General features: G+C 38.9%; 1 protein-coding gene and 1 long non-coding RNA gene across 8 annotated transcripts; one reads left to right on the top strand and one right to left on the bottom strand.

The window, feature by feature from the left end:
- Positions 1-15,678: 15,678 nt before the first annotated feature.
- Positions 15,679-20,266, bottom strand: LOC132540467 (uncharacterized). Its single transcript, XR_009551665.1, has 3 exons — positions 20,055-20,266; positions 18,774-18,879; positions 15,679-17,072 (listed from the first exon to the last, which is right to left on the bottom strand). It is a non-coding gene; the product is annotated as an uncharacterized LOC132540467 (long non-coding RNA).
- A 36-nt stretch (positions 20,267-20,302) lies between these two features.
- CD47 (CD47 molecule) lies at positions 20,303-104,273 on the top strand. 7 transcript variants are annotated; one of them, XM_060198416.1, is made up of 12 exons: positions 20,303-20,436; positions 20,967-21,110; positions 34,950-35,297; positions 60,878-60,967; positions 75,094-75,201; positions 77,514-77,606; positions 79,290-79,382; positions 82,909-83,001; positions 88,568-88,599; positions 97,716-97,740; positions 98,338-98,370; positions 100,406-104,273. In XM_060198416.1, exons 2-12 carry the CDS (start codon positions 21,065-21,067, stop codon positions 100,408-100,410), a joined length of 966 nt encoding a protein of 321 aa, XP_060054399.1. In that variant the 5' UTR covers positions 20,303-20,436; positions 20,967-21,064; the 3' UTR covers positions 100,411-104,273. The 7 variants fall into 7 exon arrangements, 4 of the variants coding, with proteins under 4 accessions (XP_060054399.1, XP_016043193.1, XP_016043196.1 ...); XR_009551662.1 differs by lacking the exon at positions 20,303-20,436 and adding an exon at positions 84,669-84,715 and having other exon boundaries at positions 20,914-21,110; XR_009551664.1 differs by lacking the exons at positions 20,303-20,436; positions 98,338-98,370 and adding an exon at positions 84,669-84,715 and having other exon boundaries at positions 20,914-21,110.
- The last annotated feature ends 39,906 nt before the right edge of the window (positions 104,274-144,179 follow it).

Below are 144,179 nucleotides of genomic sequence, written 5' to 3' on the forward strand. Positions count from 1 at the left end.
ATTTTTGTAATCTTGAATTTTTCTTCCTTGTAAACTCAAGTAATTCTGCGCAGTCCTTGCATTTTCATTCACCATATTTAGTGTCAGCTGTGTACTAGACAGTGAGCTGCATGTTCCTTTGACGAGGTCATGGTATATGATAAATGATAGCTCAGTACACAGCTCAGTATATTTAAATGGGATTCTATTTCTCCCTGGTTGCACAAAGGGAGAGACTGATAAATTCTGACTAGGGTACCTGGGATCCACATCTCCTATACATAATAATGCAAAGGTTCACATTTTGAAACTCTCATATAAAGACAATCTGACGAAATGTGGGATTTATTCTTTGCTGGCACTTTTCAAAATATCTTAAAAAGAGGATGGGACACATTTCCTCAAAGGCTCCATGTTATTAGTATAATCTATTTATTCTCAACAGGGTGACTTGAAGTCCTATTAAAGACCTGAGCTGACTGTTAAGTGAGCTCTTCCAGATGGGGTGCCATCATATTTCTTATCTCAAAGAGGTCATTTGAAATTAATTTGATACCCTCCCCCCCAATAAATTGAGCTTGGTATGTGTGCCCTAAGAAAACTTACTACTTAGAAAATATACTTTTTCTAGTTTAAATAGTAAACAGAATAGATCCTGAATATGTTTCTATTTTAAGGAGTAGATTTTGGAGGCTGTAGGAAAAAAAACAACCCTAAAATGCATCTGATAGTTATAATACTTAAGAATTACTATATATATTTTCCTGGCTCTCTGGCTCTCTTTGCTCTAGTATTGTGCAGCTCCTGGCATACCGGAGGCATGTTGCAAACATTTGTGGAATGAATTAATGCACTCATACATAAATGAAATGCTCTGTCTTTCCATTAGTCCTGAGCTTCAGAATTTTTATTAAAATTACTCTAAGCTTTAGGGTAATTTTGAAGGGGAAAACATGAATATTAGAAAAATCAACACAAAGGATTTTTCTTCCCATCCTAGAATGAATGCAGTTTTGAGGCATCAAGGGACTCTTGGTCAGGGAATACTGTGACCTCGAGAATCTAGTACAAAGATGGCTTTTTTGTCTCCCTTTTTCTCGTCACTGACTTTGTGAGCTGGGGGCAGCTGAGTCTAGAAGGTACGCGCCTTGCACTGGATTGAAACACTTCCTGCCCTCGGTTCTGGAAGCTCCACTCTGCTGCCTCCATCTGCTGTGTCTGATAAATGCTCATATTTTAAATACATTACTATCAGCTCACTCCCAAAGTGGTTTGCCTGCTCTCCACACAGCAAACAACCCTACTGGCACAGAGCCACATCTAGGGTGGAAAGAATTTGGGCAGACAAATAACCTATCTCCCAGTAAGGCAAGATGAGAGAGAAGAGGGAAGAAATGGCCTAAAATGGCTAGTGACAAAGGCCATATGTGTGTTCTCTCATTTCCTGGGGACAGCACACCCCATCAGGGTATGTGCAGAGTTGGTGAGCAGGTCTGAAGTGTGGCCTTTCTCAGAGTAGATGGAAGGTGAAACTGAAGAAGTTATTTTGCCTTCCTCAATGAAAAAAAAGAAGTTGAATGTTCTTAGCCTGCTCGACTGACTGGCAACTCTCCATTACCAGTAAACTCCAGGAGGCAAAGATACACAGAAATTTGCCTTCAGTCCTCAAAGCTTCTTCAGGCACATACACAATTTATGCTACTCTTCCAAGTCCCCCTGCTAGCTTCAGCTGGCAGTTGCCTCCCTTCAGTGTTTCTTTCTCCCAGCAACTGATCTCTAGCCGGCATAATCACCAATTGCATTTGGAGAAGATGGAGTAATGTAGCGCTGAAGGTCCCCCTGAAGAATGTGATCACAGCAGAAGCTGCTGGGATAGATGTTTATTCGATCCCAGTTGTAGAATCATAGCATATTAGAGCTACAAGAAGAATTAGGCAATGTCTAATTCAATTCCTTTATCTGAAAGTCATCTTACATTTTCATGTCCCAAACTGACTGCTGATTCCCCTTCCCCCATTGCAGTTTGCCCCATTTCAGTACTGATGACTCTGTTTCTCTTGATGCTCAGGCCAAAAAACATAGTCACTCTGATCCCTTGACTTCTCGGACACTCCACATCTGGTTAGAGAGCAAATCCTATGGCTCTACTTCCAAAATATAGCTAGTCTCTGATCTTTCTTGCCACTTCTGCTGCTATACCCCTGGTCTGAGGCACCTTCATCTTGCCACCAGGTTTCCACAGCCCTGGAGTCAGCAAGGATCAACTCTGACTTGTCACCTGGTTTGGGGAATAAGACTCTATTTAAGTATAGTCACACTTACTAGCTTCCCCCAATGCTCTTTATCTCTTCTCTATCAAAAAACAAAAAAGAAAAAAATAAAGACCACTGGAAATAGTGGAATTATACAAGTACCAGACCCCAATAATAACCCTGGTGGCAAAATAAATAAATAAATAAATAAATAAGTAAATTTTCCACCTCACTCCCCTTTACTGTTTTCTTTTTCTCTATGGCATCTATCACCATTTATCACACCATATCTCCTTTATTTATTGTGTTGACTGTTTCTCTCCACCGAAAATGCAAGTGCCAAGCAAACAGGATTTTGTCTGTGTTTTCTTTCCTGACATACCCACAGTGAATGAATTAAATACATTCAAATATACAATAACTGATTTTTAATATATTTCAATCCTTGAAAATTGTGATGGTCTAGCAAAATAAAATGCATATCTGTTTCAGCATGACTTTCTATGAACACTCTTACGTATGAGAGAATAGCTGGGGAGCTCCAGACAGAAACAATCTGTGAACTTGGGAAAACACTTTATTTTTCCGTTTCCTAACTCCTTTTTCCCATTCTATTCCTCACTATGTAACCAGTGTCCTCATGTTATCCCTTGAATCAATGGCTGCAATTTCTATAGTATTTCAGATCTCACTCCCTTTTCTACCTATCATTACTAAAACAAATCTCTCTGGCTTCTATTACAAAAGACGCTGGCCCATTCTCGTCTTTGCTCATAAACTCATTAAATCCCAAATATTAATGAATAATAATATTTCTAACTCCTAGAAAATGATTTGCATTTAAACAGCTTTTAGTGCCTGAATCCATAAAGGCCAGTGAAGTGGGAATTTCTAGCAGGCAAAAGGCCTGGGCCAGCTGGGGTACTCATGGGGTGGTCGCTGAAGCAAAATCTAATCACAGTCCATGGACAGCTGTGCCCTTTGCTACTGAAGGGTGATTCCAGCCATGTACATCCCCATGAGAGTGTGGCTGCTGCACACAGATATGCAGACCATCAATTAGGGGTGCTGAGAATGACTTAACTCGCATGGAAATGAGCCTGTCACTCGTGATATATGTACACACTTACATGTATTACTATTGATTCTTTCCTTTAGTGCTTTGATAACTTTTCATCTAGCTCACAGTCCCACTGGCTCAGAGCCATTTCTTGGAGAGGGAAAGGAAGCTAGTTAGGCATGGGACTCAGTCCCTAAAGAGATGAGACAGGGGAGGAAATTTGGGAGTAACTACTAGAGCACAAAACACAAGCTTGTTCCATTTGCCTTCTGGGACCAGCCTTAGCATGCTCTGAAACACACAGAGAGTTCTAAGAGTAGAAAGAAGGAAAAGATGGGGAAGTGTGACATTTTCACCAAAACAAACAAACAAAACAACACTTAAAAAATTCCTGAGTCATAAGATTTTGTGTTGTGCAGAGAAACCCACAGATTTTCTCAGACAATCTAGTACTACCAGAGAAAGTCCGAGAATCTTCTGAAGAACTGAAGATGTGATCCCTTAGTAAATCAGACTGTCTTGTCTATAAGCAACACTTGACCTTAGTTTCCCACAACCAGCTCCAGGTGGTCTAGCCTGTGAGGCTACTGAGAATGAATGGATCATTTTCTTTGGCTCATTTCTTCCCCACTTCACATACTGCCTCTGGATTTGTCATGTGGCAAAATGAGTATTGATCTCACATTTCTTCAGGGAATCCTCTAATTTGGCTTTATTTACTTCATTCTCTAGACAAAGAGACACATTTATGTAACCATATGGAATATTTCTACATTGGGGTGGGTTGAAAAATAGCTTACCTCATACGGCATGTGCTGTACTCTGTGCATGGCCCAGGGTCAAGCTAGAGCGTCATGAGAGTGCCTTGGCAGCAGGAGGAGCTTTGCTGCTGTGATGTCACTGACCCTCTCTCTGAAATATCAGAAAGTCTAGAGAGGTTGGGTAGGGCACATGCCTTCCTCTGTGTGAGACCCAGGTTCAAACTCCTACACCACATAAGAAATTCTAAGGCTCTGGAGTTGTGGTGTCTCTCCCTCCCCCATTTATTTATTTATTTATTTATTTATTTATTTATTTATTTTGGACAGAGACAGAGTGAAACTGAGAGGCAATGGGAGATGATGAAGAGGTAGAGAAAGAAACCTGCAGCCCTGTATCACTACTTGTGAAGCTTCCCCAATGCAGGTGGGGACCAGGGGCTTGAACCTGTGTTCTTGTGCACTGTGATGTGTATGCTCAACCAAGTGCACCAACCACCTGGCTCCCTCCTTCCCTTTCTGTCTGCCTCTTTATCTGAATGAAAATTTTCCCAATGCCCCACCAAGAAAAACGAAAACAAACAACAAAAAGATTTCAACATTTTATAAAAATGGCAGCTGGCAAATGTAAATATACAAGAGACTGACACAAGTTTCAGACAATAAGTACCTTAGCAGACATTTGCAAAAGGCAGTTTCTACATTAAAGTGAACTTAGTTTCTTTGACTACTTCAACTCTCCATATTATATACTCACAAAATATAAAGTTAAAGAGATCCTTAGTCACTTTGAAGCAAACTTTGGTTTCTATCAGAAGCTTAAAAGAGGGGTTGTGTGTTCCCTTACTTTGAGATATTAGAAAAATTTAACTTCCATATAAGTGGATTCTCTTGCAGTTGACATGGTTGACATAACTGGGTCCTGTCACAGTGCCACAAGCACTTGTGATCTGTAACTAGTAGAAAGCACTCAGCAAACCAGGAGACAATCAGGGCTGCTCGGCATTTATTTGCTCCTGTGCTATGGGGGTCGGGGGTCCCCAGTACATCAAAAGGCACAGAGGAAGGGATGATAATTTACCAAGATGGACCATCTGCTAAGCAGACCATCTGGTTTCTGAATCCATAGTCCAAAGTTGATGACTATCAGACTGTATTGGGTGCCACTTGGATCAATTGGAAGTCTCTTTGAAACCCAGATTTCTATATTTCACTCCAGAATCTCTAGTGTGGGGACCAAGAACTTGTATTTTTTAAAATTATCTTTATTTATTTGATAGAGACAGCCAGAAATTGAGAGGAAGGGAGAGGACAGAGAAGGAGAGAAACTGGTAGTCCTGCTTCACCACTTGTGAGGGCTTCCCCCTCTGCAGGTGGGGACCAGAGGCTTGAACTTGGGTCCTTATACATTGTAACATATGCATTCAGCCAGGTGCATAACCACTACTCCCCTCCCGAGCACTTACATTTCTTTTTTGTGTGTGTGGTTTTATTGATTTATTTGATTGACTCTAAATGCTGTTGATCCAGATGGCATACTTTGAGAACTACCTAAGTCTATCTTAATATCACTTGTTTCTCCCTCCCTCTCTTGTGGTTCATGGAATACACGGTTGGGGGAAAAGGGTGGAGGTTGCACCCACAACAGCAGCAGTTACCTTTACATTAGTTCAGGCCATCATTGGAGACTGGTAAGTGACGTTAAAGTTAGGAGAATCAGGAAATCATGCATATGACTCCAAATCTGTACATCTGTCTGATTTGGCAGATTGATACTATTTTATCCACTTCAATTTTTAAGCCCATCTGATGGTAGTTTGAGTCCACTGGCCCACTCTCATGGCAATTAGATCAGTATTAAAATAGGCTGGCAAAGGTACCTACTGAACACATGTAGCATCAGTAAACAATTTCATGAGGTCCAATGTTCACATTAATTTTGTCCTAATGGCCAGAGAAGTACAGGAGAACACATCTAGATTTCCCTTGTTTGAGCAGACAGAAAGTTTCTGTAGGCATTGTCTGGCTACTGCAGGGGTAATGCTTTGAAAAGTGGACTGTCAGCTCAATACAGAAAGCTAATTTGCAACTAATTTCAAAGAAAACCTTTATGCTATAGCTTTATCCCTCCTCCTCCTCTCCCTCCCCTCCCCTCCCCCTCCCTTTCCCCTCCCCCTCCCCCTCCCCCTCCCCCTCCTCCTCCTCCTCCTTCTTTCCCTCCTATCAGAAAAATCTCCCCTTTAAAGCTACAAAATACAGTCCTGTGACTGGAGAAATGCTTCAACTAGTAGAACATTACTGACTGGGTTCACAAGCTTGAGATTCCTTGCTTAATCCTACCACTGTGTGTTCCGGAGTATGCTCTGGCTCTTTTCACCCCTCTATTTGTCTCACATAAAACTCTCTCTATATGTAACCAACAGAATACAACGTTAAAAGATGGTCGCATGTTGACCTCAAAAAGGAACTATTTATTATGCAGTAAAAAGGTGGGATAAATGGATGAGTGATTTTGAGTATGGCAAAGTAGCTTTGGCTAATACTATTATTCACACGCACACACCCCATATGCACACACACACACACACACACACACACACACACACAGTCATAACTGGAGTTTCACCATACTAGACTGATGTTTTTTTCAGTTAGAAAGACCACAGAACTGAAGCTTTCTTCAGAACAGTTGGGGTTGTACTAGAAACTGTAGGTGCACATGGCAAAGCAAGCATACTATGCAAGTGAGCTATCTTGCCACTTCTCAAGGGTAATCTATCCCCCTCCCACCCATGTAAGAAGGAGTAGGGTAGAATGGAAACTGCATTTGTTGCTGGAAATATCTCTCAAAAGCAGGATTGTGGTTACTATATACTGTAAATAGGACTGGTCAGGATAGATAACACATTTACTTATTCTTGTGTTTCTTTTGTAGATCAGTTAGGGCTCTTGCTTTGCCTCATACTCATCCCAAGACTTAAGATTAAAGAGTCAGCCACTGTCTGGAGCATTGTTGGTTGCCATGATGGAGGGAAAGAAAGAGTGACATGCTTGGTCTTGATGCTTTTCCTCAAGAATAACATACTTTCCCCACTATAGTGGGTTAATTCAAATTCCTGTCTGGTCCCTCGAGATATTTGGGTATAAGAACTTTGGAGATAAATTTAAGGACCTGGGGATGTTATTATACTGGATTTAGTGTGAACCCTAACTCAGTGACTGACGTTCTTATGAGAAGATTCTAGGGCATAGAGACATAGAGGTCATGTGGAGATAAGGCAGAAACTGGAATGTCACAGCTCAAACTCTAAGGATTGCTAGGGCCAACTAGAAGTTAGTAAGGAAAGATACTTCTCTACTGTTTTCAAAGGAAACATGACTGTTGACACCTTGATTTCATATTTCTAGCCTCCAGAACTAAGCAGGAATAAATGTTTCTTACTGTGAGTACTCCCGCTCATTGTAATTTATTAAAGCCATATCTGAAAAGCTAATGCATTGGACAAAACAAGTCTATTATCATAATCTGTTAATTCATGGGGACAAAGAGGTTTTTTTTTTAAATTTTTACATTCACAAGACCATAGGATAAAAGGGGTACAGTTCCACACTATTCCCACCACCAGAACTCCCTATCCTATCCCCTTTCCTGATAGCTTACCTATTCATTTTTTTATTTAATTTTTTTATTATAAAAAGGAAACATTGACTAAACCACTGGATAAGAGGGTTACAACTTCACACAATTCCCACCACTAGAACTCTGTAGCCCATCCCCTCCCCGATAGCTTTCCTATTTTTTAACCCTCTGGGAGTACAGACCCAAGGTCATTGTGGGGTATAGAAGGTGAAAGGTCTGGCTTCTGTAATTGCTTCCCCACTGAACATGGGCATTGACAGGTCGATCCATAATCCCAGTCTGCCACTCTCTTTCCTTAGTGGGGGAGGGCTCTGGAAGCGGAGCTCCAGGACACATTGGTGGGGTAGTCTGTCCAGGGAAATCTGGTCGGCATCATATTAGCATCTGGAACCTGGTGGTTGAAAAGAGAATTAACATACAAGGCCAAATAAATTGTTGACCAATCATGAACCAAAAGGATGGAATAGTGCAGATGAAGAGTTGGGGGTACTCCATTTTGTAGATAGCTAGTAGGCATATTTTAGTTATATTCCAAAGGGCCTATGGCTATACTAGTGTTTTTTTTTTTTGTTTTGTTTTGCCTGAGCCTGAAGTCTGATATATGCAGGTGGATCCTAATTATTGTCTGGAGAGGTGATGTCATGGCTGGCAGAAGGACCAGAAAGCTGGATCAGAGAAGAGAGTAGCTCCCTAATATGGGCAAGGTGTATAAATATTGTTGACTATAAACCCCATTGATTTGATGTGATCTGGGGCACATATTCAGCTTAGGAGCCTATGTGACCTCTGCATCCCTGTAGATCTGAGCTCACATTCTGTGGTCATAAGTAGGAACATTCCAAGCTGCCCCAATATCAGGACCCATCTTCCTCAGGTGTAGCATAGAGTATATTGTCCATCCTCCCTTTGGAGGATGGAACATTCTCTACCAATGTTGATCCAGGTTGAGGGCAAGGTCCTATGGGGGGCTCACAAAGGGGTCTATCGTGTTGTTCCTGATAGGAATGACTGATAACAATGGAGAGAGGGATTTATTCGAGGTCTAGGCCTATCATGTCTGTTTGGGACTCTCAGGGCTCCTCGAATAGGGGCCCAGCTGATTGGGTGGCCTGATAGTGACTAAAGGGTCATTGTTAAAGTATGCCAGTCTCTTGCCTTTATTCAGCTTTTGCAGTCCTTGCTTTGATGAGGTTAGCTTTGGAGTGAGTGAGAGAACTGTAAAAGGTGAGGAGGGTATCTAAGTCTAAGTAGACACTCTTTCATTATAAACTTTATATTGACTCACTACAGACTATTGTGTATTTTTGCTTTCAGGTATATATTTTGCCCTAATTTATGGATACATGTGAACATATGCTCTTACGGAACCTGGTCTATATCTAGGTTTTGGGATTTTGTTAGGAAGTGAGCCTCCCGGAATGGAATTTTAGAATACTATAAAATGAAAGGTCTCACCCGAGGAATGAGGATGAAGGGTTGACATTCCATGCCTGACATCTCTGGACACAGTCTGAAGTGAAGCATGCTGAGGTGGTACTCATTGCGTTGATTAGGTTGGGATCAGCGGATGCAATATCATTTGGTATGAATTGACAGAAGCATGCAGGAAAGTGAGGCCCACCCTAGAGGTTCCAGGACTGGGGGAAATATAGGCTCTAAAGAGGAAGTGGAAGGATCCTGCTGTCTTAGGGTTTAATAAGACAATAGATAGTTATTACTATAATCACATTATTTGGCAATTGGGTTAACTTTGAAATATCCCTTTGCTGTATCATACACAACATCACCATAGTTTATGTCCTTTGACATTATTTGCATATAGCTGTGCTACCAGTTGCTTCTGTTCTTCCTGGTCTAAGCTTTTTTTTTCAGTTTTCTTTTTTTTAAATTTAATTTTTATTTAAGAAAGGCTAAATTAACAAAACCATAGGGTAGGAAGCATACAACTCCACACAATTCCCACCACCCAATCTCCATATCCCATCTCCTCCCCTGATAGCTTTCCCATTCTCTATCCCTCTGGGAGCATAGATACAGGGTCATTGTGGGTTGCAGAAGGTGGAAGGTCTGGCTTCTGTAATTGCTTCCCTGCTGAACATGGACGTTGACTGGTCGGTCCATACTCCCAGTCTGCCTCTCTCTTTCCCTAGTAGGGTGGGTCTCTAGGGAAGCAGAGCTCCAGGACACATTGGTGGGGTCTTCAGTCCAGGGAAGCCTGGCCGGCATCCTGATGGCATCTGGAACCTAGTGGCTGAAAAGAGAGTTAACATACAAAGCCAAACAAATTGTTGAGCAATCATGGACCCAAAGTTTGGAATAGTGGAGAGGAAGTGTTGGGGGGGTACGCACTGCAAACTCTAGTGTACTGCTTTCAGGTATATATTTTACACTAGTTTATAGATACGCGTGAACATATGCTCTCTCTCACAGAACCTGGTCTATATCTAGGTTTTAGGACTTTGTTAGAAAGTGATCCACCTGGGATGGAATTAGAGAATACTATGAAAGGAAAGGTCTCACCCGAGTAATGAAGCTGAAGGGTTGTCATTCCACACGTGAAGTCTCTGGACACAGTCTGAGCTGAAGCATGTTGAGGTGGCAATCGTTGTGTTGACTAGGTTGCGATTGGCTGATGCAATATTATTTGATATGGATTGGGAGAGGCATGTGGGAAAGTGGGCCCTATCCTAAGGTTCCAGGACTGGGGGAAATATAGGCTCTCTAGTGGATATGTGACATTCCTGCTGTCTTAGGGTTCAAAAAGACAATGGATAGTTAATGTTATCATCACATTATTTGGTAATTGGGTTAACTTTGAAAAGTCCTTTTGTTAGGGTTTGCTGTATAGTACTCAGTATCTTGTAAATAGCTGTGCCACTGGTTGCCTCTGATCTACTTGGTCTAGGCTTTTGAGAGAGTCCGCATATCAAATACACAGCCTATATATTAAGAAGACTCAGTCTGTGTTTTAAAAACTTCGAGACATACAATTAATTTTCCCCCTTTCATATTAATTAACTAGTGATTTATATGACTACACTTTACTAGGAGTGTACATAAACACCATTCCCACCATCAAAAGACTGTGTCCCATCCCACCCACCCACTTGCACCCACGCACCAGCCCAGGAAGCTGCATGTCAACCCCTCACCACAGGGTTTTTACTTTGGTGCCCTACTTTCAATTTAGTCAGATCCTACTTTTAGTTTTCCTTCCAGATCTTCTTTCTCAACTTCTGTTAATGAGTGGGATCATCCCATACTCATCTTTATCTTTCTGAACTTAGCTCACTTAACATAATTCCTTCTAGCTCTGTCCAAGATGAGTCAGAGAAGGTGGGTTCATTGTTCTTGATAGCTGCATAGTATTCCATTGTGTATATATACCACAGCTTTCTCAGCCACTCATCTGTTGTTGGGCACCTGGGTTGCTTCCAGGTTTTAGCTATTATGAATTGTGCTGCTATGAACATAGGAGTACACACCTCTTTTTGGTCTAAGCTTTTAAGAGAATCAACATATCCAAGACTCAGCCTATGTATTAAAAAGCCTCAGTCTGTGTTTTAAAAAGTTTGAGACATTCTATCAATTTTTCCCCTGTCATATTAATTAGTGATTTATATGACTACAAATTGATAGGAGTGTACATAAACACCATTCCCACTACCAAAAGACTGTGCTCTATTCCCCCCCCTCCTTTCCCACCCCCAAGAAGCTGAACATCCACCCTCACCCTCAACCCAGGGTTTTTTTTCTTTGGTGCCCTACTCCAAATTCAGTCAAATCCTGCTTTGATTTTCCCTTTCTGTTCTTCTTTCTCAACTTCTGTTTATGAGTGGGATCATCCCATACTTATCTTTATCTTTCTGACTAAGCTCACTTAACATAATTCCTTCTGGCTCCATCCAAGATGAGTCAGAGGTGGGTTCATTGTTCTTAATAGCTGTGTAGTATTCCAGTATATATACCTTGGGGTATATCCCTAGGAGAGGGATTATTGGGTCATATGGAAGGTCCATGTCTAGCCTTGTGAGAGTTCTCCAGACTGCTGCTCTCCACAGAGGCTGAACCAGTTTACATTCCCACCAGCAGTGCAGAAGTGTTCCTCTGTCCCCACAGCCTCTCCAGCATATGTTGCTGCTGTCCTTTTTGATGTATGCCATTCTTACAGAGGTGAGGTGGTATCTCAATGTTGTCTTTATTTGCATTTCTCTGATGGTCAGCAATCTGGAGCAATTTTTCATGTGTTTGTTAGCCTTTTGTATCTCTTCTATAGTGAATGTTCTATTCTGTTCTGGAAGGTGGCTCAGCAGGAAGAGTGCAGGACTTAGATGTAGGAGGCCCACAGTTCAATCCCTTAGATCATAAATGCCAGAGAAAAGTAGTGCTGTATTCTCTTCTTTGTCAAAAAATAAATACATACATTTTAAAAAAATAAGAAGCACATAAATGGAATTCTTCCCCCGTGGCTTCTGCTTGACATTTACCCTTAGCAGTAGTTCAGTAAATGGGAAGTCAGAGTACTTCCTTCATCATTTCCTTTCCACTAGACTGACAATGTATATACTTATCTACTAAAGTTCACAGCTTCTCCAGGCAGCTCCCGTACTTCCCTTCTCTGATTCTCTTAGAACTGTGGTGGCCATTTCTTTGCCTTGCACCTTCAGACCTAAAGGCCTAGGTGTTATTGTTAGCTAGCAGTGTGCTGTCATCCCTTGTTATTTTCTTTTCACCACTGTACAGAGCCCTGTTAGTAACTGCTTCTAAGTAACTTCGTTTTATGCATGCCATCTTCTTTCTGTTGAGACTCCGTGGATACACATGTCATGTATCTAGGAAGAGAGATGGAAATCTGGTGGACACAGCGGAGACTATTCACTACATCAAGAAGCAGCACTAGTGAAGTAGTGGTAGCAACTGCTGTAAAAGCCCAGATCGCACAAATGTTTTGCTTCCATTTTTTCCCTCCAACAGGAAGAGGAAGGAACATGAGCTCTGAGGCAAGATTCAAATTCTAGTTCCCTCATTTATTAACTACAATAGAAACTTCCCTAAATCTCAGTTTCTTCACATACATAATGGGCTTCCCTTACTTGGGGTATTATGCTGAGCTACATTCAGAGAGATGATAAGTACTAAAAGAACGTGTGCATGGTAGGCAGAATAATGCCTCCCAAAGGTTTCTCAGTCCTAATCCCTGGGAATCTGCAAACATGTTACATTGTTTGGCAAAAGTGACTCTGAAGCTATGATAAAAGGTTACCAAATTTAAAATAGGAAGATTATCCTGGATTACTGGAGGAGTTGATCTAATCATTTTGGCAGTTAAAAGTAGAGAAGGAAAGCAGAAGAGTCTGAGTTTCCCCATCAAAATGTTGCAGAATGGGAGGCAGACCAGATACAATGTCAACATAAGAATTTAGTGTATACATCACTTGTACTTAGGTGTGTGGAGACTTTGCAGCAGCTGCACATAATGGCCTGGAAGAGGCAACTAGCTGCTAAGAGGCCCCTCCAGGTGGCAGCCAGCCTGGAAATGAGGGATCCCAGTCCTTAGACAGTTCTACCAACAGTCAGTTTTTCCAACCACCTGCTGGAACCTGGGGGAGGATTCACTCACAGACCCTTTAGAAGACAAAATAACCAGACCATGCCTTGTTTGGGGCATCCTGGGAAACCAAGAACAGAGAACCCAGCTAAATTCAGTGGATTTCAGAGCTACGGAATAGGGAGATGATAAATGGGTGTTGTTCTAAGCCTCTAAATGTGTGGTAATTTGTTTCCATAGCAATAGACAGCATATACTAGCATAATAAAGTCTTGGTACATAGTATATACTTACTGGATGTATGTGATCAGTTCTCATATAGGAGAGTTAAGAAAGAAACAAATGAGTCTTCTCAGGTCCCCCAATAGTATGTTCTCAAAGAAGTAAGCTTGCTGCAGTTTTCACAACCCAACCTAGAAGCTGGCTTTCTCCAGTGCTTTCAAGCTGTCTTGAGTTGTATCCTCTATAGGAGTAGCTAGCTGCCAGCAGCAGTAGCAGCAGGGGGAGGAGAAGGGAGTGTCATGCTTTTCCCTGATCCAGGCAAAAGAATCCCGACACACCTGACATCCAGAAGGAAATTTACACCACATCAGACTGTCATCTCTCTGCTAGAGAGAGATAGCCTTTATCTGTAACCTTCAGTTCTGGTCCTACCATCCTTCTACTATGAGGCTGTTTCTGTTTCTCATATTTGCCTGACTTGAAGAGCAGGCAAGAGAGATTATTTCCTGCTGCTGAGGTCTGCCTTCTGTTTTCCTAAACCTAATCCATCTCTTCAAATCACACATCAGTATCTTCCAAGTGCTTAACCAGTCTTTGCGCAGAGAGCACAACCCCCTCCCCCAATACTATTCAGTTTTATTTGATTACTGGGACCCCTATGCTTTGATAACTGGGTTAAGTCTACGTCCATACCACCCTGAACACGCCTGATCTTGTCTGATCCCGGAAGATAACTGGGTTAAACTGAAAGAATGTCCTAAGACATTCTGAGCCAAGTATCAGAGATGTGGGTCCCTCTGCATGCAGTCGTCTATGAAGAATACAAAGAGTAAGAGATAATGGGCTGTACTTTGGGTACAGACACACACCTCTACCTTCACCTAACAAACTGCAGGACAACCCACAGTGATCCCCCACGTCTCTGTACCAGTATGTTGTGAGAATTTGGGGAATAATTTCCATCTTTTATGAAGGAGGAGGCCTATTTCACAGTAAAAAAGATGTTGATGGTAATTCTTAATACTGATTATTATGGCATACCAGACACTGCTCTATGTAACTGGAAAAAGTATTAACTAGTTAAATTAACAAGGCAATTTGAAGGGATATTTCTATTACAAATGAGAAAATCAGGGCTCAGAAAGATAATTTATTCAAGATTAACTGGTAGTAAGCAGAAGGAGTTTGTAATTCAAACCAAGGCCAAAGCATTTCTGTATGCTACATATTACAAGATTGCTCTTGGTTGATTCAAAATACACCAAGCCCTTAGATTTTGACTAGAGGCTAGGGGGATAAGAGGCAGATTTGTGGAAAGAAATTAAGATACTTTACAAGCAGCATGAGCAAAGTGTAACAGAAGATTTAGCTAGATTAGCAAAGAGGTTTGGTGGAGGGTTAGTATAAAGAGGAGAAGCAGAGTTGAGAAAGCTTTCTTGGAAGAGGTAATTTTTTGATGTTAAACTTTAAAGATGAATTAGAATTCTCTGGGCTAAAGAAAAAAAAGGGAAATGTAAGGAAGAACATATAAAAATGAAAGCACAGCAGTACTGAAATACAGAGGTGTGTCAAAGTAGAATAGTGCCAGCACAATGACGTCCGTGACTACTACTGTAAAGTGATTGCCCATGGAACAGAAGGTTGTTTGGATCACACTGGCCTATGTTTAATATACAAGAATGTGTGGGGCCAGGCTGTGTGCACCCAGTTAAGCACACATATTACAATGTGCAAGGACCTGGGTTCAAGTCCCTGACTCCCACCTGTAAGGGGACAGTTTCATGAGTGGTGAAGCAGGGTTGCTTGTAGCTCTCTGTCTCTTTCCTTCTCTGTCTTCCCTTCCCCTCTCAATTTCTTTCCACCTCTTTCCAATAAAAAATAAATAAAATATTAAATAAAAAATATCTTTAAAAATTATAAAAAGGAGCATTAAAAAAACTGTTAAAGACATTAAGAAAAGGGATTGGTAAACCAAAAATTGGAAGTCAGTGATGCTAAGAACCTTTGATATGCCAGCTAAGCTTCAGGGATAATTTAATTGTTCTGTTCACAGAAATTTTCTGAATATACCTTTATTCTGGATACTTTGTTATATATATATTAATATTTATTTATTTTCCCTTTTGTTGCCCTTGTTGTTTAACAATGTTGTGGTTATTGATGTCATCATTGTTGGATAGGACAGAGAGAAATGGAGAGAGAAGGAGAAGATGGGGGGGAGAGAAAGATAGACACCTGCAGACCTGCTTCACCGCTTGTGAAGTGACTCCCTTGCAGGTGGGGAGCCGGGGGCTGGAACTGGGATCCTTACTCTGGTCCTTGCACTTTGTGCCACATGTGCTTAACCCGCTGCACCAATGCCTGACTCCTCCTGGATACTTTCTAAGGCACTGAAATAAAGATATAGTTCCTGCCTTTGAGAAGTCCATTCACTCACTCACTCTTTCATTCATCCTTTTAACAATCATTTGTTATCTACCTAGTATATACAAGGTAATGGGCGAGTTGTGAACATGACATCTATGGTTCATATCCTCTCAGTAGGTGTATACTCTAGGCAGGAGTAACTATTAAACAGGAAGATAGTTACATTAACAGATAATTTAATATGGTACCTGATGTGCACCATGCTTAACTGAAATACAAAGAGCATTCAACTTATACTGGAGCTCTCTTGAGGCTTGGTTTACTGTGGCATCTTTTACCATGCACCCACTTCTATAAAAAAGTGCATCTGGCCCTACACAAAGTACAGGCATGTACAACTGCGAGCCAGCTCTCAGGAGTAACAGAAGACAATGCATGGCACTGTATTGTTGGTATGCTTCTAGTTCTGCTTCTGGGATCCCTTCTGTTAAAGTTAATGTTTACCAAACTTCAAACACACACATAAACATGGTCTTCAATACACAAGAAGAAAAACTTTTGTTAGGAAGACATGTCATTTTAAACATGAATTTAGATCTGTACTGTCTTAGTTGTTCGGGGTGTGCGTTGTCCGGCACTGGTCTCTTGTCCAGCTTCACCTCCAGGAAGTGCAGGGTGGGATCACTGCATGGATGTCTGCATATTTTAGCTCCTCTGCCTTCAGAGCCGAGCTGGGGATCTCGGCCAGGGGGCCCAGTCCCAGCAGGGAGCCCACGGTCTCTGGATGGTCTGGGATCTGCTCAGACTTCATAGCAGGAGGGCGGGTGGGCTGGCCGTGCAGAGAGCGAGGGCCGAGGCGCCCCGAGGCGGGAGCCAGGATGGGCTGCAGCTCTGCCTGCCATGCCCGCCGGCCTTCTCCCGGCGGCCAAGCAGCGTGGAGGGATCCCACACCCAACGCCCTGAGTCACGTGGAGGCGAGCAGGCTCCGGCGGGCAGAAACCAGAGTGTGAAGAGCAAAGTGTTCCAGAGACAGAGAAACTGTCTCATGAAGAAAGGGCAGAGGCCTTTGGAAACCTCTTCATAAGCAGAAAAGCAGCCCATAGTGGATAGGTAGCCAAAAGGCTTCACTTATCTGGAAGATGGGCAGGTCAGGCCCCATGTTGGACGCCATTTGTCAGTCAAAGTTCAGGGCGCCAGTATGCCGGGCTAGCTTCGCAGTGGGAGACAGACGACCAGGGACACATGGCTGAGCGGAGAAGCAATATTTCTTTATTCACGAGCGAACAGTTCAAAAACTAATCTAATCTAATCACAACCCAATTCTGTCCTGCTTCTCTCTCCTCTAGCAGAAGAGTCAGGAACCAAGGAAGTATGTAGGATAGGGGGTGGGGAGAAGGAAGAAGTGCGAACTAGCAAGGACTAAACCAAAATCTCCCAGAGGCAGGGGGAGTGAGACCAAACCAATGTAACAGAATGACCATGTAAATAGACCATAATGTCTAGCAATGTAACAGAAGGGATCCCAGAAACAGAACTAGAAGTATACCAACACTGTATGGCACACCAACACGGGGCAAAACATTTCTATTGAAAAGAAAATGGCCCTCCTCTCTAAGAACAACTCTATCAATAAGTCATCAGTTAATATTTCAATCCTGACTATGTAGTAGGATGTAAATCCAGTCTGAAGAGGAATATTTAAGTAGGTTACTACTAAAACTGAAAGTGAATGCAAGGGAGACTAGATCATGACATGAGAAAGAGACGTGAACATTTTCATTGGCTGTAGTGTCAATCCAACCACACAGCCTCCTTAAACTTGAGTGATCAAGTGTCACTTAGCTCATCTATAAAAGGAAATGACAGTGATGATTGTTTTGGGCTTATAAGTTCATCCATTTGTAAGGAGTAACTAACACATATTTGCTATAATAGGGTAAAAAGGAAAAGCAGAGAAGGAGAAAAAAGAAGAGTTGGCCATAATTAAAAGAAGTATTACATTTATCTATGGGTAGAGGGCTTATTATCATTGTTTATCTTGTTTCCTCATCTCTAAAGTGGACATTATAATCCTTACTCCATAATTGGTATCAAGATCAATATAGGAAATATAGCCAATGTGCATTATCTCTATTCCTTTTTAAGATATTATTGGGGAGGGTTGATTCTAGTATAGCTGTTAACACATCAGTACAATTATCATCTCCTAGTGATACGTATTTGCAAAACATACCTACCCCTTATTCAGGTCCTTTTCTACCATCATGTATCAGGACCTCCAAGGTCACTTGGTTCTCCACTTCCCTCTAACTCTCCTCCCTCAGAGTCTCATGCTTTGCAGCAATACACCAAAACCAGTCTAAATTTTACTTTGTATTTTCTGTTTCTGTCCTTATTTCTTAAGGTTCACCCATGAGTGAGATCATCTGGTATTCACTGTTTTCATTTTGACTTATTTCATTTAACATGATCCCTTGAAACTCCATCCAAGATGAGGTGAAGGAAATGACTTCCTTATTTTTAACAGCTGAGTAGTATTTCATTGTGCACATATTCCATAACTTTTTCTTTTTTTGTTACTCTTTTTTTTAAATTGTTGTAGTAGTTATTATTATTGTTGTTATTGATGTTGTCATTGTTAGATAGGACAGAGAGAAATGGAGAGAGGAGGGGAAGACAAGGGGAGAGAAAGATAGACACCTGCAGACCTGCTTCACCACCTGTGAAGCGACTCCCCTACAGACGGGAAGCGGGGCTCAAACTAGGATCCTTATGAGGGTCCTTGCGCTTCACACAATGTGCGTTTAACCCGCTGCGCTACCCCCGGACTCCCATTCCATAACTTTCTTAGTCACTCACCATCTGTTGCTGGGCATCCGGGTTACAAACTGTGCTATGAACACAGATGTTCATAGAGATCTCTTGCTTCCTTTGGATATATTATTACTATTATTATTTCAGTTCTAATATGCATTATTTCTGTCCTTCCAACCAAGAAATTCTTCACATGAAGTTAGATGAGCTCAAAAATCAAAATAAGAACACTTGAAAACCTTAAATGAGAACAGAATGTAAGGTGGTTTGACGGTGATGAAAGCTTAGCTGAAGAAGATAACCAAACCCACGGAGATTGTGTTGGGTTGTGTTCCCTGAAATAGGTTTCCTCCTGACCCACCAATAAAATATATCACAGCTAGACTCAAAAAGTTAGTGGTGGTCACCACGGAGACTTTTTAGCTGATTTACTCAATCCACATATTCTATCAGTCTACTTGACCACTTAGCTATAGCAACTTCCAGTACAAACTAGAGCATCACCCAGTTTCTACCTCAGAAAATGGGGGGGGATAATTCTTCTTAGTCACTCTTTGGGGTGTATGTGTGTGTGTGTGTGTGTGTTTCATCTCATGGACAGCTGACAGCCTTATTTAGCCAACCAGCTGCGTTGTAATACACAATGTCCCAAATGCTCAAAGTCTGGTGGATGATTCTTTTGTATCCCCATAAGCAGCAGTTGCAGGGGAATCGACCAGTCCCTCTGGTAGCCTGGGGGTGTCAAAGCTGCTTTCCAAATCGTTACCACCATAATTATCCACCATTGTTTTAGTGAGATATTTGCTAGGCAATTGTTTTTCTTTCTTTAATCATTAAAAAAACAATCAAATTTCACTGGAGCAATGTTCACCTCGAATCACATTAACACATTTATTTATTAACCCCCTTCTGTTTGCCCAGTTCAGTGGGAAGTCTTGGAAGAGGGACAATCAAAATATTTCATCAGCTTTTAAAAAACTGATAATGCTATGAGGAAAAGCTTTACATGAGTAAAAATTCTAGGGGAAAGTTAGCACAGAATGGCACATTTCTTTCCTGGATTTTATTTCGAGGTGGCAGGGTGCAGGGGTATTGTGATGGGTGACTGCTTTCTTTTGCACCAAGTAACAAAAACAATCAAGAGAGCAGACAGAAAATGCATCCTATTAAGAGTAGCCATCAGAGCCTGACTTTTTGACAAGAGATCCATCATTTAGGATAAATGCTAAAGGTAGTTTTAAAAAGGCATTTGCTTCTGGTTGACTGATGTGGCCTGTGTGACTAAGTGAGACATTCGAAGGCCTGTCTATGTTTTGGCTTAGAGTTACATTTGGAACCCATTTTTCAAGAAAGCCAACCCCAAACAGCTCCTCAGGGCTGCACAAGGGGAGGCCACTAACCCTATCTATCCAACCTTAGCTGGATGGGAGGTCTTGGTGCTGCAGGCTCCTGTTTGCACTCCAGCCTGTGAGGTCCTCCAGGTTGGTTTCCATGTCAGCCGCATCTCTAGGAGCTCACCACCAGGGTTGCACAGTGTTTGTTCAACCCTGTTCAAAGAACGAAAACACTGGGGGGGGGGGGGGGAGAAAAAAGCCAAGCCAGGGGAGAAAGAGGAACAACAACAAGTAAAAAAAACTCCACGAAAACAAAAGGTGCGGGCGGGTGGAAGCAACGAGGGGCAGCTCCCCGCGAGCCCCACCGCCGGCCCCGCACGCGCCCCCTGGCTCCCCGACGGCGCGTAGGAAGTGGAGAGACGCCCCCGCGCGGCGCGCGCTCCGATGGGGGAGGACTCGGAGGTGAGGGGTCGGCGCCGCTCGCGCGCGGACGTTAAGCCTCCGGGAAAGAGAGAGAGGGAGGTCGGGGGCGGCTGCAGGGCGGAGGTCCAGAGGCCTGGGTGAGCGATTCCAGTGGGGCTCCTGGGAGTCGCAGCCAGAGAGCACAAAACGGGGTGGGGGGTGGGGCAGAGTGCAAGGGAATGAGACTGGGAGGGTTTGGGCGCTGGGGGAACTTGTGCAGTGCGTAGCAACACACGCTCAGCCTCCAGTGGCGGCTGAGGACGCGAACCGAGACCCGAGAGGCTGCCTGTCACAGTGTTACGGGGCGTGAGCAGGAAGCCTGGCACGCAGCGGCACCCGGACCGCGGCTGAGCAGGTTCCTGAGCGAGCGGGCGGGCGGGAGGGCGGGGACTGCAGCGCGTCAACGGCGGCGGCAGAGGGGCGTAGGCGAGGGCGAGTGTGCGTGCGCGGCTCTCGCCGGGTGTGTGTGTGTGGGGGACACGAGAGCGCGCGTGCGCGCGGCCAAGCTCCTGGGCGTCTGGTTCTGCTAGTGACAGGCGGGCGGTCGCTGACGCGGTGGCCGATCTCGCCTGTGAAGGCTGTTCCTGACACCTGCGGCGGCCGTGGCGACCCTGCGGCGGGTACGAAGATGTGGCCCCTGGTGGTGGCGCTGCTGCTGGGCTCTGCGTGTTGCGGTGAGTGTCCCCGCGTCGGGCTCTGCGGCTGGAGTCGCGACGCCCCCGCGGCGCCCCCGCCGGCGAGTGGGCTGCACCCCGGGCTGCCCCGCGGCGTCCTAGAGGCCCCCCCCCCCGCACTCCCCAAGATGTGGGTGCTCTTTTCCCCTTTCTCTCCTTCCTCTCCCCTTTGGGTGAGAGCGGGGCACAACTCCTTCCCCTCCCGCTCTCTGGCTCCGGGCTCACAAGCCAAAGGGAGATTCCAAATCGTGTACCTCGCGCAAAAATTAACTGTAAAAAAAAAAAAAAAAGAAAAGAAAAAAGGCGCGTCCGGAGGTTAGGCGGTGAAGGCGTTTAGGGTTCCCTCTCCTTTGCACCCTGTTCTTACTTGGTGCTTAAATGCGGGTTTTTTTGTCTGTTTGTTTTCTGTTTTTCTTTGCTTGGCAGGGGGATGCAGGAGGGAGAGTGGGAGGGCCGGGGCCTCTGGCGATGGAAGTGCGCATTTTGGCGAAGTCTGCCAGGCCGGGTGGCTCCTGGGTCTGCCCTCCCTCATCAACACGGGAGTTGAGGACGCAGTCAAGTTTCGTTTCCGACCCAGCATTTATTTCATCAGCAGAACCCCTGCGCTCCGCCGGCCTTTTTCACCCTGGAAAGAAGCTTCCTGGAAACTCTTTTTTTTTTTTTTTCCGAAACCCCTATATCCCATCAACCACTTAAATATTTATTTTAAATAGCTTTTTAAGTGCCCCCACCCCCCACAATATGGGAAAGCTGTTTAAAAACCACATTTTAAGTGGAAAAGGAAGACAATAACCTCTTGTCAAAACATTTTTTTTTTTCAGCACAGTGGGATTTGATGTCTTTCCACTGCCAGAGGGGTTTTTAGAACTCCTCCCCCTTGCCCGCCAGCGTTGGGAATCTTTCCCCTTTTTGAAAGGACCTGTGCTTTGTCTGTAACAACTGAAAGATTAGGAAACCCCCCCCCCCTTTTAAAAAGAATCTCAACAGCGCGCCCTTCACATTTTGCATCAGTAGAGCCTTCTGTATAGAACTTGCTGTAAGATTCAGAATTGAGTTTGAGTAACAGCAACAATTATGTGCTATAATTAATCCTACGGTGGTAAGAATTAGATTTTCAACTGGTTATTAGCTTTACGGTGCTGTTTATAATGGTTTGTGACTTCAAGCAGTTTCTAAGATGCTTTAAAGTCCTTGCTTGTCACTTTGTCTCCTCTGAAACATTCCGAGATGTTGGAGCTATTGATAGTTATTCTAGTATGTTTAGGATTCTGTTAGATAAGGTAATATTTACTGTCATCGTCACTTGTGCCCATTTTATTTCTGTAGCTATAAGTGAAATAGTACTCCCCCCATACCTGTTCTATGAAAAATACTTCATATGGTATCAAATTATGAATTTATAATAAAATATCAGTATTTTAAGCCATTAACATCAGAATCGGTTGAATAATGACAAGGAAATCAGGTACTGTTTTAAAAATAAGGGTCTATTACAAGAGAACTAGAAAGAATTGTTACAATAGCTTGGGGAAAAGGAATTCTGCTAGGCCTTCTTGAGAAATACTTACATCACATCTGATTAGTACTCATTTTCATACAGTATTGATGTGCTTCCATCCTTATCGAGTCACAGGATTCTGAATTTATGGTACTTTCTTTTATTTAGTTGATAATAGCCTTTAAAAAAGCAAAATAGAAGCATTATGTGTTTTGGATTCTGTTAACTTCTGACTGTAACACAGTGTTTGCCCTAATATATAGTGAATTTTTTGGTGGTTTAGTATGTATTTTTAAAAGGAAGAACATATATGAATAGTGTTAACAATCTCCGAGCACAAGTAGTTACAAACCAGGATATTTAGGAGACTGAATTTAGACTCTCGAACATGCAAGAAAATCTTGAATGTATATGCTTATATATACTGAAGTTTTATTTTACTTTTAATTACAAATGACTGGTAATGAAAGTAATTTTCTGGTAGTCACTATAGTTTTAGTTTACCTTTGTACTAGGAGTTGTTATCTGAAATGTTCTTTCCATCTGAATACAGGCAAACTGCAACCCCTGTACTGGTTTACAGAGATGCAGGATGGATTACTATGCTTATTTCCTCCCCCACATCCCATATGTCCAATTATACTTTGTTTAAAAGCACATCAACAGTTTTAGTGGTTCTCACTAACTGGCAAACAATACCTCGCCCTCCAAAATGACAGTGATGTGAACTGCTTTTTCTGTGGCTGAATGGCTTTTCTTAGTTCAAAAATGAGTTTAAAAATCAAGGGCACCAATGATTAAATTAAGAACATTTTTCATTGTCTGAGTTTAGAGTAATTTGTCATGCTTAAGTAAAAATGTTTTCCTTTCTCTTAAAGAATATATTACTTGTAAATACAAGTTGCCATTTTAAGGAAGTAAGTGCCTATTTAAAAGTACTTATTTATGGGGCCTCCTCAGCAGTCTAGAGGCAGCATGCTAAAGCATTACACTAAATGCCTACCATTAGGACACTTGCTCATGCTGTCATATGTACCAGGCAGATGTTTTATCTTTGCCACTCAGTTTGGTAATGGAGCTTTGAAAGGCCAGGTTCTAAAGATGAAAAATAGGTATTTTTCTCCCCAAACTAACAGATACTCTATATGCAAGACTCACTCATTGTTAAATGTTAAATATCCATAACATTAATTCAACTGTAGCTTGTATAAGCATTATTTATAATACATTAGTGTTGTTTATGTACAATGCTTGTTAACTACCTTATGTTTTAGACTCCTGCAGTCAGCTCTTTATACAGGATAAAAATTTCTTCTGTATTTTTGTGCCTCAGCCTAATATAATACAGTCTTGGGTTGTCACAGAGCTACTTTCACTTTTTGTGTAAGTACAGATGTTTCTTTTGTGAGAGGAGAATAATGGTGAGGATCAGTTTTGCTAAACTTATTGCAGCCCTAAAGTAAAAAATGTTGAGCAACTAGGAAATATAATTATGATGTGCCTAGACTAAGACAAAAGAACTTTTTTTCTTTTCTCTTTCTGCTTACCTGCAGTCAAAATAAGAGTTACAAGACATAACCTCTTTTGAATATTTCATTCCATATTCATGGAGCAGCAGTACAAGATTCAGAATCTGAGTGCCTTCAGAGTTTGAGATTTAGGCTAGATGGGCCTGGGAGATGGCACGGTGAGTAGGGCACTCACCTTGAATATATGAGGTCTAGAGCTCAGTCTCCCCCACAAGCCACGTGCCAGAGTGGTGCTTAGGAGAGTAAATGTGCATATTTGAATACTCATCACATTTAACTGACAAGGCAAGGGATTTTGCAAGTACAGGGTCTGTCAAAATTATTTTTCTATTACAAGCATGTATAAATTCATGCACTATGCTCCTAATACTTTGCAGTGCCTTCTTGGGTGTGTAGATGAATTTAAGATTGTGTGCCTCTTAATAGCTCCAAAAGTAATAATTTTTAGAGATTAGGGGTGGCTGTTATTGTTACCTTACATAGAAACTGAGAGGCAGAGAGAAAGAGGGAAAGAGACCACAGCATAGGAGTTTCCTTCAGTGCAGTGGGGGCCAGGCTGGAACCTGGGTCATGTGCACAACAAAGCAGCACCCTGTCCACGTGAGCTATTTCAGTGGCCCTTTTTGTCTTGATTCCCCCATTGGTGCTTAATTTGAGTGCCTGATAAGGCCATAATTCTGGGGGAGTTACTGATTTTACCTTGTAATTTTAGTTCAACCACTTCCATTTTTATAAGGTCATTTTTAAACACAGTGAGAAGGATAACTGAGTCAGAATTAAGAAGCTTATGAATACCCCACTTTATTTACCCTGGGACATACTTAGTTTACCAGATCTTCCTTTTTGTTCCCAATTTTCATCCAATTCATTGTGAGCCTCCAGTTCTAGGGGCTAAATCTGATGATAAAATTTGGTAGGATTCATCTCTGGCAGGTATCTTAACTTGCAAGCTTTTCTTTGTTTACCTTAGTGACTGTTCAGGTTTTCTACCCCATTCCTGAACATCATTTCTGAGTAGATAATTAACTTCCTACTCCACTGCAAAAAATAGTGATGTGTGGTGTGGACTCTTTGTCAACTTTCCTCCCACCATTACTAAACTTATCTGTAATATCTTAAGCAATCTCCATCTCATTCTTTTCCTTCACCCAGTTCCAGAGAAATACCTATCCACCTTTCTCAGGAAAGGGCTACCTGCCTTTCACTTCTATCACTTTGGAGACTTGCCCAACAATCTTAATTCTTCAGCCTTGTGTCACTGGTCTCCTCTCTCTCTCTCTCTCTCTCCCCTCCCCTCCCCTCCCCTCCCCTCCCTCCCTCTCTCCTTCTCTCCCTCTCCCTCTTGATTTCTTCAACTTTTTTTCATATTAAAAACAAGAAAAACCAAACATTCTCTCTTGTCTCTACTTCCACACTCTATGCTATTATTGTCTCTTCCTTCTGCTTTCTTACACGTACAAATTTATTGAAAGTGAATCATTGCATCTTCTTTCTCCTTCTGATCTCACCTGTCTGTTGACATCTTACAAATGAAGAAATTAATGAGAGGCTGGGCAGTGGCACACTTGGTAGAGCAGACATGTTACCATGTGCAAGGACCCAGGTTCAAGCCTCCAGTCTTTGCCTGCAAGGGGGAAGCTTCCTGAAATGCAAAGCAGTGTTGCAAGTGTCTTGTCTTTTTCTCTCTATTTCTATCTCCCCTCTCCCCTCTCAATTTCTATCTCTACCCAATAAATTAATACATAATGTATAACTAATGATGGGTGGGGGAGCAGGCGTGTGAGCCTGGTTGATCACACATGTTACAGTGTTCAAGGACCTGGGTTTTAGCCCCTAGTCCCCATCTGCCAGGCTGATTCAAGCTCCATGAGTGGTGAAGTAGTGCTGCAGGTCTCTTTCTCCCTTCCTCCCAACCTATCTCCCCTTCCCTCTCAACTTCTCTGTCTCTATCCTAAATAAGTAAGTAAACATATTTTTAAATCTTTATATATTTATTGGGTAGAGATAGGCAGAAATTGAGGGGGAGTGGGAGAGGGTACAGCTGTAGTGCAGCAGGTTAAGTACATATAGTGTGAAGCACAAGGACCGGTTTAAGGATCCAGATTTGAGCCCCCAGCTCCTCACTTGCATAGGGGTTGCCTCACAGGCAGTGAGGAGAATCTGCAGATGCCTGTCTTTCTCTCCCCCTCTCTGTCTTCCCCTCCTCTCTCGATTTCCCTCTGTCCTGTCCAACAATAATAGCAATGGCAAGAATAACATTAACTGCAACACAAATGGGGAAAATGTCCTCCTTTGTAGTATAGGCACCAAGCCCCAGCTATAACCCTGAAGGCAAGAAAAAAAAAAAAGAGGAAGGGGGAGATAAAGAGAGAGAAAGAGAAAGAGCCACCTGCAGCATTGCTTCACCACCATTTGTGAAGCTTTCCCCCTACAGGTAGGGACCAGGGGCTTAAAGCCAGGCAGATTGCACACTGTGACATGTGCACTCAACCAAGTGCACCTCCACCCAACCCCATAAATAAAAAATATTTTTTTTAAAAAAAAAGAAACTAATGATGGAATTTTCAGTTTAGAGGCTGTTTTCACTCAACCTACTAAATAACCGATTATTCCAAATTAAGACTCTCCCTTCATGTCTGCCCTGGCGTTCTTTACTGTTTCACTTATTTCTGTCACTTCTCTTTCTCACTTCCTTGGTTTATTGCTTTTCAACTATTTGCTTCATAATTACTGGTGTTCCCCAACGTTTTATTTTCCGTTACTTCCTCTATTTGCTTTGCAATGACTCTCTGGGCAGTCTTATTTATGCTCATGATTTCAATTGCCATCTGTTTTCTTACTTATTTCTAGGTATTTGTAGCTCCTAGCTTTCTTATTAAGTATCAGTCCATATGTCCTGGGGTCTCATAGACATCTCCATTTCATTGTCCCATACTCCCATCTACTCAGTATTGAAAGGGCATTTCCTTTACATCTCCTCAGTTACTTTTCTCTATAGTAATTCGCAACCAAACTAGTTATGCGTGCACATAGACTTGACTTAGCAGCTCATTTCTCCCCTTTTCTTCCTCATTGCATATATCTGACTAACATTAGTTTTATTTCTTTGTCTTTAAGGTTACTGCCACTTGTCGATCTCCTCTCCAGTTGTCATTTTCCTGCAGATGATATTCAAGGCAGTCTTTAAAAAATTTTTTAGCCATTAGAGTTATTGCTGAATCTTTTAATTTTGCATAATGCCACCATTACCGCAGTCATTCACTCATTGTCTGTCTCCCTTTCTCTGTGTGTCTTTTTTTAAAGATAGAGGTTGAGAGACAGAGACGGAAAGAAACACAGAAAAGGAGAGAGAGAGAGAGAGAGAGACCCCACAGTACTGCTTCACTGCTTGTGAAAACTTGCCTGTGCAGGTGCTCCCATGTGGTGGCTGGGGGCTTGAACCCATGTCCTCATGCATGAGTCATCTTTTGGCTCCTATAATATTTTAAACCCTCTTTTCCTTGAGTTCGCCAGAATAATCTTTTATTTTCTGTTACTCATTTTCTTCACTTCTAACATGTTAATTATTCTGTCTCTAAAGCTCTTCCTTTCCTATAACATTTAAATTCATCTTTAAGGCCCAGTTTAAACATAACTGTCTAAGGAGATCACTCTTACATACACAGTGTAATTTTTAGAGAATAGCTGATTGAAATTTTTATTGAAATATTAATATGAAGCTTCATGATTCTTTACTCAGGTTTTTATAAGTGAGAAACAGTGGAACCATGAAAAAGAACGTGGATCCTCTCTGATATGTTTCCTCAGAATTCATCCTTTAAACTCTTTTACATTCATAAGAATATATCGAGTCCCAGGCCAGGCGGTTGTGTTCTTGGTTGAGCACACACATTACTATGCACAGGGAGCCAGGTTCCCATGTTTGTACCCCTGTTCCACTCGTGCAGGGGAGGAGAGTTTCATGTACAGTGAATCAGATCTGCAGGTGTCTGCCTCCCCCCCCCCATATATGTATCCCTCTCAATTTCTTTATCATATAGAATAGAGGGAAACAAGAAGGTAAAAATGGCCACCTGGAGGGTGGAGGTAGATAGCATAATGGTTATGCAAAGAGACTGTCATGCCTGAGGCTCCAAAGTTCCAGGTTCAATCCTCTGCACTACCATAATCCAGAGCTGAGTAGTGCTCTGGTTAAAAAAAAAAAAAAAAAAAAAAAAAAAAAGCCATCGGGAGCAGTAGATTTATAGTGCGGTACAAAGCCCCAGAGATAACCCTGGTGATGATGATGATATAAAATATCAAAGAAAAAATATATATTGAGTCCTATCTTGGACTAGAGCCATAGGATACCAAATTATGACTTCATCATTGCTTTTCTACTTTTTGGGCTTAGTGGAAAGATCAGTTAATTAAAACAGTAACTATAAGATTTGATAGTAGGTACTTAGCACTTGAACAGGGTGCCTTGGGAACGATAAAGAGGGGATGAATTCAGTTGAATAGTGGTAGGAAGGAGAACAAGATTAAACATGCTTTCAGAAACTATTACCTGTATATATATGCTATATATTGTTATATATTACCTGTGCTATAAGAAACTGTATTTGTTATAGCATTTGTTATGTATATGAAAGGTACTGTGGTCAAAGAATAATGTTATTTTATTAAATATTAAAAAGATTTCTTCAAGTAGTCTGGAGAACTCCTAGAAGACTAGAAGTGGACCTACCCTATGACCCTGCAGTTCTTATTCTGGGGATATATCCCAAAGAACCAAACAAAACCATCCTAACAGATTTGTGTATACCTATATTCATGGCAGCACAATTTGGAAGAATTTTTTTATTATCTTTATTTTATTTATGGGATAAGGACAGCTAGAAATTGAGAGGGAAGGGGCTGATAGGGAGAGACAGAGAGACACCTGCAACACTGCTTCACCACTTGCAAAACAATCCCCCTGCAGGTGGGGACTGAGGGCTTGAACTTGGGTCTTTGTACATTGTAGTATGTACACTCAGTCAGGCCCCAGCCACACAATTTGTAATAGCCAAAACCTAGAAGCAACTCAGGTGTCCAATAACAGATGAGTGGCTGAGTAAGTTGTGGTCTGTATACACAATGGAATACTACTCAGCTATAAAAAATGGTGAATTCACCTTCTTCACCCCATCTTGGATGGAGCTTGAAAGAATCATGTTAAGTGAGCTCAGACAGTGAAGAAGGAATATGGGATGATCTCACTCATAGACAAAATTTGAAAAATAAGAACAGAAGAAAAAAACACAAAGCAGAACTTGTATGTTGTTTTTCTTCTCTTTTTCTTTTTTCTTTTGCATCCAGGGTTATTGCTGCTGCTAGGTGCCTGCACTACAAATCCACCACTCCTGGCAGATGCCCCCCCCCCCATTTTATTGGTTAGGACAGAGAGAAATTGAGAGGGAAGGGTAGATAGAGAGGGAAAGAGAGAAAGATAAACACCTGCAGACCTGTTTCACTGCTTGTGAAGTGCCCCCCTGCAGGCAGGGAGCTGGGGACTTGAATTTGGATCTTTGTGCAGTCCTTGCACTTAGTATGATACACACTTAACTGGATGTGCCAGTGCCCAGCCCCCTGTCTCTTTCTGTGTCTGTCTGAAAGAAAAAAAAAAATCTCAGTATGTTTGCCAGGAGTGCGAAAGCCCTGGCAATGACCAAAAAGAAACAAATTAAGAAATAAAAAAAACAAACAAAAACCACTAATATTTACTGTGAGTTAAAAAATAGAGTCAATAGATAAACTTTGAATGAAGTGGTAGGAATTGTCAGCTCCTAAAATTATTCATACAGGGACCAGGCATTGCCTCACCCTATAGTGTACAAATGTTACTATGTATAAGAATTTGGGTTCAACCTCCCTGTCCTTACCTGCAGAGGGAGAGCTTCGTGGAGTGCTGTAGCAGTGCTGCAGGTATCTCTCATCGTCCCTTTCTATATTCCCCTTCCTTCTTGACTTTTCTTTGTTTCTATCCAATAAATAAAACAAAACAAGTAAAGTAAAATAATTTTCCTGTTACTTTGATCTGTAATTCTTGTATCACTAAGATTATATTCATATATCCTTAACTAATTTAGACTGCTAAAGGCATATCAGAATGTTCTCATGCTAGTTATATGTTTTTTTTTTTAATTTGTCCTCTTTATTTTATTTATTTTTGCCACCAGGTTAATGTTGGAACCTGGTGTTTGCATGTCTTCATTGTTGCCACCAATCTTTTTTTATTTTAATTTTTTATTAGTGATTTAGTGATGTTTAACAAGATTGTAAGATAACGGGGAACAATTCCACACAATTACCACCACCAGAGTTCCATGTCTCATTCCCTCCATTGGAAGCTTCCCTATTCTTTATTGCTATGGGAGTCTGGAACAATTTTTTCCCTCCCAGGGTTATCTCTGGGCCTAGGTGCCTGCAATACAAATCCACTGCTCTTGGAGGCCATTTTTCCCCATTTTTGTTGCCCTTGTTGTTGTTACTGTTGTTGGATTGGACAGATAGAAATCAAGAGAGGTAGGGAAGAGAGAGAGGGGAGAGAAAGATAGATACCTGCAGACCTGCTTCAATGCTTGTGAAGCGACCCCCCCCCCACAGATGCCCCTCTCCCTCCCCCCCCCCAACCAGGATCCCTATGCTGCTGACCCTTGTGCTTCACAACATGTGCGCTTAACCCACTGTGCTACTGCCTGCCCCCCCACCCCCGCTGACCAGAATTCTTTCTGAGGAGCAGAAGGTAGAAGGTATGGCTCCTATAATTGCTTCTCTGCTGGACACAGACATTGGCAAATCTGTTTGTATTCATACCCCCAGCCTGTTTCTGTATTTTCCTATTGGGGTAGGACTCTGGAGAGGTGATGTTCCATGACACATTGGTGAGGTCATCTGCCAGAGGAGGTCAGGATGTTGTCATGGTTGCGCCTGCACCTTGGTGGCCGAAAACCAGTAAGATATAAAGCAAATTGTTCAATAAATAGAAACCCAAAGATAGGAATAGAGCAAAAGAAACTAGGGGTCTTTGTGTGGAAAGAGTCTATTTTAGGTATGTTCCATGTGGCCCATGGCTTTAGTAATTTATGCCCTAGCCTGATAGCTAACATGCAGGTGGACTAAATGCATTATTTGGGAAGATGGTGTCAGAGTTGAGAACAGGACTAGAAAGCTGGATCAGGGCAGAGGGTAGCTCCCAAATATGAGGAAAGTATGTAAATGCCATTACTGTTAATGGAGGACGAGAGACAAGAGACTGGGGAGAGAAGAGAAACAGAGGCCTGCGGCACTGCTCCACTATTGATAGAGCTCTCCTGCAGGTCCCTCACACATGTGCTCTCTGCTGGGTGAGCACTGACATCTATTGGCATTCTGCTCTCTATATTTTAAGCTTTTCCTTCACTTTGTTGTTTTGTAAGAAGGTAGTAGGCAAATGAGAGAAAGACAAAGTCAGAAAATTTTGTTACATAGGTTTTAATAATAATAAATATTAACATGAAATAAAGTTGAAGTTAACATCAGATAAAATTACATTATTTGAATTACCCTTACTCCTAATTTGTGCACAGGTTATTAAAGTGATGCTTTATCCAGGTTAGTTTTATTTTGGTTTTAGTTGACAATACTTATTTTTATATTGCTTCAGCTATAATTTTCTACAACAAATAATACAGTGCAGTTAATGCCTTCTTTATTATTTAGAAAAATTTTTTTTCTAGACATGTAACTGAAATTATGGAGTATTTGCTCTATGTTTTGCACTTATTAGAGCCTTCCAAAAAGTTCTGTTGGATGGTTCCACTTCTACTTCTTTTTAAATGAATAATTTCAGACTCTAAAATTCTGACTCAAACTCATATTAAATGAACATATACCAAATATCTTCTTTCACACATTAATTAACAAACCAGTAAATGGACAAAATCTATCCTGATTTTCCCATTTCCCTTCTCCTGTTCCTTCTCTTTTGCATTTTGTAATGCCTGGAAATGAACCCAATGCCTCATACATGGAAATACTTCTGAATTGCCTCCATGGCTAAATATCTATTCAGGGAGTCGGGCGGGAGCACAGCTGGTTAAGCACACCTGGCACAAAGCGCAAGGACCCGAGTAAGGATCCTGGTTCGAGTCCCCAGCTCCCCACCTTCAGGGGAGTTGCTTCACAGGAAGTGAAGCAGGTCTGCAGGTGTCTTTCTCTCTCCCTGTCTGTCTTCCCCTCCTCTCTCCATTTCTCTCTGTCCTATCCAACAACAATGACATCAATAATAATTACAACAATAAAAACAAGGACAACAAAAAGGAATAAATAAATAAATATAAAAATAAATATCTATTTTATGTGCTTGAATAAGCAAGAAGTGTTTGGGGAGAAAAAGATCCAGAATTATCTTGGTGCTGTCCAAGGTGCTACCAGGCACAACATCTCACATTGGATAAGATATGTGCTTTATCCACTGGTGTATCTCCTCGACCACTATGTATATTTCTGTGGACTATTCTTCTTCTAGCGTTTGCCCTTCTTCCGTAGCCAGTCAACAGCGTCAGGTTGAGCCTGATGTAAAGTTTCGAGACCTCCTTTGAATCTGGAGAGGTGGCAGTCGTTGACTATGTGGGTCATAGTCTGTCTGTAGCCGCAGGGGCAGTTCGGGTCGTCTCTGGCTATAATACATTGTGTTACCATCAGTTTCCTCTAGCTTGAGTAATTAGAAAATATCCCAGCCAAATACATGAGAATTCAGAGGTGCCTATAAATCTGATGTTCTCTAAGGTTTTACCAGAAGATATCTTAACACTTCAATGAGAGGACATTCAATCTTTTTGTTTACTTCAAAGGCAGTCACCTTATTTTTCTTCGTTCCTAATTTCACTGTCAGAATACATTCTTCTCTCTTTGTTGCCCTTGACTGTAGTCTCTTCCTTAATGCTTCTTTTTCAGAGGAAATAATTTACAACTGCAATGTTTTGAACAATGTGATTAGAAGTCCAGGATTTGACTGGAAGTTCTTAATATTTGTATAGCCAGTAATATAGAAAGCTGGCAAGAGTTGAGCTCTGGATGTCTACAAGGTTGGTTGAGGTGGCAAATTCCAAGCAGTGTCACAATTTTACTGTCAGTCAGTGAAAGTCCAGGTCATTACCTTAAAATGTTGCTATGTCTGTTTTTTTTTTTTAAATTTTTGTTTATAAAAAGGAAACACTGACAAAAACCATAGGATAAAAGGGGTGCAACTTCTTACCCTATGATTTTTGTCAGTGTTTCCGTTTTTTTAAAAAAATTATTTATTTCCTTTTGATGCCCTTGTTGTTTTTATTGTTATAGTTATTATTGTTGTTGATGCCGTCGTTGTTGGATAGGACAGAGAGAAACGGAGAGAGGAGGGAAAGACACCTTCAGACCTGCTTCACCACTTGTGAAGCGACTCCCCTGCAGGTGGGGAGCCGGGGGCTTGAACCAGGATCCTTACTCCGGTCCTTGCGCTTTGCGCCACATGCGCTTAACCCACTGCACTACTGCCCGACTCCCCAGTGTTTCCTTTTTATAAATAAAAATAAAAAAGAGGGGTACAGCTCCACACAGTTCCCACCACCAGATCTCCGTAGCCCATCCCCTCCCGTGATAGCTTTCCTATTTTTTATCCCTTTGTGAGTATGGACTCAGGGTCATTATGGGGTGCAGAAGGTGGAAGGTCTGGCTTATGTAATTGCTTCCCTGATGAACATGGCCGTTGATAGGTCGATCCATACTCCCAGCCTGTCTCTCTCTTTCTCTAGTGGGGCAGGGCTCTGGGGAAGCAGGGCTCCAGGATGCATTGGTGGTGTTGTCTGTCCAGGGAAGTCCAGTTGTCATTATGGTAGCATCTGGAACCTGGTAGCTGAAAAAAAGAGTTAACATATAAAGCCAAAATAATTGTTGACTAATCATGAACCTAAAGGCCGAATATTGCAGATGAAGATTTAAGGTCTCCATTTTGTAGGTAGCTAGTAGGCCTATTTTAGTTATATTCCAAAGGGCCCATGACTACTGGTTTTTTCTTTTTTTTTTTCTGAGCATGACATCGGATATGCAGATGGACCCAAATTATTGTCTGGGGAGATGATTTCATGGCTGGAGAAAGGGCTAGAAAACTGGATCAGGGAAGAGAGTAGTTGACTGTAAACCCTGTTGATTTGGTCTAATCTGGGGCCCATATTCAGTTTAGGAGCCTATGTCACCCCTGCATCCCTTTAGATCTGAGCTCACTTTCGGTAGTCATGAGTCAGAATGTTCCAAGCTGCTGCAATTTCAGGACCCATCTTCCTCAGGTGGTAGATAGAATATGTTTTTTTCTTCTTTCCCTCTTATTCTAGTTGAAAAAAGTTGACCCAGAACAGGGGGAAGCATGAATGATGACAAAATAAATTAGTTGAGACTAAATATATTATGCAGTTTGATTTCCTGCTTAGAATTTTCCTACAGTAAGGGCAGTATTTTTAAACATAAATCATTAGATGGCAATGTTTACTTAAAAACTCCCAAAGCTAGATGCTACATGTGTATGTTCCAGTAGGGTGATTGATGAATCTATTCCCAGGATACAAGATAATATATATTTTGTGTTACTGAACTAATGGAAAATTTACAGTGTTGTCCACCAATTTGTACAAATTAATAGTAAAATAATAATTTTTTTTCATCATGCCAGTCTTTTTTTTCCTAATAGCTGCACTGCTTGCTTAAGTGAACAATTGATGATGACACAGAATTCTACAAGGAAATATAACAATATGTTTTTTTTTTCTTTTCTAGGTTCAGCTCAACTAATATTTAATGTAACTAAATCAGTAGAATACACCATTTGCAACAAAACTATTGTCATCCCATGCTTAGTCACTAATGTGGGAGCACAAAACCTTAATGAAATGTACGTGAAATGGAAATTTAAAGGAAAAGAAATTCTCATCTTTGATGGAGCTCAAAAAAAGACTGTGACTAGCAAGGAGTATCAGAGTGCAAAAATCACGCCATCGGATTTACTAGTTGGCATTGCCTCTTTGACAGTTGATAAGAGTGAGGCTGCTGTAGGAAACTACACCTGTGAAGTAACAGAACTAAGCAGAGAAGGTGAAACTCTCATCGAACTAAAATATCGTACTGGTAAGATTCTTATCAAAGATTCCCTTTTATCTATCCTGCAATAACCCAATTCTACTAGAAAAGGGACAGAATGAGTTCAGTAATTCCTCTGAATCAAAATTTAGTCTGTTCACTATAATGTTGATGTAATGTTGAGTAACTTTAATATTATGAGTTTTATTTAATTTGCTCTTGTGCTAGTCACAGTTAAACTTCTTGCATTAACTTTTATGGATTGTTGGTTTCTGTGACATTTGGTCTGAGGACTGTTCTGCTGCAGTGAATGGTCTGGGGGTATCTCTCTATTTCTGTTTGCTGACACCAAAAGTTCTTCCATGTGATTAACTTCTAAATCTTCATTTTAATAACTGTACATTTTAATCAAGGATGATATATATGTTTGTCGTTCTTTCCAGAAAGACTAGGTTAGGAGAATCTGGAGATTAAGAATCAGGTTGTCATGGATGATTGCTTGAGGTTTCCAATACTTAACTTCAGTGTTCTTGGGAGTCGGGTGGTAGCACAGCGGGTTAAGTGCACATGGCGAGAAGTGCAAGAATTGGCATAAGGATCCTAGTTCGAGCCCCTGGCTCCTCACCTGCAAGGGAGTAGCTTCACAGGCGGTGAAGCAAGTCTTCAGGTGTCTTTCTTTACCGCCCAACTCCCTCATTTTGATTTCTTTAAGGGGTCTCCAAAGGGGCTTGCCACAGTTTGTATTCCCAACAGCAGTATAGCAGAGTTCTCTTTTCTACACAACTTTACAAACAACTAACATTTCCTGTTTTGTTGATGTAGGCTATTCTTACAAGTGTGGGAATCTCAGTGTAGTTTTTTTTTTAATTATTTCTATTTTATTTGATAGGGATTGAGAGAAATTTAGAGAAGATGGAGATAGAGATAGAGAGGAGAAAAACATCTATAGGATGTTTTACTTCACCCATCAGAAATGGCCCCACCCCACAGGTGGGGAGCAAGCGAGGACTCAACCAATGTCCTTGCTTATAGTAAAGTGCTCTTAACCTGGTGAGACACTGTCCAGCTCCACCCAGTGTAGTTTTAATTTTCATTTCTCTAATGACAAGTGAAGTGGAGCATTTTTTGATATGCCTGTGGGCCATGCATGTCTATTCTTTAGATAACTGTCTATTTAGTTCTGTGGCCCACTTTTTTCTATTTTATTTCCTTTTTGTTAAGTTGTTACCAGTTCTTTTTAAATGTTTGATTTCAGTTACGTGTTGGGTGAGTGATGTGCAAGTATCTTCTCCCATTTACTAGGTTACCTGATTATCCTGTGTAGTTTTTTTTTCTATATGTAAAAGCTTTTTGGTTTAATGCTGTTCCATTTATTTACTCTTGTTTTTATTTCCCATGTTCATGGAATTGAGTCTCCAAGTATCTCTTTGATATAAAAATTCTGCAGTGTTTCACTGATATTTCCTTCTACATATTTTCAAGTTCCTGGTCTCATATCCACATCTTTGGTCCATTCTGATCTGATTTTCATGTATGATATTAAGTGGTATTCTAGTTTCACTTTTCTATATGTGACTGTCCAATTTTCCCAGCACCATTTGTTGGAGAGAACTTCTTTACCCTATTGAATGGTTTTGGCCTCTTTGTCATATATTAGGTGACTGTCTATGTGTGGGCTCATTTCTGGGCTCTCCATTCTGCTCCATTGACTCAAGTGACTCCATTGACTCCATTTTTATTATAGTACTGCTGTTTTAGTTTCAATTGCTTTGTAGTATAAACTGAAGTTTGGAAGCGTGATACCTCTTTTTTTTATTTGTTTATTGGAAGATTAATAGTTTACAGTTGATAGTAAAATACAATAATTTGTACATACATAACATTTCCCAGTTTTCCACATAACAATATAGCCCCCACTACCTCCTTTTTTGTTTTTTTGTCTTTTTTTCTCAGAAGTATTTTGGCTACTCATGATTTTTGTGCTTCCACACAAATCTTTGGACCAATTATTTGATTTCCTTGTAAAATATCATTGGGATGTGGATAGAAATTTAATTGAAGCTATAGATTGATTTTGGTAGAATGGTCATTTTAATGCTATTCTAACAATTTAGGAGCAAGAAATGTTCTTCTCTTTCTGTTTGTCATGCTTTTAATGATGTCCTATAGTTTTCCCTGTAAAGGTTCTTCACCTTCTTCATGAGATTCACCCCAAGCTATTTTACTGGGGGCGGGGTTCAGTTGTAAATGGGGCTGAGTCTTTTACTTTTCTTTCCTCTGACTCATCTTTATACAGAAATGACACATATTTATACTTACTGATTTTGCATCTTGCTACTTCATTGAAATTATTATTTCCAGTAGTTTTTTTTTTTCTTTTTGTAGAATCTTTAGGATTCTTTAGGTATAGTATCATGTCATCAGCAAAATAGTGAAAACTTTACTTCTTCCTTTTCAGTATGTATATCTTTGATACTTCTTTCTTGTCTGAATGCTGTGGCAAGGACCTCATGGATTCTGTAGATAGTGGACATCCTTGCTTAGTTCATGATTTCAGGGAATTTTCAGCTTTTAGAATGATGGTAGCTATGGGTTTGCCATATTTAGCCTTTATCATGTTGTGGAGCTATTCTTCTTTCCTTTCTTCTTCTAGCGTTTGCCCTTCTTCCGTAGCCAGTCAACAGCATCAGGTTGAGCCTGATGTAAAGTTTCGAGACCTCCTTTGAGTCTGGAGAGGTGGCTGTCGTTGACTATGTGGGTCATAGTCTGTCTGTAGCCGCAGGGGCAGTTCGGGTCGTCTCTGGCTCCTCAGCGATGGAACATAGCGGCGCACCGACCATGGCCTGTTCAATACAGATTGAGGAGGGCCCAATCATAACGTGCTAGGTCAAAGCCGGGTTGACGCTTGCAGGGGTCTGTGATGAGGTGTTTGTTCTTTACCTCAGCTGACTGCCAGCTCTGTTTCCAAGAGACTGGAACAGAGAAGTTCAGTGTAGGCGTAGGGGACCAGATTGGGTGATGAGACGTCAAGCATTGGACAGGGTGGGCGAAGATATCCGCGTATATTGGCAGGTCCGGTCGAGCGTAGACGTGGGAAATGTACTTAGATGATGACGCATCCTGACGAATATCTGGCGGGGCGATGTTGCTAAGAACTGGCAGCCATGGAACCGGGGTGGAACGGATGGTTCCAGAAATTATCCTCATGGAGCAATATAATTTGGAATCGACCAAGTGGACATGGGGGCTACGGAACCATACTGGGGCACAGTATTCTGCAGTGGAATAGCATAATGCCAGAGATGATGATCGTAGTGTGGAAGCAATCGCGCCCCATGAGGAGCTGGCCAGTCTTGCAATGATGTTATTCCTCGCGCCCACCTTTGCTGCAGTTTTTATGAGATGTTTGTGAAATGACAGGGTGCGATAGAGAGTAACGCCAAGATAGACTGGCTGGGCTTCATGCCGGATTCTCGTATCGCCAAGCTGCACATTAAGCTCACGCGAGGCCGAGGCATGGTGTAGATGGAAAACAGATGATACCATTTTTGCAGTGCTAGGAATTAGTTGCCATTTTTTACAGTAATCAGATATCAGAGACATGTCTTTCGTGAGTGTTTCCTCGAGGATGTCGAACTTGGATGCCTGAGTTGCACAGCAGATGTCATCGGCGTAGATGAACTTCCTTGAAGAAGTTTCTGGGAGGTCATTGATGTAAATATTAAATAGCGTAGGAGCCAGAACAGAGCCCTGGGGGAGGCCACTTGAGACAAGTCTCCATCTGCTAGACTTGTCACCCAGATGTACCCGGAATCTTCTGTTTTGGAGAAGAAACGATATAGTGCTGGCCACCCATGGAGGCAGGCATCTTGAGATCTTGACTAGGAGACCACGGTGCCAGACCGTGTCATAGGCTGCTGTGAGATCAACAAAGACAGCACCCGTCTTTAAATTCTTCTGGAATCCATTTTCAATGTAAGTTGAGAGAGCCAGGGCTTGTTCGCAGGTAGATCTTCCTGGGCGGAAACCAGCCTGGGCGGGTGATAGGAATTTCTCTGTAAGATGAGAAATACGTGACAGAAGCAGCCTCTCAAGGAGTTTGTAACACACAGAGAGGAGAGAAATTGGTCTATAGCTGGCGGCCAGTGTTGGGTCTTTCTTTGGTTTCAAAACCGCTATAATCTTCGCACGACGCCAAACTTTGGGCATAGACTCAGATTCCAAGATGTGGGACAGGAATGAAGCGAGCCACTTCTTTGCCGCGGGGCCCAGGTTAAGAATGAGTTCTGGGGTGATGTTATCATTGCCAGCAGCTGTTCCCGGTTTAACCCTCTTCAAAGCGTCTTCCAGTTCAGACAGTGTAAAGGGAGAGAGTTTTGGAGATGGACAAGATAACCGGAAGTGGGATGACCACTCATGGGAAATTTCTCTTTTCCAGACTGGGTCGATCTTAGCACGTCCAACTTGAGTTAGGTGACTGGCCACTGAGTTTGGAGATACAGGAGGATGGGAGACGGGAGGGGGTTGGCTACCGGCACCCAGTCTGTGAAGAAGCTTCCAGACCTTCCTACTTGAGTGGGTGAAGTTCAGACTTTCCGTGAGTTGTTGCCAGCGGGCTTGGCGTGCTGCATCCAGGGAGGCAATGAGATGGTCAGCCACATCTGGGTCGCCCGACTCATCATACTGCTTTAGTAGTTGCTCGCATTCAGCATCAAGACAAGGCGTATTCCCTAATTTCTGGTGAGTCTTTATCATGAATGAATCCTGGATCTTGCTGAATGCCTTTTCAGTATCAATTGATATAACCATGTGAATTTTATATTTCTGTCTGTTCATATGCTGGGATACATTGATTGATAGATGATATTGAACCATCTCCATTTCCCAGGAATGAATCCCACTTGGTCTTAGTGAATTGTTCTCCTGATATGTTATTGGACTTGATTTGCCAAGATTTTGTTAAGGATCTTTGAATGAATGTTTATCAGGGAAATAGGTCTATGATTTTATTATTTTGGTGGAGTAATTTTTTGGTTTGGGGATCAGAGTGATGTTCACTTCATAGGATGTATTTGGTAGAATTACCCCCATTTCAATTTTCTTTCTCTTTTTAAAAAAAATTTCTTTATTGGGAAATTAATGTTTTACATTTGACAGTAAATACAATAGTTTGTACATGCATAACATTTCCCAGTTTTCCATATATGTGGGGAGCCACATGTGTCCTCAAGGTTGCTATTGGCATGACCAGAGTCTTTTTTCACAGAGGGCCTTGCTTAAAAGTTAAGTTCCTGCTTCTTTACACCTTAGAGTCTTTGTTCACAGATAAGTTCCTTTCTCCCAATCCCACTTCCCCATGAATCACCCAGGACCTTCCAGATAACAGCTGATTACCATGACAACACACCACTTCAATCAACAGCACCCAGCTGCTAACTCCTCCCTTGCCCTGGCCTTAAAAACAGCATCTTTGGTGCTAATAACCAGACTTGATCAGAATCTTGACTTGTCTCATTTCTCTCGCGTGTCTTGTCCCCATTTTCCCTCCTGTCCTTGTCCTTACTCCCTCTCCTAGGTTAACCCACATTGAAGGTCCCGCGGGACGGGACAATATACCAATACAATCCCCACTAGGTCCTCTGTCATCCTTCTTGGATCTGTATTTTACCCCTACCCACCCCACAGTCTTTTCCTTTGGTGCAAAATGCCAATTCCAGTTCAAGTTCTACTTGTGATCTTGTTTTTCAACTTCTGCCTGAGAGTGAGATCATCCCATATTTATTCTTCTGTTTCTGACTTATTTCACTTAACATGAATTTCTCAAGGTCCATCCAAGAGCGGCTGAAAACAGTGAAGTCACCATTTTTTATAACTGAGTAGCATTCCATTGTGTACATATACCACTGTCAGTCAAAGTTCAGGGTGCTGTATGCCGGGCTAGCTTCGCGGTGGGAGACAGACAACCAGGGACACATGGCTGAGCGGAGAAGTAGTATTTCTTTATTCACGAGTGAATGGTTCAAAAAACTAATCTAATCTAATCATCACACAATTCTGTCCTGCCTCTCTCTCCTCTGGCAGCAGCATCAGGAACCAAGGAAATATATCCTATAGGGGGTGGGGAGAAGGAAGAAGCGTGAAAAGGCAAGGACTAAACCAAAATCTCCCGGAGGCAGGGGTGTGAGACCAAACCAATGTAACAGAGTGACCATGTAAATAGACCACAAAGTCAAGCAATGTAACAGAAGGGATCCCAGAAGCAGAACTAGAAGCATACTGACATACCACCTCTTGCTCAACCACTCATCTGTTATTGGACACCTGGGTTGCTTCCAGGTTTGGGCTATGACAAATTGTGCTGCTAATAACATATGTGTACACAGATCTTCTTGAATGGGTGTGTTGGTTTCCTTAGTATATATCCCCAGGAGAGGAATTGCAGGATCATAGGGTAGGTCCATTTCTAGCCTTGTGAGAGTTCTCCAGACTGTTCTCCACAAAGGTTGGACCAATTGACATTCCCACCAGCAGTGCAGGGGGTTCCTCTGACACCACAACCTCTCCAGTATTTGCTGCTGTTACCTTTTCTGATGTATGACATTCTCACAGGAGAGAAGTGGTATCTCATTGTTGTCTTTATTTGCATTTCTCTGACAATCAAAGACTTGGAGCATTTTTTTCATGTGTTTCTTGGCCTTTTGGATCAATTCTGTGGTAGATATTCTGTCCATTTCCTCCCCCCATTTTTGGATGTGGTTATTTGTTGTCTTGTTGAAATTTGCAAGTGTTTTATATATTCTGGTTGTTAGCCTCTTGTCTGATCTATGGTATGTAAACATCTTCTCCCATTCTGTGAGGGGTCTCTTGGTTTGGGTAGTAGTTTCTTTAGCTGTGCAGAAGCTTTTTAATTTGATGTAGTCTCATAGGTTTATGTCTGTATTAGTCTTCTTTGTAATTGGATTCGTTTTCTTGAAGATGTCTTTAAAATTTATGCAGAAAAGAGTTCTGCCAATATTTTCCTCTAAGTATCTGATAGTTTCTGGTCTAACATCCAAGTCCTTGATCCACTTGGAATTTACTTTTGTATTTGGTGAAATATAGTGGTTGAGTTTCATTCTTCTGCATGTATCAACCCATTTTTTCCAACACCATTTGTAGAAGAGACTCTGTTTTCCCCATTTAATAGTCTGGGCCCTTTTGTCAAAGATTAGATATCCATAAGTGTGGGGGCTCACTTCTGGGCTCTCAATTCTATTCCACAGGTCATTGTGTTTATTCATGTTCCAGTTCCAAGCAGTTTTGATGACAATGGCCCTATAATACAATTTGAGATCTGGGAGTGTGATGCCTCCAGTTCTGTTCTTTCTTCTCAAGATTGTTTTGGCAATTCTAGATCTTTTCTGGTTCCAGATAAACATTTGTATCATTTGTTCTATTCTCCTAAAAAATGTGGTTGGGATCTTGATGGGGATAGCATTAAATTTGTAGATGGCTCTGGGTAGCATATCCATTTTGATGATGTTAATTCTTCCAACCCATGAACATGGAATATCTTTTCTTCTTTGTGTCTTTTTCAGTTTCCTTGAGTAGTGACTCATAATTTTCAGTATACAAGTCTTTCACTTCTTTGGTTAGGTTTATTCCTAGATATTTGATTGCTTTTGTTATTATAGTAAAAGGAATTATTTCTGGATTTCAACTTCTTCTACCTTAGTGTTTGCATAGAGGAATGCCACTGACTTTTGAATGTTAATTTTGTAGCCTGACATCTTAATGTATTGCCTGATGATTTCCAAAAGCTTCTTGCTGGATTCCTTAGGTTTTTCTATGTATACTATCATGTCATCTGCAATTAAGGAGAGTCTGACTTTTTCTCTTCCAACCTGTATTCCTTTAATTCCTTGCTCCTGCCTGATTGCTGTGGCAAGAACTTCCAACATTATGTTGAATAGTAATGGTGATAGTGGGTATCCCTATCTAGTACCTGTTCTGAGGGGAAATGCTTCCATTTTTCACCACTGAGTATGATATTGGCTGTAGGTTTGCTATATATAGACTCCACTATCTATTCCATCTGTTCCCATTTTTTTGTAGTGTTTTGATCATCAAGGGATGTTGTAGTTTGTCAAAGGCTTTCTCTGCATCTGTTGATATGACCATGTGGTTTTTGGTCTTGCTTTTGTTGTGTGGTGGATCACATTGATTGCTTCACGTGCATTAAACCAACCTTGCATGCCTGGGATAAACCCCACTTGGTCATGATGAACAATCTCTTTAATATACTGCTGTATCTGGTTGACTAGAATTTTGTTCAATATTTTAGCATCTATGTTCAGAGATATTGATCTGTAGTTTCCTTTTTTGGTTGTGTCCTTGTCTGCTTTTGGTATGAATGTGATATTGGCTTCATAGAAGCTGGAAGGGAGTATTCCAGTGTTTTCAATCTTCTGGAAGACTTTTAAAAGTGGAGGTATTAGTTCTGCTTTGAAGGTTTTATAGAGTTTATATGTAAAAACATCTGGTCCAGGACTTTTATTCTTGGGAAGGTTTTTGATAACTGTTTCAATTTCATTAGCTGTGATGGGCCTGTTCATGTTATCTACTTCCCCTTTACTTAGTTTTGGAAGTTGGTAGGTATCTAGGAAATATTATGTTTCTTCCAGGTTCTCTAGCTTGGTGGCATATAGTTGTTCATAGAAGCCTGGCATGATATGTTAAATTTCTGCGGTGTCTGTTGTGATATCTCCTCTTTAATTTACTGTCCGATTTATTTGGGTCTTCTCCCTTTTTTGTTTTGTGAGACTGGCTAAAGGTTTGTTGATTTTTTTCACTCTTTCAAAGAACCAACATTTACTTTTGTTGATCTTTTGTATGGTTTGATTTTCAGTGTTATTGATTTCTGCCCTATCTTTAGTGATTTCTGTCCTTCTGGTTGCTTTAGGGTTCCTTTGTTCTTCTTCTTCTAGGTCTTTAAGATGTGTAATCAGGCTATTTATTTGTGTTTTTTCTTGTTTCCTAATGTGTGCTTGTATGGCTATGAACTTCCCTCTCAGTACTACCTTAGCTGTGTCCCAAATAGTTTGATAGCTTGTGTCTTCATTTTCATTGAACTATTGAAACATTTTGATTTCTTCCTTTATTTCCTCTTTGACCCAGTAGTTGTTAAGTACTTTACTGTTGAGCTTGCACATTTTGGCATTTTGGGACTATTACTAACCTTTTATTGATTGCTAAGTGTTAGTTTAATTCCACTGTCCTCTGAGAAAATGCTTGGGATGATTTCAGTGCTCTTGAATTTGCTGATGCTGTCTTTGTTTCCTAGCATATGATCTGTCCTTGAGAATGACCCGTGTGGACTTGAGTAGAATGTGTATTCCAGTATCTTAGGATGAATAACTCTGCAAATGTCCAATAGTTCTAGTTTATCTATCTCCTCATTTAGCTCCCTCATGTCTTTATTGATTTTCTGCCTAGATGATCTGTCAAGTTGAGATAGTGGTGTGTTGAAATATCCCCTACTATGACTGTGTTTCTGTTAATATATTGCTGTAACTCTTTCAGTAGATGTTTGATGTATTTAGATGGCTTCTCATTGGGTGCATAGATGTTAATAATTGTTAAGTTCTCTTGATTAACACTTCCACTGAATATTAAGTATATTAAGTATATAATATTAAGTATATGTCTATCCCTATCTTTTTAAATTTTATGTATTTTAAAATCTATCATGTCAGATAAGAGAATCATTGTTCCTGCCGTTTTTTATGGGTCATTAGCATTAATGATATGTTTCCATCCTTTCACTTTGAGTCTTTGTCTTGTTGAGTTAGGTGGGTTTCCTGTAGACAGCATATTGTTGGGTTGTATTTTCTCATCCATCATCTTACTCTGTGTCTTTTAATAGGTGAATTCAGGCCATTGACATTTATTGATATCAAAGACTGAAGATATTTTAACGCCATTCTTGTAGATTTTTGAGTGTTCTGATATATGACCTTTCAGTATTTCTTTCAGGGTGGCAGGCTTGGTGATAGTTGATTCTTTCACCTGTTGCTTTTCTGAAGAGGTTTTTATGCCTCCATATAGTCTGAATGACAGTCTAGCAGGATACAGTATTCTTGGTTGAAAGCGTTTCTTATTGAACACTCGATAGCTATCTTGCCATTCTCTTTGGGCCTGTAGTGTTTGTGTGAAGTCTGCTGCTAATCTTAAGGATTTTCTTCTGTAGGTGTCTCTTTGTTTTTCTCTTGCAGCTGTCAGGATCCTTTCTTTATCCTTATTCCTTTCCATTCTAAATATGATGTGTCTTGGTATCTTTAAGTCTCTGTTAATTCTGTTGGGGACCCTCTGGGTTTCTTAAACCTTTATGTCTTTGATGTTTTCTAGCCTAGAGAAGTTCTCAGCTATTATGTCCTGAAGAATGCTTTCTTCCCCTCCCTCTCTTCCTCTGGTAAGCCAATAATGCGTATTTTATTTCTTTTGAAGTCATCCCATAGGTCTCTGTTGTTGTTTTCAGTATCTCTTAATCTCTTTTTGAAATCTCTTTTTTATCTCTAATTTGTTCTCGATCTTGCTAATTCTGTCTTCAGCCTCATTTAATCTATTCTCTCTCGCCTCTACTGTTTTCTGGAGTTCATCTATTTTGTTTTCCTGTTCTGATACTGTTTTAGCTTGTTCAGCTAATTATGTTCTTAGCTCAGCTATTTCAGCTTTCAGCTTTTTAATAACCTTGAGATAATTAGTGTTTTATTTCAGGGTCTCATTTGTTGTTTCTGCATTTCTGATGACAATTCTTTGAAACTCTTTACTCCTGTGATTATTTCCTTAGGTAGTGTTTGGATGTTGACCTCATTATTTTGTGCTTCACCCTTTGGGGGGCTTTTAGCTGCACTCTTGTCCTGGTTCATTTCTCTAATATTTCTTCTTTTTGGTTTATCCATTTTATATAGTATATTATGAGGTCTCTCAGTACTTTTCAAATTACTGATCACTCTTGCCTGGATTGACTTGTGTCTAATTTAGGTAATCAAAAAGTTCACAGTTATGGAAATTGACAGTTGTTTCAATAGTATTTTAATCCCTGAGTTGGAGCACAGTGGCTTAAAAGGCTCTTTTTCTCTTTTTTTCCCCTGTAGGCTATGGGAGTCTGAGGGCTTTTAAACTATAAATTGGCTTTTTAGCTTAATCACTGACTCCTGACCAAGTGATAACGCAGGATGGGGCAGAGATAATCCAGTGGTTATGCAAAGAGACTCTCACAGCCCCACAGCTAATCTACTGAGGTATAGATTTTCTCTTGGATTTCCTAATTAGTTCTTTGTCTCCTCTGTCAGCACAGGCCCTCCCTGCCCCTCTCCCCTGCTGCTCCAGATTCTGAGGGCAATAGCACTGGAGACTCACAGTTGCATTTGTTGAGTCTTAGGGGAGTCCTAGCCTTCCTTCAGCCTTCTTTTTGTTGGTGAAACAGACTGGAGGTGGTGTCTCAACTGGTAAACTGCTGGACTGTTACCAGCCACTTAATTTCTTCCTAGGCTTCTCTCTGTTCATAGGCCACACGTGTCTGCACTCACTTGTGATTGGGTGGGTTCCTGAAGTAGTTCTAGTTCTGTCTTGTTGTGGTCCCAGGTGGTCTCCTTTGGTAGTCCCAGTTGACCTGGGAAAGGAAAGGAGAGAAACACAGCTGCTTCTGCTCCATAGCCCCGCCTCCAGAACCCATTTCAATTTTCTAATAAAAGACCAAGAGGAGAACAGATGTTAGGTCTCTTTCAAATTTTTGTATAATTCATTAGTATAGCTGCCTGGACTTGGGCTTTTATTCTTGGGAAGATTTTTTTTTTTTTAATATTTATTCTCTTTTGTTGCCCTTGTTTTATTGTTGTAGTTATTATTGTTGTTGTTGGATGGGACAGAGAGGAATGGAAAGAGGAGGGGAAGACAGAGAGGGAGAGAGAAAGATAGACGCCTGCAGACCTGCTTCACAGCCTGTGAAGCGACTCCACTGCAGGTGGGGAGCTGGGGGCTTGAACCGGGATCCTTACACTCGTCCTTGTGCTTTGCGCCACCTGCACTTAACCCGCTGTGCTACACCCTGACTCCCTCTTGGTAAGAATTTTGATTATCATTTCAAGTTCTGCATGTTTACTTTAGACTTTTGATTTGTGCTTGCAATGAAATTTCTAACTTTTTCTCTGTTGAGTCCTTCAGTTCTGTTTATTCCTGGAATTTTTCTGTGAGTTTAAATTTCTGCAAGTATTGTCATAGCTGAAGCCAGGTTTAGTATGTTTCACTTCTGCTTGCTTATTTAGTATGGTTTCTGTTGATACTTTCGCTACAGTGCTGGATTTTTCCTTTGTTTACATATTATTGATAGAGGGACTGCAGAGGGGGCATTCTACAGTATATCACTGGACTGATTTAATGCCTGCAAAGTACAGGTCTTCTCTACAGTGTTTTAGCCTGTGTTCAGAACTCTGAGGACTACGTAAGTGAGAGCTGTTTTCTTCTGACTGATCAAAGAAGCAATGTTTTACTTTCTTAGTTAGTATCTAGCAGCCACCCAGGTCTGCTTAATCTCCTGAAAATCTGCCTTGGGTAAGGGACATACCACAAGTTTTCATTCTCAACCAGGTTATTTCACTGCTATCCTGGTGAGTCCTTATGAGCAGTTTAGTGTTTTAATGCCCTTGTAGTCACCAATCTTTAGCCCGGAAATTCCCTGCTATAGTTCAGTTTACATTGCGTTCCACTATGTATGGTGTCAGCTGCAGGCATGTATAGTTTTGTCCATTTTGGGACTCTGTCTTTTTCTTCTTTTATGCTCACTGTTTACAAACCTTTTAACCCATCTGTTGCTAGGATTATTTCTTTAGATGTTCCAGCTATGGTTTGATGAGATTTGGAGTGTTCTTTGGTTGACTTTTTTAGTTGCTATGGGGAGTAACCATGTGTCTTCTATTATTCCATGGCTACACCTAATGAAATTTCCTATAATGTTAATATTGGCTAATGAGTATCTTGTTCATATTTACCTTTGAGCTGCTTTATATTTAGTCATATGCACTGGGTGTGACTGGATTTATCTATAATCTAAGTGTTGATTATATTATCTAGTTGAAATTTTCTTGAGGCAATATAGTTTCATGGGAATCAAAAAGTAAGCCATAAAGGAGTTGTAATTTTTGAAATGTAGTATAGGTCACAGAGATGCTGATTGGTAAACTCAAGATATGAGTTGCGAGAATTTTGAGATGAGAGTGGTGTGAAAGTATACCCCCTTACTATCTTATAATGTTGTAAATCAGTCTTAAATAATTAATAATCTTTAATTAGAAAAAATATATGATATGTGAAATGCCAGATGGAAGGAAAAAGAATGCCAGTATGATTGCCAGTATGTGTAGTTGTTTTATATTTCTTTGTTTTCAAATTATTCTATAAAAATGGGCTATACTACAATCATTATTTGTCTATAAAGATTAGAAACTACAGAGACTAGAGAGTTGATGCAGTGGCATATCATTTACTTTGCATACATGAAGCGCTGGGTTTGATCTCTGGCACAATAGGTATGGAATAGCACAATAGTGCTCTAGTTTAAAGAGTTAATTTCTCTGAAAAATAAAGACACACCTGGTTGAGCACACATTACAATATGCAAGGAATTATGCTCAAGTTCTCTGTTCCCATCTGCAGGGGGAAAGCTTTGTGAGCGTAGAAGCTTGTGTCTATATACCACAATTTACCTAGCCATTCATCTGTAATTGGGCATCTGGGTTATTTCAAAGATTGGCTATCACAAATTGTGCCACTATCAACATAGGTATACACAGATCTCTTCGAATGAGTGTTTGTTTCCTTTGGATATATCCCCAGGAAAGGAATTGCTGAGTTATAGGGTAAGTCCATTTGTAGTATTCTGAGAAGTCTGCAGACTGTTTTCTGCAGGGGTTTTACGAATTTGGATTCCCAACAGCAGTGTAGAAAGGTTCCTTTTTCTCCATATCCTCTCAAACATTTGTTGTTATTGTCCTTTGTAATGTATGACATTCTGACAGGTTTAATTGTTGTCTGACAATCATAGACATGGAACATTTTTTCACTTACTTGTTGGCCTTTGGATCTCTTCTTTGGTGAAGATCCTGATCTGCATTTTTACATGGAGTTACTTGGTTTTCTTGTTGTTGAGTTTGCTGAGTTTGTTACAAGGCCTTTGTCCAATGTGTGACATGTGAAAACCTCCCACCATTGAGAGTTTCTTTATTTTAGTCATAGTTCCTTTTCCTGTGCAAAAGCCTTTTAACTTGATGTGATTCCATTGGTTTATGTTCGTTTTAGTTTTCCTTATGTTGGATCTAAGTCATCAAATATGTTTCAAAGGTTTATATCAAAAAGAGTTCTGCAAATATTTTCCTCTAAATATTTGATGATTTCTGGTCTAATATTCAAAGTCTTTGATCCTTTTGGAGTTTACTTTTTTGTGTGGTGAGATGTAGTAGTTCAGTTTCATTCTTCTGCATTCTTTAATCCAATTTTCTCAATACCATTTGTTGAAGAGAATCTCCTTACTCCATTTAATGTTTGACCTCCTTGTCAAGCATCATATGTCTGTAGGTACGGGGGTTTATATCTTAGCTTTCAGTTCTCTTTCACTGGTTTGTGAGTCTTTGTTGTTGTTGTTGTTCTAGTACCAGGCAGTGTTGATAACAATATCCCTATGGTATAATTTGGGGTCTAATTGTTATTTTTTCTCAAGATTGTCCTGGCAATCCTAAGTATTTTATGGTTCCAGATAAACTTTTATAGTTTTTGTACTATTTCCTCCAAGAAATTTGATATGATGGCGATAGCATTAGATCTGTATTAGTAGGCAACTTAAACTCACCACTTTCCGAAGCAAAAATAAATGAAATGGTGTTTTAAAGAAAATAAATAAAATGGACTATACATTGAATAGAATATAGAAAATTCTACCAGACTCAGACATTGGGTTTTATACCCATCTTGTTGTTGGAAACAAATAGTTGTGATATGATAGCAAACTACAAATGATAGAATGAAGAGGTTGTATATGCTTTGGTTTTTTCTATAGTTACATTTTTATCAAGTCCTGGTACAGCATCAAAACTAATAAGTTGACATTAGTACAGTGGGAATTTGTGTCTTTGTCATTTTACTGAATATACGTATATTTATGTTACTACACCGCTATGAGGATGTAACTGTAATATTAACACAGAACTCTTCCTAATACTATCCCATTTATTGTCAAACCCCTCTTTATTGCTAAACTTCAAACGCTAATTTATATTCCAGGTCTATAGTTCAAACTGAGGTAACATTGGTGTATAATATAACACTGTGTGTGTTATTGGAGTGCACATTCTTTTCAGGTGTGTCTCACCTCACCATGCCCTACCACCAAAGTACTGATAACCATTCACCACAATCCATTGAACCCCATTACCCTTTACTCCCAACTCTGTTCCTTCTATACACAAAACATCAGCTAGAATCCAAAGGTTTGTTTTGGTTTGGTTTTATCTATTCCATTCCTTTTTTTTATTTGTTTCCCTTTATATTCCACTTATAAGTAAGTGCCATTTGCAATATGTCTTTCTCTTTCCTTTGCTAAATAATACCTTCCAGTTCTGTGTGTGTTGTCATAGTGGCAGGATTTGATTTTTTTTAGTTATTAGAGGCACCAGTATTTGACTGTGTGTATACATTTTTATATAGTCATCTGTAATTTGGCATATAAGTTTAAATATATTAGTTATTTAATTACTTTTTTAAAAAGATTTTATTTATTTATGAGAAAGACAGGAGGAGAGAGAAAGAACCAGACATCACTCTGGCACATGTACTGCTGGGGATCGAACTCCGGACCTCATGCTTAAGAGTCCAAAACTTTATCACTGCACCACCTCCCGGACCACACTATTTAATTACTTTTGTAATGAACATAGGAGTCCATATATCTTTTTAAATTCATCTTCATATCATTTGGATAGATATTTAGGAATGAAATTGCTGAATCATATGGCATACCTATTTTTGTATTTTGATTAACCTCTATACTGTTCTCTGTAGAAGCTGGACCAGTTTACATTCCCACCAGTTTCTTTTTCTCAAAGCATTTGCCAACACTTGAGTATCCTGATAGAAGCCCTTCTTACAGGTGTGGAGGGAGAGGCCATTGTGATTTCCATTTGCATATCCCTGATAGTAAATGATAAAGAACATTTACTCTCATGTGCCTGCTGACTTAATGTTTGAGTAGAGTCTCTAAAACACCACTGGAGTCAACATTATGGAGTATATTGCCTATGTTTCCTTGTATGTATTTTATGGCTTTGTGTTTTATATCCAAATCTATCCTCACCTTGAATTAATTGTATGGTATGAAGTAGTTGTCTAGCTTCATACTTTTTTAGGTGACTGTGCACTATTGACAGAATCACTTATTCAAAAATTTTCCTTTCTCAATTAACATGCTCTGACTTTTTTGTCATAAACTATCCATCTATGTATAGGTTTATTTCTGGAATCTTAATTCTACTCCATTGATCAATTTTCCACTTTTACTCCAACAGTATATTGTTTGGATTACTATATGTCTATAGTGTAGTTTGAATTAGAGAGCAGATACATCTATTCTTTTTTTTCTCTGATGATTAGTTTGGCTGAGTGGGGTTTCTTTTGGTTAAGTAAAGTTTGTTATATATCCTTAAAGAATTTCATTGGGGGAGTTGGGCAGTAGCATAGCAGGTTAAACGCAGGTGGCGCAAAGCGCAAGAACTGGTGTAAGGATTCTGGTTCGAGCCTCCGGCTCCCCACCTGCAGGGGAGTCACTTCACAGGAGGCAAAGCAGGTCTGCAGTTGTCTATCTTTCTTTTCCCCTCTCTGTCTTCCCCTCTTATCTCCATTTCTCTCTGTCCTAACAACGACAACATTAGTAACAACAACAATAATTAACTGCAACTATAAAACAACAAGGGCAACAAAAGGGAATAAATAAATATTTTTTAAAAACTTAAAAAAATAATTTCATTGGAGGTTTGTTAGGGATTTCATTAAATCTCTATATTTTTTTGGCTAAGATAGCTATTTCAAAATGTTAAAATTTCCAGTATATGAACATCTTATAGTATTCTATTTTCTTCTGTTTTTTATTTCTCTCATTAGTGATTTATTGTTATTGGTTTTTTGGGAGTGGGTGGGGAGGGGGGCTATACATATATTTTCCCTCCTCTATCAAGTATTTGTAAGTACTTAAATATTTTATTATATTTTTGTTTATTAATTATTGAGTAGAGACAGAAATTGAGAGGGGAGGGAGTAATGTGGAGGGAGAAAGAACTTATATCCTTGTGCACTATAATGTGTGCACTTAACCAGGTACACTACCACCTGCCCCCAAATCTTTTTTTTTTAATGCAACTTTACAGTTTTCTTGATTTCTTTCTCAGCTAGCTTATTGTTTGCATATGAGAACACAGCAGATTTGAGATACTGATTCTGCAGCCTGCTACTTACTAATCTGTTGTTTTCTTTTGTGTACGTGTGTGGAGTCTTTACAATAATTTTCTTTCTTTCTTTCTTTCTTTCTTTTTTTTTTTTTTTTTGCCTCCAGGGTTACTGCTGGGGCTCGGTGCCTGCACCATGAATCCACTGCTCCTGGAGGCCATTTTTCTCTCCCCCTTTTGTTGCCCTTGTTGTAGCCTTGTGGTTATTGTTGATGATATCATTTGTTGTTGGACAAAGAGAAATGGAGAGAGAAGGGGAAGACAGAGGGGGAGAGAAAGATAGAAACCTGCAGACCTGCTTTACTGCCTGTGAAGCGACTCCCCTGCAGGTGGGGAGCCAGGGGCTCGAACCGGGGGCTCGAACCGGGATCCTTACTTACACCGCTCCTTGGGCTTTGTGCCATGTGCACGTAACCCGCTGCACTACTGCCCGACCCTCATCTTTACAATTTTCTATGTATATTATCATGTCATCCGCAAACATGGTAGTTTCACTATTTTCCATTTTGGGCTCCTTTTGTTTTTGATGAATTTTTCTGGCTAGGACTTCAGTACTATGTTGAATGATATGGTGAAATTGGACTTTTTTCTCATATACCTGATCTTAGAAGAAATTGTTTAGGATTTCTCTAATAAGTATGATGTTGGCTTTGAGTTTGTTTGATATGGCCTTTATTACTTTGAGGCATGTTTCCTCTGTTCCCTTTTTATTAAGAGCTTACTTTATTATAAATGAATGTATAATCTTATCAAATGTCCTCTTTGCCTCTACTGATACAATTTTATGAGCAATATTCATCTTTTTGATGTGCTATATTACACTAGCAGATGCAAACTTTGACCATTCCTGCATTGCTGGAATAAGTCCCACTTGGTTATGATGATCTCTTTAATGTATTGTTGAATTTGTTTTGAGTATATTTGCATCTGTGTTCAGCAGGGATACTGATTTGTCTATTTTTGGTGTGTGTGCGTGTGTGTGTGTGTGTGTGTGTGTGTGTGTCCTCTGTCTACGTATCTGAGTGACTAGTGTCCTTATCTGCTTTACATATAAGAAAAATTGGCTTCATAGTCTGTGTTCAGAAGCATTCCTTTTTCTTTAGTGTTTTCAGCGATTTTGAGAAGACTAGGTATTAGATCAGCTTTTGATAGTTTGAAACTAGTGAAACCATCTAACCCTGGAGTTTTGATTACTAGGAAGAAATGATTACTATTTCAGTTTCTTTGATCATTTTGACTAGTTCAGGCTTTCTCTTTTCTCTTGATTTAGTCTTAGAATGTTGTATGGTCGTAAGAATTTATCTATTCTAGGTTATTCAGTTTATTGACATAAAGTGTCAATTGTAGTCTCAGAGTTTTTTTTTATATATTAGCATTGTAATTTATCATGCTTTATTTATTATTCTGTTTTATTTATTTTTCTTTGTTTCTTTTTGCACCTAGCTAACGGTTTGTCAATATTGTTTATCTTTTTCAAAGTGCCAACTCTTACTTGCTTTGAGAAATATATATATAATATTTATACTACTAGTGCTTTTAGAGTAGTTTAATAAACTGTAATATTTCAGGGATATCTTTTCACCCTTATTTGTGTGTTACCATTCACCACACCCACCACCAAAGTTCCTGTGGCCACTCCCTTCCTTCTGATACTACCAAAATTTTGAGGAAGTCTAAGACATAGTTTGGTTACTATTTTTCTCACAAGTTCATTTGCTTATTTTTGTTCTTCTAGTTACCTATATTATTACATAGGTGTGGAATAATACAGTATTTGTCACCTCTTGAGCTTTTGAACTTTATTTCCCTTTCTGTTCAAGTTTGCTTATTTCTACTCTAATTTTTATTTCCTTCTACTGATTTGTTTTTCTTTCATTCTCCTTTTTCTAGTGGTTTCAGGTCTAAGGTTAGTTTGAAAGGTTTTTTTAAAATTTGCATTTGTCATTATAGTGGGTTACACGTTTTGGGGAGTGGGTGGATGGTGGTGTACTCAGTTAAGTACGCATATCATGCACAAGGATCTGGATTTGAGCCCCTGCTCCCCACCTTCATGAACAGAGAAGCAGGTCTGCAGTTGTCTATCTTTCTCCCTCACAGTCTTCCCTTCCCTGTCAATTTCTCTCTGTCCTGTCAAATAAAAATAAAGTAGAAAGGGAAAAAGTGGGAAAAAAATGGACACCAGGAGCCATGGATTTGTAGTGCTGGCACCAAGCTCCAGCAATAACCCCGGTGGGGGGAGAAAATCTTAAAAAGGAAAGAATCATCAAAACTGTAGGACTTCAAGGTATAGTTTCACACCACAGCCCATCTGCCACCAAAGTTCTATGTCCCTACTCTCCCACCTCCCAAAAATAAATACTGTAGTTTGCACAAATCTTAGAAACAGTTTGATTCCTTTTTTTTTTTCTTCAAGTTCATAGTTTATGTGTATCACTTCTGTAGATTTCACATATGAGTAAAAGCATCTTGTAGTTGTCTTCTTAAAAACTCAGGGAGGTAGATAGGTCTTACCACCAAACATACGTGCAATAGTAAGAGAATTTAGAGTAGTTGTTCAAAGTCATAACCAGTTTTACTTAGATCAGTCATTAAAATTCAGTATTTTAATTATCACAATATGATTTCTGCAATATACCTATAAATGACTAAATACTGAATGTAAGTAATTATAAAATCTGTTATATTAATAATGACATAAAACTTAGAAGTGTGAAATACTATTTTTCCATTAGGGCTTTGTTTCAAAAGGTCAGACCATGTTCAACAGTATTACCATTTCTGTCATTATCAACATGATACATGTTATATCCATAATGAAGACATGTCAAGGACTGTAAGATTCTTGTATTGGTTTTCTAGTGATGTGTAACCAATCACCACAACTGTAGCAGCTTAGAGCAACACATTTATTAGCTCATTATTTTGTTGATCACAATTCTGATATTGATATGGACTGGGTTTGCCACTTAACCTTTTTTATTAGAGATTTAATAATGATTAACAAGATTGTAGGATAAGAGGGGTACACTTCATATAATTCCCACCACCAGAGATCAATATCTCATCCCCTTCATTGGAAGATTCCCTATTCTTTATCCCTCTGGTAGTATGGATTAAAGATATTTTTAAAATTTATTTTTAATTTAATTTATAAAAAGGAATCACTGACAAAACCATAGGATAAGAGGGGTACAACTCCCAATGGTTTTGTTAATATCCTTTCTTAAATAAAAAAAATAATTAAAAAAGAGGGGTACAACTCCACACAATTCTCACCACCAGAACTCCATATCCCATCCCCTCCCTTGATAGTTTTCTTATTCTTTAGCCCTCTCCGAGTATGGACCCAAGCTACTCTCTTCCCTGATCCAGCTTTCTGGACCAAAGATCTTTATGGGGTCCAGAAGGTGGAAGATCTGGCTTCTGTAATTGCTTTTCTGCTGGACCTGAGCAAGACATGTCATCTTGTTGAGTCCCTTTGACATATTAAATTTCTATTATCCAGGCAGAATCCAGATTCTTTGATAAGCTTGTTTATAAGTCAGCATTCATTGCCCCCAACCCCAGCTTCCCCCCACCCCATTCCTCCAGGGCTGCTCTCCCTTACTTAGAGTCAACTTATTGGGTACCTTACTTACATCAATAAAAAATCACTCCTCGTGACACAGAATGCTCATGGGATTGAAACCATTACATTCAAATTCCTATGCCTTGGAAAAAGGAATTATAAAAAACTGTTTTCAGGAGGCAGAGACATGGAGGAACGAACCCCTTAGAATTTTTGTTTCATTAAGTAGTGAGATTATAATCTGCTCAAATAAATGCATGAAAAAGCCATCACAGTTCTTAGACATCAAGTGAAAATTAGGCTTGAATTTTAGGGCACAATTTTAATGTGATCTTCTGTTGCAGAAACTGTTGTTCTCTGTATTTGTAAAGGTTTTCCATTGTCTACTTTCTTTTTCTTTTCTTTTTTATAAATTGATTTAATAATGATTAACAAGACCATAGGATATGAGGGGTACAATTCTACACAATTCCTACCACCAGAGTTCCATATCCCATCCGTTTCATAGGAAGCACCCCTATTTATCCCTCTGGGAGTATAGACACAAGATCATAATGGGGTACAGAAGGTGGAAGGTCTGGCTACTGTAATTGCTTCTCTGCTGAACATGGGTGTTGGCAGGTCAATCCATACTCCCAGCCTGTTTCTCTCTTTCCTTAGTGGGGCAGGGCTCTGGGGAGGTGGGGTTCTGGGGTACATTGGTGAGGTAATTTGTCCCGTGAAGTCAAGTTGCTATCATGGCAGCATTTGCAACTTGGTAGCTGAAAAACCATTAAGATGTAAAGCAGAGCAAATTGTTTAATAATCAGGAATCTAAAAGTAAAACTATAGCAGATGAGATTTGTGGTTTCCATTTTAGAAAAGGCTAGGTCAATTTTAGATGTATTCCAAGGGTCCCATGACTTTACTAGTTCTGGCTTGAACCCATCAGCTAACATGTAGATGGACTAAAGGTATTGTCTGGGGAGATAGTGTCAAGAGTTGGAAATTGGACTAAAGCTGAATCAGGGAAGAGAATAGCTCCCAAGTTTGGGAAAAGTATATAAATACTGTTAACTGTAAACCCCATCGATTTGATGTGGAGCCCATATTCAGCACAGAAACCTGAGGGTCAGGTGGCATTGCTCTTGGTTAAGTGCACACATTACATTGTATGCTTTTGAAGAAAACTTTAATTTTCTGGAGTTACTTTCTCACTTTTTCAGATTGTCTCATTTTCTACACAGTATTAAGAAAAATGGACCATGGGTTTTAATAATGTTTAGGTTTGGAAGCAGTATTTAAACACTCATTCTGGGTGGGGGGTAGATAACATAATGGTTATGCAAAGAGACTCTCATGCCTGAGGTTCCCAAGTCACAGGTACAGTCCTCCGCAGCGCCATAAATCTGAGCTGAGCAGTGCTCTGGTAAAAAAGAAAAATAAATAAATAAATAAATAAATAAATAAAATAAACACTAATTCATAGGTCACATCCTATCAATATTGTTTACTTGTCTTTTTCTGAAAGATACTGTACCTGATCAAGAATCAAGGTAGTGTGCTAAGTTTTGTTAGTCATACCTTGGGTCGATAAAAGTGTGGGTGCTGTTGGATATATTTTTTAATCTTGAAGTGAAAAAAATATCTGACTTTAGTTCATTTTAAGCTTAATTTAGTTTCTTAGTGCCACCAAGGTCAGAGTGGAGAGGCATCTTAAAACAAGTATCTTATCTATCTCTCTTACTTGGGTAACAAGAGTTAGTCATCTGACAGTACTGCTATAACAAGTCAGTAGTGTAATGGTCAGATAAGTGGGTTTATATAAATTTTTCCTCCTATCATCTCAATTGATTCTTGAATGTCCAATTTAGTTATCTTCAATCTTTTCCCACCTTAACTAGAATGATTTTTAAACTGAGAAAATCACGAACCACCCCCGTGCTCCAGCCCACACATCTTTACCATGGAAACTTACAAAAATTTTGGAATAGATCAGAGGGAAGAAGGGGTGAAATCTGAATAAACCCTTAGGTGATTTAGATATAATTTCACCCTCTTTCTGTCACTGAGCTATATCTTACACTTACTGTTTCTGAATAGAGATTTGTTGTCATCTAATAATCATCTAGTCTGTTGTTCCATCATCAAATTGTAGATTACTTTTCTCACACTCCAAGTTAACTGATCATTCAGATATTTTTTTTTCCCCACCAAGATTATTGCTGAGATTCAATGCCTGCATGACTTCCTTATTTGTGGTGACCATGTTTTGTTTGGGTATGTTTTTTTGTAAAGGAATGAGAGACAAAATTAGAGAGAATGAGAGAGACAGAAAAATAAAATGCCAGTGGCGCTGTTCCAGCACTCATGAAGCTTCCCACTATAGGTGGGGACCAGAACTCCTTATCCAATCCCCTCCCTTGATAACTTTCCTATTCTTTATCCCTCTGGGAGTATAGACACAGGATCATTATGGGGTACAGAAGGTGGAAGGTCTGGCTAATGTAATTGCTTCTCTGCTGAACATAGGTGTTGGCAGGTCAATCCATACTCCCAGCCTGTTTCTCTCTTTCCTTAGTGGGGCAGGGCTCTGGGGAGGTGGGATTCTGGGGTACATTGGTGAGGTAATTTGTCCCATGAAGTCAAATTGCTATCATGGCAGCATTTGCGACTTGGTAGCTGAAAAACCATTAAGATGTAAAGCAGAACAAATTGTTTATTTTTCTCTGAATTTTTCTTTTCTCCAGGGTAAAAAGGAATAGTCAATTTTTTTAAACTATTCTTGATTTAAGGATATCTATTCTACTGATTTTCGATTTCCTCCCAAATGTCGTTAAATGTAAAGCATAAATTGAACTCTGGACTGTACTTGTGGGCCACCTCCTACCTTATTGTTGTTCCATGATTGCTACCATAACTTTCTGGGTTTTTAATTCTTGGTGCCTTCATTTCCTATTGTGGAGGGCCATTAATAATTCCTGGTATAACAGTTGTGATGCTACAAGGACTTAATGTACACAGCTAAAGAAATAATAGAGAAAGTGAGTAGGGAAAAATAAGTTGCTTAAGAATAGTGATTGTAGCATAAAGCTTCTGCCACATCCCTTTAGTACTAGATGTGAAAAATCTAAGCTTAATTCAAATTTTTTTCCTATTAGTATTTTAAATTGAATTGAAATGGTTTGTTGATTTTTTGTTTGTTTTGGTATAGGTAGATACTCAGTAATACAGGTGAAAATTGAGGTGTTGATTCACAATATCTGAAAACATTTACCTCTTGCAACCATATGAGCATCAAGCAAAGAAACAATACAAACCTGTCTTCCATTCACTCACTAAACTATCCTACAAGTATTGGAACTAGAAGACCTATTAAATTTCTACAGTGTGTGAAAATGCTAGATTCTGAAAAACTTCTATCTCTAGCATAGAATTTATAATAATGTTATATTCTGGGGATTATTGTGAACATTCACCAGGGTTTTAACATTACAACTTTAACATAAATACATGGCTATCATTATGATATGAAAGACTATTAGATTTTTCACATGCTGATAAGGAGAAGCAGAACAGCAGGAGGTTTGGATGAATAGAGTTGATTTCAGAGGAGTACCAGTGCTTGTTTTGAGAAGTATTCAGGTATGTTCTTCAGACAGATAATGCCCCTGATACAGGCAAGCTTGAGGTGATTTCAGTGAATTTACTTGGCTTCATTATTTGAGAAGAAATTTCGTAGATAAAAGTATGGTCTCAATAGTTGATAAGCTAGACTTGATTTTTAATGTTCTAAAATCTTGAAGTCTTAAAATTCACAATACCTTTTATATAGAGTACGTAGCTATATTTTCGCTATTTATCTTTTGTGTTATTCTTATGAAAAATAGTTATTTGTTTTCTAAAGTAAGTGTGAGAAGAAAAAAAAAGGCTCATTTCTGTCTTGGTCTTAGTCACAATAAGGCAAGGGAACTTCTTTCTATGGTTCCCTGAGTCAGCCTTCACAGGAAGATTTCATTTTTGCTTCACAATTATCCTTGGCATGTTGCACACCTAGGCATTATCCATAGGCTACATAATGGTTGTTAATATTTACTGAGCACAGGGTTAATGCCTAGTTTTGTCTTAAGCACTTTTTAATACGTTACCTTTGGTAATAGTCATTCAAGATAGAAGTGTTGTGTTGTATTGGTATCACAACTGAAGATTCTGAAAAGATTTTATCCAAGAGCATGTTAGACCTGGCCTTCACACTCAGGCATTGTGATTGTAGGATCCTTTGCTTAGTTCCTATATCATGCTCCTTTTATAAGTTTTAGGTTGGGGGAACTGTGGTGGATAATATTTAAATAATTTGTTTATACAAGTAAATTATGCTGTATAATAATAATATATTTGACCATAGTTTTTATTAATTATTTTTATTATCCATATCCAATAAAATATATTAAAAATTATTTTTATTATCCATATACAATAAAATATATCACTGATCATTCATTGTTAGGACATGGTGATTATAATAAATATCAACTGTACTTTTGTTTTCTTCCTAGTTCCGTGGTTTTCTCCAAATGAAAATATCCTGACTGTTGTCTTTGCAATTTTGGCTATACTGCTGTCCTGGGGACAGTTTGGTATTGTCAGTAAGTATTTATTTCTCTTTTCTCTATAATTTTAGTGATGGAACTACTATATCTGGGAGGTAACAGTTAAATACTTAAAGTTAATGTAAGTCTGATATTTGGATAGTTAATAACATTTGATATTCTCCTTAAGATGTATATTGTCTCTTAAATTTCATTATATTCACTTTTAATTCCAAATAAGGTCTTCTTTCAACTTAAGCTTGAATACTGAGGGCTAGAAGTTTAGAGAAAATAGCTCACTGGGAAAAGTATGTGCCTTGTCCTTTACTTAGCCCAGCTTTAAGCCAAAGTACCATATGTTTAGTGATCTGACAGTAGAAGAGGCTCTGTTGTTTGTTTATAGCTATCATCTATCTATCTACTTCTCTTTTATCTATTTAAGTTAAAAATAGCTCTGAGCAGGGAAATTGCTGATATGAGGCATTGGCTCTGGCATTACACACACACGCACACGCACACGCACACGCACACGCACACACACACACAGAGAGAGAGAGAGAGAGACACTAGTGGAAATCCTAATATTACAAAGTTCAGGTCAATTTCAGTGTTTACAGAGCATTTGTAAGCATCGATGGTGGTTGTTTTTGTGAAGAGGAGGTTATAGCCTACTTAATGTTAAGATAAGCTGTTGTAAATTTAGAGCATTAAGACTTTCCTCTTTTATTTTCCCCATTTTGAACTTCTTTGTATTCGTGTGCTCGTCCATAGGAAAGCACAGTTTAAACAATGTTTTGCCATCCTTACTGTGCATTATGTGGCCTCCAAGGAAGTAGCCATTGGAGATTTATTTTCTGTGATCATGTTTTGTTGTAATAAACATGTGATCAAAGTTTTCAAGGTAATTCTTAAAGTATAGAAGCTTTACTACTAGGTGAGAAAGTAGAATACACTATGGTTAATGTTTATATCAAACCATATTTCAACACTAGCTTATCAAAAGAAATTTACTAAGTTACTAAAACTCTGAAACTCAATCTAAACTTTTCTTTTTTCCTCATCTCTTTAATATATATTGAAATAGTGGGTGACTGAACACCAGTAAACATTCACACAGGCAAGCAGTAAATGATGCTAATTTTATTTACCTGTTTATTTCAGCAGTCCTTAAAAATATGTAAGCTAGTAAAATTTGGCATGTTTTTTGTATATTTTATGAATTTCACTTTTAACCTGAAGTTTTAAGTATGTCCAAAATAATAAATAAAAATGGACTCGCTCTTCTTTTGAAATGATTTCTGATTTTAAAATTATTTTAAACTTTTGTCTGAAAGGCAAATGTGAGAGAGGAAAATGCTAAATGTCAACTGTTACGACATTTTATAACTCTTAACCTCAAAACATTATCTCGTTTCCTATGGAAATTTCTTTGAGTTTTGTAAACTGCCTATATCAAGAAAAAAGAGTAGTTTAGCATCCAGAACTATTCTTTCTTCACTGATGTCGGGGAAAGCCTTTTTCCCCTCTCCCCCTGCCACTTTTATTTTATTTTATTATTTTTTTGCCACCAGGGTTATCAATGGGATTTTGGTGCCTGCACTACAAATCCACTGCTCCCAGAGGCCCTTCTTTTCCTTTATTTTTTCCTTTTTCCTTCTTTTTCATAGGACAAAGAGAATTTGTGAAGGTAGGGAGAACTAGAGAGAGGGAGAAAGAGTGATACCTACAGCACCGCTTCACTGCTCCCTCCTAGTAGGTGAAGACCAGGGGCTTGAACCCAGATATTTGTATATAGTAATGGGTACACTCAGCTGGAAAGTATTTTTTTAAATGTTTCTATTAGTGATTTACAAGATTTAAGGGGTATCATTCCATACAGTTCCCACCACCAGAGTTATGTGTCCAATCCCCTCCAATGGAAACTTCCCTATTGTGTATCCCTCTGGGAGCATGGACCAAAATCCTTTTTTGGGCACTGATGGTGGGAGCTCCAGCTTCTGTAACTACTTTTCTGCAGGTCATGGGCATTGGCAGGTCAATCCATACCCCCAGCCTGTTTCTGTCTTTCATAAGGGGGTAGTGCTCCTGAGAGGTGAGGTTCCAGGAAGAATTGGTGAGGTCATCTGGATGTCAGGGTGGAAACATAGGTAGCATCTAGAACTGGATGGCTGAAATGTTTTAAGATGGAAAACCAGACCTCAGGGAGAGTCTTTAATCCTATTGGTAGACCTGAATCTTCAGGTATATACATCATGATTTGGGGAGAGAATATATAGTCTTTCATTTGTCTGTTTTTGTAACCAAGGCTTTGTGCAGGCAAGACTTCACCACTCTGGGAAACTTTTTTGTTCTATTAGAGAGAGAAAGAGAAAGAAAAAAACTGAGATAACCACTGCACTGAAGCTTCCTCCAGTGTAATAGCAATCTCCCGTGTGGTGCCTGCGCTCTTACCAGGTTGTTTATGTGTGAAAATATAGGTACCCTACCTGATGAGCTATCTTTTTGACCCAGTAAAGCCTTTTGAAGATCATGAAAGTGTTTTGTGATAAGGTGATCTGTTGCATGTGGATTGGTTATAGCTTGCTGATCATGGCATTGTCTAGTGCTGACAATATTTCTAATGGACTGACCTGGGAGTGAATCTGTTCACGTTCAGTCATGTTTTTACCATAATATATGTCACTTTATAATATCTTCACAATATAGAAAATTAGAAAATGAGAACAAATTACCCAGAGTCTCATAGCATAGAAATAAACTTGGTGTGGCAATTTCCTGCTTTTCTTCTGAGTTTTTATTCTGTGAATTTTTATCTTTTTTTTCTTTTTCTTAAGCAAACCATTGTGGACTTACATAGCTTATACTTATTCATCCTGATTTTTACATCATGTTTTCAGAAATCTTTTTATAGCTGCCTATGTTCCACTTACATGGGTCCACTATAATTTATTTAACTCTTATCTTCATGGCTATTAAGGATGTTTTCCTTTCCTCATACCATTAATGTAACTAAGCTAGAGGTTGGAAAGACTGGAAGTGGCAGAGGTATTTTAAGGCTTCTGCAACACACTGCCATTTTTTCCCGGAAATATTGTATCAGTTATTGTAGATGAGAATACATTTCTTTTACCTTACAATCCTAATATAATTCTAAAGTCTTTGACAATTTAATGACTGAAAAATTATAATTTAATTTTAGTTTTTATGTTAATGAGGGTGATTATTCTTTTTTTATATGTATTATACTGGTCATATTTTAAGAAATGTACTGAAGAAATCACTTGGTAAAAATTTTCTGCTTAGGCTTGTCTTAGAAGAGATAAATGTGTATGCAACTGTATGACTTCATGCACACACACAAGTGTGTGTTTATATGTGCGTTTATAGCATGTCCTTACATGACATATACATATATATATTTCATTCAGTTAGAATTTATGGTCGCAAAACAGGGCTGGGAAGACAGCATAATGGTTATGTAAACAACTAGTCCTAGGTTCAGTCCCCAGCATCACCGTAAGCCAGAGCTGAGCAGTGCTCTGGTAGACAAACAAACAAACACTCAGATAAAGGGCCTGGACAGTGACACATCCAATTGAGTGTACACTTTGCCATGCTCAAGGACCTGGGTTTGAACTCCTGATCCCCCCCCCAGGAAGAAAAAAGGTGTCTTTCTTTCTCTCTCCCTATCTCTTCTTCCCCTTCAAATTCTATCTGTCATATCAAAAAAGAGAGAGAGAAAATGGCCACTAGGAGTGGTGGATTTATCATGCATGCACCAGGCTCCAGCAATAACCCTGGTGGAAAAGTAAATAAATATACTAACTGAGCATTTATAGTGCTTTTCAGTATGATAAGCACTATACAAAGTTCTCTAAATCCAAAATCACTTTTACTTTTCCCAGGTACCTCCATAAGAGTAGATACTGCTATTATCATTCCCAGATCACAGATAGAAAGTCACAAATAGGCTAGGCAAATTGCCCCCAGTAACCCTGCAGTTTCATGATGGTACTGGGATTTGAACCAGTGCTGTTTACCTCTATACTATACTGCCTCCCTATATTCAGTTTATTTTGTAGGTTTTTGTTTTCCATGAAGGTTGAACCTGTACTTGGGTACACATTGTGCTGAGAAGATGAAACTGTTATTGATAAAGTAGAATACTCACCTACTTTATTTACCATATATATATATATTTGTTTATTCAATATCTTCTGAATACTGGGCACTAGACTGTTGGATGGAGATAATGGAAGTGAAGTACATATTGTCCTTGACTTTGTAGTGTTTATATTTCAGTTGAGAAGACATGTAAATGTGTGTGTTGTATCCTTTTGTTACATCTTTATGATAAACATGGAATTAAATCTATTTCCCTTTGGTACCCTTTTTAAGAAACCTGTTTGTGGCTTGGTGGTCCCATCAAGCCAGAGAGCCACCTTTATTACGCTACATGTTTGGAGCAATGCAGTTTGTTTGTTTGAGTGTGGTATGTTATGATTTCAGAATTATTATAATAATAACTCAATCTTAGAAATTTCATTTCCTAGACTTCCAGTTTACCTTAATTTTTAAAATTTAATATTATGTATGAGTTATACTTGACCACAGTGGGCAGAGGGGACTGTTCCTTTTTTTCTAGCCTGAACCATCCATAGACTGTATAGTCAGTGAAAATGGTGGGTTATGCCCTTGCTTTGAGGAGAAAGAGTATCTTTCTATCATACCTGTTATCTTGAGCTGAGTTTCAGGATGTCATGGATCATACTGAGGAAGAAGCCTTAGAACAGATTCAAACTCCCAAAGTTGAAGTGAATTTGCTAAACCCTTGATCATATTTTAAAAGCAAACATCTCTTGCTTGGAAATGTTGCTAAATGTCTTCATCTTTAGCTCTAATATAAAAACTTTTAAGTACAGTCTATGTTTAGCAACTCCTCATAGATCATCATTAGAATCAAACACTAATAGGGCTTAAGAGACAGCATAATAGTTAGACAAAAAAGACTCTTATGCCTTAGGCCCCAGCATCTCAGGTTCAATAGCCAGCACTACCATAATCCAGAAGCACTGAGCATCTGCATCCATCCCTGAGCATTGCTCTGAACTGTCTCTGTCTCTCTCAAATAAAATATTTATATAAAATACTTTTTAGTGTTAATTGCATTTTAAACAATTTATTTTTGTTCTGAAAACTGTAATGACTCAATCTTCCTATCCACTGATAAGTTCCTGACTGGTCAGGGATGTGGTTTACCAGATAGTATGTAGGATTTACATCGTGAGTCTTCAGGTTGTATTCCAAGCATCATGTTCACTTGGCATGGTACTCTGGTCTCTCACTCTCTCATTTAAAAGTAATCTTATTTTCTAAAGAGTTCCTAGTGATTATTAGATTTCTTCCTCTTCACTCAGTAGCGATAAAACAGCTATGTTCCATTATTTAAATTATTAATAAATCATTTGATTGCCTAACATAGCCTTCAGTTCCAGTAGGATTAAGATTCAACTCAATTAGAGTTGGCTCACATAACAGTTAACTTTTACTTAGATATAGGTCTGTTTGTTCTTACTTTTCCTTCCTTCAATCTTTTGCTCCTCACAATGAGTCCTTGTTTTACACAGAGTGAAGAGACAGTAAACTTGATAATGTTTACTCCACAAGCAATCTAAGAAAGTAAAAAATAATTGTTGCTTCATGACCTTTGCAGTTCTTGTAAAATCATTAAATGCTCTTAACTGTCTGTAATAGTTGTACTAGGAAATGAAAACAGTAGAACTAATATACAGCACACTATAAATTATAACATTAAAAACAATGAGAATTGAAGTGTTTTATAAAGCATAATCTGAATGATATTTGCCTCCCTATCATGTAAATTTGATTACAACCTTGGTTTATTGTCATAAGTTCAGATCAACTTTCAGTATTTAAAACTCATGAAATATCTTCAAAAGTACCTTTGGTATGTTTTTTGTTTTTTGTTTTTTTTGTCTAAGTCATTTCCTCTGAAACATCATTCATTTTTATCACAACCTCCTCACTGAACTCATGTATTACATAGAACTGACTTTTACTAAGTCCCTCTCATTGCATATCTATAGTCATTTGAATGGTGGTAGTGTTGACATTCCCACAGTGAACTTTTTCTTCTATGTTTATGCTCAGTTTGGGCTTCACTTCCAATTGTTTCATTTTCATTTTTTGTTGTTGTTGTTTTATCTTTGTTACTCAGTATCTTTTCTTTTTCTTGATTATGCATTGTGAAGTGACATGCAGAATTATTACAGATAATCAACAGTTATTCAAATGGCCAATTGCCAACTTTTTTTTTGAAAGTCGTGATTTAGCTGGTTATTGATCATGATGAAATCTGTGACTTATAGATTACAGAGGTAGCAATGACGGTTGAAGGTTAGGCACTTTCACAGGTAATGTCATGACAAATTGAGCTGTGTTTGCAGGAGAGATTTATCTTAATTGACTAATCTAACTGAAATCCACGTATATTAGAACACACTGCTACATAAGGTCCACTATAATACATTTAAAACAAGAACATCCAAGGCATCTTTCATTTCTTTTTTAACTTTCTAGTCTCTGCTCAAGGTTACTCTATGTAAGTATTTTGGTTAATGCTCAAGGTTTTTAGACATATTTTTAGAGATTAGGTTTGGGAAATTCAAGAAAAGAAAATCCTCCATCACAGTAGCCTTGGGATTCTACTAAGTCCTTGAATTCAATCTTGAGGACTGCCTTAATTGAAAGTAATAGGCCATGGAAGCACATTAAAAAGTAGTAGAACAGGATTTCTCTGTAGAGTAAAAAAATCAAACAATCATTCTGTAGAAGTGAGGACATAAACTGGAAAGATGATTTCTTTTTTTTAACTTCTTAAAATCATTTTTGTTGGGGGATTAATGGTTTATAGTGCAATTGTTGACATAGGGGAGCCATTTCTCATCTCCTGTGCAGAACACTCTCATCCACAACTTGAGTCATTTTCCATCATCATGCAACAAGACCTGAAAGGTTGTTTCTCCACTCTTTCTCTCCTCCAGAGTTCTTTGCTTTGGTGTGGTACACAATACCCAGCCCATGTTCCACATTCTTTGTCCTTATTTCTTACATTCCATTTACAAGTAAGATCATTCGGCATTTGTACTTCTCTTTCTGGCTTATGTCATTTAACAGTAAGAGATATTTTTATCCAAGTAAAATATCATTAGAGTATTACAAAGAATGGTTTGTGGCCTGTTTAAAGACTGCTATTAATAGGTATTTGTTATTTAACTCATTCATTAATCTTAAACAGTCTTGTTTTTTCCTTGATCCTGTCCATGTATGCATCACATTTTATTATTGAAATACCCCAACTTCCTAGATATACTCAGGATTTATAACACTGTTCACAAAATCAGTGAAAATTTTGAATCAAGGAAAGGATGTCAAACATCCTCCTCTTTCATTTTTTTTATTTTACATTGAAAATACTTACTCTACATAGTTGGGACTTTTTATTTCTGGATCCTTTAGCCTAGGGATGTGAGTTCTACCTGGTATTCATTTTGACAGTGTTGTTTGAATAGTATATACAGGTTTTTTTAAATTTTCTATTATGTTTATTTTTATTTTTTATTTATAAAAAGGAAACATTGACAAAACCATAGGATAAGAAGGGTACAACTCCACACAATTCCCACCATCAGACCTCCGTATCCCATCCCCCTCCCCTGATAGCTTTCCTATTCTTTAACCCTCTGGGAGTGTGGACCCAAGATCAGTGTAGGATATAGAAGGTTGAAAGTCTGGCTTCTGTAATTGCCTCCCCGCTGAACATGGGCATTGACAGGTCAGTCCATACTCCCAGCCTGTCTCTCTCCTTCCCTAGTGGGGCGGGGCTCTAGGGAAGTGGGGCTCCAGGACACATTGGTGGGGTTGTCTGTCCAGGGAAGTCTGGTTGGCATCATGGTAGCATCTAGAACCTGGTGGCTGAAAAAAGTGTTAAAATGTAAAGCCAAACAAACTGTTGACTAATCATGAACCTAAAAGCTAGAAGAGTTATGTAACTTGCCTTTTGAGAGTTACTCAGTTTACAGTTATCATTAATACTATTTTTATATACTCAGTTTCTCAAGTGCTCCTTGTTTTTTAAATTACCATGTTAAATATTTTATATAGTGATTTAAATTTAAATATAAAATTTGAAATTTTACTTTAAAAGTTATCAGATATACCTTGATATACACATTTTATTATTAAAATATCCCCCCCCCCAAATATTACTTTGTAGCTCAAGAGATACCAATAAACTTAGAAGACTACTTCTTAGAGTTAATATCACTATAATAGTAAACTACATGCCTCCCTTTATGATTTATTCTTCAACTTCCTCCCTGGTTAGTTGTCATACCTTACCACTAACTTATAGGTCATTTAGTAATGATTTGAAAGTCATGTCTTTGAGTAGGCACTAAATTCTAGGATATTTTGGTTTTACTTCAATTGGCTGTGTACTTTGTGGACCTATGTGGACTTATCAGACCCCTCATTCAATTATCATGGAATTTAAGATGATAAATTTTTTTTCTGATTTTTTATTGGGGAATTAATGTTTTACATTCCACACTAAATACAGTAGTTTGTACATGTGTGATATTTGCCAGTTTTCCATATAATAATACAACCCCCACTAGGTACTCTGTCAAAAGATGACAAATTTATCTTCAATTTGAACTGATAATTTCTCTAGATTTTTCAGCTTCAGCCTGCATTCAGTCCTTTATATTATTTATAGTAGTTACAAGGAAATAAGAAAATCTTAATGGAACTTCTTCTATTTAAGGTTTTAATATTTATTTATTCCCTTTGGTTGTCCTTGTTGTTTCATTGTTGTAATTACTGATATTGTTGTTGTTGGATAGGACAGAGAGAAATGGAGAGAGGAGGGGAAGACAGAGAGGGGGAGAGAAAGACAGACACCTGCAGACCTGCTTCACCGCTTGTGAAACGACTGCCCTGCAGGTGGGGAGCCAGGAGCTCAAACCAGGGTCTTTATGCCGGTCATTGCACTTGACACCACCTACGCTTTGGAATTTCTTCTTATAACATTAGCTATTTCTTTGGGTGGTTAGTGTAATATGTTGTTTATTTACATAATTAAAAAATTAAACACATAAGCTCTCTTAGGCTAGAATAGACTCCCATCTTTTATTTAAGTGGTGAAGGATGGCTGGGAAGAAATAGTATTTCTCATTACACATTCCTTCTTCTTTCCTAGAACATATATATAGTTAACACATTAAGTCCCAAAACACTTAGGGCAGGAGAATTTGTTTTTATTCACTGCCAGCACTTAGAATACTGATTGCTACATGGAGTAGGAGCTCATCAAGTTATTTTTTTCTTCGTTTATTTTTAATGGTTCACAGTAAGTACCATTGTTGACACATGGGTAAAGTTTCTAATTTCACCATGGTAGATATCTGGCAAACATTCTCACCCCCAGCTTAGGTCCCCCTCCATCATCCTGCACCAGAACCTGAAAGCCCCTCCATTCCTCCATCCCATATCGTCCCCAGAGTCCTATGATGCAATACACCAAACACAGTCCAAATTCAACTTTGTGTTTCCTTTTCTGTTCTTGTTTCTCAAGTTAAGCCCATGAGTGAGATCATTCCATATTCATCTCAGTTGTTTTTCAATAAAGTATATACATATACATCAGTTAGGCTAATATGAGTTGAACTAATAAAAGAACTCAGTACTTTGTAGGGACACAGAAAGCATTACAGAACAAATGAATGGGGAAAAAAAAACTAGCTAGATTTAATTATTTCAAATTAGAGTTAGAAAGGAAAGTTTTAGAGTCCCTAGTTTGTTAGCAACAAATATGATATTAATTATCTTGTACGTTCACTATTCCTGTGTCACATGCCACTAAAGTTATAAATTCTTACAAAATGTAAATATGACCACAACAAATGCTAGTGAGGATGTGGAACAAAGGGAGCACTCATACACTGCTGGTGGGAATACAAAATACTACAGACAGTATGGAAGACAATTTGACAGTTTACTACAAGACCAAGTATGTTCTTTCCATATGACCCAGCAAAACTTGTTGTGCTCTTTGGTATTCCTCCCAAGCACAGTTGAACACATATCTACACAGAAACCTGCCCATGGAATTTCATAGCAGCCAAATTCAGAAACAAGCAACAAAAATGCAGTTTAGTTTGTAGATAACTGAACTGACATACATTCAAGCAACTGAATACTATTTAGTGCTAAAAAGAAGAATAGCTATCAGGCCATAAAAAGACATGAGGGAGCTTTAAAAGCATTACCCAGTGGAAGAAGCCAGTCTGAAAGGGCTATATGTCCTCACAATTACAAGACATTTTTGAAAAGGCAAAATAGTGAATACAGTGAAAAGGTCAGTGGTTGCACAGAGTAGAGTGGGAAAAGATAAATATAGGAAGAGTATAGAGGATTTTTAGAATTGTGAAATTATTCTCTTATGATACAATGATGAATATAATTATGTCTTTATACATTTGTTCAAAAGCTTGCAAGTTTAAGCTCTGATATAAACAATGAAGTCTGTATGATTATGGCTGTCAATTTAGGTTCACCCTTGGTTAAAAAAGTGCCCTTTGGTGAGTATTTATTGATAATGGGGAAGAAAAGCTTATGTATTAGTACTTGTGATCATGGGCAAGGAGTATATAGATTCTTTGTAATTCCCTCCCAATTTTGTTTTTAACCTAAAAATGCATTTAGAGAGGTCTTTTAAAAGTATAAATGTTATATTTTTCTGATTTATTTTGCCTGTTGATTTTAGTACTTTAATCTGAGGTGTTCAGTATTTTCAAAATTACACAGCTAGAAAGTCATACTAGAAATGGATAAGAGACTGCTGTTAACCCATTAAATCATCTTTATCTTTATACTGTTTAGGAAATTACTTGGATTTCTTTGTAGCATGCAAACTTCTGATAGATTTGACAAAACAGTGATAAATGTACTTACTAAAGGACAGAAAGGCCACCACTAAGAGATCCTTGGGATTACTGAGTTCTTTGGTCCCTTTATCAGTTTCCTGACCATATTAACTTCACTGAAAAAGCTGGCAACTCTGCTACTACCAATAACCTACTTTCTCCACATTTTTTGTGGCATCTGCTAAAATGTAATTCTTCTAGTGTTCACATATTTATTAAAAATTTATACCGTAAGGTCAGTCCTCTAGAGTGTTTCATATATACTGGTTTCTTTTGGGTTGGATGTGTCTGTATATACCTACTAAGTCTGTCTCATCTACTGCTTCATTTAAGACCACTGTTCTTTTGTTGAATTTTTTTTTTTTTTGGTCTACATAATCCTTTTCTTGCTGTTAGTGTTGCATTAGATCTCCTGCTATTGTTGTGTTGTTGCTGAGTTACCTCTTGGGGTCAGTTAGTACTTTTTATAAATTTGGGTGTCCATTTTTTTCTTTATATACCTGTTTTATGGAAGTATTATTTTCCTTGTAGTTATTCCACCATGGCTCTGCTATAGCTTGTCCTTGTTGCTAGTGTTGACATTTTTCTCCTATAACTCTTCTGAGCCTGAATAGGTTGGATTTTATATGAGGTTCAAACTCTTATTTTGCTGAAGGAGGTAGGTATAAGTCAACTTTTATGCTTGAACATCTACTACAAGGTGAATGTTTATTGCTTGGTATTAGTAGTTTATATTTCATTATACTAGAAGTCTCTCAAGAATGTTTGAGGGGTTGGAGATTACTTATCCTGTGTGGTGCATACCTTCCTTTCTCTCTGCATGAGTTTCTGGTCTGAGGCCCCACACATGAAAGTACCATGGATTAGCACTGGTCCATGGATGGTGGAGCAGTGCTATGCTGTCTCTCCTCTCTCTAGTAAATAGAGTGAAAACATTGTGCTGGGGGATACTTAGAGGTGATTATTGCACATGCACAGGGCCCTGAGTTCTAGAATGAAAACCTAGATTGGTTTTGTGTAAAAAAAAAAAAAGGATGATTGTTAGTACATATGAAATAATTTCTATGTTACAACTGTTTTTGAAGAGCTCTGAGCTATGTTACGGTAACAATATACATGAAATGGAAAAAGATTGGCATATATCTAGAGAAAAGTTTCGTTTTTCTGTGTCTGCACTTTGATATAAACAGAGTTGTATTTTAATCGGTGTTCAAGCCTAGACAATAGGGAAGTTTGAAAATGCTTTCCTTGTAAGAAGGCAGGGGCATGACTGAGTCATAGACACATGATTCCAGTGCTAGGTGGATCAAATGAGAACTTGTCATGTTGGTTCTTACACTATTTTTCTGATAAATATATATTTCAATTACTTAGCTACACATCACCATAAAGAGAGTAAAGTTGAGGGACCGGGCAGTGGCACACCTGGTTGTGTGCATGTGTTACCATGCACAAGGATCCAGATTTAAGCCCTTGCTCCCTGACCCCCACATGCAATGTAGAAGCTTCACAAGCAATGAAATAGTCCTCCAGGTGTCTTTCTCTCTTTTTCTCTCTCACTGTACCTCCCCATTTCCCTCTCAATTTCTCTGTCTCTATCCAATAATATAAATATAAATAAAATATTAAAGAAGAGACTAAAGTTGAAGTTCTTGTTGAAATATGAGTAGGTAGAAAGTCCAGAAAACTTCCAATGTCTTTATTGTACCTTAAACACTTTAAAATATAGCTATAGTATAACCTCAGGTTATATGGTACGTAAACATCTAATGTTATCATGGTCATTTTGGGTATTATTTACTAATTTTGTTTGTCATTTTACTAGATGCATAGTAAACCTTAACTATAATATTTAAAAATTGTCTCCCTTATAACAACCATTAATTAATGACTTGGAGAATATCATACTTGAATTTCAGTCATGCTTTTTATTTAGATTTGTTACTCAATATGATTTCAGGTTACTTTTGACAATTTCCTTGATTAAAAAATAATTTTAATACCAACCAAACAAAGTCCCAAAGGTGAATATGTTGTTAAAGAAGTTTTATGTTAGGCTTATCATTTACACTATAGTTTCAAAATCAGGGAGTCTGGTGGTAGAGCAGCGGGTTAAGAGCACTTGGCTCAAAGTGCAAGTTTCAAAATCAATAATTTATATGAAATCCCTACTGGGTATTTATAGTTTATTTTCATGAAATCATTTCAGATGAAGAACTTAAGCATTTTCCCTGCTCAAGATGTATTCTATTTTTTCAAAGTTAACTGTATAGATTTCTAGTTACTTTACAACTTTTATTAAAGTGAAACAAAGTTCTTTTGTTCTAGATGTTACTTAGCCAATTATTTCCTACTGGCATTATGCATTGTACTTATAAACCTGAGGCAATTTTGACTGGCACAATAGTGGGCTATTACTGTCATCTAATGTCTATATTTTCAAGGTACTGCTAAGCATTCTATGATTCATAGAGCCTCTTCCCCACAACAAAGATGCAAAAATTATTTGATCACCAACTTTACTAATAGTTCAAGTGAGAAAGCCTGATGTGAATATAAATTCCATTTTTTAAAGTGTATGGAAACAAACCATCATCTACAAACCCAGCATCCAAGTTGGTACTGCCATTGAAACTGAAAAAGGACTGCTTAGTTCCATTAAAAAAAAAATTCACATTTCTCTTGCTTATGTAGGGAAATTTGCTCAGTGGTTGGTATCCAGTAATTCAAATTAACCTTCTACCCTTGGAAGAGTGAAAGTGTGGGAGGGCAGGACTTTTCAGACATCATGCTAGGAAAGAGTCCATAACGGATCCAGTGTATCCTCTGTTGATTGAAGAGGACAGGCCAACAGGATTTGAGTCCCTGAGATTCCCCTGTTGATAGACTTGGCTTCAGCATACTAACTGCTGAAATAAAATTCAACCTAATTTACCTATCTTTGGTCATCTCCTCTCCCAAGGCCACATCAGACATTTTATGCCCAGTTGTTTTTTTCTTTTTTTTTTGGGGGGGGGGTCCCTGGTTTTACCATGACATTATTTAGTCACTGACTTATGAGAAAAGATTTAAAGAGGGAACTATTGATCAAAGATTATGCTAAATTGTTATTTTGCCTCTATACTTAATAAGTTACAAAAGTAACTGTGTTCATTTTTTCCCTCTATTTTTAAGCCCTTAAATATAAATCTAATCAAACGAAGGAGAAAATCATTCTTTTATTTGTTGCTGGACTGTTGCTCACTGCAGTTGTCGTCGTTGGAGCCATTCTTTTTGTCCCAGGTAAGATACACTTGGAAAGAGCAGACTGATGAGTTCAAAGGCATTCCTGGACAGTAGTAGAAAGTATGATATGTTGGTTTCTAGGGCAACAAATAACCAAAAAATGAGTCTCTTAAAACAAGAGGAAGTCTCACACAGTTTTAGACGACATTAGTGTAAGGTAAAGGTACCAAGGCCTTACAACCTCCATAGGCTCCAAGGGAGAATTCATTTCTCACTTGTTTTTTTGACTATCTGTGCACCTCCTTGACATTGACAGCGTAACTCTACTCTCCATCTGTGATCACATTGCCTCGTCTTCTCCCTCTGTGTCTATGTTAGATTTCTTTCTTGCTTTCTCTTACAGAGAGAGACACTTGTCATTACATTTGGGGACCAGCTGGGTAAGATTGAACTTTGAAGATCTTCATTATGTATTTTGCTCTTATGATGTAGCATGTTTTTACCATATAACTTAATATTCATGCACATGTCACCATTCACAAGGATCTAGGTTCAGCTGTCTCTCTTCTCTCTCTCTCCTTTTCTATGTCTGACCCTCTGTCACCAGAAATGGCCACCAGGTCTATGGCCATGCCACCATGAACATGCCTGATCTTGTCAGAAATGACCACCAGGAGTGGTAGAGTTGTGCAGGAGTAAAGCTCCAGCTGTGATCCTGGGGATAATGTTTTAAGTTTCATATCCATAAGGATTGAAATATAACTCATCTGGAAGAGCACATGCCTTATAATGCATGAGGACTTGGGTTTGAATCCTGGCACCAAGGCAAGCTCCACAGACAGTAGAGTGGTGCTTTGGTGCCTTTTTTCTCCTCCTCCTCCTTCTGATTTTTTTTTTTGTCTGTTTCCATCTGTCTCTCCATATATATATATATGGAAAAAGTAGACCAGGAACAGTGGAATTGTGTATGTGTAAGGCCTTGCTTGGTATAGAAGAAATGAGAATAATTCACAGGTTAGAGGGATTAGGAAGTAAAAATATCTTTAGGGACACCATGCAACACACTTTAGAGAACTTTATTAGCCAATACGCAGAGTGGTAATGAATGTTGTTTAAATAAGTCTGTCTTAAACAGCAGTTGCATTTGGAAGATATGAATGGGAAATAAGAATATATAGCACATGGAAAGCCCAGCATAGAAGGCTGTGATTCAAAGGAGATTCAGAAGATAACTTGAGACTCTTTGACTTTGTATGCAAAAATGAAAGGAACAGAGATAACTTGCAGTATTTCTCATCTAGAGTTGTATAAGGTAGTTGAGAAGAGCAGCCTACCCATTCAAGGTTTCAGCATGTTTGTTGTTGTGTGCAGGCCGCAGAGAAGAGAGAGAGGGGGTCTGGAGCAAAGAGGAAACACAAATCTTTATTTGCGCTGGTACCTCAGAGTTGGGTGCTAGAGAGGCAAGTTGGGCCACGTGGTGGTAGGGAAGATGGCCGCCTCACGCAGTAACCTTTCCTGCGTCTGAACACCGGAGTGAAGCGCGGCAAGAGAGCCAGGTGCAGAAGAAGAAGAGCTTTTATAGGAGTAACTTTCGTGAGAATGGGAAGGGGGAGGAGTAACCATAGCACTCCAGGATAGGATAATAACTCTCTTGAGAATGGGAGGGGGGAGGAGTAACCAAAGCACTCCAAATATCGGGGGAATATAGACAATGCCCTGAGGGCACAACATGGCTGAACAGGCACTCCGAGAATGTCCCAACTCTCGAGGGAACTAGCAGTAGCCTGAGGGGACAACATGGCAGATGTGACTGCATCTGCACAATTTCCCAGCACATGTTGTCATTGACATAGCTTAAATTTTCTTTTTAACTTATCAAACTATGGTCACTTATTTTGTGTGCAATATTAGGGAAAACTCCTTGGAGCGCGTCTCAGAAATGTGGGTTCAGTTACACAGCACTGCAGTAAATAGTAGGTAACATGAGAAAGTAACATATTTTTTTGATTTCCTAGTGTATATGAAAGTTAATGTTTATACTATAGTTATAGTATAGTATAGTATTATAGTTACACTATACTACTAAATGTGCAGTAACTATTTCTAAAAAAAAACTATGTACATATTAAAACATGTTTCATTGCTAAAACTGCTATCCATCCTCACATGCTGGTGGAGTAAATGACACTAATGAAGTTGCTAGACACGATGTTGCCACAAACTTTCAGTTTGTTAGAAGTACAGTATCTTTGAAGTGTGATAAAATAAGCTACCCTGTATATATATTCAGGACCTTCACATAAATATTTAACTTCTGGTAGAGTAGGAACCATGTAGAAAAATATTTAAAATATAAAATTTGTTAACAGGTGAATACTCAACAAAGAATGCTTCTGGACTTGGTTTAATTGTAATTCCTACAGTGATACTAATATTACTTCAGTACTGCGTATTTACGATAGGTGAGTAATTTTGCTTAAAGCATGATCTTACTCTTCATTTTAAAAATAATATTTTGGTTGTTATTCTTGTATTTTTACAACAATAAAAGGTCAATTTGTTGAAATACTTTCTAAGTTTTTATAGTAACATTTTGCCATTTGGATTAATTTTAAGGCTAGCTTAGATGTTCAGGGCTTTTGCTGGAAAGATATCATATATATATATATATATATATATATATATATATATATATATATATATATATACACACACACACACACACACACACACATATGTATATTTTATGGCACTTAGTTGATTTTTAATTTTTTCTATATGAAGTTTCTTAATAATTCAGTTCTCATTTTAGATTGTCTTAAATTACAGTATATACTAGCCATGCCTTTTCCTTTGCTTAGATTTTCTGTTAAAATTGAAACTAACTTCAAAAGTAGGGCTATAAATCACATATAATATACTCATGTAATTTTCAGTTGTTGATAAATCATAACATCATAGCTTTGAAAGATGATACAGATATCCATCCTCCAGTTGATACTATTTTCACTGCATTTTGGGAATAAATCTGTGACATATTTTTTAATTATTAAAGAGCCTTTTTTTTTTTTTGCCTCTAGGGTTATCTCTGGGGCTTGGTGCCAGCACTAGGAATCCACTGCTCCTGGAGGCCATCTTTCCCACTTTGTTGTCTTAGTTGTTGTTGGATAGGACAGAGAGAAATGGAGAGAGGAGGGGAAGACAGATTGGGGGAGAGAAAGAGAGACACCCGTAGACCCTATTCACTGCTTGTGAAGCGACCCCTCTACAGGTGGGGAGCTGGGGGCTCAAACCAGGATCCCTACACCATCCTTGCGCTTTGCGCCATATGCGCTTATTCCACTGCGCTACTGCCCAGCCCCCTTCTTTTTTTTGTATATTTATTTTCCCTTTTGTTGCCCTTGTTTTTTTATTGTCGTTGTAGTTATTATTGTTGTTATTGATGTCATTGTTAGATAGGACAGAGAGAAATGGAGAGAGGAGGGGAAGACGGGGAGAGAAAATTAGAGACCTGCAGACCTGCTTCACCACCTCTGAAGCGACTCCCTACAGGTGGGGGAGCCTGAGGGCTCGAACTGGGATCCTTATGCTGGTCCCTGAGTTTTGCACCATGTGCACTTAACCCGATGCACTACTGCCCGACTCTCTAAGAATCTTTTTTCTATTTGTACATTTAACTCATAGTCTTAAGAACCTATCTTTGGTTAGCTATACATTGGTAAGGTATTAATTAATCATAAAATCATAGATCTAGACACATTAGGTAGAGGTTGTTATGTTTACAATGAATTATTTGCATATTGGCTCTCTCCGCCAGAAGTTTTGTTTGAATGTAGCAATAAAGGTATTGCTACAATAGTCATTCATAATTGTAAAGTAAAGGCAGCATTGTTCTAAGATAAGGGTAAAAACTACAAGTACAATTAAGCTAGCTCACTGTGAAAATAAAAGGTTTGTTTGTATGAATCTGGAACTAGCATATATAGAAAGGCAAGATTTGGACCACTGGAAAAATGTCTGCAATCTAACCTGATAAAGAACTCCAGAGTCAGTATTTGATCAGAGGATGTTGTTCTTGACTATAAAAAGTACAAGAAAGAATGATTATTTCTTAACCATTCTCAATATGCCTTTCCTTCCTCCAGCTATTGGAATGTCCTCCTTCACTATTGCCATATTGATCCTTCAGGTGCTGGGCTATGTGCTCTCTTTGGTTGGACTAAGCCTCTGTGTTTCAGGTAAAGGTCATACCTGCTTTTAGTCCTAATTACTTTCACTAGGGATTTTTACTGAACAGAACTTTTTTCTCTCCTTTTAAATATATATACACTGTGTTATCAGGGAGGTAATCCAGTTGATAAAGTATTGGGCTTTCTTTTCTATCATGAGATCCTGAATTTGATCCCCAACATCATATGTGCAGAATATTGCTCTCGTTCTTTTCTCTCCTCCTTTTCTCACAAATAAATGAATCTAGAAATATATATATGCAGAATGAATTTTAGAGTAGTGTTAGGCTCATAGCAAAATTGAGTAGCAAGTACAGAGTTCCTGTATACTCCACAAACTCGCAGCCTCTTCCACTATCAGTTTCCTACCCAAGTGGTAGACAAAATGCTGAAGCAACTTACTATTGTTGTATATTTTAGGTTTGCCCCTTCTATGACTTTGACAAATGTATAATAACAATGATACCAAAGGTGGGGCTGATCCCTGTAGCTGATAGCAGGCTCTTGCCTGTCTATCAGAGTAGAAAGGACTAGCCAAGAAGATTGTCATGCTGATATAATAAAATAGTTTTATAAAAAGAGAAAGAAAAAAAAAGCTGAGCAGCAGGGTAAGAAAGTAGGGAAATAACTGCTCTGTTCCTTGGGCCCGTAGCTTCAGATCAGAAGGTCTAGGGTAGAGGTAGCCCATTGTATTTTATTTGGTCCAAACTTCTGTTCCAAATCATACTCTCTTAGAAGGTGAAATGCTCTGTAGAATGGTTCCTAATACAAGAATCACTATGACGAGTCTTTTTTCCTCTTTTCTAATTTCTTTCCTCCTTCCTGTCTTAGTAGTGGCTGTCAATTTTGCATTTCTCTTAAAGTGTTACACTGTATCAGACCTAGGCAAAAGGTTTAATTTGATGGTTTCAAGAGCAGTGATCAGTGGTGGGTGGTCCCTAACAGCATGCACCATAATCAAACACAGTGTCATGCAGAATGATTCTACCACCCTAAAAAGCTTGTTGTTCTTGGTAGTCAACTACCTTCCTACTAAACTCCTGACACTTACCAATCTTGTTACTGTCTTCATAGTTTTTGGTTTTTCCATAATAAGTTATAGTTGGAACCACAGTCTTTTCAGATTGCCTTTTTCTTTTTTTTTTTTTATTACTTAGTAACATTCATTTGAGGTCACTTTACATCTCTTCACACTTGCTAGATCATTTTTAGTGCTCAATAATAATCCATTGTATAATGTGCCACAGTTTGCTCATCCATTCATTTGTTGAGGAATATCTTGGTGGCTTTCAGTTTAGGTAATTATGAATAAAATTACTATAAACATCCACAGGCATGCTTTTGCATAGACTTAATTTTTCAACTCAATTTCAGCAAATATAAGGATTGCTATTGCTGGGTTCTATGTTAAAAGTAATTTTTTAATTCTCTTGTTTTCCACTGAGAACAGTGCTTTCCAATTTTCCATGAGCTGTTGACTATATATGTATTCTGGACTGATTGTTCTAGCAGCCAAGGCTTACACACAACCTTAGCTCCACACAGTATTTTTTTTCTATTTTTTTATTTTTAATTTTTTATTCATAAAAAGGAAACATTGACTAAACCATAGGATAAGAAGGGTACAGCTCCACACAATTCCCACCACCAGAATTCTGTAGCCCATCCCCTCCCCTGATAGCTTTACTATTCTTTAACCCTCTGGGAGTATGGGCATCAATGTCATTGTGGGATGCAGAAGGTTGAAGGTCTGGCTTCTGCAACTGCTTCCCCACCGAACATGGGCATTGACAGGTCCATCCATACTACCAGCCTGTCTCTTTCTTTCCTTAGTGGGGAAGGGCTCTGGGGAAGTGGAGCTCCAGGACACATTGGTGGGATTGTCTGTCCAGGGAAGTCTGGTTGGCATCATGCTAGCATCTGGAACCTGGTGGCTGAAAAGAGAATTAACATATAAAGCCAAACAAATTGTTGACCAATCATGGACCTAAAGGCTGGAATAGTGCAGATGAAGAGTTGGGGTTACTCCATTTTGTAGATCACTAGTAGGCATATTTTAGTTATATTCCAAAGGGCTTATGGCTATACTAGTTTTTTTTTTTTTCCCTTGAGCCTGAAATCTGATATGCAGGTGGGTCTAAGTTATTGTCTGGGTAGATGATGTCATGGCTGGAAAAGGACCAGAAAGCTGGATCAGAGAAGAGAAGAGCTCCCTAATATGGGAAAGGTGTATAAATATTGTTGACTGTAAACCCCATCGATTTGATATGATCAGGGTCCCATATTCAGCTTAGGAGCCTATATGACCTCTCCATCCCTGTGGATCTGAGCTCACATTTTGTGGTCATGAGTAGTAACATTCTAAGCTGCCCCAATATCGACCCATCTTCCTCAGGTGTAGCATAGAGTATGTTGTCCATCATCCCTTCAGAGGATGGAATATTCCTTACCATTATTAATCTAAGTTGAGGGCAGTGTCCTATGGGGGCCAACAAAGGGGTCTTTTGTGTTGTTCCTGATAGAAATGCCCAGTATCAGAGGAGAGAGGGATTTATTCGAGGTCTAGGCCCATCATGTCTGTTTGGGAATCTCAGGACTCCCCGACTAGGGCCCCAGCTGATGGGGTGGCCTGATAGTGATTAAAGACTCATCATTAAAGTATGTCAGCCTCTTTCCCTTATTCAGCTTTTGCAGTCCTTGCTTTTATAAGGTTAGCAACACTACAAAAAATGGGAATAGGTGGGAAATTCTTCAAGATAGTGGAGTCCATATATAGCAAACCTGCAGCCAACATCATACTCAATGGACAGAAGTTGAAAATATTCCCCCTCAGATCAGGGACTAGACAGGACTGTCCATTATCACCATTACTCTTCAACATGGTATTGGAAGTTCTTGCCATAGCAATCAGGCAAGAGAAAGAAATCAAAGGAATACAGATTGGAAGAGAAGAAGTCAAGCACTCACTTTTTGCAGATGATATGATAGTATACATAGAAAAACCTAAAGAATCCAGCAGAAAACTACTGGAAATTATTAGCCAATATAGCAAAGTATCAGGCTACAAAATCAGTGTACAAAAGTCAGTAGCATTTCTTTATGCAAACACTAACTTTGAAGAAGAAGAAGACATCCAGAAATCACTCCCATTCACTGTTGCAGCAAAATCAATAAAATACCTACGAATAAAGCTGACCAAAGAAGTGAAAGACTTGTATACTGAAAACTATGAATCACTATTCAAGGAAATAGAAAATGATACCAAGAAATGGAAGGACATCCCATGCTCATGGATTGGAAGAATAAATATCATCAAAATAACTATTCTCCCCAGAGCCATATACAAATTTAACGCCATACCCTTCAAAGTTCCACCAAATTTCTTTAAGAGAATAGAGCTCCATACAGTATTTTGCATTAGTCTTTATATGTTAAATTGGAGTCACTCTCCTTAAAATAGCATTATTTTTAATACTGTTTATAGTGATTTATTTCCATTGGCTTTTCTAATACAAAATTTCTTTCATTTTTGCAGAGTGCATCTCAAAAAATGGCCCTCTTCTGATTTCAGGTTTGGGTATAATAGCTCTAGCAGAATTACTTGGATTAGTTTATATGAAATTTGTTGGTAAGTCAATCATTCTTACTTCATTAGCCTGTGTTAAAAATTTCAGATATATAATTTGGAAATTCTTCTGATTGATTCTTAGATCAAATAAGGAGCAAGAAAGTGTGTCTGTAACGCCAAGATAGAAAAAATTCAAAGAGTCCTCCTGTATATTTTTAAATAAAACATTTGTAATAAGCTGAAGATAATGAAAGAAAGTTCACATCAAGTGAATTAATGGAAATTTAAATTATAAAGGAAATGGTATTATTGAGTTTACCTTTCATGCTAAATAAAAGGAAATATTGCCAATTACTTTAACAAAGTGGTTTTAAAGTATTTTAGTTAAAACTAATGTAATAGATAACTATTTATGAGTTTTAAATTTTACCACTTTTTAAAACCACTTTTTAGTAAATCAGGAATTAACTTACTGTTTCTGAACTTTGTGTTTAACCCACCAATTTTTTAATATTCTGTATAAATTCTTACTTTTACATATTGACATATAGACATAGATACTTTTAGTAGTGCCTAAAACTGCTGGGTTGTTGGAAAAGTCATCACATTTTTCCATGCAAAAATGTGTCATGACTTTTTTGACAGACCAATAATGTGTTGTCTTACTTAAAGTAAAGGTCTTTCCTACAAAATTGTTTACATTAATTTCTCTTCAGAAAAAAATATTTTATGAGGTAAATCAAACTCTTAACATGTCTCAAATTGCTAAAGCAAAATATTCAATATTTCTTTTTTTATTGAGGTGAACTTGACTGTGTTTCTTAAAACTAATACAAAACTTGAATTATTATAGTCAAATGATCACCTTTATGACTTGCCCATAGTTTCAAGAAATTTTACCTTTATTCTTAACTTCAGTTTTTGCTAACTGATCATTGATTTCATTTATATGTTTTGTCCCCTTTAATCAATGAAAATTAGGTAAATAATTTAAGTACTCAACCTAAGCAATCGATTTTTAGTTCACATGTTCCTAAGTCAGAGCTGTTTCCTTAGTGAAATTCTTAGTTCACTCCTCATTAGTTTATGTAATGCAAGTTAATATTTCTAAAGCAAAATGATACATTCATGTGGTAGCTATCATGGGCATCACACTAGAATGTTGATATTCCATTTTTACTATGTCCTCTAATTACCGTTTGTCTGGTTCTTGAAGAGAATACTATTGACTATGTTGCTTCTTCTGTGTGAAAGCTTGAGAACAGTATATGACCTTCTGTAGCCATATAATGCACCACCTAGGTATCTTTGGTTGATGATCAGCTCCTTGTTCTTTTGTTTTTTCCATCCTCACTATCTGATTGCCCTCTTATGTATCAACACTCCCCATGTTTTCCACATCTAACAATGATGTCATAATGGCTACCATCAGGCCTGGAGATGCTAAGTCAGGTAGAAATAGGCAATGTTCAGCTGCCATCCCTGGACCTTATAACTCCTTCTTCATTGCTTACATCTCTAAGACACCAATAAACCAGTGTCTTATAAATGTACTGTTCTCACATTAAAATCAAAATGAGAGTGAAATATGAAAAAGCTCTCCAAATTATTCTCATTTAACATAGTTTTACATACATACACAAGTATACCATATATGTTAATAACTTAGTCCAATTTTTTGATACTTTAAAAATATTCTAAATTAACTTTTCAAATCAACTTGTCAGAGTTCAGAGGCACACCTTCGGTCAGTTGAAGGGCAAGAAGAGAAAAGGTACACAAAAGCTGCTCTTTAGATATGATAGGACAGTGATTGATTTTCTTCTATAACCTAAATATGTAAATCTAAATATATGTGGCATTAAGGTTACAAATTTGAGCATTTATACAGGAAGTGAAATTGTAAGTATTTCCAAAATAATTGTTACTTATTGCAGATGTTTTGTTTAGTAAAACTATAGTGAATGTGATTTCACCTGAATACAACAAAATCCTCACATTTTAAAAATTATGCAAGCTATCTAAGAGTAAGTTAGTATCCCTATGGAAATGTTATCATGCTTTTCATTACCTTTAAGTTTAAATTTGTAACCTTGATTGTTACTTTAAACACTGGGGTTTTAACTTTTTATGTCCTGTGGAATTATTAGTTATATATTATATAAAATATTATATATAATAAACAATCAATATTATATATTTATAAAAAATAAGCTATTTTTATATTAAAATTTATTGTATTAGTCCTTGTACACTACTTACTTTTACTGGAAACATTTAAATTTTATAAAATAGCTAATTACATTATAAAAGATAGACCAAAGATCAAAAGCAACTAGCTAAACTCAATAAAGTTGAACTTGTTATTTATACAGGACACTTATCACAATTATTTATAAAGGTCAATACTTTATTCTCTTTTTCAAAATCACTACCAGTTAATTCATTATAATGACATAGAATCATGTTTTGATATAAATCAATTCAGGAGCAGTCAGAAACTATTTACTGAAGCATCTAGTGTATATGTATATAGCACTGTCTGCTACTTTACATATACATATATTTACTTGTGCAATAACTATCTTCTTGCCTATTATTGAAGAAAGGTGACTCTAGTATCAAAAAAAAAATTCCTGGACATTAAAAACCTTGAAATACATTTATAGCATATAACTATGTGTTTGGGGGAGAGTATAAATTATAAAGCAGCATTACAGATAATCTCATAATTGCTGTTAATGCGTTAGGTCCATGGTAGCAGTAGATAAATTACAGTCATTCCTTTGTCATATAGGTCATATGCCTATTGGGAAATAACTCAAACAAAATTAATTTATACACTATTTAGTGCTATAATATTAAGTAAGTATAGTTGACTGGTAATCATTTGAATCATTTTTTTTACACACACACACTTAGAATGGACTTCTCAAATGTGTCATTTCTTGAACCTCAGAAACTATTCTTCATACATCATTAGGGTAGAAAAGGAGTTACTTTTTAAAACTAATTCTTGGAAATTGTTTTCTAAATTCAAAAATGTAACTCTAAATTCTTACCTCCTGGCCTTTCACATTAGCAATCAGAAATTTAGGTAGGTTTTCAGTTTTATTTTCCTTAGTAGAAAATAAATATAAGGTATAGTTTAGTTGAAGTAAGTTGTACATGCAAATAACTATGATAATGGTTCCTAATAAAATACTTTAATCTGACTTCGATTGTTTAGAAAACTGCTAAATGAGTTTTAAGGATCTCTATTTAAGGAGTGGATTGTTGCTGTGATTTTCTCTCTGTGTATCTCTTTGTATCTCTGTCTCTTTCCCCCTTAAAAATATAGATATATAATTATAAAACTAATAATCAGCCCATATCTGTGACCTTGGGAGAACTATTGAAGTTTCCAGTGTATGGAATGGGGGACACAGAACCCTGGTGGTGGGAACAATGTGGACTTAGACCCTTATGGTCTTATGGTTTTCTAAATCAATATTAAATGACTAATAAAAATTGCTTTAAAAAGGAAAAAAAAAAAAACACTGCAATGGAGGAAGCTTTGGTTCTGTGGTTCAATGTCTTTCTACCATAAAAAGCTGAAGCTCCAACAGTGATGAGAGAGAGGAGAGAGGAGAGAAGGGAGAGGGGAGAGGGGAGAACGGAGAGAGGAGAGGAGAGGAGAGGAGAGGAGAGGAGAGGAGAGGAGAGGAGAGGAGAGGAGAGGAGAGGAGAGGAGAGGAGAGGAGAGGAGAGGAGAGGAGAGGAGAGGAGAGGAGAGGAGAGGAGAGAAGAGAGAGAGAGAGAGAGAGGAGAAGGAGGAAAGAGGAGGAGGAGGAGAAAGAGGAGGAGGCGGAGGAGGAGGAGGAGGAGGAGGAGGAGAGGGAGGCTTCCTTCTGTTGGAAAAATCAAAATCAAACCACTCATGGGGGTGGGGGTGGAGGTTCCTTCTGTTCCAAAATTCAAACTGCTCATGGCACTAGCAGATACAGAAATCTTAAAGAGCAATGTATCTGGAGCTCCCAAAAGTGGAATAGGAAGTGGTTTAGAGATTGGAGAGACCCCATTCATCTTTTATGTATTAAGTTGTCATATTACACTTTTAGTAACAAGGACCAATTGATTTCATTGTCCTTGTTACCTGGTTCTTTACATACTAGCCAACTAGTTCATTTTTTTATCATTATTTGTTATCCTGTTTGTTTTTTTCAGTAGTCAGTTTTCTTATAAATTCAAGTTTTGGGAATAACTTTTCTGTACTATAACTTTCATTTTCGAGCTTCTAGCTTGCTTTCTATTCCCTTTTTACCTTCATCAGCTGTCAAGTCTTCCCTTTGTTTCATCTCTTCAGATTCCAGTGTGAGACAGGTACTTTTCACAGCAGTTAGTTGCCATTTTTCCTGTCTCACACCTGACTCCCATCAGCTTTACAGACTTGATGAGTGAGCATGAGCATGAAGGCGTGGTAGTAAATAAATAAAATAAATACTGAAATTCTGAGGGCTTGCCTTAATCAGCTTCATAAGTTATGCCATGTACAAATTCAGTACTGTTATTCAATCTAGAGGGCAGTGGAACTGACTGCCCTAATATCATTACCCTCCTACAAAGTGATTCATAGGAGATTTCTGGTTAATATTTTGTTTCTTTGGGACTTGATCCTATGTTAAGTTCTGGCTTTAGCTACTCTAGGACCTCCTCGCTTGTTTTTTTGTGTGGAAGTTCTCTTTCTTCCCTTCACAACTAGAGCAATTCTTTCATCCTTTTATCAATTTCTTCGTGCTTGGGAGTGCTTCATTCTCATTTATCAATTATTAAGAAGCAAACATACACAGAAAAGGGCTTGATTGTAGCTGCAACTAGAATAGTTCTTTAAAGTCAAAGGAACTTCTGTTTTCTTTAGTTTGTTTTGGAATTTTGGAGTTTTGGAAACAGAAAAGATGAAAGAAGAAAAGTTGAGAAAAGTTGGCTTTAGGAAACAAGAGAAAGAGCATAGGTGGGCTGTGAAGTAGAGCTGGAGTTTGGCCATTGCCACAGTCTGTCCACATTCTTATATTTTTATGGTACAGAATTATTTTTATTTTATTTTATTTTTTTATTTAAGAAAGGAGACATTAACAAAACCGTATGATAGGAGGGGTACAACTCCACACAATTCCCACCACCTGGGTCTCCATATCCCATCCCCTCCCCTGATAGTTTTCCCATTCTCTATCCCTCTGCAAGTATGGACCCAGGGTCCTTGTAGGTTGCAGAAGGTGGAGGGTCTGGCTTCCCCGCTGAATCTTCTTGGGTTTAGTAAGGAGGGAGGCTGAATTTATTCTGGGGTGAGTAGATGATAATGATTTTCCCTTAAAAAGTCTAACAGGTGACAATCTGGGAAGAGAGATATGCCATGTACCAATGAGGGAATATGTATGTTTATTATTTGGAGTCGAGGTTTGTTATTTATACCATCTGTGCACATAATCAAGTATTGCTTTTTTTTTTTTAAACTGTCTAATCTGGAGCTCTTGCAGTGAAGTTTCTTGTACCTTTAGTTTTAGTGCTAATAATTTATCTTGAAACCAAATATTATATTGCCTTAAATTCTCACTTTACTAAACTCATTGTTTTTCACTTATTATGTCAGCTTCCAACCAGAAGACTATACAACCTCCTAGGGTAAGTTAAAATTTGTTAATGAATTGAGAATGATCACTAGATGGTCTAGCTGAGGAATGGTAATTGAGATATTAAGCGCTTTTGCTATAACATCAAATTAAGACACATTGAAGGCGTTTCATGACCTTTGCATGATTAGCTCCTATTTTATTTTAAAATCTATGTCCATTCATTTAGTAGTGATGGAATGGCATGAACAACTCTTTAGCTGTGCTATTTTCTAACAACCAGAACTGGAAAGTTTATGTGTCAGAATAATGGTCATTATCTCTGCTGAAGAAGCTGGTTCTGATAAATTGTCTCACCTGTTGGCCCACTTAATTCGAATTAGAGAAATTTTTGCTAATTTGATTTTATTAAAATTAACTATAAAATACTGACATTGCTTACAATATTCTGAATTATTCTTTCCCCCATTTTGTAAGAATTTTTCTTCCTCTAAACTACTGTAGTTTTCAGTAGTGTCCCCTTAACTATAATACTGACCCATAATCCAGGTATAATCTGAACCTACCCCATACAAGGCTGTAAAAAGACCAAAGGGAAAGACATACCACTCCATATTTATAGTGTTCATGACCAAGAGAACTTACATAGAGGTTTTGTTTTGAGGAGCTACAAGACAAATAGTTTCCTATATGTTCCCCACTCCCCAATCTTAAAAATTTAAAATATATTCTAAAATATTTATCTGTCTTATGAAAGAAACCCAGAGCATTATTCCTGATGTGTAGTATCAGAGAGGAAATCCAGGCCTTGAACCCAGAGCCTCATATATACAAGAAATATGCTACTTTACTTACTGAGCCACCTCTCTCCATCATCAAAGCTTTCAGTCCTTTTTCTCTTTCTTCCTTTTTTTTTTTTTTTTGAGGTAATATTGTTTTACATCAATGATGAATTTCAGGTATACAACTTCACAACTTGACAAATGCATATGCCACACCATTCCCATCACCTAATGTCTAGTTACCATATACCAACAGCTAATCAACTTTTGTATATACCCTCCACACACAACCTTTTCTGCTTTAATCATCTTTCTTTTCTCAGCTTCTTAAGGATTTATTTTTTATTTTGTTATTTGTGCATTTTCTCTGTTGTTTTCTGTTCTGCAGATGAGTAAAATCCTATGGTATTTGTCTTTCTCTTTCTGACTTAATCACCTCAAGACATATCTATGTTGTTGTAAATAGCAAGATTTCATATATTTTTTGTAATTTATCATTCTATTGTATGTATATATTCATATATATGTATATACATATGTATGTATAAGACACATCTCTAGCCTTTCTAATAGGTATGAAATGAGATTTTGATGTACATTGTGATTTTTGATTACCATTTTCTTAATACACAGTAACAAATATCTTTTTCATAACTTTTGACTACCTGCATTTTTTCTTTGGTAAAATGCCTTGTAGATCCTCTGCCCTTTGTTAAATCATTCTTTGTGCTTTATTGCTCTTGTTAGGTTGTATTGAAATTTTTATATGCATTTTTTTGATATCTGATATGTGATTTGCAAATATCTTCTCCCATTCTGTAAACCTCTTTATTTCAGCAATGTCTATCTTTGTAAACTGTGAAGGATATTTTAATTCTGTATAGATCCATTGTTCTTTACTTTTAAGCCTCCCTTGCTATTGAAGCAAATCCAAAAAACACATCACTAAAGTTGATGTCAAAGAACATAACTTTCTTTTCTTCTTTATGTAATACACTTTCAGATATTACATTTAACTTTTTACTCAGTTTTTACTTTTTGTTTGTTTTATTGATTTAATATTAGTTTACCAAAAATACAAGATTTCATGACTGTCATTATATGTGTTTGTGTTAGATTTTTTTATGCCACCACCCAACCTCATGAGATATATATCATATATACTGTCCATTTGCATCTTGTGTGAGGATTTTCTCCAGTTTGGTGAGGGATATTTTTGTTTTGGTTATAGTTTTGTTTCTTTTGCTCTACAGAAAATTTGCAGCTTGAAGCAATCCCATTTGATTGTATTTGTTTATTTTTTTTATATTGGAGTTGAATCCTTGTTTTTTTTTAATTTCTTTATTGTGGAATTAAAGTTTTACATTCGACAGTAAGTACAATAGTTTGTACATGTATCACCTTTCTCAGTTTTCCATATAACAATACAACCCACACTAAGTCCTCTGTCATTCTTCTTGGAAATGTATTTTCACCCCTACCCACCCCACAGACTTTTATTACTTTGGTGCAAAATGCCAATCCCAGTTCAAGTTCTACTTGTGATCTTGTTTTTTCAAGTTCTGCCTGAGAGTGAAATCATCCCATATTCATCCTTCTGTTTCTGACTTATTTCACTTAACATGAATTTTTTAAGGTCCATCCAAGATCGGCTGAAATGGTGAAGTCACCATTTTTTATAGCTGAATAGTATTCCATTGTGTATATATACCACCACTTGCTCAGCCACTCATCTGTTGTTGGACACCTGGGTTGCTTCCAGGTTGGGGCTATTACAAAGAACATATGTGTACACAGATCTTTTTGGATGGGTGTGTTGGGTTCCTTAGGCTATATCCCCAGGAGAGGAATTGCAGGATTATAGGGTAGCTCCATTTCTAGCCTTCTGAGAGTTCTCCAAACTGTTCTCCACAAAGGTTGGACCAATTGGCATTCCCACCAGCAGTGCAGAAGGGTTCCTTTGACCCCACAACCTCTCCAACATTTGTTGCTGTTACCTTTTCTGATGTATGACATTCTCACAGGAGTGAAGTGGTATCTCATTATTGTCTTTATTTGCATTTCTCTGACAATCAAAGACTTGGAGATTTTTTTTTCATGTGTTTCTTGGCCTTTTGGATGTCTTCTGTGGTGAATATCCTGTCCATGTCCTCCCCCCCATTTTTGTATGAGGTTATTTGTTTGTTGTTGTTAAGTTTGGCAAGCTCTTTATATATTCTGGTTCTTAGCCTTTTGTGTGATGTATGACATGTAAAGATCTTCTCCCATTCTATGCGGGGTCTCTTGGTTTGGGTAGTGGTTTCTTTAGCTGTGCAGAAGCTTTTTAATTTGATGTAGTCCCATAGCTTTATGCTTGCCTTTATGCTTGTCTTCTTTGTAACTGGATTCATTTCTTTGAAGATATCTTTAAAATTTATGCAGAAAAGTGTTTTGCCAGTATTTACCTCTAAGAATCTGATAGTTTCTGGCCTAACATCCAAGTCCTTGATCCACTTGGAATTTACTTTTGTATTTGGTGAAATTTAGTAGTTGAGTTTCATTCTACTGCATGTTTCAACCCATTTTTTCCAACACCATTTGTAGAAGAGACTCTGCTTTCCCCATTTAATAGTCTGGGCACCTTTGTCAAAGATTAGGGGGCTTAATTCTGGGCTCTGTATTCTATTCCACTCGTCATTGTATTTATTCATATTCCAGTACCAAGCAGTTTTGATGACAGTGGCCCTATAATAAAATTTGAGATCTGGGAGTGTGATGCCTCCAGTTCTGTTCTTTCTTCTCAATATTGCTTTGGCAATTCTAGGTCTTTTCTGGTTCCAGATAAACATTTGTATCATTTGTTCTATTCTCCTAAAAATGTGGTTGGGATCTTGATGGGGATAGCATTAAATTTGTAGATGGCTCTGGGTAGTATATTCATTTTGATGATGTCAATTCTTCCAACCCATGAACATGGAATATCTTTCCACTTCTTTGTGCCTTTTTCAATTTCCTTGAGTAGTGTCTCATAATTTTCAGTACACAAGTCTTTCACTTCTTTGGGTAGGTTTATTCCTAGATATTTGATTGTTTTTGTTGCTATAGTAAAAGGAATTGATTTCTGGATTTCAACTTCTTCTGCCTTAGTGTTTGCATAGAGGAATGCCACTGACTTTTGAATGTTAATTTTGTAGCCTGACACCTTACTGTATTGCCTGATGATTTCCAAAAGCTTCTTGCTGGAGTCCTTAGGTTTTTCTATGTATACTATCATGTCATTTGCAAGTAGGGAGAATTTGACTTCTTCTCTTCCAGTCTGTATCCCTTTAATTCCTTGCTCCTGCCTGATTGCTATGGCAAGAACTTCCATCTCTATGTTGTATAGTAATGGTGATAGTGGGCATCCCTATCTAGTACCTGTTTTGAGGATAAATGCGTCCAGTTTTTCACCATTGAGTATGATGTTGGCTATAGGTTTGCTGTATATAGACTCCACTATCTTTAGGAGCTTCCACATTTTGGGGCTCTTAACTAATCTTTTCTTGATTGTTAAGTGTTACTTTAATTCCACTGTGGTCTGAGAACATGCTTGGGATGAATTCAATGCTCTTGAATTTGCTGGTGCTGTCTTTGTGGCCTAACATATGGTCTATTCTTGAGAGTGACCCATGTGAACTTGAGTAAAATGTGTATTCCCGTTTCTTGGGGGTAAATCTGAAAATGTCCAATAGTTGTAGTTTATCTATCTCCTCATTTAGCTCCCTCATGTCTTTATTGATTTTCTGTCTGGATGATCTGTCACGTTGAGAGAGTGGGATTATTAAGTTTAAAAGCCCTAAAGATCCCATAGTCTGCAGGGAAGAAAATGAACAAAAGAGGCTTTTAAGCCACTGAGTTCCAACTCAAGGATTAAAATACTATTGAAACAACTATCAATTTTCACAACTGTGAACCCTTTATTACCTTACTTAGACACAAGTTAATCCAGGCAAGAGTGATCAGTAATTTGAAAAGTACTGAGAGAGAGGACCTCATAACATAATATATAGAATGGTTAAACCAACAAGAAGAAATATTAGAGAAATGAACCAGGACAAGAGTCCAGCTAAAAGCCCCCCAAAGGGTGAAGGAAAAATAATAAGATCAACATCCAAACACTAGCTAAGGAAATAATCACAGGAGTGAGTAAAGAGTTTGAAAGAATTGTCATCAGAAATGAAGAAAACACAAATGAGACCCTGGAAGAAAACACTGATTATCTCAAGGTTATTAAAAAGCTGAAAGCTGAAATAGCTGAGCTAAGAACACAGCTAGCTGAACAAGCTAAAACACTATCAGAACAGGAAAACAAAATAGAAAAACTCCAAAAAACAATAGAGGGGAGAGAGAATAGAATGAATGAGGCTGAAGACAGAATTTGCAAGATCTAGGACGAATTAAAGAAAACGAAAAAAGAAGTAAGAGATCTCAAAAAGAGATTAAGAGATACTGAAAAAAGAGAGACCGATGGGATGACTTCAAAAGAAATACTATACACATTATTGGCTTACCAGAGGAAGAAAGAGAGGAAGGGGAAGAAAGCATTACTCAGGACATAATAGCTGAGAAATTCTCTAGTCTAGAAAACATATGCTGGGCTAGCTTCGCGAGTGCGAGAGAGATGACCAGGAACTCATGGCTGAGTGGGAACGCAATCCAATGTTTATTGAGAAAAGAATCTGCATTTATACTTTCCAGGAAGGAAGTGGTAGGGTGGAAAAGGAAGAACCTAGGATAAGGGGGCGGAGTGGAAAAAGAGCATGAACCAATGGGGATTAAACCAGTGGAGATAAAACCAATGGGGATTAAACCAATGCCCTGCAGGCAGGGTGGGTCTCAGGCAAGACAGTGATTATGTAAATAGATCACAGCATCAAGCAATGCAAGGTAACCTGATGTGATGACCAACATGGACAGAAACAGAAGGGGTCGTTAGAAGTAGAATTAGCCAAAGGAGAAACGATGACCAACAAACATAAAAGACATAAAGGTTCAAGAAACCCAGAGGGTCTCAAACAGAATAAACACAGACCTAAAGACACCAAGAAAAATCATATTGAAAATGGAAAGGAATAAGGATAAAGAAAGGATCCTGAAGGCTGCAAGAGAAAAACAAAGTGTCACCTAGGAAGAAAAATCATAAGATTAGCAGCAGACTTCTCGACCCAAACACTACAAGCCCGAAGAGAATGGCAAGATAGCTTTCGAGTACTCAATGAGAAAGGCTTTCAACCAAGACTACTGTATCCTGCTAGACTGTCATTCAGACTAGATGGAGGCATAAAAACCTTCTCAGACAAGCAAAAGTTGAAAGAAACAACTATCACCTAGCCTGCCCTGAAAGAAGTTCTGAAAGGTCTCCTATAAACAGTCAGACCACCAAAAATAGGCCATATATCAGAATACCCTAGAAATCTACAAGAATGGCATTAAAATATCTTCAATATTTGTTATCAATAAATGTCAATAGCCTGAACTCACATATTAAAAGGCACAGAGTAGGAAGATGGATCAGAAAACACAACCCAACAATATGCTGTCTACAGCAAACCCAGCTAACTCAACAAAACCATAGGGTAAGAGGGGTACAATTCCACACAATTCCCACCACCCAATCTTCATAACCCACCCCCTCCCCTGATAGCTTTCCCATTCTCTATCCCTCTGGGAGCATGGACCCAGGGTCATTGAGGGTTGCAGAAGGTAGAAGGTCTGGCTTCTGTAATTGCTTACCTGCTGAACATGGGCGTTGACTGGTCGGTCCATACTCCCAGTCTGCCTCTCTCTTTCCCTAGTAAGGTGTGTCTCTGGGGAAGCTGAGCTCCAGGACACATTGGTGGGGTCTTCAGTCCAGGGAAGCCTGGCCAGCATCCTGGTGGCATCTGGAACCTGGTGATTGAAAAGAGAGGTAATATACGAAGCCAAACAAATTGTTGAGCAATCATGGACCCAAAGCTTGGAATAGTGGAGAGGAAGTGTTGGGGGGGTACTCACTGCAAACTCTAGTGTACTTCTGCTTTCAGGTATATATTTCGCAGTAGTTTATGGATATGTGTGAACATAAGCTCTCTCTCACAGAAACTGGTGTATATCTAGGTTATGGGACTTTGTTAGAAAGTGAACCACCTGAGATGAAATTAGAGTGTACTATAAAAGGAAAGGTCTCACCCGAGTAATGAAGCTGAAGGGTTGTCATTCTACTCGTGAAGTCTCTGGACACAGTCTGAGGTGAAGCATGTTGAGGTGGCAATCGTTGCGTTGGTTAGGTTGTGATCGGCGGGTGCAAAATTATTTGGTATGGATTGGGAGACGCATACAGGAAAGTGGGCCCTATCCAAGGGTTCCAGGACTGGGGGAAGTAGGGGCTCTATAGTGGAGATGTGAGGTTTCTGCTGTCTTAGGGTTCAAAAAGACAATCGATAGTTAATGTTATCATCACATTATTTGGTAATTGGGTTAACTTTGAAAAGTCCTTTTGTTATGGTTTGCTGTACAGTATCCAGTATCTTGTATATAGCTGTGCTATTAGATGCTTCTAATCTACTTGGTCTAGGCTTTTGAGAGAGCCCACATATCAAATACACAGCCTATATATTAAAAAGATTCAGTTTGTGTTTTGAAAAACTTTGAGACATACAATTGATTTTCCCCCTCTCATATTAATCAACTACTGATTTATATATCTACATTTTGCTAGGAGTGTACATAAACACCATTCCCACCACCATACTATTAACTTCTATTTCATTTCTGATTTTACTTGTCTTTTTTTTTAATTAGTCTGTCCACAGCTTAGTAAATTAAAATATATATTTGTTTTATTGAACTTTTGTATTATCTTCCTGGTTTATGTTTCATTTATCTCTATTCTGATTTTTGTTATTTCTTTCTAGTGGTTCTGATGCTAAAGTTGTCTGTAGAGATTTTGTTGCTTCTTAAGCAGATATTGTAGGGACAGTGTCAGTGATTCTTTCACCCATGAGCCAGGTGCTAGTTTTTTTTTTTTTGCATTAGGATCCATTTTATTTCTCAACATTTCAAGAAGGAAACGTTCATAAAGGAAAATCTCCCACAAGGACTGCAACCCAAACTACAACCCCAAATTCTGATTCAGTTATTTGCAAAATTCATAATTCTGTTTCTACTAGACAAATGTCCTAAAGGTTCCTTCAAATTCCAAAGTTAAATTCCCTTACTGCAGTTTAACACTGATGCTGGGTGTCCTTTGCTTCCCCATCACATGGACCTTGTGTCAGAAGCAGGGTTGTGTGCATAGTGACAACCAGAGTTGATAGATGTCACTTCCTGTGAGCCTGTTGACAGCTTCTTATATTTCCTGACACAAGATGTACAGGGTAGAATGATGGGCTCCAAACCAGGTGCTATTTAAACCAGTATATTGATAGTGAAACCATAACCATGGTTGTGGGTGGACTGCCATATCTTGGATACCTTTATAAAGCTGTCTGAGAAAAGTCCAAGAGAAGAATCCACCTTAGGAGATACACGGATCGGTATTGATGAGGGAAGGGACTAGTTGTGGGGAAAAAAATTACCTTTGTAAATATTAATCAATAACAGACCCAGGTTAGCACTTAGATAGTGTTCAGCTTTACCATGTGTGGGGCCCACAGTTGAGCCCAGCCCCCATCTCTTTAAAGGAACTATCTTTTCACTCTCTGCCTCTCTAGGTTAAAAAAAAAAGTGACAATTAAGAACTAAAGTCTGAAAAAGATTATATTATTTTCTTCTCCTTGTAAAGGATTAATGTCAACTCTGTCTGGAATGCTCAAGAGGAGAAGAGTTGATGACAGAAACTAGAGATTACATATGCCCTCTAAATCTAGGCTACCTCACCAGACATGCCTAGTAGTTGGGGGGAAGGGAGGCCAGAGATTTGTCTTGACACAGGTGCTTATTCTAAACAGTACTGATATCATAGCTATATTGGTCACAAGCAGCTAGCACTTTTAAAGGTCCTCTGTTAGAGATAATCCAATTGTTAAACCTGACACATTTTCTTTCCACAATTACTAAATTCATTTTGTCTGACCAAAAAAAAAAAAAAAGATTTTGCTTTGCTCTCTTCTCTTGTTTAACTGTATATTTGCTGCTAAATTCTAAGATGTTTTAATTGATATCGGTGGGTGAGTGATAAATTCTGTACACTAAAAATATTAAGGGAATAAATGTTGAACTGTTAACTGAGTAGCATGCATGCTTTACTCTTGACTTTTGTTATTTTATTTTTACACTACAGGATTCACTGCTTGCTACATATTTTAAATATTAGAGTACATAAATTTTAGTGTGAAAGAACATGAAATAAAATTCTATTCTGTAAATATATATTTAAATATTTTTCCAGAAAGCTGTAGAGGAACCCCTTAATGGTATGTGATTATTAAAACTTATACATTTTTCCTGTACCATTACCAGATCACATTTTGATCAGAGAGAAGGTTTCACCTATGCCTTGGGGTGAATCTAATTTATTTTCTTAACTTCATTGATTTTCTTCTTGTGTATTCATCAATAATTAGAAATATTGCTTTGTCATGTTCCCCCTTCTGAGGAAAAGATACTCACTGTTCTGTCTTGCTCAAGTAGCTTGTACTATTTAAGAAATATTTGGGCAGGAGAATCTTTGCCTTTAATATTGACCTAGCACAACACTTGTGACTGACAAGAATCTTGATTAATTTTAGTTTCTGGTTTATAAAGTTCAGACAGAAAAAATAGACAGAGATCAAAACATCTCAATGTGCTTATCCATACGTTTAGATCTATAGTCCTGACTGACTTTGTTTCCTCTGCGGAGGTATTGCCTATTCAAATAAATGCTTTTGCAATCAAATGACAGCCTTAAAATTAATGTGACTTATAGCTAGCTGTAGAATAGTTTGCATGCATAGTTAGTACATATTTAATTAGAAATAATTTCTGATTGTATAACCTTACTAACTGCTTGGCTTGCAACTAATTCTTAGCATTTAAAGAACCCAAAGGAATGATGAATGATGGTAAGTATATAATGTACCTGCCCTTATAGATTGGTTAATGCATGAACAGTAAAAATACATAAACTCACTTCTTGAGTACATGTTTTTTTTTTTAATAAAAGGCACTCTGCCAAATAACAAAGGTCTGTATGTCTTGATTTAAAAAAGCTTTACTTCCCTCTGTTAAAACTTGCAAAATCTAGCATATAAAAATTGTGTCACTGATCAGACATCCCAGCCATTCTGCTTATAACAAAGAGAAATTACTACTTTGAAAAAAATCGGCCAGATGCAGTGTCTGGTGACTATAACTTTAAAATGTCCTTTATAAGACACAGAGATGATTGGGTCCAAATCATTATTATGTTGATAGAGTTTCTTTTTTGCTTGTGTTGGTGATTTTGTTGTATTCAGCCTATGGGAACTTAATGCCTCTACTTTTCTAAGCAGGAACTTGGTTCTAACTTTTGAGATAAAATTTTCAAAGAGAAAGAAATAGTAGACCACTCCAACTTGAGCTTCGTGTGGAAAGCTAGGCTGATGATAAATTTTAATTTTTATTGAACATTCTAAAGACATACATTCAGCATTGTTATTTTTAAAAGATAAGTAAGTCTGACATTGAGTGCCATGAGTATACGTTTTGATTCATACAGTCAATTCATGTTAATGATGTTAACTTATAATGCTTTCGTTCTCTCAAAAGCTTATTATTCAAATGTTTTTGGCTCATCTAAAACGTCTTCATACTGGTGACATATTGTCATTCTATGTTCATGTAAATAGCTTGTTTTCTATTTCACTATTTTAAAGATTGTGAGCAACCTGCTTTCCTTTACAGCAAAGTACACCCTTAGCCCAAGGGATTGTATTCCCCTAAGTATAGTTAATTTCACATAATCTTAACACATACCAATTCTGTTCATGGACTAAGTATAAATCATGCTTAAGCCTGTGTTCAACAGCAGTCACCAAGTGATCCAACTATTGTGGGTTTGTGTCATATCTCTTATTACAAAAATGGGTCTTGTTAAATTAGCCACTATTCTTGGGCATGGGGGACAAGAATATAATTAGTAAGAAAAAATTACATGACATTAAAAAAATGAACTGGCACCTGGAATTGCGATGTATCCCATCCATATTTACATACTGATGTTCTAGTTTTGTTTTTTCTTTGTTGTTGCCTTTTCCTACTTAGGTATTTTTCTTCTGTAGTACTCTAAGGGAACTAAACTATTTCCCATTGTCAGAAAACCAATATATAAACCTGCCTGTCAGTGAGGTGCAAATTCAGACCACAGATTATTTCTTCTTGCACTTAGCACCTGATCACATGTTTATTTAACTTACAGTAACTGAAATATATATTGATATGTCTAAAGTGACAATGAGAGACAATTATCCAAGGTTCAGTGCCTTCTATTTTGAAAAATTAGTCTCCCTTTACTTTTCCTCAACTGACCTAGCAAATGAAAATGATCAGGCTTTGTTTATTTTTGCTTTCATTTGATATTGGCCATTTCCATATTGCAATTAAAAAAAAAAAACCTGGGGCACAGCGGGTTAAACACACACAGTGCAAAGCACAAGGACTGGCTTAAGGCTCCCGGTTTGAGCCCCCAGCTCCCCACCTGCAGGGGGGTCACTTCACAGTCAGTGAAGCAGGTCTATAGGTGTCTGTCTTTCTCTCCCCCTCTCTGTCTTCCAGTCCTCTCTCGATTTTTCTCTGTCCTATCCAACAGCAATGATGATAGCAATAACAACAATAAGCAACAAAAGGGGAAAAATAGCCTCCAGGAGCAGTGGATTCATGGTGCAGGCACTGAGCCCAAGCAATAACCCTGGAGGAAAAAAAAAAAAAACCTACAGATTTGCCTGGTTTATATGAACTCTGACCTTTATAATTCTGCAATTTCACTCTTCTTCTCTTCGTTTCTTCCCTTTTTGTAGATACTTTCTATATAAAACAACTTCAGTTTTTAAAAATACATTGACTTGTTAATGCATAGAAATAGTGACACAAATAGTGACTATTTTTTTTTCAATTTTCCAGAATAACTGAAGTGAAGTGATGAACTCTCATTTGGAAATTAGTAAGACATGAAAGGAATGCGCTTAATGTCTAAGCACTTGTTCCACTGTTCGAGAGAAGAAAACAAGAAAAGTAGTTGGGTTTCATCTACAGGAGAAAATAAGTCATTGACCCTTAAATCATTGTTACAGTTTTTATTCAAAGCATCTGTAATTTAGTTAATAAAAGACTTCTTATTTGTGATATGTGCCCAGTTGAGATCCAGTTTTTTGTTCTTATTTTTATTCAGTTAGTGTCAGAAGTAGAGTAGGCAACTTCCCAGAATGATGCCTTTCAGATCCTAGGGCCTCTCAACACTAAGTCACCAATTTAAATTGACTCTAGGTGAAAATTACCTGTCACTAAGCTGGTAATTACCTAGGGTTATCTGTGAAAAAGAATGGTTTCTATTGAACTTTAGCAAACTTAGATTCTCAGCCACTGTGGCAGTTGTGGTTTTAGTTGAATAATATGCCTGCCACTTCTGGGTCAAAGGAAGAGCAAATTAAGCACAAACTGAGATTTGATTGGAAAAAATATATATGTCACCTATGCGTAATGTGATACTGATGGAGAACATGGTCTTCATTCTTGGGGGTTGCCATTCAAGAGCCTTCTTTCTTCAACCTAATAGTGTAACAAAATTATTTCCAGACTTAGAGTACTTTTTTGATGGAAGGGTTTTTCTTTTATTTGCACAACCTTTTAAACCCTGTCTTGTCCTTTTCTGTTACTTGCTTCTGCTGTACAAAATGTAGCACCTTTTCTCCTCTATGAACATGGTCCAGTGACACAGTAACATCATTGTAGAAAGGAGCCAGAGTTGTTCTCAAAGAACTATGTTCACACTTCTCAGCAAAAATAGTGGTGGTTGTAACATATGTATTCCCTTCCTCTGATTTGAAGGCACAATCTACAGTGTTTCTTCACTTCTTTTCTGATCTGGGGCATGAAAAACCAAGATTGAGATTTGAACTATGAGCCTCCTGCATGGCAACATAATGTGTGTCACCGTCAGGCCAACAGGCCAGCCCTAGAAAGGGTGGGTTTATTACTGTTGTATCTATGTTGCATGATAAACACTCATTACCTCCCTCCTGTAGTCCTGCCTCGTATTACCCTTGCTCTAAGACTGAAAATTAAAACAAAGTCCCCACGTTTCCTACTCCCATTAGAAGAAAATTAACATTCTGACAGTTGTGATCGCCTGGAGTACTTTTAGATTATTAGCACTCGTTTTCCTCCTTGTGGATGTGTGTTTGTATGTGCACATGTATAAGATAAGCACATGCATCTTCTGTATGGACAAAAGTGGGGTACCTACAGGAGAGCAAATGCTAATATCATGCTTTTAGTAAAAAAAAACATTCAAAAACAATTGGATGGGATTATATTGGATGTGAATATTAGATTACTTAAAACTTTGAAAACTTCTAGGTAATTTGCCAAGATTTTTGACTGCTCACCAATACCCTCTAAAAATACTACTTATTTGCATTTGTGTAATAAAACATTCATAATTGCATTACTAATAATTATTTCTTAGTCCACTAAATGTTCTCATGTGCCTCTTTTATGCCAAATTAACCATCACATTTCTTGTTGGGACCAAGTGGTTTGCTCATGGCAAACCTAAATTTATGACCTGCTAATGCCTCTCAGAAAACTAAACTTAGAATGAAAATAGCTTTTCTTGAATACGAGGGAATTTTTTTTTTCTCCCAGAATTGTGTTGCTGCCCAGAATATTAGTGTATGCAGAGAGAGCTATATTCCTTTATATAAACCCTATAACTCCTGTTGCTCTTTACCTTATGAAAATGTCTCTATTTTACTAATATACTTTGTTAGTTTAAAGATCAGTTCTAATGAAAGGAGGGAAAATGCAGATGGACTTCAAAATGTCCAGGATTCCTATTCTCTAAAAGTCAAGTATGAAATATTTATAGTAAACTTTTTTATAAAGTGAAATTGTACCTTTGAATATATAGTAAACATTTGAACTTGAGGTTCAATCTTGAAACCTCTTCATCCTTTGTTCTCTTAATGCTGCCTGTCACTTGAGGCATCATTGCCCTAGACAGTGTTTAAGGTAGCAGGAAAAATGCCAGATGAGACCAACTCTTGCTCTTCCATCTAGTTGTCAGCTTCTCTGGGAAAGGGACTACAGGAGCAGGAGCCCTCTTGCTTGGGCATCATTGGACCAGTTCATAATCTTTAAATCCAACTTGCAATGACTCCAATTTTCTGTCACACCAAATTAAAATTTCTAATAAGGTTTTGAGCCTCAGATTTCTTTTTCAGCATCAAGATCTATCTGCTTTTTCCTGACCATTCTCAACATTTCCCTTCAATTCCTCCATTTAATTTTCTCTATTATACTTTTTCAGAGTGGAACCTTTGTGTTACCTTTGCAATAGCCTTTCTAGTCTTTTTTTTTTTCCTTTTGGTCCAAATCCAATTCTTCAAAACATTCTCCTTTGCAGTCTAGCCCATCTTCCTTGCTTCCTCTTCCTGTCATTCTCAGTTACCTGTTCTAATACTGCATCTCTGCGTAATTTTATTGTTTTTTTTTCTTGCTTCTTTCACTCAGTTTTAAAATTCTTTAGCAAATGCTTCGCACACGCACATGCACACACACACACTTCTTTAATATTTTGCATACATTAACCTCTCAGTGCATAAGAATGATGATAGAGAGCTGACTGTATGTAGATCTCCCACTATTTGTAATAGAGTGAGCTAGAGCGTTTTCCTTTCTGACAGATTTCACATGCTCTAAAACCTTAAAAGGTAATGATTTTTCACCTGGAAAAAAAAATCAGGTCCCATTTTGTTTTAATTTCTAAGAATGTCAGAAATAATATTAAGAGATTATCCCATAATTGAGAGTATTATTCTTTTTAGGATACTGTCATCATTTATATAAGTGACCAAGTTATAGTTTGGGTAATAAAGTGATACGTGTACTACTCCATTTCATTAATAAGAATAAAGGTCTATATTACCTTGTAGAGTTAACTTGTCCTAAAATGGGTATTCAAAAGTGGAGATCTTGTGGTGTATATGTGGAAATGCATACCTGGTTCTGTACCTGTCCTTGTAAACTGGAGAAATGATTGTTGGGCAACCTTTATCTTTTGACTGTGTTTTATTTGATGAAGAGTTTGTTTGTAAACATTACTTTCACATGTGTCCATATTTTCAGAATCACTGTCATCAACCACTGGGGTCCTTTGTTATATCATTTTAAGTGGCTAATAAGGGTAATCCTGGTAACTTTTAAGAGAAGAACAATGAGTTTTCTTGCCTTTGGGTTTTGACAACTCTTAACATTTTAAGACCAGCTTTCCCATAAAGTTAGCTGTTTGGGGACAGAAATAAAGAGTATTCTAAGAAACTTCTTTGTAAGCAACATCAGTGGAATCTTGAAAGTATTGCTATCATGGTTGGTGAAAGGGGAAAACTTTATTTTTCTTAGATGGAATATTATTTACAAGAAGCCATTGTTGAGAATTTAATCCTACGTCATATAAATATCAATTGACCATTCTAAATAAAGAAAACCCCAGTGTTGCTATGTGCAAGATCCTCTCCTAGAGGCTTTTCCCATAGCAGTTAAAGGTGTGCTGTTTGTCAGTAGCCATTTTTTGCAGTGATTTAAAGACCAAAGTTGTTTTACAGCTGTGTTACTGTTAAAGTTTTTTTTTTATGTATTAAATCAATTTATCACTGTTTGAAGCTTTGAATATCTGCAATCTTTGCCAAGGTACTTTTTTATTTAAAAAAACATAACTTTGTAAATATTACCCTGTAATATTATATATACTTAATAAAACATTTTAAGCTATCTTGTCATGGGTATTTCTGTCATTGTAACAACAGCTCACAAGCACCTTTCTGAGAAACTTGATTTATTAATTGATTTTCATATTGTCCACATTTTAGCTAACAATACAAAGGATGACTTAAAACATTTATAAATTATCTCCTAGTGTATAATATCCAATGAGTAGATGCCTAACTAGAGAAAAGTTTTAGACAAATTCAATGTTTCTCATGCTATGTAGGGAAAACATCGCATGAGAAAGCAAGCTTGCATTCTCATCCTAGTCACTTAGGGTCCTGGGCAAGTCACATACCTGTGTCTCCATGCTCCTCATCTGTAGAGTGAGAAGTGCCTTTTCCACAACTTAAATTGAAACAGTTCTCCAGTTAAATTGGTTATCAACTAAGCTAGTTTTTGTTACAATGGGAAGGCATCCCTAAATCTAACAGAACTGGCTAATAAACTGAAACTGGAAATTCAGATGTGTGACTGGATACTGGCCCTCCATAGAGTGTCTGTCATAAGGATCCAGTGTTTCACTAGCTTTCAGCTTCATTCTCCCCTGTCACCTTTTGTTGCAAGTTATGGAGGATGGCAAAAGGCCTAACTACAAGTGCCAAGCCCACCTACTCTCTATTTTAGGAGAGGAGCAAACAGCTCATGCATCCCTTTCTCCATAATCCTACCCACCCCAGACATCATCTCAGCTTCTAGGTCACATGCAATGCTGATATCAAGTATCATTAAGGCTGATTGGACTGCCCGAGTTCTGTTTGTATCCAGAAATAGAGGTTGTGCACTCCATTGGAGTATGAGTGGGGGAAGGGGAAGTTTGCCTTAAACAAAATCAGGGATGTAAACAGAGGATGAAATGTCATTTGATTTTTGGATTAGGATTCCTATTTCCACTGACTGGGTACCCTAATGCTAGAATTAGAATTTCTTGTCAGTGCTTCCTTAAAGGTATGTACTCTTAGATTCTACATTGTATGTGTGATTATAGACCATTTGAGCAGAAAATAATACTTGGCAGCAAACTACCACCTCATTCCTTACCTCATAGGCAATTTAATTTTTATGTATTTATGAGGACTTTCTCACTCTCAGCAGGAATAACTAATGGAGTTCAGAAAGCATTTAATGGCTTACCTCCTGCACTGAAAGCTGTTCTGTATAGCACAGAACTGTATTCAACCTGATTAGAACTCCCATGGAGGTGCAGGCTTCCAAATGCAACAGGATTTCACTTTTGTGAGGCACCTTTCCAGTTCAAGACCTGACATTTGACAGCTTTAGAAAATAATGGATTATGGTAACAACTTCCATGTGGAACATGATTTCACCAGTAGCTCAGAGGTTTAAGCAATGTTAGCATTGTGGCAGGGATGATACTCTACACCCAGTGTTTGTACCCAGTGTTTATTTTACATAAGCTTCACACTCAAGCATTCATCTGTCAAATCAGTAGGGAACATAGTATTTAACCCTAAATTATGGATAATTGGGCTGATTATTTAATGTCACAGATCCCACTACAGACTGCATAGATGTAATAGTGGACTTGATGATTAAAACTCCACTTACTTAGCAATAATTTATTTAGCTATTTGGCTTGAAGGCAATAGCTTTTCAGGTTAGATAATAGTCAGTTGTAGAAGACAAGGTTATCTTTTCCCAATTGGGATGATGAGAAATGCTTGGCAAGGAGTACAATATGGATTTTCAAAAATGGTTTACAAGTCTAAAAACTGAAATATAAAGTCAATCTTGATGTGAGTTTTACAGATTTCTAAACTTGCTGATATTGTTCTCTTACAAATGGTGCGATAAGATCTACTAGTCTCTGGGATCTCCCCTTAAAATAACCTTATTGAGAATAGACCTGCCTTCTATAAGTGACAATTTTTTGTGCTTACTAATTTTTTAATTGCCTGCAAAATTATTCAATTTTAAGCTGGTAGAACATTAGAAATGGACCTCCCCTACAACTCACTAATTTGTCTGCTAGCTATTTATCCAAAGCAGGAACACCTATCCAAAGAGATCTCTGCATTTTCATGTTCACAGCAGCACGGTTTATAATAGTCAAAATATTGAAGCAATCCAGATACTCAAGGACAGATAAAGTGTTAAAGTCATAGTATACACACACAATGGAATACTACTCAGCTATTAAAGCAGTGAAATTATCTAATTTTCCTCATCTTGGATGCAGCTTGAAGGAATCATGTTACATGAGATCACCTGAAAGGGGAAGGAGGAATACTACATAATCTCACAGGTAGAATTTTTTAATTTTTTAAAATATTTTATTTATTAATGACGAAGATAGGAGAGAGAAAACCAGACATCACTCTGGTACATGTGCTGCCAGGGGTTGAACTCAGGACCTCATGCTTGAGAGTCCTGAGCCTTAGCCACTGCGCCACCTGTTGGATCACTAATTGTTTTTATTATCTTTATTTATTGGATAGAGACAGCCAAAAATCAGGAGGGTGATAGAGAGGGAGAGAGACAGACACCTGCAGTGCTGATTCACCACTCGCAAAGCTTTCCCCCTGCAGATGGGGACTGGGGGTTCAAACCCGGGTCCTTGGGCATTATGATACGTGTGCTCAACCATGTGCGTCACCATCTGGCCCCTCACAGGCAGAATTTAAGAAATAAGAAAGGGAAAGGAAAACGGTGAAGTGAGGACTAGACATGGTTGTAGCAAGGCCAAGGACATGATGGTGGATGGTGTCTGGAGGAGAAGGTTGAGAGGAAGTTAGAGGTACAGTGCATCATAGTGGAGGAAGACCTGGGTTGATGGTGCAAATGGTGTTCAGACATTCAGAGAAAAATGAGAAATTGAACCAATGTAACAACCTGCTTGTAAATCATAACATAATGTATTCATTTTTATTAGTGATTTAATGATTTACAAAATTGTAGGTTAACAGGTATAATTCTGTACAATTCCCTCCATCTAAGTTCCGTATCACATTCCCTCCATTGGAAGCTTCTCTATTCTTTATCTCTGTGGGAGTATAGACCAAAATCCTTTATGGGGTGCAGGAGATGGAAGGTTTGGCTTCTGTAATTGCTTCTGTGCTGAACATGGATGTGGGCAGGTCTATCCATATCCCCAACTTGTCTCTGTCTTTCCCTGGTGGGATAGGGCTATGGGGAGGTGAGGTTTTGGGACACATTGGTGAGGTTGTCTGCCCAAGGAAGTCAGGATGGTCTCATGGTAGTGTCTGCAGTTTGGTGTGAAAAATGGTAAAATATAAAGCAGGACAAATTGTTTAATAAACAGGAACTTAAAGGTAAGAATAGTGCAGATGACATTAAGCATCTTCATGTGGGAAGCAGCTAGGAAATCTACTGTGGGTATATTCCAAGGGGCCCATGACTTCAGTAATTTTTGCCTGAACCCAACAGCTAACATGCAGGTGGGCTAACAGTATTCATAACACAATTTTAAAGTAAAAAGAAAAGACTTCTTAATTAAATTGTTTGCAAAGTCAAGCATAGTTGTTTAAAGCACAACGTCTTCTGTAGAAGTTCTCTACTTATTTTCTAAATAAGTAGTAATCGAACTCCTCAGAACAGCCCTTTAATGTTTGCTTAGTCACTTTGTTTATAATAAAAATAAAACACTGTGTGGAGGAAGGTGTTGTTAAACTGCATTATGAGTGAAGTGAACCATTTAGTTCATAGAACTCACATTTGTGGGAGTCTGGCGGTAGTGCAGTGGGTTAAGCGCAGGTGGCACAAAGCGCTAGGACTGGTATAAGGATCCCTTTTCGAGCCCCCGGCTCCCCACCTGCAGGGGAGTCCCTTCACAGGCGGTGAAACAGGTCTGTAGGTGTCTGTCTTTCTCTCCTCCTCTCTGTCTTCCCCTCCTCTCTCCCATTTCTCTCTGTCCTATCTAACAACAATGACATCAGTAACAATTACAACAACAATGAAAAACAAGGGCAACAAAAGAGAAAATAAATTTAAAAAAAAATTCACATTGTAAGGTTCTGTAGTAGGAATGCATCCATCAGCCATGCTCAGGGCAACTGTAAAGTACTAAAACCATTGCTCTTACCACTGTTACACCTCTTGCAGTTATATGAATAGCTGCCCCACAGCCTCAAACCAGAACTGTTAGTGACTTGCTTCCAACACCACCTCCCAGAGAGTTTTTCCCCCTCCTCAACCAGGCACTCATAGAATGTGGTGTGCACAAGCCTCACTTTTGCCAAATTCATGGAGGCATATATTTGCATTCCTCAACCCTTTATTTATTGCAATGATATCAAATGTTCAACTTTCATAGTCAAATTGGTTAGTTGTATTTCTTGGATTAAAAAATTATTATCCTGTATTTAATAGATCCCATGTCCTCTCATATCTTTAACTATATACCTCACTATCTATAGGGGCTGCTCTGATAGCAACTGTTACTAAATATTATCCTGGAATGTAGGCAAGAATATATTTGAAAACATCAACAAATTCCAGTGTTCTCATTTTTATTCAAAGAGAATTGTCAGAAAAGTATAGACTCTTTATCCTTTAGGACAATTGATAGATTCTAGGGCATTTATTAGTGGACTAAAAGCAGTGTTCCTGAAATTATACCCAGTTCTTTTCAAAGCCATTGCATTTAGTAAAAGTAAGTATTTTTATTGTTTTTTTTCAATTGTTTCTCTTTTTACTTCTTGTTTTCTTTATGGAGGGGTTAATGGATCACAGTATGGTTGTTGACACATGCATACACTTTGTCATCTCCTTTTGATAGATGTCTGCAAAACTCTCACCCCCATTGCCACCATCATGCCCTAGGTCTCCAATGGCCTCACGCATGACCCCCTCCTATCACCCCGTTCGTACAGTCCTTGACTACGCAAACCACACCTAGTCACAACTTCATCTTGTTTATCTTTTTTAAAGTTCCACCTACATGTAAGATCAACCAATATTCATCATTCTCCTTCTCCTTCTGGCTTAGCTCACTTAACATGATTCCTTCAAGTTCCTTCCAAGATGTGGCAAAGGAGATTTCATCATTTCTTACAGCTGAAGTATTCACAGTATTTTTATGCCTTTGAAAAAGTTTGAAATATAGTCTCCTGGAAAGCATTTGGCTAAAATGCTTAACTGGGACAGTTACCAAATCCCATACTTAGGCTTACCATTCAGAATAATTTCTATTTACATTGTGAATAGACTTGGTTCAGTAGCCCATCCACAGCTCTTTGTCTCCTCAAAAGCAACTGGGATTCTCCAAAGGAGTCATAAAGTGATGAGGAGGTCTCAGAGCAGATTTTTCTTGAGTGACTTTAGACTCCTGGGAAGCCACTCAGTTGCTCTAACGTGTGTTAATGAGGCCAGCAATCCTCATCTGAGCCAGTTAGTTATATGTCTCTGCTTGCTTCCTCAAAGAATTGAAAGTGTCTAAGGTATCCTTACACCTGGGGGGGGGGGTAGTGGGGAGGAAAGCAGGTTTCCATGAGTACAACCAAGTTCACACTGTTAGAAATCAGTGTAGGTGGAACAGAAGCAAGGCAGGTAAACAACTCCATGTAAAACCAAACCTCTGAATGCTTTGCTCAAAGCAACCCCATCCTGAGGTCAGGAGATTAATTTGTTTATATAGAGAACAGTTCTTTCTTTTGAGAAGCAAAACCACCATAATGATGTTCACTATGTGCAGAAAGAGCATTTTTTAAATCCCTCAGTCAACACATGCCTAGTGCCTGGCTACTGTCCAAATGAACCTGGCAGTAGCATAGGTGCATTGAAAAACAGCATGTCATGAGTGCCTTTCCTGGCCCTCCTGGGTGTCTTTATTCTTTAAATTGGAGATAAAATATAAAATAAAATTTAAAAAAAACAAGGGTTGATCTCTCAAGGTAAGGAAAGAGAGCAGTATGTGCTCTTCAGAAGACCCAACAAGATAATAGATTTTTTTTAAGTGTTTGCTGAGTTCAACTTACTTACAGTTCCAAGGGACTCTTTTTTTCTTTTTTTTAATGAAATCTTTGTAGGCACTCTGGGGTGGCAGAGGCCTGTCAAGGTTTTAAGTCTAATTATTAGCCTGAAAGTAAAGAGGCAAGAAGAACAGGCTACATGTCAGCCAGAGAAACAATAATAACCACAGTGTTGTTCAGCTGCCCAGGCATTAGTGCCTCCCAGGATAGTTCAGCATATTCATTCTCTGCAGAGAAGGCCACAGAGGCATCAGTGTTTTTTGATAATTGTATCTTTTTCCATGGAGTAGAGATGCATTCTCTGCTACTAGAAATTGTTTCCCATGAGCACCTGGTGGACCTTGAATGCAGCTCTCAGTGCAAACTTGGGAGAGAGGCAAACTGCTTTCTGCTTACCTGTGACCCTGTGCAAGAAGGTTTTCTCCCCTGTAACGCTAGGTTTTTATTCTGAAATGATAATTAAACAACATAATTCACATGAAATATGTAGCATCCAGGAATTACAAGCTTACATCTCTCTTTTTATTAAACAGTGGTCAAGGAGGAAAAAAAAAACTAATATTTAGAGAGGAACATCATATACATACTGGAATATATATTTCCCTTGTGGTATTGCCAGAGAAACAAATGGAATATAAAATGACCAGAAGTATACAGTGATATGACAAGCGTAGCTACGCTGCAGACAAGTTCACCCCAAGCACAATATTCTTGTAAGGTTACTTCTGATTCCTCTAGTGAAAGCAAAAGACAAGAGCTGACATTAGAGGAACACATACAATAATCCCATGTACCCTTGCCTGGGATGCAGAGAAAATGTTAGCAGATGTCATTCTCCTAGCACCTGTAGGGTCTATGGAATCCCTCTTCTGCTAGCTTTATTCAGCTTTCCTGTTTGTCCATTCTTATCAGTAGCCAATTCTTGAGACTTCTAAAAATATGTTAAGAGCAGACCCTTCAATCAGTCTAGGTTTAATATAATTAAGAACTTTGAGTGGTCTTTAGGTCAATAACCAGCAAAAATTACATCCGAGTGTATAGGAATGCAAATGGATGTTGAGGGTGTTGAGCCCTAGTAAATACTATTTTGTAAATGGAAATGGGGTGATGAATTGCTAAGAATTGGGTTATAATATAGTCAGCTTGTTCCCTTCTCTAAAATGATTAGAGCTATAGGTGATGGATCTCTGTCTTCCTCAAGGGCCATAGAAGGCAGGGGGGAAAGGACAGTTAAAGACACACTGTGAAATGGAAGTGGTTTCTATTTACTTCTTCTCCGCCTCCTCATATGGCCACAGATGATGCCCAGTTCAAGGGAGAAATCAAATGCCAAGCAGGACTATCTGGCCTTAGTACTTTGAATAGAGTGCAAAAACTTGCTTTAGAGAGATTTTTATTTTTGAAGGTCCAAATCATTTAAAACCCTGATTTTTCTACCAAATATTTCATGTTTGCAATACTATTTACTTTCAGAGAGAAGAAATCTGAGCTGTCCTAATATGTCAATGTTTGAATTCTTGACTCCTAAGTTGGTCAGAGATGTGTGGTGAATCAGTATGTCACAGTCTATTAAAAGATGCTTCACTGTTTATGTGTGTTGGATGCTTAGAAATGCAATTAACTACCCCAGAGTCTTTTCTTAGTCTGTCGTATGCCTCTGAGGGAACAGAAAGTGATGCAGAGAACCAGTCATAATAGCACCATAATTATATGAAAAAAAAAAAAAGGCGAGTGCTTTTGTTCTTCACCCTGCCATTCTATGCTACCAAATGTAGAATGTTTTAGTCACACTTCCCTCCCGGTCTGCTTTGAAAAAGTCCTTTCTTTGCCTCCTTCCACCCAAAGTAAAAGTTGACTGTGAATTGTGGTGTTATCAATGAGTTTTCAGTAGAAATAATGAGCACTGGAAAAATATAAATAAGTTGGTTCTACAGAGAAATTAATTGTGGAACCTGAGAAATAAACACAGCACATGTAATTGCATGCGAGCAAATTTACTAAGAGTGTTGTCCTGTATAAAGGAAAAAAAATAGAAACACCATTAATGAAAATTCAGGGGGGCCAGGTGGTGGTGCTCTTGGTTGAGTGCACATGTTACAGTGCACAAGGACCTGAGTTTAAACCCCCGGCCCCCACCTGCAGGGGGAAAGTTTCACAAGTGGTGAAGCAGGGCTGCAGGTGTCTCTCTGTCTCCCTATCACCCCCTTCCCTCTTGATTTTTGACGGTCTCTATCCAAATAAATAAAGATAATTTTTATTAAAAAATTTTTAAAAAAGAAAATTTAGTAATGTCTGAGTGGAATATGTATATGTATGTGTATGTATATGTATATATACATTTAAAAGCAAGATCTAATTATGTCTTGTTTTTTACTGAGCTGCTTAAATCAAGAGAGTCACTATTAAATGAGAAAAATCAACTCAGGACATCTTGTCATCTGATTTAATCAGACTTCTGTATCTCATACAAGCTTTCAAGACAAGTAATGACAAGGGTGTATTTAGGAGTCTCATGTGAATTTCTCATGACTTTTAGCTTACAAGTTGATAGATCTTCAATTTGAGTACAGAACTCTCCTAGAAGTTTTATGACTGTAAATCCACTTTGCCCATAACTCTAACTTCATGATATTGATGAAAATACATCACATTAGGCTGCTATAAGCAATACTAAGGTTATTTATCTTTTTTTTATTTAAAAAATATATAGAAATGCTCAGCAAAGACACTATTTGCTGTTTTGCTTCTTTTCTGTTCAATTGACTGCACTTATCTTGACATGGTTATAATACATTCATGATCGAGTTTGGAAGAAAAGACATATTTGAGTGTTTCTCCATATCTGCTTTGTCTAAATACCTCAGCACAGTCCATTTTCCCAAGTAATTTTCTCTCTATCTGTGAAGAGCCTACAGTGAAATCTGAGATAATCCTCTTTGCTGAGTTCAGTGACCCTTTGCTGTGAGATGGTGGGGGTGGATCAGGGGCACTTCACCCTCTAGGTGCCCTGAGGAGTCCTCACCTGCCCAGAAGACTCAAGGTTAGGGCAGAACAGAGAGTGGGAAATGGCTGTATGGTGACCCCTGAATTGTGTGCTTAGCCTTACAGAATCCTTCTATACCTTATGTTCCCTTACGCCCCAGAAATAGTGCTGGGATTGGTGAAAAGACAAGGAAGATAACTGTAAATTACATTGAAATCCTTAGAAGAAAAAGGTGACATGTAAATCAAAGTCATTTATTCCTTAACTATTAATTATGCAAGACTTGCTCTTTGTCTTCATCCCACAAAGTCTTTTTCCATCTCTCACCAAGGTCTCATCACTCACTGGCAATTTCACCCTGGGAAACAGCATTCTTAGCAACTACTTGTTGAACATGTGTTCCATGCCAGACACTACTTGAGGGACCGATGCCATCCCTCCAACGGGGCTATATAATTCACATTGATGCCCGTGTTCATTACAGAGGGAAAAAATTAAAAGTTAATCATCACACTTCCCAGAACTGTTTTCAGGACTACATGGGATAAAGTGTGTAGTAGTATGTAACACTTATCATGTGCAGAAACAGATAGCAATCCATTTTCTCACTTCATAGATTGCTAAAGAGCTAGAAAGTCGTACTAGGAAGTTGGATAAGAGACTGCTGTTCAGGAACCTCCCATTTCCTCTTTAGAGCCTATATTTCCCCCAGTCCTGGAACCTCTAGGGTGGGCCTCACTTTCCTGCATGCTTCTCTCAGTTCATACCAAATGATATTGCATCTGCCGATCCCAACCTAATCAATGAAAGGAATACCACCTCAGCGTGCTTCAATTCAGACTGTGTCCAAAGACATCAGTCATGGAATGTCAACCCTTCAGCCTCATTACACGGGTGAGACCTTTCCTTTCATTGTATTCTCAAATTCCATTCCAGGAGGTTCACTTCCTAACAAAATCCCGAAACCTAGATATAGACCAGGTCCTGTAAGATTGAGCATATGTTCACATGTATCCATAAATTAGGGCAAAATATATACCTAAAAGCAAAAATACACAATAGTCTGTAGTGAGTCAGTATAAAATTCATAATGAAATAGTGTCTACTTAGACTTAGATACCCTCCTCACCTGCTTCCTTTTACAGTTCTCTCACTCACTCCAAAGCTAATCTCATCAAAACAAGAACTGCAAAAGCTGAATAAGGGCAAGAGACTGGCATACTTAACGATGAATCTTCAGTCACTATTAGGCCACCCCATCAGCTGGGGCCCTAGTCAGGCAGTCCTGAGATTCCCAAATAGACATGATGGGCCTAGACCTCAAATAAATCCCTCTCTCCATTGTTACCAGGTCACTCGTAGCAGGAACAACAAAACAGAACTCTTTGTGAGCCCCCAATTGGACCTTGCCCTCAACTTGGATCAATAGTGGTAGAGAATGTTCCATCCTCCAAAGGGAGGATGGACAACATATTCTATGCTGCACCTGAGGAAGATGGATCCTGATATTGGGGCAGCTTGGAATGTTCCTACTTATGACCACAGAATATGAGCTCAGATCTACAGGGATGCAGAGGTCACATAGGCTCCTAAGCTGAATATGGGCCCCAGACCAAATCAAATTGAGGGGTTTATAGTTAACAATGTTTGTACACCTTTCCCATATTTGGGAGCTATTCTCTTCCCTGATCCAACTTTCTGGTCCTTCTGCCAGCCATGACACCAACTCCCCAGACAATAATTAGGATCCACCTGCATATCAGATTTCAAGGTCAGGCAAGAAAAAAGGAAAAAAAAAAACAAAACAGTAGTATAGCCACAGGCCCTTTGGAATATAACTAAAATATGCCTACTAGCTATCTACAAAATGGAGTACCCCCAACTCTTCATCTGCACTATTCCAGCGTTTAGGTCAATGATTGGTCAACACTGTTTGGCTTTGTATGTAACTCTCTTTTCAACCACCAGATTCCTGATGCTAGCATGATGCCGACCAGACTTCCCTGGACACACAACCCCACCAATGTGTCCTGGATCTCTGCTTCCCCAGAGCCCTTCCCCACTAGGGCAAGAGAAAGACAGGCTGGGAGTATGGATCAACCTGTCAATGCCCATTTTCAGCGGGGAAGCAACTAGAGAAGCCAGATCTTCAACCTGCTGCATCCCACAATGACCCTGGGTCCATACTCCCAGAGGGTTAAAAAAAAATAGGAAAGCTATCAGGGTAAGGGATGGGCTACAGAGTTCTGGTCGTGGGAATTGTGTGAAGTTGTACCCCTCTTATCCTATGGTTCAGTCATTGTTTCCTTTTTACAAATAAAAATGAAATAAAAAGAGAGACTGAGGTTAACCCATTTAATCATCTTTAGACTGTTTAGGTAATTACTTGGATTTCTTTGTAGCATTCAAACTTTTGATAGATTTGATAAAACAATGATAAATGTACTTACTTACAGGGAAAGGCCACCACTTCTTTAAGTCTAGCTTTCCCTGCCAGGAATATATTACTCCATCTAGAGAAACACACCCTTTACTCAGAGAGAAGCCAAAGCCACAGCAGAGCAGGAGCGTTGCCTTCCTGACCATCCTATGAAAGCAGCTCTGGAAACCACTGGAAATGTATTTGTCAGGCCTACCCTCATGTCAGATTTGCTTGGCAAGGCTCAATAGACTCCATGGGCATAGGACACCCTAGACTCTGGTGACAATGTATTCCTTTCTAGATGAATCTTGGGTAATTTCACACATCTGGAAGAAAGCAAATGTAAATTTTCCCTGCCTTATTTTTTTACCCTGTGGAGACACACAGTTCCCCAACTTTAGCTCTGAAGTCTAATCATTTGGGTAAATCCAATGCCCACCTCACCTTCTGAGGGGCTGAGGATATGCATGCAGTGGAGGTGGGGCAGTACAGAGCAGTGATTAGGGTATTATTGTGGTAGTAGACCCCAAATCTCATCCTGAAACTGTAGCCTGAGGAGCCTGTGCCTTACTTCCTGTCTCAGGGTGTTACAGTATCCCAGGAAAAAAAAATTCTGGAGAGCCGGGCAGTGGCACACCTGGTTAAGCTCACATATCACCATACTCAAGGGTCCAGGTTTGAGCCTCAGTTCCCCACCTGCAAGGGTTAGGTATCATGAGTGGTGAAGCAAGTCTGTAGGTGTCTATAGTTCTCTCCCCACCTCTCTATTTCCCCTCTCCTCTTAATTTCTCTCTGTCCTGTCAAATAAACAGAAAAAAATGGGGAAAAAAGGCCACTGGGATTGCAGGCACAGAGCTCCAGTGATAACTCTGGTGGAGAGAGAGAGAGAGAGAGAGAGAGAGAGATAACACAAGGAAGGAAAAGCAAAAATATTCTGCAGAGACAAAGAGATCTATCCACACCAGATCCTTGAAATCTCCTGAGATCACAAATCAAAGGCATTGCCTTCCTAGTCACAGCCTAAGGGGAGTTACCTGACATGACTGATATGGAAGAATTTAGAGAGAACCCTTCTTCATTCAGAGTTCTTTGGGGGAGGATGCAAGCAGGCCCTGAGAAGACAGATTTTATTTGGTGTGCAGGAAGTTTTAAACATTTATGCCATTAGAAGAAAAGAAGAACCAGAAAGCTAGGTCAGGGAAGAGAGTAGCTCCCAACTATGGGAAAGGTGTATAAACATTGTTGACTGTAAACCCCATCGATTTGATGTGATCTGGGGCCTATATCTGCTTAGGGGCCTATGTGACCTCTGCATCCCTGTAGATCTGAGTTCACATTCTGTGGTCATGAGTAGGAACATTCCAAGCTGCTGCAATGTCAGAATCCATCTTCTTCAGATGGAATATAGAGTAAGTTATCCAGCCTCCCTTTGGAGGATGGAGCATTCCCTACCATTGTTGATCCAAGTTGAGGGCAAGGTCCTATGGGGAACCACAAAGGGGTCTATTGTATTGTTCCTGATAGAGATGAATGGTAACAATGGACAGAGATTTCTATTTGAGGTCTAGGCCCATCATGTCTGTTTGGGAATCTCAGGACTTCCCAAGTAGGGCCCCAGCTGATGGGGTGGCCTGAGATTGACTAAAGAGTCATTGTCAAGGTATGCCAGTTTCATGCCCTTATTCAACTTTTGCAGTCCTTACTTTAATAAGGTTAGCTTTGGAGTGACTGAGGGAAGAGTAATAGGAAGTAAGTGAGGAAGGTATCTAAGTAGACACTATTTCATTAGGAACTTTATGGTGTCTTTTTAGGTCTTTCTACCTGCTTGCTGCATATATTGACTTCTGGTCCTTTTTCCAGCCATGACATCATCTCCCCAGACAATAACTGAGATCTATCTGCATATGCTCAGGAAAAAAAATAGTATAGTCATGGGTCCTTTGGAATATAACTAAAATAGAAATACTAAATATCTACAAAATGGAGACCCCCAACTCTTTATCTGAACTATTCCAGCCTTTAGGTTCATGATTAGTCAACAATGTGTTTGGCTTTATATGTTAACTCTTTTTTTTCAGCCACCAGGTTTCAGATGCTAACATGATGCCAGCCAGACTTCCCTGGGCAGACAACCCCACCAATGTATCCTGGAGCTCCGCTTCCCCAGAGTCCTGCCCCACTAAGTAAAGAGAAAGACAGGCTGGGAGTATGGATCGACCTGTCAATGCCCATGTTCAGTGGGGAAACAATTACAGAAGCCAGACCTTCCACCTTCTGCACCCCATAATGACCCTGGGTCCATACTCCCAGAGGGATTAAGAATAGGAAAGCTATCATGGGAGGGTATGGGCTATGGAGTTATGGTGTGGTTTTTGTCAGTGTCGCCTTTTTATAAATAAAAATTAAAATTAAAAAAAGAAGAAACTAAAATAGGAGATTCTACATTTTTAATAAAGTATGCATACCCAACTTCTATTGACATTTAAGAAAAATAGAAGATTAGGTATACATTTGCACCCCACTTGTTACTGGGGTGCTGTTCTCCCACTCTTCTAGTGAAACAAGCAACCCCCACAGTGTGCCACAGTTCATTCCATAGTTGGTGCTTGAGCCTTTGTTTTAGAATTTTGCTTGTAATCGAGAAATAATTTCTCTGTGACCATGAATCCAAAGAAAGTGAGAAAATAAAACCTATACCCAGAGGACTGCTTGTTTTACCAGCAGCTAGAGAAAACATCTTTGTGGAAGCGAGGATAATAGCTAATATTTACTGAGCAAAGCCCTAGCATGTTTGGCTCATTTACATTACCTACCTCCTTTTTAAAGGCACTTCACTCTTGGCCCAATCCTGGCAAAGGTTGAGGGTGGAAATCTATAATAGTTGCTGGTTTGCGACTTTCTTCCAGCCCTTCCTTGTCCAGAGTCACCCAAGGCCCTGGTAGATTTGCCTTGATGATGCACTTTAACAGATATTGTCTGGTGTCCTTATCCTATACTCACGTCATTACCTGTAGCCAACTTAACACATCTCACCTATCAGACCTCAAACAGTTAAGGATTTGGGAAACAAATGTCTAGGTTGTTTACTCGAAGTACTATTAACCTGAATGTGATGAACTGTCTTGTCTGTCTTTCATACAAATGAGGGAATGCAGTTTCAGATACAAAAGTAGCTAAAATGAGAGAAATTCCAGGAGCAGCTGGTCGAGAGAGCTGGGAAAGGAACCTTTCCTGGTTCCTTTCTTGGCAGGAGACAAGGTGCCCTTCCCTGTCCTCCCAACAAGCAGGCAATGCCGCAATGTGTATATGCACTAACCTTCAGGTGGTGAGGTGGCCAGCACCTCCCTGCTTCTCCTCTTGTCACCCTCATCTAGCAGATGGAGTGACTCAAGAAGAGGTGCCAGCTGCTGTCTGCGTGCAGTGGCCTGCTGCCTGTGGGACAGTCGCTGCTCATGGGAGAGCCACCCGCAGTCCCTGCCAACAGAAGCTTATCATGACGAGCTGCTTCCTGGAGTTCTCAGTGGAGCCATTGGCCAAAAGTGTGAAAGGACGAACCAGACACTCTCTTCTCAGGCTTTTGCCTTCGTTACCCAGTTATCTGTGCAGTTGCCTGATTCCCAGCCATGAGGGCATGGGGAAGGGTCCAGCTCTGAAAAAGAACTGAGACTGCCCAATTGGAATGGAGAGAAGCAAGATCAGTAATACGATTCAGGGAGGGTTTATAAACATCCTGGAAAAAGAGCAGCCCCACAAAATCGGTGTTGAAGCAGTGAAATTACAGCTGTGGGACCACTCTACCGATGCGATAACTCACTCAAACCCCATGTGATGAGCACCTACTGTGCCCCAGGCAAACACAGATTCTCAGCATCTCTGGCTCAGGCCCCATAGGATCCACAGGGAAAAAAAAAAATTGTTTGCTGAGTGTTAAGTCAGTTCTAGAGAAAATTATAAGAAATTTCCAAGGCTTTGGTGTCTGAAGTCCCAGTGGAAGTAGCCATTACGTCCTCCTAAATTCACATGCTGAAGCCCTGATTCAATATTCAACTCTTTGCAGGCAGGGCCTTTGAATAGGGTTAGACTGGGCTGAAAACATCTACCCTGATTATGTGCCCGTGGAGCCTGATGTAGCTCTCCAGAAAAATGGTAATATCTGGAGTTTCTACCCTATCTTAAAACTGCATTTGATGCTTCTCTGCATGTCATTTCATTTAAACCTCAGGGGACTTAACGATAAGTTTCTGCAAGCATATTTAATCCACGAGTCTTGTGAGACTCAGCGAGGATGAGAAACACATTCAAGGATACCCAATGGGCAAGTGAAGCAGCCAGGTTTCAACCAGTTCCTTCTGGCTCAGAACCCTGCTTCAGTTCTCAGCATCTGTGTCCAGGAAGGGTGTGCTAGAGGAATCTTTTGGTCTCAACCTGTTGAATTCACCTTGAATCCTTGGAAGCATTTTTAAACAGCTGCCAACATAGTTTCTAGAGCATATACCCATAGTTACTTCTCATGTCAGTATCTTCTTCCAGATGACTGAGACATGTTTGCTGGTGATTAGATCACCTGCTCCTTTACTATAACCACTCCAGAAATATACATGAAATATATGAAGGACTGGCAAAATCATTCACTTGGATGATATGTCTTCTTTATGTGAACAACCCAGGTTTGATCCTGCCCCCCCCCCCCACTGGATTGGCAGGAGTTTCAGTGTTGTGGTCTCTTTCTCTCTCTAAAAGTGAGTCCTGCATTGTAAGACCCTGGTGACAACTATATATGATGTTAATTATGCTTCTTTATTTTTTTTTTATCCTAGATCCTTTTGATTGTAAAGGAGGAATAATTGATTCTCTTGGGTGGACCCAAATCATAGGAGATTCCAGGGTTGTTATCTCCAGTGATAAAAGAGTTCTGTATCTGGGAAACCTTACTATAAAAACGGAATATACAAATTTGTGTTTCAGCTTAAAAAAAAAAAGAATGGGGATCTCTACAACAAATACCATGATTGAATTTTTCAGTGTATAGCATAAAATATGCACAAAAAAATTCACCTTGTGATTCCATCTAGTTCTTGCTCCATCATACTTTGGACCATCACCAGTAAAAAACATCTCAGGTGCCAGACATTGGTGCACCTAGATAAGTACAAATAGTACTAAGCATAAGGACCTGCCCAAGGATCCTGGCTCGATCCCCTGGCCCCCCACTTTCAGGGAGGACACGTCACAAGAAGTACAGCAGGTATGCAGGTGATTATCTTTCTCTCTCCCTATCTCCCCCTCCTCTCTCAAATTCTTTCTTTTTTAATGTTTATTTATTCCCTTTTGTTGCCCTTGTTGTTTTTTATTGTTGTAGCTATTACTGATGTTGTCATTGTTGGATAGGACAGAGAGAAAAGGAGAGAGGAGGGGAAGACTGAGAAGGGGAGAAAAAGATAGACACCTGTAGACCTGCTTCACCACTTGTGAAGTGACTCCCCTGCAGGTGGAGAGCCAGAGCTCAAACTGGGGTCCTTATGCTGGTCCTTGCGCTTTGCGTGCACCACATGTGCTTAACATGCTTTGCGCCACATGCGCTACAGCCTGACTCCCTCTCAAATTCTTTCTATCCTATTCATTAAAATGGGAAAAAAAAAATGGCTGTCAGGAGCAGTAGATTCATAGAGCCAGCAGTGATGACCCTGGAGGCATAAAAGAAATAAAGAAAAATAAAAGATTTCACCATTTTTGTTTAATTTCCTTTTACCACAGCAAAGGAATTGTGACACTTTAGCAATAGGCATTCCCCTCTGCCTACAAAATCTGCCCCTGTATTAGCTGTGAGAGTAGGCTCATACTCCCTAGTTAATCAATCATGTCATGTCCCCTTTATTATATGAAACTCACATTGTGTACAATCATGGCAATAAAGGAAGAAAGAATCTCACAGGCTTTCAGGGAAAGAACCAAGAGTATGAGCTGACCTCTTGACTCAGTTGGATCAGAAGCAGCTAGGAGCCAGAGTAGCTGCTATTAGTGTACCTCTATCAAATTCTTTGTGGCTCTGTTCACTCATCTCTGGTTAAGACTGGCTCTGTTCTGCTTTACTCTGTATGTCTCTGGGCTTGAGATAGGTATTAGATGCCCAATGCGTACAGCAGATTGCCCACATTGTTGGCACTGTTCATACTTTTAAAATATTTTCATAGTGACTTAATAATGGCTTACAAAATCATGAGATTACATTGGTAGGTAAAGTTTCCTACTGTACCCATCAACCAAATCCTGTGCCCTGGCTTTTCATAACTTCTATAGTTCTCATAAAAAGTAAGTAGGGGCCTGGGTGGTGGCACACCTCGTTGAGTGCACATGTAACAATGTGTAAGGACCTGGGTTCCAGGCCCTAGTTCCCACCTGCAGGTGGAAAACTTTCGTGAGTGGTGAAGCAGGGCTTCAGGTGTCTCTATCTCTCTCCCTCTTTATCACCCCCTTTCTTCTTGATTTATGGCTGCCTCTATCCAACAAATAAATAAAGATAATTTTTTAAAAAGTAAGAAGTAGAGGCCGGGTGGTGGCACACCTGGTTGAGTGCACATATTACAATGTGCAAGGACCCGGGTTCGAGCCCCCAGTCCCCACCTGCAGGGGGAGTTTCATGAGTGGTGAAGCAGGACTGCAGGTGTCTCTCTGTATCTCTCTCTCTATGTTACCCCCTTCCCTCTTGATTTCTGGCTGACTCTATCCAATAAATAAAGATAATAAAAAAAAGTAAAAAAAAAAAAAAGTAAAAAGTAGTTTGGTTCCTTTGTGGGAAAGGGCAAGTTCATAATGCTGTAATTATCTGTATTGCATATATAAAGGGAATCAGTTGGTAGTCATCCTTCACCTCTTATTTCACTAAGCATAATCATTTCACTGTTTATGATTTTTATTATAATCAAGGACATAAAAGCATGTAAGTGTGGGTGATGTGCAAAGATAAATGGAGACACTCACATATAAAAATTCATGTTCTATCCACTGCCACTCTTGTTTTGTGTGATAATTATGATATTTTATTTTCTGTTCTTTCGTGGATTTTTCCCCTCTTTTCCTGGCACATGTTGGTTCACTGTTCCTCAGCTCCTTTTTTTTTTGTTGTTGTTCAGGCAGAGGGAGACGAACTATAACACTGGAGTTTCTTCAGCTCCCACAATGTCTTCCATGTGGTGTCTGAGTTTAAATCTAGGCTGCCCAGGACAAGTCACATGCCATACCTGCCCTGTAAGCAATTTCTCCAGTCCTCTGTGTTATTTCTTTTTGAAAGAAAAAAAAAATACTGGTAGTTAACATTTGTTTCAAAATCCAGCATAGGTCATCACTTTCTTCTTGAAAACCACACCCTGCAGTGAAGGTAGAGATGGAAGAGCAGCCCAGGAAAGTTCTTGGCTAGTGAGACCTTAAAGAAACCGGAGTCACATTGCATCGTGAATTGGGCCAGAAATTGGAGTATGTTCGTATGTGTCGCATTTACTATTTCAACCTTAGGTAGTCAGACAGCCGTTTAGTTTTCTTTGAGCCCAGGTTAATCTGGGAAGTAAATCTGTCCAGGAGAGAGAATTCCATCAGTGCTTGATACCGCCCTGAGCCCTGCCTCTCTCCTGATGGATCCACACTTCTGAACAATAATAATCCATCACAGGAGACCGATTCTATTCTTCTATCTCATCAGGCCACACTGTGCTTTCTGGAGCCACAAAGGGGGGGAGAAATATTCCCTCCAACACTACTGCGTGATGAATCCTTCCACCTCTACATAAAGTTCTGCTTATAAGGGCTTGTCTTTTTGACTTACGGAATGTCACAGCTATAACAGGAGAACTGGGCTGAAAAGCAGTAATGCTGCCACTGCAGTCAAGTCAAATAGCCTTACATTTTTCACCTCTTTCCTCATATCACAAAGAGCTTCAGCTACGGGAGGGAAGGAAACAGAAACACAAGGGGAAAGAAAACCCACACAGTATCAATAAATTTGCCCTTGAGATTAAGTCATTTTCTCAGATGTTTTCACAGTATAAATTTTTTATGCATTCTGCTTAGATTCTAAGATATTTGGGCAGAAATCAAATTTCCCTCGTGCTTTTTGTTCATCACCACCTACTGACACACACACGCACACACTTACACACATATACAAAGAAAAATACATGTAAAAATGACTTCTATGTCAGAGTTAATTTCCCATTTATTAGAAGCAGAGCACTCTTTTTTCCAGAATATAGTTAACACAGAGATATGAGTGGATGAGTTTAATATTTTTGGTAACTAGAAAGGAGGAAATAACCCATGAGTCATGAAAAAACCTAAAAAGATTATTTTGATGTTTGTTTATCTTGAATTACAATTTCAGGGAAATAAAATCGCCCTGGCAGCTAAAACTGCACACTCACTTCTTTTGTATGAATTAATTATACTTAACTGCTCTGTAATGTCCTGATTAATTATTTCCTGTTCCAGTCGGTTGATTGTGCATTTTTGATACGAAACCTGCATCACGATGAGAATCTTGGACCTGTTTCTCTTCTTGCTGAAGGCCCCCGTAGAGCTGATCTGAGCAGCCAGCATCAAAGGAGGCCAGCATCTCCATCAGCACCCTAGGAGGGCTGTGTCAGCCAGGTGGTGGCAGGGTCACTATATTTTTGGCTCAGTGCATGGAATCACCATATGTGTTGGTGGCAATTAGGGCGAGAATTTAATGTTATGCTTTGTCTGATAAGTGTGGTGCTCACCCTGCAGGAACACTGGATGTCTCATCCTCTGTCAGCAGTGTCTCTCTCAGGTGTATAGAATGATGGGGTTCTAGAATTCAGGGTGAACAAAACCAGATAGGTTCAGATAGTTCATTAGTCCAGGTAGTTCATTAGAACCAGGTAGTTTATTAGTCTCCTGTTACCTATATAGAAGGTACCTACCATCTTAGCGTGACAGGTACAAATTTACTATCCTACAGACTTTTACGTCAGGAGTATTTAAAAGTCAACATATCAACAGAGCTGTATTTCTTCAGCAAGCTCTGAGGGTTAATCTATTCCATGACTTTTAGAAACAGTCACATTCTTAGAATTCTGTATATATTCACAGACTCATAGGATGTGACACATCAGGCCTTTCAGAGGCCAATATTCTGTCTCCCACTAATTTTTTTTTTGGCCTCCCATGTTATTGCTGGGGGCTCAGAGCCAGCACTGTGAACCCACCACTCCCGGCAGCCAATTTTCCTTGCCCACTTCCTCATTTTCCTCAACAGGACAGAGATAAATTGAGGATAGTAGGAAGACAGAGAGGGAGAGAGAAATATACTTTTAGACCTGCTTCATCACTTTTGAAGTATCCCCTCTGCTGGTGGGGAGCAACGGCTCAAATCCAGGGCACTGCATGGATCTTTGCACAGAGTACGTGCTTAACTGGGTAAGCCACTGCCCGGCCCCCACACTAAATATCTTGACTGATGAGTCGATGTAGGTCAGGCCTAGATGTGCTGTCACCGTGTCTGAGACAGCTTTTCACCAAGCACACAGACACCAGTCAGAAGGTGGAGCTAGGTTAGGAAATACAAGTTCAAAGCTTGACAAAATGAACTAAATTACATCCTATAGCTATCCAGGTTTTCACCTGGTTAAATACTGATTTGCATTCAGCTTGCCTTAAAACCACACATGTGACTGTTCCTGCAAGGATCCAAGATACAAAATTAGCTCATAAAGGGCTAACAAAATGGTTCATCTGAGGTGTCTACTCCCCTTTGAGTGACCCAAGTTCAAGCCCAGCTCCCTTTGCACAGGGGTTGCTTTGGTATTAAGGTGCTGTTTTTCCTTCTCTTTGCCTAAAAAGTTGGACCAAAGCAGTGAAGACCCAGTGACAATTAAAAAAAATGAAAATGAATTTATAAATGTAGGGAGGACAGAGGACAGCAAGCAGCAAGAAGGTGACAACAAGAACCAGAACAGTAGGAGGACTGCTAAAGTTAGATTACTAAACCACCACAAAGAATTGAGCTGATAAAGTTCTGTGGTGAGCAAGTTAACCCCAAACTACAGTTAATATTCATTCGCACATTTGAAAGGAAAATAAGAGAGATATGAAAAAGTCAGAACTGGCAGGCTCAATTTCCTGAGAGGAAATGAGGGGAGAGGGGTACCTTTCCTCTGACAAACCCACTGTGCCTGTCCCTCTACATGAAGACAGACACATCAGACACAGAGCTGCAGGTCCTGAAATACTCAGGTCATGTAACTAATGGCAATTTCTTCTGATTCCAGGCTCCATGCAAAACCCTGGAATAACTGGGCTTCCCAGGGAGCCCCCCGACATAGGGAGAGGGCCAGCTGTCAATCTTTAGTCTGCTTGACAGGTTGACTCTGTGTCTCAGAAAATTAACAAACTGGCATGCTGGCTTGCATATATTAATGCCTTGGGAGTTTAGTTAGCATGAGTCAGCACTGCTACACTGTCAATCTCTTGGATGCATGACAGATATGTACTCCAATTTCTCAGGAAAATGAGCAAGTAGCTATGCTGGTTTATATTTATTAAATACCCTGCAAGTTTACTTAACACGGGAGAGTATCTAACTCTGATCCTTCCCCTCTCACTCCAGACCCTCACGCTGAGTCATTTTCTGCACATCTCTAAGGGCCCCATTCACCCTGTGTTGAAAAGGACCCCCTGGAGCTGTGCAGCCCGGCCCCCTGGAGCTGTGCAGCCCGGCCCAGAATAACCCTCAAGTATCCTTCAGAGCTTCACTGAAATGCTGCTGCTTCTTGGAAAGTGTCTCTGTACTTTCTTCTCTCTCTCTTTCTCTCTCTCTCTCTCCCCCTCTCTCTCTCTCTCCTTTTGTGGAACCTTGGCAGGTGCATGAAAAAAATTCACTACTCTGGGCTACTTTTCCTTTTAGATAGAGAGACAGAGTGAGGGTAAGATACTAAAGCAAGAAGCTTCATCCATTGCCTTTATAGAACCTCCCATGTAGCAGCAGGCTGGGACCTGGGTGACTTAATGCAAAGCAGACACCCTACCCAGTGAGCAATCTCTCCATCCCCTGCACTTTCCATTCTTGCACTCATGCCATCCTTATTGGATTTGCCCATCACAAATGGGACCAGGTCTGTTTTCCTCATGCCTATCCACCTAGTGCCTGACACAAAATAAGTATTCAATAAATCATTGTTAAACAAATGAATAGCTGGATGCTGTTCTGACTTCTCCTCAAGCCACTTTTTCAGTCACTGGAGAGGGTGAAATGGATATGAACACACCAAAAGATCCAGGAGTAGATATTATAAATTAAGGGAAAGGTCACATTCAAGATAAGATAGAGACTGCCTTTGTGGAATTAACAGGAGGCTGTCCTCCCAAGAGCAATGGAGAATGGAGAGACAGCCCATTAGGACAGAATGTGACAGGACAAAGCTGCACCAGTGACAGGGCAGCAGCAAGGCATCTCTAACAAACAGTGGATGTTTCTGTTCGAATGTCCTGACATTCCTGTAGCTTAGCGTGTCCCAAAGACAACAGTCTTGTTCATCTCAATTCCCAAGTGTTCCTATTTCAGGGAATTTCCCAGGATCTTAGCTTTTGTTTAAGAGTCTACTTTCTTTAAAGTTCACCAAAGTAATAAGCCAACAACTTATCCGGGTTTCTTATATTAACTCCAAGTCCCATTGCACTACATACCTGAACAACTGCAAAGCTTCCAGCTTCTGACCTTCCCCCCCTTCTTTCTTTCCTCTTTCTCTTTGTTCTCTGCCCCTTCCCCCCAACACAGACATACACACCCTTTTTCTCTCTTATGGGGTTATCGCTGGGGCTCAGAGCCTACATGGCTCCATCATCCCCAACAGCTATTATTCTCTCTTTTATTTTTACTTTTGAAATAAGTGAAAGAGAGATGCTTGCAGCACATGTCCACCAGGGGTGTGAACTCAGATCCTCCTGCATGGTAACATGTGCACTCTACTGAATGAGCCACCATCTTTTCTAATTCATATCCTTTTCTTAAAAAATAAACACCACTCCTCACTTACTTCCTATTACAATTCTCTCACTCACTTCAAAGCTAACCTTAGTAAAGCAAGGACTGCAAAAGCTGAATAAGGCATACTTTAACGATGACTCTTTAGTTACTATCAGGCCACCCCATCAACTGGGGTCCTATTCAGGGAGACCTGAGATTCCCAAACAGACATGATGGGCCTAGACCTCGAATAAATCCCTTTCTCCATTGTTACTGGTTATCTCTATCAGGATCAAAATAATAGACCCCTTTGTATCCCCCCATAGGACCTTTCCCTCAACTTGGATCAACAATGGTAGAGAATGTTCCATCCTCCAAAGGGAGGATGGACAACATAATCTATGCTACATCTGAGGAAGATGGGTTGATATTGGGGCAGCTTGGAATGTTCCTACTCATGACCATAAAATGTGAGCTCAGATCTACAAGAATGCAGAGGTCACATAGCCTCCTAAGCTGAATATGGGCCCCAGACCAAATCAAATTGATGACGTTTACAGTCAATACTATTTATACCACTTCCCCATATTACAGAGCTACTCTCTTCCCTGATCCAGCTTTCTGTCCCTTTTCCAGCCATGACATCACCATCCCAGACAATAACTTAGATCCATCTGCATATCAGATTTCAAGCTCAGGCAAGAAAAAAAAAACTTGTATAGCTACAGGCCCTTTGAAATATAACTAAAATATGTCTACTAACTATCTACAAAATGGAGTAACCCCAACTCTTCATCTGCACTATTCCAGCCTTTAGGTTCATGATTGTTCAACAATTTGTTTGGCTTTGTATGTTAACTCTCTTTTTAGCCACCAGGTTCCAGATGCTAGCATGATGCCAATCATTCTTCCCTGGGCAGACAACCCCACCAATGTGTCCTGGAGCTCTACTTCCCCAGAGCCCCACCCTACTAGGGAAAGAGAGAGGCAGGCTGGGAGTATGGATCGACCAGTCAATGCCCATGTTCAGCAGGGAAGCAAGTACAAAAGCCAGACCTTCCACTTTCTGCACCCCATAATGACCCTGGGTCCATACTCCCAGAGGGATAAAGAATAGGGGAGCTATCAGGAAAGGGGATGGGATATGGAAACCTGGCAGTGGGAATTGTGTGGAGTTGTACCCCTCTTATCCTATGGTTTTGTTAACGTCTCCTTTTTAAAATAAATAAATAAATAAATAAACACCACTTCTACAACCTCCATGCTTCCATTTTCTGAAACATCTTCAGTGGCCCTATGTCTGCACAACATTAGCAGACTGGTCCTGGAGACTGATTCCTTCTGCTGCATTTGGTCATTCCTGCTGTTTCATACCTGACACCCAGATCTGCTACCAATCCTATCCATCTCACTCTGTGTACACATACTCCTTTTGATGTGTTTTCTACACCCACAATTTTATTCAGTTTGGATTGTACTCCTGTCTCCTTCTTTAAGACAGTTCTATCATACTTATCCAGCTGAAGTTCCAAGACTTTCATAAAACTTCCCTTGCTCATCTCAACCCATCTGTAAGACTGACAAAACAAATCCAAGTGTTGAAAGTACTTAGATCTCAGAGCACAGTTCTTTACACATCAGGAAATTGAAGGGGACTGAGCAAACTCCTCTCCCTTTCTGAAGAGTCACTTTTCTTTACCATTCATCCTGGCACTTAATCATTAGTTGCCTGTGCTCTTACTACTTCCTGATCTCGTCAGGAAGCTTGATACCAGACAGATAAGGGGACCTATTTGGTTTCTCCAGTAGTGTCCTCAACATTTTACTCAGTGAGGAGTTTAACGGGCTTTCAACAAATACTTTCACTAAAAACAACTCAGAGAAAGTAGGTAGTGTTGTGTATAAGGAAATAGCAACAAAGAAGAAAAATCTGGATATGGATAAACCCGATCATTGCCAATCAAAGTGACCTCATTCTCAATGATCCATCTATTTTCAGGCATTTGGCCACCTCGTCTAACATGACTCTCCTGTGGATCTGAGACCTCCATCGCCAAAGAAACTGATAACTAAAGACTTTGCTAAATGTTATCTTTTCAGTTCCATAGTACAGTAGTTTAAACAAGGGGAAGAAAGGAAACCACTAAGCAGAACTTGGACTGGAGTTGGTGTATTGCACTAAAGTAGAAGACTCTGGGGTCAGGGGTAGGGTTCAGGTCCTGGAACATGATGGCAGAGGAGGACCTGGTGGGGGTTGTATTGTTGTGTGGAAAACTGGAAAATGTTACAAATGTACAAACTATTGTATTTTACTGCTGATGGTAAAACACTAATCAACCAATAAAGAAATTAAAAGTAAATAAATGATTAAATAAATAAACAGGGGCCCTTTAGTTAACTATTGATACATCCCACAAATAAGTGACGCTATCCAGTAACTATCTTTCTCTTCTTTGCTTATTAACCTCAGCAAAATTACTTAAAGCTAATTCACTTTGTCCTGAATGATGAAACATCATCTTTAAAGAGAAAGAGTATTCCTTCTGTGTGCCTCTACAGGACATTGCCCTCAATACAGAACAACAGTGGCAGAAATTACCACACTCTCTGAAGGAAGACTGGATTAACATACTCTTCCTGGTTCTGAAATGAATTCAGTCTAGAATGTTCCTAGCTATGACCGTGGAATGCAAGCTCAGACTGACAGGGATGCAGAGGTTACAAAGGCTCCTGTGCTAAATATGAATAGGCATGGGCCCAAGATCAGATCGATAGGGTTTACAGTTAATGGTATTTATATACTTTCCCCATATTTGGCAACTTCTGTCTGTCTTGATCCAGCTTTCCAGTCCTATGTTCAACTCTGACACCATCTTCCCAGACAAAACTCCAAGGCCACCTGCATGTTGGCTGTTGGGCTCAGTCAAAAATTAGTAAAGTTGTGGGCCCTTTGGAATATACCTAGAGTTCCTAGCTCCTTTCAACATGAAGATCCCACTTCATCTGTTGAACTCTTACCTTTAGGTTCCTGGTTCTTAAACCAGTTGTTCTACTTTATAGCTGAATGCTTTTCAGCCATCAAGTTGCACAAGCTTCCATGACCCCAACCTGATTTCCCTGGGCAAATGACTTCACCAATGTGTCCAGGAACTCTACCTCTCCAGAGCCCTACCGTAGTTGGGAAAGACAGAAAGAGGCTAGGGGTATGGATCAACCTTCCAACAACCATGTTCAGCAGAGAAGATGTTCAGCAGAGAAGCAATCACAGAAGTCAGACCTTCCACCTTCTGTACCCCATAAAGATTTTTGGTTTATACTCCCAGAGGGATAAAGAGTAGGGAAGCTTCCAATGGAGGGAATGGGATACAGAACTCTAGTGGTGGCAACTGTGTGGAATTGTATCCCTCTTATCCCACAATCTTGTCAATCATTATTGAATCATTAATAAAAATTATTTTTTAAAGAAGATAGATAGTAGTATTCCATTAACTGTATATACCACAACTTCATTTCTTAATCACCTGTCAATAGGTAGTTTGGTTCCTCCCATATTCTGGCAATTGTGAGTATTGAAGCTATGAATGTGCAGATATAAATATTCTTTCAAATAGTTTTCTGTGTCCTTTGGGTATATGACTAGAAGTGGGGGCCAGGTGGTGATATACCTGGTTGAATGCAAACATTACCATGCTCAGGCACTTGGGTTCAAGCATCCCTTTCCCCCACCTGCAGGGGAAAAGTTTCATGAGCAGTGAATCAGCACTGCTGGTATCTCTCTGTCTAGCTCCATCTTCTTCTTGCCTCTTGATTTTTCTGTCTCTATCCAATAAATAAATAAATATAAAATATAATTAAATGTATGACTAGGAGGGGTATTGCTGGGTCATAAGGTATTTATGTTTTCATTTGTTTGAGGATTCCCCATACTGTTTTTTATGGGGGCCACAACAGTTTGCATTCTCACCAATAGTGAAGCAGAGTTTCTTTTTCTCTATATCCTGCCAACAACAACCTAATTTTGCTGTAGTCTTTTGTAGGTGTGAAAAACTATCTCATATAGTTTCAGTTTGCATTTCTCTAGTGATAAATGGCATGAAGTAAATGAACTCATGAAAAAAATTAGCACCAAATTGTCTCCTAGACTTTGTAAAAACTATAGTGATTTTCATAAGGAGCTGTAGGGGGAACTGGAATTTGGTGGTAGGTGCAATGAATCATACATACACATGTGTAAGTATGAAAATGTACTTCTTATAATTTATAAAATGTTAATTCAATAGTAATTAAAATAAACATGGGTCTTTAAAAAAAGTTATAACAATATGACAACTTCCCAAGCCCTTGATTTGGAAAAATAAGTCTTTGCAAATATATTTAAAGATATAGAGATGAGGTCATCCTAGATGGCCCAAGTAGGCCCAAAATCTAATATGTATATTATGGGCTAGTGAGACAGCAGAGTGGTTATGGAAAAATTATTTCATATCTGAGACACCAAATTCCCAGGTTCAATCTATAGCAACACTATGTGCCAGAGTTGAGCTGTACTATGGTCTTTCTCTCTCTCTTGCTCACTCACTCTCTTTTCCTTTATATATAGCTCATTAAAATAAGATAAATAAAATATTTTTAAAGAATGTTTAAAATTATATTTTTTAAAAATAAATTCAATATGCAGTGTCCATATAAGGGAAGAACAGAAGATAACACAGAGGTTGGAGAGCAGGACTGGGGTATATAGCACAGCTGTCACTGTCAGCAGAAAGCCCAGTGTGTGATATTAATGCAGAAGACTTATCCATCATCCAAGTTAATGTCAAGTCCTGATGGTCCAGTAGACCAGATTAATAAGTGTGGACTTTTCTGAGCCAGGCAGATATGTCAACAGTAGAACACAGGGCTTGCATGCCTGAGGCTTCAGTTTTGATCCCTGGCACTGCATATGCCAAGGCTAAGCATTGTTCTGGTGTCTTTCCCATAAAAATACATAATAGGGGGTCAGGCTGTAGCATAGCGGTTAAGTGCACATGGCACGAAGAGCAAAGACCAGCGTAAGGATCCCGGGTCCAGCCCCTGCCTCCCCACTTGGCAGGGGGGGTCGCCTCACAAGTGGTGAAGTAGGTCCACAGGTGTCTATATTTCTCTCCCCCCTCTGTCTTCCCCTCCTCTCTCCATTTCTCTCTGTTCTATCCAACAATAACAACAGCAATAATAATAACAACAACAATAAACAACAAGGACAACAAAATGGGAAAAAATAGCCTATCTGAAGTACTACTTCACCACTCTCAAAGCTTTACCCCAGCAGGTGAGGACCAAGAGCTCAAACTCAGGTTCTTGCATATTATAACATGTGTGCTCAAGCAGGTGCACCACCGCCTGACCCCATGGTTTTATTATTACTATTCCTATTCCTATTATTTTCTGGTTTTCTTGTTTTCCTGGATTCCCTACTTTAAAAACTTTATGCACATTTTCTATTATTAAGTAACATTAGATAGTTTTTCAGTGTATAGTTTAGTGAATCAATATCTATCTACATTATCTTCACCACTGAGGAATTTATATTTGAATATGATTGCTAATTCAGAGATGTCATTAACTGATATTGAGAATAAAAGTAGATTAGCTCATCCCAACCATAATTTAATTTAGGACTTGTTGGTATTGAGTTGCCTAGGAGATAGCTAAGTAAAAATGCCCATTAATCAATTGAAACCTACTCATATTCGAAGGCTGTTGAGATCATAGTAATCTCTAAGGTGAGTATTTTCAAACAGGTTAACAGAAGGTATTTTCCACAAGAAGACTATTTGAAGTCTGGAAAATTACTAGTCTTACCCTAAATGGATTGGATGCTTATAATTTAGCTTAATTTTCCAGAATTTGGTTCTCCTAAATAAATGACAAAGGAAACTCTTGACCTTCAAATGGTGGACTTTGTATGAAGATTAATTTGCACAGGAAGATAACAGCTCAGGTTCTCAGGTTCCTGACATTTTTATAATGAACTATAAACAACTAGACTCTTCCTGTGAGATATACGGTTGGACAAAGAAAAACATTAATGTAGTTTAGGCAGTTACGACTGGAGTAAATATTGACCCTTGGCCTTTTAGACAATAATCTGGTCTTAAAAAGGTGGTATTTATTCTAAAAGCACTGCTTTATATGTGGTATGCTATCTAAAGCATTTGAAACATCTTTACTGGTCTCTGTCTGATTGTAAAAAAAAATATCTCTAGTACATTGTTTCAGTGCTGATAAAATTTACAGTATTCTTAATTTTCCTTCTCTACTTATTCTTGAAAAATCTCCAAAGTTCTGGGAATTTATTTTTACTTCTCAATTTGGCATTTCTATGTAAAATCCAGAAAGGAAAGAACTAAATTTGTTTGGCTCACAATTGAATTCCCAGTAACCAGCACACTCTCATGCAGAAATACGGTATCCAATCAATATATATTTCCCCAGTCCTAGAACCTCTAGAGTGGGGCTCACTTTCCTTCATGCTTCTCTCAATTCATACCAAATTATATTGCATCTGCTTATCCCAACCTAATCAACGCAAAGAGTACCACCTCAGCATGCTTCACTTCAGACTGTGTCCAGAGTTGTCAGGCATGAAATGTCAACCCTTCAGCCTCATTAGTAGAGTGAGACCTTTCCTTTCATAGGATTCTCTAATTCCATTCCAGGTGGTTCACTTCCTAACAAAGATATATACCAGGTCCCATGAGATAGAGCATATGTTCACTTATATCCATAAATTAGGGCAAAATTTATACCTGAAAGCAAAAGTACACAATAGTCTACAGTGAGTCAGTATGAAATTCATAATGAAATAGTGTCTACTTAGACTTAGATAACCTCCTCACCTAATTCCTATTATATTTCCCTCACTCATTCCCAAGCTATCCTTATCAAAGCAATGACTTCAAAAGCTGAATAAGGGCCAGAGACTGGCATACTTTAAGGATGATTCTTTAGTCACTATCAGGCCACCCCATCTGCTGGGGCCCTAATCAGGGAGTCCTGAAATTCCCAAACAGACATGATGCGCCTAGACCTCAGATCAATCCCTCTCTCCATTGTTATCGGTCATCTATATCAGAAATTATGAAACAGACCCCTTTGTGGTTCCCCAAAAGACATTGCCCTCAACTTGGATCAACAATGGTAGAGAATGTTCCATCCTCTGAAGGGAGGCTAGACAACAAACATACTCTATGCTACACTTGAGGAAGATGGGTCCTGATATTGGGGCAGCTTGGAATGTTCCTACTTATGACCACAGAATGTGAACTCAGACCTACAGGGATGCAGAGGTCACATAGGCTCCTAAGCTGAATATGGGCCCCAGATCAGATCAAATCAACAGGGTTTATAGTCAATACTATTTATACACCTTTCCCATATTTGGGAGCTACTCTCTTCCCAGATTCAGCTTTCTGGTCTTTTTTCCAGCCATGATATTATCTCCCTAGACAATAATTAGGATCCACTTGCATATCAGATTTCAGGCTCAGGGGAAAAAAAAAAACTAGTATAGCCACAGGCCCTTTGGAATATAACTAAAATATGTCTACTAGCTATCTATAGAACAAAGACCCCCCTTCCTCCAACTCTTCATCTCCACTACTTCAGCCTTTAGGTTCATGATTAATCAACAACGTGTTTGGCTTTATTTGTTGACTCTCTTTTCAGCTACCAGGATCCAGATGCTAGCACGATGCCACCAGACTTTCCTGAACAGACAACCCCACCAAAGTGTCCTGGAGTTCCAATTCCCCAGAATCCTTCCCCACTAGGGAAAGAGAGAGGCAGGCTGGGAGTATGGATGGACCTGCCAACACCCATGTTCAGCAGGGAAGCAATTACAGAAGCCAGAGCTTCCACCTTCTGCATCCCACAATGACCTTGGGCCCATACTCCTAGAGGGTTAAAGAATAGCAAAGCTATCAGAGGGGATGGGCTACAGAGTTACTGTGGTGAGAACTGTGTGGAGTTGTACCCCTCTTAGCCTATGTTTTTTGTCAGTGTTTACTTTTTATAAATAAATAAATTTTAAAAAAGTAGTGTCATTCCCGTGAGTGACAGAGAGGGGCATTAAACAACTAACTACAGTGGTGATTGCTAAAATTGTATTTTATGAAATCTCGCATGTGGAAGAACAGATAGCTATGAGAAAGAATAGCTAGTATGTTTGATCTATTCTGGGGGGAGGAAGGCTGAGAACGTCATTTGAACTGAGATCTGAAATCTAAGATGATTAGCTGTTAAGACAGGAAGCTGGAGGAACAGAGGTACTGACTGGTTAAGTGTCATGGTGAATGATGAAGATGAGTGATGTAAATAGGAGATTAGGAAAGAAGCTGGCCTCAATTTCCTGAGCTGTATATAGGGGCTACTCTCTGAGGTTTAAGTCTTTTCAATGCTGGGTTCTGTTCTGTGAGTTTCCCTGTGTGGGTGTAGCCATCAATTAAACTTTTGTGAAGGCTTTGGGATTTAAGTTTAACTGTGAATAGGAACCAGGTTTAAAAGGGAGGGGAATATATATATGGTGGAAATACTCTGAGCAGAGTTATAGGAGCAGGAAGGCTCATGGGTCTTCCGGATACAGGGGGATAAGATTTGCCTAAGGGCTTGGGAGATAGCCCATCATGCAGAAGAGTACACCCATGAGACCCTGGGTTCAATTCCTGGTACCGAGTAAGATGGTCAAGTGATTCCCTGATGTCTCTCTCTGGAAATTAATAATAATAATAATAATAATAATAATAATAATAATAATAATAGACTTGCCTATTTAAGTTGTGGAAAAGAAATTCAGGAGTAAAAGAAGAGGAATATTTATGATAGAAATATTTGGGTCAAATCACTTACTCAGCCAGTAGCCTCACTAAACTCTCTTAGCAGAATGCTTATTGTCCTAATTTTACAAATGAGAACACTGAGGCATAAAAAAGTAAAATAATATATATAAAGTCACACAACCATTCAGGTGTAAAACCAGGAATGTGACATGCACCCCCAAAACTAGTGAAGTACATTTTTTTATTACAGTCCAGCTAAATACTTCACAGTATAGCTTAAATTTTTATAGTTTTTCTCCCCAATAAATTTCTAAGCCCTGCGAAGATGAGAAAGAGAGACTCTATGCTTTTTTTTTTTTTTTTAGCAGCTATTTCTTGTTCTAGAGCAGAGGAAGACTAATGCATGGAGATGGATGATAGATTAGATAGATAGATAGATAGATAGATATAAATACACATTTTAATCAGAGATCATTCTTTTTAACTTTTTTATTAATTATTGGATAGAGACAGAGAGAAATTGAGATGGGGAGGAGAAGATAGAAAGGGAGAGAGACAGAGACACATGCAGTCCTGCTTCACCACTTGTGAAGCTTTCCTCCTGCAGGTGGGGACCAGAGGCTTGACCCTGGATCCTTGCATGCTGTAATATATGTAAATGTAATGCACTTGGCCAGGTGCACCATCGCCTGGCCCCAGTCAAAGAGAATTCTATTACACATTTATGTCTGCATTATCGAGGGGTCTCTCTCTCCATATGCCCCTACTGGTCTGAGAGTAGTTGACACTTGAGTTGATACCAGTTTATGACCTTGAGATTAATATTGCTATTGTTCTTCCTAAACCAAAGAAAGAAAAATGATCTCTACTGGAGAGTATCTATTTCAACCTATTAGATATTGCTTATGTAGGGTCTGAAAATAAGGTACTAAGAGAATATCTTTAGTTAGTAACAAGGATAGAGGCCAAATGACTTACAAAAAAAAAAAAAGAAGAAAGTAAGCAGAAGCTATAAAGCAGAAAAAGCAGAGTCAATAAATAATCAATAGAGGAGAAGCTGAAATAGGCAGTAGCTGAGTGACCACAGACAGTTCAAGGACAACAGTGCCAACTTCATGGGCATGTAAGCTAGATACTGTTGTTGACTTGAAGTTTTAAATAATTTTTAAAGTAATTTTCTCCATTTGTACTGTGCTCTACCACTTATGATAATAAAAGGGTTGGGTGGTGGCACACCAGGTGAAGCTCACACAGTACTAAGTGCAAGGACCCAGCTGGAGCCCCACCCCCCCACCTGCAATGGGGATGCTTCACAAGTGGAGAAGCAGGCAGGTCTGCAAGTGTCTTTCTCTTTCTCCTCTCTATCTTCCCCTCCCCACTCAAATTTTCTCTGTCCTATTGACTAAAATGGAGAAAAATATATAAGGAAAAAATGGCTGCCAGGTGCAGTGGATCAGTGGATTTGTAGTGCCAGAAATGGCCCCCAAAGCAATAATAATAATAATAAATCTATAATGAAAACAATGACTGCTATTTAATTATTGATGGCACTGGAATCAAACACATGGCCTCAGATAAGTGAGGGATGTTAAGATACATCCTCCTGGACACAATAATTATTATTTTTAAAAAGCAATAGAAATAGTTATGAATTTGGGCAGACATTTAATTTACTTAAAATTTTTTTATTATCTTTATTTTTATTGGATAGAGACAACCAGAAATTGAGAGGAATGAGGATATCAGGAGAGAGATAGAAAGACACCTAAATCCCTGCTTCACCATTTGTGAAGTTTTCCCTCTGCAGGTGGGGACAGGGTACTTGAACCCAGGACCTTGTACACTGTAACATAAGCACTTAACTGGGTGAGCCACCATCCAGTCCCAACATTTAATTTAAAGACACTAAAACTATAACCTCTACCCCTCCACATTTAGTTCTCCAAGCCCAGAAATTATGGCCTGTGCATAATTCTGTCCATTTCCTCTAAGCTGCCATTTTATAACACGAGTCACACGGATTCCACTTAAAAATCTCCCATGCTCTTAATGTCCTTAAGTCAATGTCCTTAAGTAAATGTCCTGTGTGATTATAAGCTTGACACTCTCCATTTCCTCTATTTTGTCACAGAGACTAAGGACAGGTTTGCGGTGATTTCACTGGAGCAACTGCTAGAAGAGATGCCAAAATATAGCAGAACACCAAACTATAACCACAGCAGTACCCTTTCTCAGATATCACTGCATGTTCTTGAAATATATAACATAGTTTTAGGTCAGGGAACCTGATCAGGAAGTTAGGACCCTCAAAAGTGATGAGAAGAGGATGAGACCCCGCAAGAGATATGCTAGGATCTGGAGTTCACTGAAAAGTGTTAGCGAGCAAAATCAAACCACCATCCACTGCAAGGAAGCAAAAGATGTTTATTCACGAATTCGAATCCGGGTCGAGAGGTGACTGACAGCAATCCACCAGGCTCGACCCCGAACAAGGCTCAAACCACACAATTTATAGGATTTCAGAATACACTCAGGGAGGGGGAATGTATAACCTTATCACTCTACAACAACCAATAACATGCCATAAAAAGCACGGAATCCAATCATTTTAAACATAGTGAAGCGTGGGGGGGCCACTCAAGGCAAAGCGCGGGCTTATTTCAAACATTGCATCACCACACGACCAATAGGACTTAGCCAGAGTAGCTGTCCCCACATCCTTCCGCCGTCAACTGCAACCATCTGGTAAACAGCTTTCCTTAAACCCTGTGCAAAGGTCCTGATAAGGCTTGCCCTTATGCAGGGTCTGGTTAAACATCTAGTGGCTTACTGGTCGGGTCCTGTTTTTCTTTAAGGGTAAAGTTCAAGGAATTTTCCACTCCACAAAAAGAGAATATGAAATACGAAGTTCTTAGTTATCACAAAACATCAGCTTGACTGGACTGTACATGAATTAGGGTCAGAGTTAAATTAGGACGGTAGTGGACTAGGAGTTAGCATAATGGTTACACAAGAAGACTCAAATACCAGAGGCCTAAGGCACCAAACGTTTCATGTTCAATTCCTAGCACTACCATAAGCCAGAGTTGAGTATCGCTATGGTAAAAACGAAAAAAGAGAGAAAAAAGAAAGAAAGGTTTTTGAAAAAGAGAAAGAAGGAAAGGAAAGATGCAGTAGCCTGAGTCTTTTGAACAGGAGAATGTAGCATAATAGTTATGCAAAAGACTTCCTGCCTGAGGCTCTAAGGCTCAATCTCCAGTACTAACATGAGCCAAAAGTGAGTAGTGCTCATAACTAAGTAACTAAATAAATAAATGAATTGTGGTTCTAAATTAGTACAATGGAACAAATAAGCACAGCTTCCTTTTCTAGCCTTTGCCCAGGTAGAGCTCATCCTTTCATTTAAACAAATTTTGAGTAAATATTTAAATAACAAAGTTTTTAAAGGTGTCAAATTACTGAACTTCAGAGCAAGATATATTTTGGTTTAGCATTGCTCTTCTTTCTCTGCACTATCCCTTTTCTGTAAACTATTGCCTAGGGGACTTTTCAGTGCGTTGTTTCTTGACCTAGAAAAATGCATTCCATCTTCACACCTGTGGTCCAATCAGCTGTGGCCAAAATGGTAGGATCAGTTGAAGTGAGGAGAGCTATAAAGATGGCAGTATAATTCTCCCTAACCCAAAAAGAAGACTCATGGACTACAAAGATGTATAAGAAATATGATAGGATCTAGTTTTTACACTGAGGCATTTAAATTAACTAAGAGTTTCTTAAGGTTAGAGTGGCACTCACTCTTTTTTTTTTTCAACTTTTTTTTATTAATGATTTAATAGTGGGGTAAGAGGGGTACAATTCCATACAATTCTCACCACCAGAGTGCCATATCCCATCCCTTCCATTAGAAGCCTCCCTATTCTTTATCAAGAATAAGAGGTATAGCTACTCTTTATACCTCTGCCCTCCCATGGCGGACCTGCTTTATCTGGCCAGTGGTATGTAGAGCACAGGCAAGGGGTTCATTCCCATGCTTAATTCTTGACCTCACCACTTAATATTTTGTCATTTGACATAGTTTTGTTTTAGTTTGGCAGTTTTCCTGATTTTTTAAATTAAGTTTTGTGCCCATTTTTATTTTAATATTCTATTGTATTTTGATGAATGAGATATATACAGAGAGAAAGGTAAAGAGAGAGAGGGAGGAGAGAGAGAGAGAGAGCGAGAGCAATCAGAGCACTGCTCAGTTCCAGATTATGGTGGTGCCAGAGATTAAACCTGGGACATCTGAGCCTCAGGCATGAAAGGCTTTTGTATAAACAAGATGCTACGTTCCTGGCCCCTGTATCTGTTTCTTCATCTGTAAAATTGGGATAACAGTTATACAATACTGATTACAGAGCTGGCAGCATTAAATGAGATAATTCATTGCTCGGCACAATAATTGCATGAAATGCTGTAGCGACTAGTGCAATGTCTGACATTAGGCATGATTTTAAGCTACCTTAACCAATAAGGGTTTACTAGATAGTCACCATACTGAATTGAATGCTAAATCCATGTGCTAAGCTCCTATCATCATATCTTCATCTCTCTCTAACCTCATCTCTGCCTTGCCATATGCCTATTCCAATTCCCCCAGAATACTCCAAATTCTCCATCCTTAGTTCCCATGAAATATTTTCAACTTTAAGCTGAAGAGAATGCTTTCTGATGAAATACTCCATTACATTTTCTTGGTAGACTCTTAAAAATAACCATCTGCCATACCTATAGAAGAGGTCCTCTTTTTATAAATAAAAATAAAAAAAGAGGTCCTATTTACAAAGCAGGTGAAAAGTATCATTTCTTTGTTGAGCAGAAAAGAATGTCAGTTTATGGGAATTTATTATATGTGTTCATGAGGTTCCAGGGTCATGATGTTGGCATTTAAACATTAGCAAGAATAGCACTGAAAGCAAAACTGACATGTGTAAGAATGAGTGGGCCCTGGTGCTGCCTTTTTGTTCTTTCAGAAAGATCAGAGCATATTAATGGGAGCTACTCCTAATTCTTCCTCAGTAGCTGTCATATCAGTGTGAACACAAGATCCTTCAGTCTTCTAGATGCACTGATTATAATAAAAAGAACTTTAAAAGGCTCTTCTTTTCTTCCTTCCTTTCTTCCTCCCTTCCTTTATACCTTTCTCCTTCTTTCTTCTTTTCCTTTCTCCTTTTAGTTTCCATTTTCTTTATTTATTCACTCAAGAATATTTAAGACCATTTACCACAAGCCAGATGGAAAATCATATAAACTATATTGATCCGATGTTCTCATGAATTTTAAAGTCTAGCAAGAAATGCACTGAATGTTAGTAAACTAGAAAAAAGCTGTGAGAATGAGAAGAGATACAGTCTAACAGAGACCAGAGGGCCGACATCATCTCCTGTAAGTAATAGTTTTCTTCTAAGGTCTTAAAGATGGTCAGTTAAGCCAGAAGAGACTGCTCGGAAAGGGAGCACTTATGACATGGAGAGCACATTGTCTCCATGACCTAAACACACAGTTGCTTTGGGCACTCCCGTGATCCTTCATTTCTGTTGTGTCTGTACCAGAAATGACTTTGCTTTAAGGTAAAATTAGCTGCTACCTCCAGTTATTCATTCGAGGAAACTGTGCCTTATACTGGCCTTGGTAATGATCAGTGACCATTTCCATCTTAAGTGTGCAGGTCTGAGTACACACACACACACACACACACACTCTCTCTCTCTCTCTCTCTCTCTCTCTGTCTCTCTCTACTAATCTCTGAGAAACAGAGAACACACACACACTACTAATCTCTGAGAAACAGAGAAACTTGTCCCATCTCAAGATTCTAAGAGGTAGGACTGGAATTAAAACTCAGGACTCTTACCTCTAAAATTTCTCCCAGCACTAAAATAACAGTGAAGGACTTTCTTAGCCAATCTTCCTCTTTGGAAATACTCTCTTCACACAGCTGCCTGGAATTTCTCTACACGAGAAAAGATCTTAGAACAGAAACTAGTCTTTCCCCTTCTTTCCCTATTTTTAAAACAAGCACCACATAAGCTTTGGAATGTTCAAAATGCTCACAATAAAGAAAAGGAGACCAGAAACTTCTTAAAGTGTACTTACCATGGAACTCACAAGTCCTTTAAATACCTTGTGTTCTTTTATATCTTAAACAAACATGCCAAATATTATATATATATATATATATATATCAATGTTTAAAATCAAATATTCTTTAAGGTTGTATATCTCTTGTGGGACATCTTCATCCTAACAAGGGAAATGAAAACAAGACACAAAAATAGTGAGGACCTGCCAGAGTTAGAGACAGATTAGCATAGATTAGCATAGATGCTAATGTAAATAACGTGTACTTTTGGATTTTTGCCTTGCACCAGCTTGTCTAAATTGTGAAATAAAGCATTCCCATATCTGGCTCAGATTTCCACTGGACATTTGCTCAGTGTTTTCTCTCTATGGAAGATCTTCTTACTCCTTTGTACAACTTTCACCTCCTCAAAGAAACATTTGAAGATCTTCTGATCATCTTTGTCAGAAATCTAATACAATATAGACATAAACTGCACCTGTAGATTTAAATGTAGATTAGTTTAGCTCAGTGTAGATTTCACAATCTCTGAGAAACCTTTGCAGATCTCCTTTGTCTGAAGTCCCACACTATGCATTGCTACCTCTAGCACTGAGAACTGGCACTAGCACTTGTCCTAAAGTTAACTAGGCATTCATTTTTTCCCAGTCTAGTCATAAATTCTTGGGAATGATAGCATATCTATTTGTATAACCCCCTTCCCATAGGGTCCAGCTCAGTGCTATATACATCATAGTGACTTAAATATTTAAAGTCTTAAAAGGAAAACATGTCATCTTAGCTTGAGTAAATCTTTAGTAAGAATTTCCCCCATAAATGGCCATAATGAAGAGTTTTTCAGTTTGAGCCTGTTGCAAGATAGCTTTGGCCTTGATGAGTTTCCTTTCATAGAAAAAGAAAAGTAACCCAAATGCTCTTTCATGAGAGAAGAGTCATAATTTCAAGAGACAGAACTGCTCATAGGCAAACATTTTGAATTCTGTACTATGTTCTCAGCCAATTAGAAGCAATTGGATTTATGAATTTTTTATTTTCCTGATTGATTTTCTATTTAGTTTCTCCTGAATAAGTACTTAAAAATCCTTCCATAACATTCACCCTTTTCGTTGATTTCTAGTCCTAGAGAACCAACTTTTCAGCAATTATACAAGCCCTTCACACATTACTTTTGCATTCCACTTCTTTTAAAGTAGTTTATTGAAATCCTCTCCAGATAAAAACCTTGAAATCATTACGCAGATCTCTGTTCAAAACTACATTCATTCTTCTGTTTTCCTCCTTAAAGGAGATGGCCTGTGGACAGCTTAGAATACCAATGAGGTATGCTATTTATCTAAAACACCTCTTCCATGATGAATGACTAATCTATTTAAAACCCCATAACTTACACCATTTCAATCATGGTAAAATAAGGTCTCTGGCTTGGGTCCTGGTTAATTTAGAAATGGCCTCCTCTGTGGGGACACTTTAGAGTTGCAGAGGCCACCTGGTGATAGGGAGTGAATTTGAACACTATAATGCTAGGAATATGAACAAGAGTCTCTTAACTCATGGCTTAAAATAGGCTGTGAGGACTGTGGACTTGATCACCTCCATTTGTCCAGGGATTTTAGCACCTGTCCCAAGAATTCTTTCCCTGCCCTAGA

This window comes from Erinaceus europaeus, chromosome 9 (assembly GCF_950295315.1).
Source record: "Erinaceus europaeus chromosome 9, mEriEur2.1, whole genome shotgun sequence".
Lineage (NCBI taxonomy): Eukaryota > Metazoa > Chordata > Mammalia > Eulipotyphla > Erinaceidae > Erinaceus > Erinaceus europaeus.

Excerpts from the sequence above, each read along its gene's own strand:
- CD47 (XM_060198416.1), top strand. The coding sequence starts at position 21,065 with ATGTGGCCCCTGGTGGTGGCGCTGCTGCTGGGCTCTGCGTGTTGCG. Across the intron at positions 77,607-79,289 it reads GTACTGCGTATTTACGATAG|CTATTGGAATGTCCTCCTTC; the intron begins GTGAGTAATTTT and ends TCCTTCCTCCAG. Across the intron at positions 88,600-97,715 it reads AGACTATACAACCTCCTAGG|AAAGCTGTAGAGGAACCCCT; the intron begins GTAAGTTAAAAT and ends ATATTTTTCCAG.